This window comes from Buteo buteo, chromosome 25 (genome assembly GCF_964188355.1).
Source record: "Buteo buteo chromosome 25, bButBut1.hap1.1, whole genome shotgun sequence".
Lineage (NCBI taxonomy): Eukaryota > Metazoa > Chordata > Aves > Accipitriformes > Accipitridae > Buteo > Buteo buteo.
The window spans coordinates 8320417-8459039 of NC_134195.1; the positions used below are offsets into that span (position 1 = coordinate 8320417).

The following is a 138623-nucleotide window of genomic DNA, read 5'->3' on the forward strand; positions in this document are numbered from 1 at the left end:
GCGTTACAAAGGTATTGGTGTAGCATAAACAGCAGCAGCTGCTACCATGCCTGATACCTGGAAACTTAAACAGTGTAGACATTTTTCCAGCATTTTGCTAGCCAGCAAATTTTCAAGTGGGTAGCACTGTGTGACCCTGAAAACAATTTCTACTTCTCCACTGCTATACAAACCCATGCTGCTCAGAAGCCAGGTTTCACCTGCAGTGAAGTTTCTGTTAACATAGGCTCTATGCACAGTAGATTTTCACCCGAAGGCTACCACTGCCAAGTGGATTCATGCATGCACAAGTTTAGAAAATACCAGAAGAACAGAATTACAGCAGACAGATCTTGAAAAAAAGCAGTATTTATTTTAAAGTACAACCCAAAGTTGTATCTGTAAGAAACGCACAAGGTATCTTGTATTTTCCACAAGTCTTGGCTGTGTGCATTTCAGTTCAACTTAAAAATGCATTCAGGTTTACAAATGTACAAACAGCACAGAAAGTGTATTACAGTCTCAACAGAATGCTCTTACATTCAGCCATTTTGCTCTTAAGGTTTTGTGTTGGTTTGGTTGTTTTTTGTTGTTGGTTTGTTTTTTTTTTTTTTTTACATTCTTAGAACCTGTGTTAACAAAGACAGCCTTATTTTTAAAAAAATACTCTGCATTTTAGCACAAAGTGCCTTTTGATTTTTAAATTAGAACTTGGAGGATAATACTGGAAAAATTTAAAAACCCAAACTGGTACTTTTCATAAAAGTATTGCATGCCAGGACTGTTTTATAGTTCAAATTGTTTCCTAAATAATGATGGCAGATGGTAAAATATGAAACCAGTGCAGTGAAATTGTTCAGATTTACAGGCTTCAGCTGTAGTTGGGATTTGTGACCACACCCAGACTTTTTCAAGCTTATCTGCAATCTCACACTACCATATTGCAGGACAGACTTCAAAAAGGAGCAAGTGATGAAAGCATGACTTTCAGGGGGCGGGGGGGAGGGAAGCAATGACCAGCAACAGCCTGAAAATGATGTTTCAAAAATTTGCATTCAGAATTGTATCATGACCTGGATAAGAGTTCTTTCCTTTTGCTTAACTTCAGTTTTCATGAGGATAGTGTGAATTAGACCAAGGATCTGAACTTCTTCTTCCAATTGTTGGGCTCCAAATTCTCCAAGGATTGTAGGTCTGTCCCATGTCTTCAGCAGGATTGGCAACAGTGGCAGCAGTGGGTGGAGGAGGAGCAGTGGAGGAGTTTTCACTACCCATGAGATCAATGCCTGACAATGCGTTTGTTGGAGTGGTGAAGGGAAGGCCACTGTTGAGATTACTTGACCAAATGGAACTGCTGAACGGAGTGGTGGACCACAGGCCACTTGGGTTGCCAAGGATCGACTGCAGTAAAGACAGAGCCAGGTAAGTAGCAGTTTGGTAACCTCTATTTTCACCTTGTTTACAGCCGCCCTGAAAGAAAAGTATCTAAGAAGCAGCAAGCCTGCTGTGGAAGCCCTTCCATCTTCACTGCAACAGGGAGTTTAGAACTCCCTTTAACAGAGCTTGCCCCAGAGGAACCACACTACTAACGATCACCAAACACATCTGGTAACTGAATGGGCTGCAGAGTGCAATTACATTACAGGCTTTTAAGCTGTTTTCATTTGAGCTTATACATCCCCATACCATTACTAATTTAAGCACTACTAGCATTCAAGCTTTAACACACAAGGGCCAAAAAGCTCAAGTTTAATTAAACTAGTTAGAATGACCTAGATAAACATGGTTCAACTCTCAAAAAACCAACAAGTTTCAAGTTGTAATGGAAGGTAGCAGCAAAGTCTATTCCTTAATCCTTTTTTGGCTGTTTGCAAACTTATCACCTTGTATTCAGACATATCTGTTATAAATTGTACATTTTGGATGAACCTACCTGTGTTCAGCCCCACTGTACCTCCCCATATTCCCAGTATATACTTTTTCCCCCATCCAAAATTTCTCCAGATGAAGGGAGAGGGTATTGGAGAACTGGCCATTTGTCATGGAGTTCCAGTAAGTCTGTCCTGGCTCAAGACATCTGGAAGTCTGACAAATGGTCATGGTGCAGACGTAGGTGTGCTGCAAGCCACGTCACAAATGCATTTGGGATGCATAGGATAGGTACAGCAAGCCTAGAGAACACATGCAGAAATGAACAAGGCCCAGGTTTTGTCACCTGTTTTACTGAAGCCCAAACAGTAGCAAGCAACAAGTAGAGGAATCTAACACATGGTGTGGTGGAAAGTGATACCCGGAAGCAGCCAAAGATGGAGATGAGAAAGGTTAGCATAACTTTCATGCTAATATTAGCACAGAACCTGCTACATGTAGGCTTAATGCACTACATACCTCAGTGCCAATAGATTTAATGTACATATGCTGTAAATTCAATTTGCAAATATACAGTAAACTTGATACATCCAAAAGGCAGTGGACTTGAGTATGTGCTGTAAGGTACAAACTTCCTTATGTTTAGATTTACTGGGTGGAGGTAGGGCATCCCTTCCCAAGATCTCAGCCCTCAGAGAATGCGCACTAAAGGTTAACCAGTATCAGTGTACTGTGCATCTGAAGATTAAAATAAAAATCCCTTTAGAAAAGTAAACAAGGTAAACTCTGAAAATGCCTTCATTTCAGGTTTTTATTTTGTCCCCTGGAATGAAGAAGATATATTTAGTCTAATCATACCTGAAATTGGTTGGACACCAACACATTACCAAAGGGTCCTCAAAATAATTTAATATCAAGGGTTGGAGAGGAATTTTGAGCATACTCAGGGGTTAACTGGGTCAACATCATTAGGACTCTCCAATGCCACTGAGAAGTTGAGCCAACTAGGGTCACAGTTTATTACTGTTATATAACTAAATGGTTATATTTAAGCTATACAAGCATTAGACTACTAAGCTTACAGCAGGAAACTCATTCTACTGCTCAGACACCAACCCTAACACACTAAAAGTCCACTCTATTTCCTCCTATGGGCAAAAGCCATGAACTATTCCTATGTGTCCCAGAAGCATTTGAATGTGATAAAAAGACACTTGCTGATAAAGTAGAAGCAACCAGGAAAGGAGTGGCAGAGAAGAGTACCGTAGATTAGGCTGCTACTCCCTTTTAAGGCTGGTGGAGGGAGGTACAAAGTGGCTGGCAGACAGAACTACATGCAGGAAAATTGAGGAAAGAGGAATAAGGGACTGTGGTTAGAAAGAAACTTGCAAAGAAGTACCAGCAATGCAGCAAGGCCTGAGGTGAGATGGGACCCAGAAGTCAAATGCTATTTAGTACAGAAGCAGAGTTATACATAAAATGGGAAAGCAAGAGGAATAAGGAAGGAGGATGATCAAAACTCCCCAGAAACCTTCCTAGAAAAGAGGGTAACACAGAAGCCACTATACAAGCACTGTTTGTAAGAACAGCTTTGGGTCTTGTGCCAGAAGGAAGGAAAGGAGAGGGCCTTGGCTTGGTACCTGCTCTCTTATCTAGCACTTGGAGCAAGGAGGTTCAGTGGCAGGAATAGCCAAGTTTTCCTGTTATGGCTCACCATAAGCACTTGAAAAAAATCACTATCATTAAAAAGGCTTTGAACATTTCAGTCTGTCTGCTGCTTCTTGTTTATTAAGTGATCTTCTCCTTGAATAAGCTCCTAAAATGCTTTTTTTTTTTTTTTTCTTCCCCAAAATATTTAAAGGGAGAGATTGACAATTCTTCTATACAATTTCTCTGGCTTCCATCTCGATGCTTCCTGAAGCACACTTCCAAATATTTTTCAGAAGCAGCCAGGAAATAGGTTAGCAGTTAGGAGCTAGAGAGATTGTTCTGGTTGTCCCCAATCCCTCCTTCTATCAAATGCTGAGAAATCTGTTCTCCATGTGACCAAAAAGCAAAAATCTCTCCTTACATAGTTTTAGTGAGGTTACAGCTATAGTTGTAACCGCATGACAAGGGTGGGATCAGTGAATGTGTGTCTATAAGAAGCTGTGTGACCTTCTTTGGCTTCCCCTGTCCCCTGCCTTCCCCTACTTCATCTGAACTGCTACCAGGTGAAGTAAACACTGCCTCTTACTCACTACAAAAACATTTTCGGAAGACAAGATGAAGCATGATTTCAGCTGGCACTGAAGACAGCTGTTGCAGTATAAGTTTTATTCTGACAGATAGAGAGGCACAAGGATGAGAGCAGTGCTGCAATCTGTGTAAAAGTTGTTTTTTCTTCTTCTTTGGCTATACTCAAGATCTCCATCAAAATTAGTAGTCCGTTTAAAGGCTTCACCTTATGCTCGGTCCTTTAGTGTTTTTCCTAAGCTGAAAATAATACATTTGAGGTCTTTTAGATAAGTTTTTTTGACCTTTTGTTAATTTACAAGTAGGTGCAACACTGGATTCAAGAAGCAGAATCAAAGTCTGAACATTACCATATTGGCTATTTTACAGCTGTCCATCAAACTGGAAGTGACAGAGGCAGTGTCCAGCCATGGCACAGGAGCAGAACAGCTCTTTCTACAATCCTGACGTACATGGAAATGGAACACACTTTTGTTAAGTGCTGCAAGATGCTCTCGTGAGAAATATTTTTATGTGAAGCAATTTACATGGATTCATCATCCACAAGTGAGTGGACTAATCACTCTTTGTCCAACAGCCATGTCAACTTAACTACACAGAATGATGAATACGTATAGCTTCCCTTTTCCTTTATTCTTCAGTTGATTTTTTTCATCCAAATTTAAAAATTGTCTAAATGAAATTAGATAACAGATACAGAACAGGTCGATAACAATAATAAAATGCTGTATTTGGACTTAATACTTACTGCAGTTGTATGGGTTGGGGAACTCGAACTTGTTGGCCAGGAGGGTACAGAATCTGTAGCTGAAGGATCCCAGATGGATGATGGAACATTATTGAATTCACTCCAGTTTCTCTGAACATCCTGCCCATAAGCAGATCGAGCTAAACCAAGTTTGCTAAACACCTCTAAAAATAAAATGAAATAAAACTGAGTACATTACTCATCCTCTTTTTCCAAGAACCACAGCAAACTAATACTCTGCACAGTTATTTCCCATATTTTTCTAGCAGGTCCTGCTGCAGAATTGAGATTAGAAAAGATCACACAGTAATACAGACCTCATCTCACATGCCCTACATCAGACAGCAGCTACAAAGTTAGAATTATGGTTACAGTGGGGAAAAAAGGAGTTACATGCTTACTGTGTATAATTCAGTATCAGCCTATGGGATTTGTGGTTGCTGGTATTATTTACCCAAAAGCAGTTGGGGAACCAGGCAGAAGCACAGCCATACTGAGAGTCCTGACAGTTCCTCATAACAAGTTATCTGCAGGTGGAATAAATGACCAGGCTGAAGGAGCCTCTCAATCACAGCACTTACTTGCCTTGCAGCGCTCCCTTCTAACTCGTGGTAAGGGAGGCAGCACTGGCTATGCCCCAGCCCAGACCCCATCTCTGCTATGAGAAGGGAAGGGTGGCACCAGTGCTTGTGGTTCACTTGGTCCCCGTACACAAAACTGATCCCAGGCATCAGTCACTGGTGCCAAGTATTGCTGATGAAGATGATAGAATCCCACAGCAGCAGCTGCTCTTAACTGCAGACCCCCAGCATTTTTCAGTAGACATACAATTTTTTCAGTAGACATACAATCCATTTTGCAAATGCCACACAAAAAGCTTGCTTTGCTTATCATCTTTTGCAGACACCTTAAAAACTATTATGCATCCCCAAACACGGTATGCAAATCTGTGTAAGTACACAGAGCATCCATGCCCTACAATATAGCCTGCCTGCATCAAGGCCCATCTCAATAGTCAAAGTTTGCCTAAATATTTAAATACAGGAATTAATTGCTCGGTTTAGTATGCATTGGTACATCATGCAGCTATACAAACACTAAAGGAGAACACAAGAAGAAAGCAACACAAGGGATGGGCCATTGCCTCATTTATAGAGCAATGGTTTTATGCAGGCGGGAATGCTCAGGAAACCACAGGCCTAGTGGCACACTTTTGAGACCTACAATAAAGTTCAGGGGGAGGGATGGAGGGGAGGAAGACTAAGGAAAAAACAAATCTCAAGAAATTTTACTGAAACTGAGAAACTTTAAAAAACAATTATTTCCAGCCCAAACAACAGTCTAAGACTTTCCACTAACTGTCTCTGGGCTGAAACACAGAATACACCACCAAATTTTTATCATGCTTTCCTATGTAGTCATTCTTTTTGGGTGCAGGGATGGGAATGCTGTCTGTACTTAGACCAGTGGAATGGAGACACACCATTTCTTTAACCTGTACTTGAATACAGAAAAATATTTGAAAACAAAAGACTCACCTCCAGTTAAGTTAAAAGAATGTCCAAATGCAGAGAATGAGTTGAGAGGCGTGAAGTCAGGACTGCTGGGATTGCTGATAGGAGTCCACAAACCTGAACTAAATATTAAGAGTAATGGGAAAGCAATAGGCAACTCATTAACACAGTACTACTGACAATATTAACTTACTGACCTATATACAAATGTATATGTGTGTATATATATTTAACTCTCTCTCTATATATATTTAATGGGGATCAAGAGTTAGGAAATCAGCTTATTTTTGTTTTAACAAAAGATTTCAGTGAAATACCATTTTCCTGTGTATATACCCACCTTGGAGCAACACACTGCTATAGACATAATGCTCTTTAATCTGTAGACTGACCTCCAACACAAACCTGAGAGTAACTTTAGTATCAGTTTTTCAGAAAACTTACAGGGTCCAAGCCATGGTGAATTTTTTTTTGACAAGCAAATAAAATTTAGAACCACTCAGAAGCGATACAAACACTTACACTCTAGCTTGTGGGCAAGCTTCTTGAAAATACAGATGAGTTAACTGGAACTAGTGATAAACATTTACAAAACCAACCCAAAACTCCACCCACAAACTTTGCTCAGAAAAGCAATTCCTCTGTGTATTAAAACTTGAATTCAAGTCTTTTTCCTATTCCAGAAAGGTTACCAAAAGCTCACTGCTTTTTACAACCAAGATAGACGTGCACTGCCACAACATGTCAGAAAAGACAGCATGCCTTGGAGAACATGGCTGAGCACAGCTGTATTCTGCTCCTACTCATAACACAAAGCCCAGTGATAGTTCTGGTCTCAGTGTTAAAACCAGGAGTGAAAGATAGTGCTGTACAAGATATTCTGCCTGTAAACTATTTCAAGTGACCTTGGTACGTCCTCAATACTTAAAGAGCCAAGCTGATTTCTCATTGTTTGGATGCCGAGGAACACAAAACTGTTGAGTTACTTGGAGCAAGGAGGGGAGGGTGTCCCCATCACATGCAGAAAAAAAAAAGCGGGGGGAAGCGAGGAACCAGAATGTATTCTGTCATTACCTTCAAAATGCCATTAACAGATTAACAGATCAACAGCTTAAAATCTTCTTTTCTAGGGGCCTAGGTATTTGCCTAAAGAATATAAAAATTACCTGTCAGAGCCATCACTGTCAACAACTGTGTGGGAAATGCTGACGTTACTGGAAACATCCATCTTGCTTGGAGAAACCTTTGGTAAACCACTGCCACCTGCAAGAATGTATATATATAAAACAAGTGAAATAAGAAAACAAAATAACAGAATATTCAGGAAATATGCAGAAATATTTAGAACTCCAAACTGGTTCTAGTACCTGGGCTCTTGTCATAACCTGCAGCTACAGCAGCAAATGTGGGGTTACCATTCCTGCCTGGAAGAGAAGCTGCCTTTGCCAGTTTATGTTTGGTACCATTAGGCTGCTTGCTTTTTGTTTCGCTTAAGGGGGGGAAAAAAAAAAAAAAAAAAAAAAAAGAGTAAGGTTTTGGACTTAAACAGTTTGATAAAAAGCAGCAATTTAAACTAGCATTCATGAAAATGTTAACAACAGCTCAACAGTTCATGTAATTGCACATTTTTCCAATCTACCAAGTCCTAAGGAACCCCAGGAAAGAGTTAAATAGCATGGTAAGATATGCACAGTAGTATCTGCAAAAAAGGAGTTTCCATGGGAAGAGGAAATGGGTCTGAGAAAAGGGAGATGCACCATATGAAGCACATGGGTTCCACAATGTTCTGTGCTTAGGAAATCAGTAGGAGGTGCAGATTTGGACTCACTTGCTGCAGCTGCTGTTCACAATGCTGCTGTAAGTGCCTCCTCGTGGCCCAAAAGCAAACGGTGCGGGAGGAGGAGATGGAGAGGCAGGTGTCGGCGAGGGCTGTCGCTGTTTCAGGAAAGCATCTGCATTCAGGGTTTGCAGAGAGAGTTTATAAAGGTTGTCCGTAGCTATAAAGAGAAACACAGACCATCTTCCTATAGTATTTACATTACAACAAAGGCTTCTCAAAATACATTTTGTTTTCAAGCAGTAATTCTCATTTCCTCAATTTCCCCAGCAGCTTCTGAATCCTGTTCATCCCTGAAGAACTGCAGAATGGCCTGTGTTCTGCCCAAGCGGTTTTCAAACCTCCCAAATTGTACCTGATGCTATCAATAAGGCCTACAGCAGAAAATGGGAGCACAACCACGCAGTGAGAAAAAGATAGGAAGATCTATAAACAGACCAAGCCTACCTAAGGATATTAGTTGCAGAAGACTAATTCTGTCATCCTCTAGCAATTACTTACAGCTGCCAGCTTTGTGAAGAGGCACAGAGTCCCACTCTGGTGGGGGAGAATCCTTTTCCCCTTCTGAGCTGCTGGTGTTTCCTAGCTCCTGACCAGAACCACTGGGGAGAAATTTTGCTAATACTGATGGCCTGCTCTCCATTAACTTACTGTTTGGACCTAATAAGACAAAAGAAGAAAAGCAAGTCCATGGATAGTAAACTGAACAGCTTTCTTCGCACACCAGACTTAGAATTAAGCGTTCAAGAGGGGTTACAAACAACTGAATAAAACTCCCGAGGTATTTATAAAAAATAGCCTCACAGTACCTCTTGTTTTGGGGAGGTTTCTTGATTTAGACCCATTTGCCAAAAGGTGTTGTGTAGATATCTTGGATGGAAAGGTTTTGCGCTGCTTGTTTTCCAGTGGGGGAGTATAAGACAAATCCAAAGAACTAAATGAAAACAGAGATCCATTTATTTTTAAGCTCTCTGAAGTGCTGAAGGAGATTTTATTTTTTTTTTAAAATGTATATATATATGCACCATACGGTCTTACAAAATCTGGTCTCCTGTGGCATTCTATGTCAAACTTGTGCTCATCTTCAAAGCTATTCATAAGCAGAGTTTTCTATTTCTCCTATATGCAACTCCATCCTTCCTAGCCCTGGCTCATTTTCTACCCACAGTGCTCCACACATTTATTAGGGCTCACTCACCTTCCAGGAGAAGCTTTCATCCTGGAGTGCCAGGATTACAAAACCTGCTTGATTATACAGAGGCAACAAGAGATGACAACTGCCGTGTTTCTACTCTGCCCTCACGCACTCTTGTTAGATCGCATGCTCCTGATAATGCCATTGCCCTGAATGTACAGCATCAACTTTTAGTTGATGACATAAAACCACTCAAACCCAACACCAAATCCATTTGGCTATATATTGTTCTTTTTCTCCAACTATTTGATTATGTCTCTCACTTTCTATGGAAGAACTATTTTACCCATTTCTTGCAGAAGAATTCCAAACCAGCTCTCATTGTGGCCTTTGAATATTGTCACATGTAATGAACTTGTGATTTATATGATAATGGAAAGTAGAAAATGGTAAGAATAAATAGGATAAGGAGGAGACTTTGCCAGGCAATGTTTTCAGGAATATTTTGAAGAAAATAAATTTATACTAACTACTAATCCCAGTTAGTCTAGTATTAATTACAGCAACAGGGAAAACACAAGCCTCAGTTTGGTAGAGTTTACTTTTGTGGCACTTGGATATCGATCTGATTTCAGAATGAACTAGATACAGTAAGACTGAAGTTCTTCATTCTGTTTTCTATCATCTGCAATCAACCACCTGTCAGTAAGGAAAAGGGACTGGCAGCAGCAGCAGCCTCCTTTAATAACATATCCAAGACTCTGATCTTACTCTATGATACAAAAAAGGAAATTGCATGGCTGTAATTTCACCAAGGGCAACTAAAGGCACTCACTCATGTTAGCACTGGCTTACTGTGCTGCCACTAGAAGCTCCTGTAGAAATATTAACCCTACTTTGTGTATGTGATACCTGTTACAGAAAGCTTAACACTGCTTAACCTGGTTTTCTTCTCCAGATTTAGTTCTCACTTACACACTGTACTCCCATTAAATAATTTATTATTTACAAGCTTCAGATATTCCCTGATATCAGGAAGTAAGAGGAAGCTGCTTAAAGGTATCTGCTGTTGGCATTAGACAGACTGGCAGCCACAACAGTTGAAAACACAGATTTTTATCGATCCATCTTCCCTTCAAGCACAATGCCTTCCCTACTAAAAAGCCTTTGTTATGCTTACCTGGTTTTCACATCTACAGGGATTTCTTTCTTGATACTTGTTAGCAGTTTTTTAGTTTTCTGTTTTACTTGGACTGTTTCATTTTCAGGTTTTTCTGGCATAACTTTTCCCTTTTGTTTTTCAGGTTCCTATAAAAGACATTATAATAACAAGTTAATATTAATGAAAAGTGAAGTTCTTTTTGCATCACAACATACGTAGTACAAACAGAGCTGAGGAAAGAATGCTGTTTGAAAATATGAGCATTTTTGCAGCATAGAAGGTATCTTTTTACCTCTTAGTGGGTATACCTATAAAACATGGTATCTATTTTTGCTATTAGAGAAGTAGAAATCAAAATATCTAGCAAATTAATGTGCTTCAAGCAGATCTGATGTTTGTAAATACACAGCTTCTCAGGCCACAGCCTCCAAATCTACTTAAAAGGACCTATACTGCAGCTGTTGCACAGAGTCCCAGCCGTCTAAAACAGACTCTTCAACAAAGCAAAGAATATGAGCAACTTTACCATTCTTGGTTTTTTTCTTTAACCACACTTCTAAGACTTTCTGAATACAAGTATACTGTCAAATAGCCATCCTGAAAAATCAACGGTGATTTTCAAGTGAAAACTTACTAAATCATAAGTTTTAAAATGTATTAAATGGAATTCTTTTCTTTTTTTCCCCCAGCTAGAATCTCTATATTTTCCAAAGTTCAAATTTGAGACATGTCAAAATTTAGGCTTGGTTTTCTTCTCTTTGTGATTACCTTTGCTTTGTTTGGTTCCCTAGCACATGCTTTAGGACAAAATATTTATGACAACCTGACCACTACACAAGTTGCTAGAGCTTTAGTTTATTACCTAGAAGCATGTAAGCCAAATGAGTAAAAGGTAGAGGTATTGTCAAAGGTAATTAATTAAGTTAACTGCCTGCTGACAAGTTACCAACCAGTGAATGGACCCTTTGTAACTGATGAAATGCATGACTTTAGCATACACCTTAATTACTGAGTAAAATTAATGTCCATACTTTGGCGTTTTATTCTGCAAATAGAATAGGCGAGGGGCGTGCAGAGAGATAATTACCACAAGGCTGCTGACAACCGGTGGCTTATTCAAGCCACAGTCACTCAGACACTTTCAGTCCTGAGACTACATGATTCAAGCATGTTCACACAGAGGACCAAATTTTGTAGAGAAGAAGTGAAGGTATGGATTGGGAAAGTTGTTTTTTAATTAACATTCTTCCTTTGTTAGGTATTACATGTATATGAAAGCTGCAGGTAGGGTGGGGCAAAAAGACTGTATTCCTACTCTAACAGGTGACCCACCAGCTACACAGTAACATCATTTTACGAGCAGTGCCGTACCTCTTTGAGAAGTGGTTCTGTATCTGGGTTGGAGGTTTCAGTTGTGGTTGAAGAACTGTCATCATCTGCCAAGGAATCCTTCAGTTCATCCTCCTGTTGCTTTCCTTTCCCTCTTCTGTCCTTTTCTTCCCGCTTCTTCTGTGGCTTAGCCTTCCGCTGAAGTGTCTTCCCTTTCCCTAGGGAGATAAGGATGCTTCAGATTCTCAGTAGCAGTACTCTGAGATGGGCTAGTTCATTTTAGAGGCTAACCCACATGATTAAGTCTCTGAGGTTTGTCATCTGTTATGATACACCAACTATTTGCAGCCACTTCACACCAAACGTGAGCAATAGCATCAAACCTGAAGAACCCTGATCAGCACTGTTGCATTTATGCTCCTGAGCCCTACCTCCATTGCCTCTCTGTAGATGGTGGGCACCTGGCTACCTATAATTCTTCTCTGCTCTGTTCCTGGCATTCCTTTTAAATACTTTAGAATCCAGTTTCACCATGTAAGACTAGATTTAAATATGAACTTCAGAAATTGGTACAAGCTTTATCATCTGAACAAATGAAGAATAATTAGTAGCATGCTTGTCTGTTAAAAAAAACACAACAAGTTGCAGTAAGACTACAGCAGATGAGAAAAATCACTAATAGTACCTGTCCAGCAAAGATGTAAAAAACCCAGACCCTCAAAACCTGAAATCTCACACCCAAGTATACTTTCTTCCCTTGACATATTCTATTCTTTGGAAGTGTACTATTCTAAAAGGTATGACTAAGCTGAATGTAAAATAACTTGGCATGACACATTAAAGTGTTACTGCATCTCAAAGTAGGGAAAACGATGCATTAAATGCTGTAGGGGATCTTTAATCAATTTTCTTGAAGCAATCCACATACAAAGAAATAATGCTACTTGAACAATTCCTTGTTTTTCCTGCAATTCCTACAGGCTAGCTGAAATGTAGCATAGTGTAAGTTCAAAATATAGAGGTTTAAGAACCTTCGATATCAAGCCAGAGGTCCCAGCTTGGAAAATAGGCAGGATTAGGCTCCTGGGGAGTAAAAAAAAGTTATCAAAAAAGCATCAATACAGAGAAGCTGTATGTGCATATATGTCATCAGTACCTTATCATCGCCTCTTGTTATTCTCTTACAGGATGAGAGCATTCATAATATTCTTATGTCTTTCTTTCAATGTAATATACACCTTTACCAATAAGATCTTTCTGAGATACTGCCCTTCAGACTAAGCGTTCTCATTTATAAGCTGCACAGTGCCTGCATACAGCTTCCAGGGTGGACGCAATAGTTCACTCAAGTAAAGACTCAATTAACCTGTGCTGAATAAGTGGATTCAGCCCCTGCTGGGATTTGTACCAGCTCACATCAGAACCGAGTCTGGAAGCACAATGACAGCTGTCATATTTCATTTGGCAAGTTGTTCCTCAGGGAAAGTTTGTACTGAAACATGAATTTACCTTCACTATTTTGGCAAATACCAGATACATATCAAAGGGCAGTGCCTTCAAACTTGCCTCAGAAGGTCTTGTTCTAAGATTTGCTTAAAATTTAGTCTACATTCAGGACTGCTAAACAGTTTAATGTTCGTTATTAGAAAATCTATTTAAAATGTTACCGTGACATAAAATTACAATGTAAAGCAGCTGTTTAACAAAAACCTGGTGTAGGCTCTGCAGCAGTCTGCTAGGACCCAAGTATTGGGAAGCTGAAACAGAAGACTATAAAGATGGGAATCCTGCACAGGATATTATGCCAGCCAGTTTTAGTCCAGAAGCTGCTGCTTCTGCAAATGTTTGTGACTAGCTCTAGCTATTTATCTAAAGACAAATATTGGTGTGTGTATGTAAATCTAGATAGATAATGGAACTTCCCCTACAGCTTTACATTTTTAAAGAGGGCAAATGGAAATGGGCAAGTTTTATTTGATGCGCTGAGCTTTTGACAGTCAAGTTATGGTTTACAGGTAATGTTGTGGGTTTTTTTATAAAGCTTGTCAAAAAAGAAGTCTACATGCATGAATCTGATTTATTGATCTGAGACAACGAAGAGGTCAAGAAAACTACCTGGATTGCAAAATATAACATAATACATTTTGCAATACAGAATATGTTTAAATATTCAGTATACCACCATGCCAAAGCACAAATGATGCAAAGCCCCTGTAACAGGAGGAAAAATGTGAATTTTTCCGAAGGAATTTGTAATCAGGAGAAAGTTACGAAACAGGAAAGTAACGCCAAAAAATGGAACCCATGTAAGTGATTATGAACTAAGTATTTTACCATTTGAAATTGATAGACAAATCAACACAAGCACCCATCTCAAGAAAATGCATTTAAATATAGTTGAAAAAATGTAATCAAAGGTCTATCGACACTTAGGAGCAACTGTTTGCTAAGTCAAGCTCCCAATACATAGACTACTAGAAATTACTATAGGTACAAAAATATTAACATAGGTACACCACATTATTTGGATCAGGAATGTGCTTTTGAAACCAAGCTCAATGGTCCCCACATGCTGTGTAGCAGCTGGATCGTACAGCAGGACTGGAGCACAAGAGCTGCTTTCTTTTTAGGTTGAACTACAAATGGAAGGAAGATGCACTCCAGAAGTGCTTCCAGCTCTTTCAGGCATTCAGTACAGGGACTGGATCCAGTACAGGGACTGTATCAGTCCACCGTAAATCTACTCAGACATGCCCCATGAAGATGTTTCATCCTTGCTAACAGCCATTTTGCTTTCCAGAGTTCCAATACTGTAATATTTGCTAACATAGATGCTGCCTATGAAACCTACCTACAGTCACGCTGGAGTGTACTTTGCTGGAGTACTATTTAGCCTTTATGAAATTAATAACTGACAAACTGGTTATAATTCTCATAGGATTAATTCCCCCAACCACATCCCCTTGTCAAAACTAAAAACAAACAAGCCCAGAAATAAAATAGTATATTTCAGCAGGATGCCAAAACCTCTTATCACTTTAGAAACTCCACTTTGAAAGTCCAGATGCATCACTGCATCCATTCTGAGCTAATTAAGACCTTCCTGCTCATTGCTACTTAACAGACTGAAGCACGTCTTTGGTGGTGTGTGATCATACAGAAGCCTCAGGTTTTATATTCATTTTCTTAACTTTATCTCTAATAAGCAACACAGGATCAGTACTGTTTATGTACAATGGTGGTGGTAGAAAAAAGTGAAAAATCACTTAGAAATAGACACATTAAGATTATAGACACATTAAGATTAAATTTACAACCACGTAACTGTGGGACACAACTGAAATGGCTAATACAAAAACCATGATTGGAAGTTCTAATCTAACAAAAATTTTATAAGGAAAATAACTGACATACAATATTAAAAGTCTGAATGTATCTAAATGTATGAAATCCAGTAAGTTATTTTAAGCATTAGACAATCAAAAAGATGCATAAACAATTCAAATTCAACTCCAACCTCATGCAAAGATGAATGCAACTTATAAAGACAGGTGCTATATATTAATTTACTGACCACCTGACATCAAGGATTTTCTACAACTGCAAGTCTGGGCACGAAGAATTCCATTCCCAAACAATCCCACAGGGGTTTACCCATCTCTCTTCCCCTCCTCCCTTCTTCCCCATCTCAGTTTTTGTAACACACCAGGACAACTTCTTTTTCCTTTCCTCAACTCCCAGCCCCAAGTACAAACGACAGAGGTGGGAGGGATGGATGTTAACCCAAAGGCAAAGGGAGTAGCAACCAAAAGCATCTTTCTTCTTCAGAGGGTCAGATGGCTAAATATTCACATGTGCTTTCATCAAAACATTCCAAAAATATTTCAGGAAGAATCACAACCTAGCATTGCATGGAGAACCTCACTGCCATAAAACAAATAAAGGAAGTGCTCAAGACACAGGCACATACAGCAGGGTAGGGAACAGCTGAGAAGCTATCACTTTCCATGCTATGAAAACATGACCTTTACAGTTGATTAAATCTTGTTCTGTAGCTTACATAATGAATCATCCTGTTAAAAAAAGCAGAATTGTATTACCTTTGTTTTTTGCTAGTGGAGATGGGGGCTGCTCTGTAAACACATCTGGGGAAGGGGATTCTGGGTGGTCAAAGTCTTTTTCCATAGTTTCTATGAGCCCAGTGAGATCTGAATCCTCCGAGCTGTGCCTTCTGCTGCTGGCACATTCGCTGTGAGGCGGGCTGAGAAGTGGTAGCTGTGGCAAAGCACTTTCAGTCTGTTGCTCTTGCTGCTGGGGCCCTGATGCTGGGGCTTGCTGGAGGGGCTGCTCTGCCAGAGCTGGTGCCTGCTGCTGCGTCGACTGCTGGTTCTGCCTTGTCCCCTTGGCTCTTTTGCCCGCGGCATGAGTCTGAGCTGTAGCACCTGAATCCAAGGTAAAGGGGCCTGCTCTGTTCACTGACTGCATGGAAGCTGCTTGTGCTGAAGTCCTATTAGGTATGCTTGAACTGGTTTTGGATTTGATGTTTTCAACATCAGGTGCATTTCTATTGCTGTGAAGGTGTGCTGTTGCATTGCATTGTTTATGATTCCCTGCACTGGATCGTGAAGATGAACTGCCTGCTCCATAGACCCCTCTGGATGAACTGTGATTAGAATCTGATCCAAGCGCATTCAAGCTGGAAGAACAACAAGTGTTTATACATACTCTACAATGTTTCCATTCTTCCACACAAGAAAAGAATTGCTATGTTCAAAAGAATCGCTATGTCCAAAAGAATCCTTGAACTACACTGTTACTGGCATATAACCAACAAAAATACCCCAAACTTATTTGACAAGTCAGTAGCCTTTACCATTTCCTGTTCACTTGCTCACTGTACATATGAACAAAAACACAGTAAAATGACAGTCAATATATATGTTGGAGGGAACACTGAAAGAAGATGATTTATTTTTCTTTAACTTAAACACCAAAGGTAGGAACTTCTGGCCTGCAATTTTTCTGCAGTTTATACCTTTCATTCTTGAGAACTTTAACAGGAAACTTGACAGGGTTTGGTTTTGGTTAGGTTTTTTTCTTTCTTTCTTTTTTCCAAAAGATGAATATTCTTCACAATCTTAAAATCCATCTTTTTATCCAAGCCATCTTTTTATAAATAACTAGGAGGATCTTTATTAATTCACCTGTTCTAAAGAACAGTATTACTTTCTTACTCGCCTTACAACTAAAGAGGAAAAAAAAGGGGAGAGCATCCCACAAAACCTCCAAACATATACTTACTTTCCATCAGATGAAATTCCAACTATTCTCCTGAGATCAAGTGGCCTTCCCATATCAAAGGGAGGGTTTGAGGCCTCAAAAGACAAGCGTCTCCTAAATGGCTCCCAAATTCCTTGAGCTTCTAGATAGGCTGTTCCAATTACCAAGAGAAAGAGTACACTGCAGAGAAGAGAGGCAGTCATCTCAGTATTCTTATTTTTGAGCATTTTAAGGTTAATGAATCTAATTGCACAAGACAAAAAGTTTGTATCTTCTACCAAAAAGCTGAAAACGGCATCTAAACCACAACTTTGTCTGATAGAAACATGAAATACACAAGTCTAGCCTGATATACACATCACTTAACACTGAGAATGGAAGCTAGATGCAAGTCTGACATGCAGTTGCCAAGAATATTAATCCAAAATTAAAAAGAAAGAGGTATAATTAAAATATTAAAATGGCATCCAAGTGGTCACAGCTCTCGCAGCTCGTTGGTGCAATTCCATTTTAAAAGCAGAGACCCTCTGCAGAGAATTGTACTGCTGCTCAGAGAAGTAAAATTGAAGAGCATTATTTCAAGGAGTTTTACAACTAACTGCATCTGCTGCAATACCGTGCTTAGGAGTTTCTCCACTTACATAACGCACTGCAGTGAACTATATTTTTGAATGAAGCAATAAAACTACTGCAGAGACCTTCATCACACTGCTACCGATTTCATCTTCTAACAGGTGGGAGTTTCAGGGGAAGGAGACACAGTGACGATGACTAAAGCTTGCCTTGCCTATTACCCTAGAAAGTTTACGAGAAAAGAACTTTACATTAGCAACTTCAGTTTCTGTTCTCCCCCCGTTCTGATTGCCAGTTTTTCTAAGTCAAGTGTATGAAAACGAGCATCAATTTACACGAAGGATGAGATACCTCTTGCTTAATTTTACCTAAAAAAATCTAGTCTAGATATCATCTTTTTAACTATCATCAAAAATACAAGCAACTCCGGAGACCAAGTCAGCTGTTGATAGCTGGTTGTCAGTGCTTTTCTCCCAGTCGCAGGGATTAAAAAGGATTCTAGATGCATAACCAGATGGCAGAAGGTAGGAAAGATAATTTTCACCCAAGATGTTACAAGAAACAGAAAAGTTAAAGAAATAGGGGAGTTCTTCTGACAAGCTTACACAAACTGTTACTCGAAAGAGTAACACTTGCCTTGGGTGCCATGCCATCAAAAATGGAATTACCTTTGGGATGTAAGGAATAAGGTATAATTTCTTTTAATTGTTAATTGTGATCCATGATGCCATTTTAAAGTTTCACAAGACTGATACCAACAAGAGCATTGCATCTCTGCACAAACTTGGGATGGAGTGGCAGGGTTTTGGTGGGCTGGGTGGCACCCTTCCCCCTCAGCCCCCCAGCACTCCACTCACAGTATTGATGCAGGGGTCCGCAGAGGTTGTACAGGGGAAGCTGCAGCAAAAGGTCACCTTGGCGGCTTCTCCTCCTCTGCCACTCCCTGGGTAAGGACTCTACTACCTCTACGTAAGCCAACTTTGGTGTTCTGATAAATGAATACCAGCTTTGAAATGAAAAACAGAACAAATCTTGTTCTGGGGTCTATTAAACTGCACTTTCTGGTTTTGGTGTGGTGGGAGCAGTGGTGGTTTGGGTTTGGGGTTTTTTTTTGTTTGTTTTTTTTGTTTTGTTTTTTTTTTTTTTTTAAATCATTATTAAAAAAAGAGAAATAGAACTAGCCTAAAGTGTTCATGTCATTTAAATTACAGAACAAATTAGTGTGAGGAACACCACGTAGTGGGGAGTAACACCGTCTAGACACCCAAGAATGATCTTGGCACATCCCTCTTTCCTCTCACAGTTTTATCCTGAAGCACACACATGCCTAGATAGTAAGTTCTTCATAAAAAGGACTGGCTCCTTTGTCATGTTTGTACAGATCCTATCAAGTTGGACTTCAAAACTTGGAGCCACAAGTATGGTAACAATCCAAACCAATAGTGATTTAGGGAAGGCAACAATAAACACCAGCTTATCAAATTAAAAACATGAACTAGACAAACTCCTAGAGTTGTTCATTCCTAGAAATTAAGGACAGCTTTGCAACAATATAGAAGTATTGTTTTAGTGGCAATTAGCAAACCCCTACGTGATGGCATCCTAAAATTTAGAGGCTGTCTGTGCACGGGATCCTTAGAATATTATGAAATAGTTACATTCGGACTCCTCTAGTTTGCTGCTAAGAAGGATGTTTTGGACTTGTAGGAAAAAGACATAGTGAGGGAAAGGATTAGTATTCTGTATTCTTTTATATAATTAACAAATAAAGTATATATAAAATTATCCACACAAACTACCCTTAATGAGCTGACAAGCATTATTCACTGTCAATATACTGAAGAGAAACTAAGCTTATAAATTTCTAGCAAACATACAGAAGAAAACCACTTCAGTACTTACTCAGCACTTTTCTATGTAATGGAATATTAGTTCAGAAACAAAATTTCCTAAGTAACAGAAATTTTCCTGTTACTTAAGAAAATGCAGTTTCCTAAGTAACACTGCACTACTTAGGAAAGTGCTGAAGAGTCAAAAAAGAAAATGAAGCAGGCTGTAACTTTATCTTCTCTACTTTTTTTATCAATGCCTAGAAGGAAAGACTGCCTAACTGAACTTTTATGTGATATAGTACAGCAAAACGGAAGAGCCAATATCTTAATAAGAAAAAAAAAAGCAGGAATATTTCACATCTGTGAGAATGCTTTGGATTTGCAGCACACAGAAAGACCACTTTTTCATCACAGGTATCTACAGCAGCAATCCATCTCACACTAAGATATAAGCTTAACATTAATGAAAAACAGCATTTGTTGTTACTGATAAGTAACAACTTACACTGATAAGTTTCTATGCTAGGGTTTTCTCTGGATAAAGGCAGTGGGGGAAGTGTCTCACATCCAAGAGGTGAGCACAGGGACACATTGTTTATAACCTCAGATTTCAAATAAAGACAAGTAGAGGTTAGACTAGGAAAACACAGTGGAATTTTCAAATCACATTTCAACCAGTCATAGCTAACACAGGTCTGCTGAGAAAAAAGTGCATTAATAAGCTACTACGTAACCTCTCAGTGTGCAGTGTTGCAAACAATGCCCTTCAGGTTCTCAGAAATCCCATTATTAGTATCACCAGTTGTCGGTCACATACAAGTGGCAGCAAAGTTAAATTCATCCAAGGCATCTGCTAAGGTCATTACAGTCACTGCCTCCTATCTCTCCAAAGCACAACACTCCAGAAGGATGCTTAAATTTCTATGGGAATTCACAGTTAGCAGTGCTTTAATACCTAATTTGACTCAAGTTTGGCTTAATTATTTATCAGAAAACTACACATGACCAGGGTTAATAGGAATATGTATCTCACTTAAGGAAATAGGCCCACGCAAGAAGCATATTATTTTGTCCTGAGTTTGAGCAGAAAGTCAGTACCCCTCAATCTTAAACTGTTTGTACTCAATCCATAGCAGCGTTTATTAATTTGTTCTCCTTTTTCACCTCACTCTATTTTATTTTACAGCAATTACAGCGTGTACTGAATACATACATATTTCTCTATAACCTGTATTCAAGCAGTGGTAGTTCGTGCACATATACCGGTAAGAACAAACATACACACACTACCTCATTATTCCTGAGATGATTATGTACAGTGCCAATTCCCAGTTGGGCCTGGGTAGTGCTTCTGCACATGTTGCTAACATGTGATATGGAAGGGATGCATTCAAGATAAATATGAATTCAGAGCCTCCTGCGGTGATCAGTTTTAATTCACGTATGACTCTGGAAGCAGTAAAATCAGGTGTAAACCTGAAAACAAAGTAAAGCACGTTAGAACTTTCCATATGAACAGCACAAAAGTTTGAGATAATTTATATTATTCATAAATTAAAAAAACTAAAACCTTGACCAGTTACTGCCATGACTGGCACCCCAATCAAACATTTAGAACAAATAGCCCTAGTAAGTATGACTAATAACGATCCATGCAATTAACCTAAAAATACTTACGAGTACCTTTCAAATACGTCAGGATGTGTTTGACTAAGTTCATAAACACCTATGCTTAACACATCTGATACTAGATTACCCCTCATACACCGTATGAAGATATAACTGAAATTAAGTTTTGACCAAATCTGCTAAAAGAAAGCTATGAATGCAGTAAAAAATTAACAGCAGCAGTAAGCAAGCAATGGAACCGACCATTATGTCAGCTAATAAAGTTTTTAAACACTTCACCTTTAAGTCACAACTGCCTGCCTTTTCAAAAATATCACCACTATGTTCCCATCTCATCACGAACTAAGATTGTTGCAGAAATACTAGTGAAGTTTCACTGCCTGCAGTACCTTGTACATCCTCTCACAGAACAGAAGCATCTTCTGAACTTCTTAGACACCATTCTGAATAGTTAACTTTACATCCAAGCAGTGTTTAAAGATCAGGTTTTAGTGCAAAGATCTTTTACAATAAAAATTGACAGAATTAAACAATCATTATCATTAAGGCTACAGACATAATATTCAAAACTAATATGCTGTGCATTATGATAATAATCCTTAGTCTAAAGGCTCTTTTCTACGTACTGCAATGCACCAAAACCATATGTAAATCTAGATCTCATGTGCATTCACAACCCAAATGAAGGAAATTTATAAAAACCCATATAGTAACACTATTCCAACTCAGTAAGTTATACTTGCTGGATAGTAATAAAAGTAATACTATAGTCAGTCATGAAAACTTCAAGTTATTTAAAAATCAAATAGTGTTTGCAAGAAGAGAGAAAAATTTCATGCTTTAAGTTGTATTTAAAAAAACCCTGAAACACTCAAAGCTTAAGTAAATAACCTCAGAATTTAATCAGAGTTTTCCTCCGAAACAGAATTAGGTATACAGAATTCCTAATGTAAGACTCCATTTAGATGTAAGAAAAAACACTTACAATATGACAATGTCTTTAGAGGCATTGGCACTTAGTGCAAACTCATTACAGTTAACTACTTTAAATCCATATCCTTCACATGTATAGCCACTGATTTCCATAGTTTTCACATTAATCTGCAGCTGCCCTGTATTTTCCACTTTAAATGTTCTTCTCAGTGTGAAATTCGGTTCTTTGTATTTCATTTCTAGAAACAAACAGCAGAAAGTGGTTAGTGTTATGCTAAACACATATCCTTCACTGTATTCATATTCTTCAGTAGAAGAGCGTTCTTGTCAATATTCTAGCAGGAAAGGGGACTAGCGAGGCCCATGGAAATCTTTACGTAACCTGCAGAAAGATCTCTGAAACCAGATTCTCATCACTGTCAAGGAAGGGCAGTTGTACAATTCCAGAGTACTCCAACTCATCAGGGAAAAACCACAAAACCCCAGACCTCCAATAGCACTGCTGCCTCACAAAAAATCATCTAAGCTGTAACATTCTTTGATGTACTGCTTAGTGTTGTGGTATTCTGTGAAAAGTCTCAGCATGAGGAGAATTAAAGCTTACTGTTTTGTGTCTTAAAAATAAAATCTGTGGCTGAGCTACACATATCTTATTAGCCAAAAAAAACCCCCAACAAACAAACAAACAAAAAAACCCCTAAGCCACAACATGTAAGAGGTAATGACTAAGCTTTACTTGAAGTTTTCTTACTCATCCCTTAAAAAAAGCAGAATAATCTCAGATAATAATTAACATGGCACCTTACAAATGTGTCTGGAAATCTGCAAAGGTAACAAAGCAGATTTTAATACCAGAAACAACTAAACCTCTCTTACCAGTTCCTTTGGTAATACAGGTGCTCTTAGCTCTCCTCTCAGAAGCAAGCCTGGGGCCACAAAGCAGAAAACCTCTGGCCCCAGAATAGAATCCAGCTGGGATTTAATTTTCATCAAGGAATATACACTACCTTTTTCCCTGTTGGCTATGTGCATACAGATTATGAAGGTGTGAGGGGGAAAGAAAAAAAAAAAAATACACAAAGTTTCATCTGTGACCCAATTTGACTTAAATTTAGGAATTAGAGATTATCCTAGTAAATGTACTAGGATCTTCACCTCCTCCATCTTGAATTTTAGTGGATGAAGGGCTTTTGTTTCATCTTTCCTAATTTTCAGATTAAAATGAAAAAGGTAAAATATTTAATTCTCTGCCTAAATGAAGAAGCAATTTTAATGTATTTAAAGGAATTAAAATTTTGAGGCACTAGAACACGGGAAAAAATACTTCCACACGTTTCAAGTTGTACAAGTAAAATGTAATTTCTTTTCTGTTCAGCATAGTTGCTCATGAAGTACTCACTTTCTGAACAGTCTTTTAATAATGCTTCTGTGATTTTAAATCGTAAAGAACTTCCTGGACCAGGAGGTTTGCCTGCAACCTTCAAGTTCTCAGTCGTTCCTTGTCCTTGTACCATTATGGCATCTATTACAGTCAAATTATTTCTGTGTACAAAGAAAAAGGGGAAACATTCATAAAAGGATTATGCAGTCTATTGCTCCTGCAAGCTTCTCTATAGACTATGAAGTAATATCTCAAATCTGGAGGACAGAAATATAAGCAATTCCATGGATAATTCCCCACAATATGGAAGTAAATAGTGGGGGTCTCAAACACAGTGTTTACAAGACAAAAAGCTAAGAAATCACAACATAGTACACAAATAAAAACTCCAATGAGGTACTAGTTAAAGTTTCTATTTCATCATCATATGAATGTATCATATGTGACACAAAAGTTGAATAGCTATTCAAACAGAGCTCTTTACTAGAAAGACTGAATTTGCATTGCAGTGTGATCTTGCAAATGGCATCTATAACTACAGTCCCTACTTTCAAGATAGTGTAGTACATATTTAAGAATTCAAATCTCCAAGTATAACAGTGGCTTATATATTTAAATTAGAAAATATGTACTGAATGCAGTTTAACTACTGTAAAACATATCACAATTACATTTAAATTAAATCTTTCTCCAGACACATATGATTCTACAATTATTCTTGTAAAAGCGATAGTTTCTTATTGGCAGCCGATCACAAGTATGATCTTGTATATAAATAAAAAACATCAGAAAAACTCGCACTCATTTCAGAAATATCTATCATACCTGATAACAATTAATGATGAAACAGTTTTATTAAGAACTGGAGTGAACTTTACTTTGACAGACTTTCTCTCACCAGGTTTTAATATTAGGCTTAAAACTGAATGACGAGCCAGGCCCTTTGTAAGTCCTACAGTGCTCTGTAATGGCTGGACCTTAAGAGAGTGGGGAAAACAAAGTAACACTATAAAAAATAGGAAATTTTTACATATAATTGACAGAAATTATATTATTTTAGTAGAAGATTGGTCTTGTCATAAAGCAGTGTACTACCCAATGTTATATACTGGTTTTGTTAACCAGAAAGTCTGACAGCACAGGAATTTTGCCACTTATTAGTAAACCATCTGTGTTTATTAAGAAGCAGAAGAACATAGCAAGACAGAACTGAGCTCAATTATACACATGTGGATTCATAAAGCTCTGGTAGAAGAAAGAGTTCAGAAGTTTTTTAAATGTGTATTTTAAACACCAAATTAGCATTCAGCCATTACATAACATTTTCTACCCTCAAAATGTTCCATTGTTAAAACATTCTTAGAATATTGTTTTTCCTAAGTAAAGGAAAAAAGGGGAAAAAGCAAACTTAAAATAGTAGAAGTATTGAAAAAAGTGTATTTTGCCAAGTTTGCCTTTAGATACTGTGCAAGCATCAAATCGCTAATCTAAAACTAATTGCAAATGGAGGGAAAAAAGCATACATATTAAATGAGAAAAGAAAGTGTTCAGGATGTGGCATGCTCTACATGAAAAAGCACACACTTAAAGATGTCCACAAAACTCAAATCATTTAAAATAAAGAACAAAGCAATGGAAAACTCAATATTTTGCTAATTTTTTGAACTATCAACCACTACACTGAAAAAAAAAAATCCTGTATCAGTAACAGAATGAATAAAAGCATTTTCCTGTAACTTCCACAATCCTATTATAAAGTCAGCATACAGAAAAAGCAACATTTTAACTGTTACATTTGAAGAAATAGTACTTTTCCTAATTCCCTGAAAATAGCCAACAGAAGCATCACATTCTTCACATAGTGATACCTAAACTTGAAGACATGTACAACTGAACTCCTAATAAAACATTATAATATCTAAATTTAAAAATCTAAAGAATGTATCGACATACTTACACAATTTCTGAAGACCTGGAACTCTAGAGTCCTCAGATTGAAATTAGTTGGCTTACTCAAATTAAACCTGAAACAGACATGTAATTTTATTTTTTCCCCACATCAGAGAAGATAACAACATACTTGCACTTAAGGATTTTAGCACAAATCAAGAGCTTAGGACTCAAATAATATGCAGCTGAAAGGATCATTCAATTTTTCTTATTTCTCCCCCTTATACTTCAAGTTAAGGAAAGAACGTAAAATCATTTTAGCTTAGCAAAAAATACACATATGCGTTCAACGGCAGTCAGCCTAGATTTAGTTCTCAACTGGCCTAATGATTCAAATTCTAAAAGGGGCCAAAACTGTAACTACCAACACAGCTGCCAGATATTGCGTAGCTTTTTGTAAAATGTATTTTGCTGTAGAGTGAGAATGGCGTAACTACTCTAAAACGATACTTACCGTTCTAACACTTTATCAACGAAGGTGGATGGGTTAGAATATAGAGCTACAGGAAGGAACTGAACATACACAGGAACATCAGCTGGATTTTCTAGAAAAATTTCTTCTTCCTATTCAGAAACACCATTTTTGTAAAGTTTACATTGGGGTTAATGTAATTAGAAACAGTTGTTAAAAATGCAGTCCCCACAAAGTAATACTATCAACAAAATAACTTACTGATGAACTGTTTGTATTGGTCAGAGGGAAGCTTAGATGGCGTGGCGAGCTAAGTATGGAAGGCCAGGCCATTTCTGCTGTAATTTTCAACTGGACATCCTTCTGAAGATCTGTGTCTATTTCAAATACAGCATTCAGCCTGGAGAAACAGTTATAAAACTTACTTTACAGGAGTAAAATAGGAAAAGCCTGGAAAAAACAGAGTGCTTAAAAGCACCCTGAAAACAACACTAGTTTGAGAAACACAAGGGTACATTATATTTATATGCAATTAAGAAAGCCATTGAGCTCTGCCCGTATGTACTGCTATTAAAAAGTGCGACAGAAACCACCCAAAATGCGCTACATGAGACCAACCCAAAGATTCTAAATATGTTCTCTACTTAAGTATTGTTGCCAACATCCATCCATTCCAAGTTCTGTTATGGCCTATTTATGGATAAAGGTGAGCAGAAAATGTGGTAGGACTTATGCAATCCATCACGAATCTTTCAGTATTTGCATTTCCCTTAAATCACTGCTCTCTGGACAGAGACACAAATTTTATCTTTCATTAGGAAGTGCCTAGCCCTTACTATTGCAAAAGCAAATTTTGAGAATGTAACTGAAATTCAGAGCACTAAGAAATATAACCCCAAACACATTTGATGATTTGCAAAGGTATGAACAGTATATGCCTATACTCCTATCTAACAAATCTAAAGCAAATCTGGACTAGGCACACTTGGGGCCAGCTACTCTTTCCATCAGTGAAAGAAGCTCTTTGCTATTAACCAACTTCTGCAACAGACTTGATTCCTGTTCTCCTACAAGCTCTCCACCATAAGCTGAAACAAGACTAACAGTATTGAGTTCTCCAGTCAGCTGAACAGATGAAACGCTGGACTTCCAACCTAGAGAAGCATTTTGGAGAGACTCCAAATGCCCAAGTCAGAACCCCTCTCTATTCAGACGGAGCAGTTTCTCCTTTGCTTAATACTACCTTAGATAGCTGGTTCATTTTAACTCTCTTTAAAAGCATTAGAGATTCTAGATTATATATTATATTAAATAATATTAGAGCACTGTATATTCTAGCTAGAACTGCTACTTATTCAGAAGTAGTTTTTAATAGAATTTTCCTTTACTGTCCTCTTACTGTAGGTGATAGGACATTCTTGAAAGTTACCGGTGTGACTAAATAGAGGATTCTGTTCACATCAAATTTGTTCAGGAGTTACTAATTTATCAACATTATAACAAAAAAGTAATAAAGGAGGTATGCTTTTGTTAGTCTGTTTAGCTACATACAGTCATTTTGTTTCTCCACAAATACATATACCTTTTTTGAAATGATAGTCTGGATGCTATCATCACAAAAGACACATGCACTTGCTGTTAATGCTAATTTACATCTCTTGGAGATTAAATCACTTCATGTATGAGAAGGCAGATGTTTAAAAGGTATATTAGGAGCCTACAGAGTTTGACTTTTTCTAAATATTGAATAGCAATCATTAATCACCTTCTACTTAGCAAATCTCAAGGAAAGATACCAGACAATTTGATATTTCACTGAAATGTAATAATCTCAGAATAGTAGCAATAGAAAACCTTATGAAATCATAAGAGGGATACTGAGGTTAATACTTTAAAACAGATTAGGCAGGGATACTGCAGAAAGAGTATAATCTGTTTTTCGGAAATTTCTGCGGAGTAGAGACTGCCTTGCTGTTGCCATCTTTTTAAGAACTGCAGTATATTCTAGTGAATAGTAACTTTGAGTGTTGTGCTTGACTTGAGGAAATTATTACTGGTTTTTAACTTTTAAAATGTTCTCTTTAAAGGTTTTGTAGAGAAGGCCAAGTAACTCCTTCTTGGCCCCCTCACAAAGAGCACTGCAATATTAAAAAATCTTGTATTTTGTAACAGCACACAGAACTATCTAGTAATTTAAGGCCTGAGAAAGTAACGGGGATAAAATACTTACCTATGGCTTGAGTTCTCTTTTATTTCTGTCCATTCTTTGAATAAGTTCTCATGCAAATCCCAGTCAGAATCCCATGCATCTTCTTGCATTGCTACGCTGTGCTGAACTTTAGATTCCGCTTTAAGAAAGAATGTGTTTTTTAAACTCTTCATGTAAAAATCATTGCTTAAAGAGAGGTTTTTTTTAAGATTTTTATTATAAAGTTGAATGTTACTTACATTTAGATAGAAAAGGCAATCCTACATAACAATGATCTCCACATTGTAAACCGGGATCAAAATAAATATTTGCGATCTGCAAAACAGATAAGAGCAGATCAATTAAGAAACAGCACAGTAACTCTAATGACCAAAGAAAAAAGAAAGAAGATTTCTGATGACCACAGAAACTTAACTTATGCTATACATGAGAGAACTTGTAAACACGTAGAAACAAGGCATAAACAAACCTTTGATTTTTTTCCTGGCTCTAAATCTTCTTTATTACTTCTTAGCCTCTTATAATAAAACCTTACATCCTCTGACAGGGAGCGTATGTGTTGTATTTTCACTTTCTGAGAAAAGGAGTTCATAACGTTCAAGCTCTGGTGAACTACTTTCCCCTAAAGAAAAGAAAGGATGAAAAAACTCTGCAGGATATCCATTTCCCCTAGCATATATATTTATTTATGCAGGCTGGCAAAGACCACAGGAGAACTGAAATGTTAAATTGAGATTTTTAACTATGCTATCTTAAAAAAAATGATGCTTGTAACACTTCAGGGTAAGTTTCTGTGAAGTTGTATTCTTTCCTCCATCTGCTTCCAAACACAGCTCATCCCCTTTCAAAATTAAGTACACCTTAAATGTCTTGAAGAGCTAGGACAACAGTTCTGCTTAATCAAATCATTTTAGCAAAGTACCAGAGGAGGAAAGGCAAGAGAAAACTTCAGTTTTCTGAGCCTCCTATTACAAAAGGGAAACAAGCTTCTTGTAAGAGATCTAGTACATAGTAGCGAGCAATTAGAAACAACCTGAAAGGAACAGTAGAGCAAAGCTGCAGATTACAAACACTACACATGACAGAGGGCATTTAAAAACATAGGTACAACCCTCTTTCCCACCCCCAATGAAATCAAGACACCAGGCATTAAAATTACAACATTTCAAAAGAAAACAGTGCAAGTTTTTTCCCTACACCTCTGCACCCTGCCTCCTCTTCTGAGCCAAACATTATTTTACCTTTTAAGCATAGAACATGTAGTTTAATTGTTTGTCACAATCAGAATCATTACAATGGTCAAGTTCTCCCCCTGCCCTCACTTGTAAATCAATGACTCTGTGGCCATGTTTTTCACCTTATCTCAAAACCTAACCCTGACAAGTATAGAGTGAACAATAAATAAAAAACAAAACAAACAAAGAAGTGCAACTCAGGACTGGTGACAACTTATCAGATTCATATAAAATAAATGAATACAAACAAATTTAAATACCCAAGACTATCTTCTAATAAACATGACTAGAGTTTTTCATGTTCCCCTTAAATCAATACTTTCAGCTTTTGAAAAAATTCTCTAAGGTAAGGACTGGAGAGATGGGAGAGATGCACTTTTGCAGGCTCAAAATTTGACTGTGGCCTCAGGAAAGAGTCACATACTGTAACAGTCTCAACAGTAGCAACTGCAGAGGGAAAGAAACTACAAAAATAAATCTCTAAACAGTATAGTCTTGTTAACCTGAATAGGAGTATGTCTGAGCTTCATCTATGGAATCCCATGAGTAACAAACTGCCATCAATTGGGCAAGATAAAGGTTTCTTAAACTCTGTATAACAAATGAACGGTATCTTACTAAAACCCTTACACAGCATTTAGACATGAAACAGGTAAGGGAAGAAGACTTTGCCCATCAGTAGTAAGAAAAGCAGAACAATGCTATTTAGCATACAGGTCCTCAAAGATTAGCTTTGATCAGGGAATTGTTGAGATGTGGCACTGTGAGCTAAAAAATGCCGTTATGAAGCAGAAGTCAACACAGCTAAGATCTGTTTACATCCAGACACCTATCTTTACAAGGCCTGTATACACTGTTAGTGTATTACTGACAAACTTTGACAGAATACCAGAAATCAGACTTAGGTGCAAAGACACTAAAATTATAAACAAACAGCACTGGGAAGCAGGCAGCTGCAGGAGAATTCTGTCCTAGGTATGAACTGGAAAACAAGTGTTACTAAAATTGTAGCACCTAGTTATAGCTGTCAAATTTCTCTACCAAACACTGAAACAAGAAGAACTGATGCTATTTTAGGCTTATTTTCATAAGTAATGGAGGCATTACAGAACAACTAGATGTAACAGTATCATGAATTCAGTGATCACAAGTATAGTTTGAAATGAATCCAAGAACAAGGAAAAGTAAGTCTGCTGTCAATGTTCTCAAATATCAGAAGAGCTAAGTGATCAACTAACCGAAGTACTAAGTGAAGCTGACTGCTCTGAAAAACTTGGGGCTTGAATACAGAAAACAGTATAGAATCTTGCCAAAGGTGATAATTATATCTAAATCTACAGTTCCAAACAAAATGCAAGAGCCCAAAGGTCCCCTGAATGAGTAATTATGTGAAAACATTACTAGATAAGAGGATGAAGCCAATTTAAAAAAAAAAAAAAAAAAAAAAATCACAGCCATCCGGGTGTGAGAAAGAATGATGACAGCAAGGAAGTCAGCCTTAGGGGCTGAGAAACACAGGTGCTACACGTAGTACCTGTCAAAAGAAAACAAATGCAAAAAACCCAAACCAAACAACAACAAAAACAAACAAAAAAACCCCCCAAAATATCAAAGAAACCAACAACCCAAGCTTACCAAGACCTAAGTATACTAAGATACACTGAGAAGCTCTTTAGCCATTCCAGTTAGAACAAAATAAAAGGACACTAAAAAAAATGCCTTCTTTATGGCCCAAAATGGAACAAAGTATTTTAATGTGGCATTCAAGAGGGACAATGATCTTGCCAGCAATTAGGTTATACAAATTAGGATAAAGAATATAGAAATTGCTTTATCTTTGGTGAAAGAAAGGGAAGTGGACCTTTAAGTTATTTCAGTTTAACAAAGGCTTATGGAACAGTTCATAGATGGAAGTTACAGATACAGTAGTCAGTGTAATAAATATCTATATAACAGTGAGGCCATATAGTCAAATAGGAAACATAGATCCTAAAGATAAAAAAATAAAAAGTGAACTTTGCAACTGTAGGCATGACTGTTTGACCTCAAGAGTAGCAAAAGACTTCAGAACAATTTGTGAAGTAGATCAGAAGGAAGACCGAATGGGTAATGGGGCAAATGTAGCAGTGATTTACTGAAGTCCTGCTGACTTCCTATCTTCCTCTGATGAGACCTATTGCATCACTTGTTCAAAATTTATCATTTACCTACAAGGCATGAGATAAAGCATTTGATAAAGTGCTAGTGAAAAATTACTATTTAAGAGTACACTAATTGTAAGATAAGCAGGAGATACTAAGCAGCTATCAGAAGAGAAGGTGAGAACAGGCAGTGCTCTATGACAGATTGAGATTATGCAGGACAAGGAAACAAAAACCATTTCCACCAACATGCATGGAGTTAGTTTTATCCTTTCAGAAAACTGCCATCTCCATCTCCTTTTGCTACTTTTTTTCCCCAAGTTTTCAATCTCTCTCCCTATGATTTTCCGTCATATTACATTCCCCATTCATCAGAAAGTCACATGAAGTTCAGACTTCAATGCAATACCAATTGCAAAGTCAATATTCCTTTACTGCCCATGTTTCTATGGTTATGCTGGATGCCAACTGAGAACAAAGTATTATCTGGTTAACAGCCTGCTGTTTGAGTCTGTAGCCCTGAGCAAAGAAGCTGCTTTCAGCACTCACTGAATGAACACTACTGCAGGAGGAGGGATGAAAACAGCTATTACATACTTCTGCAGAGAGCTGTAGACCCACACAGCTTTCTTGCTTTCTTGTTTATGTACTCCACTTTGTACCCTCAAGAAGATCTACTTTCAGTGTGGAAACAATACAATAATGCTTTCACAGAGATCAAGGACTTCTTATACTAAAACATCAGTTTATTAGCTGACTTTGTTGTCTTTGGCATTACACTTTAGGAATTTGAAAAATGCATTTCTGCAATTTCAACTCTCTCTTACTCTTGGTGCTAACTCACGTGAATTGGTAACAACTAGGTGACCACAGCTACGTTAGAACGAAGCTTCAAAGAATCAAGTTTGAGATCATATCAGTATTCCAAAATCCCATTCAAAGGGCCAGTAAAGGAGATGTAGGGATAACTCATGGCTGGGACATGCAGGGAGGGAGGGAGGAACCAAACAATAGCAGCAAACTGAATCATGACAGTTCAGCAGCACAATCTCTCCAGCAATTTAACATGCAACAATTCAAGACAGTGGTTTCTCTTGAAAAGGACAGATAAATAAAAAACACAGCAAGAAAACACTTAGTGCTATGACCCAACTCTTACTGGAAAAGAAGGTGGAAGAAAAACATGTTTTGGGGAGCAGGTCAGCGAGCCTACAGCAATCACTGCCTTCACTGGTATAGTTAAAATCTGGAAAAAAAAGAACAAGAAAAGATTAGAAAAAAAAATACTTAAACTTCAGCCTTTAAATGTCTCTTCCACTTTTAAATTTCATAGAATAACCCCCCCCCCGAAATTCTACAATTAACGTAGTCTAGGTTTATATACACATTTAAGACATGGAGACATGAATTAAGATTTCAACACATTATCATATTCAGAATGGTCACTCCACATTGTCAGGAAGCACACCTTTGCCCAGTCATACTTAGCACGATCTATATGGAACACAAAAGCACAGTTAAAATATAAGCTCTCCAATAGGGTATTATATAGGTCTTACTTGAATGGGGCTTACTTTGTTGGAAAACAGGAGGGTAACATCTTTAAAGTAAATGAGTATGAGGGAAGAAGATATACCAAACTTCTCAAAAACCACTAGAAGTCATGGTAAGACCTCAAGATGGACGTAGACATAGAAAAAGGAGTATGGAAGGGATGGCAATGATTTCCTTTCTGTGTATTATTAAAGCTACCAATACAAATCGAGTAACTTGTAAGAAGAAGCAAGAAAATAAACGTGCTTCAGAGTCTATAACTGAAGGGTCACATACATGTATGGATGTATAAAAAAAGCCTAAAATCTCAGATAACTTGCAGAAATTAGAAATTTACCATTTTCTGTAGCTTCATCAGAATCACACAATAAGCTATATAATTTCCTGACTTCATAAGCACAGTGTGTCACTTTTTTTCCCCCCTACATATATCACCCAAAGATATTAAATACACATTCCATTATGTACTAGAATCTCCCTCTCCTGCAAAATAACAAGAAAGGCATATGAAGTTGAGAATTAACTGGTTGTTCCTTCTCTCCCTTACTAATTTTAGTGTAAGAACTCTGTTTTTTCAACTGTCAGCAAACTGCAATTTCTCCAAAACAACTTTCACATTGGGTTTTGACAGAAAAACCTCTGAAATTATAGCTCGATTTCAGTAACCAACAATGTACCAAAAAGCACATTGTCAGCATGTGTTATTCCAAAAGATCCATGCACTGATGCTTTGAGAATGTGTCGAGTCATTGAAGAACCCATACCTCAAAGCATTAGCTCAGATTTAAATGGATATTTCTGAAAGCCAGAAGAAAATCGTAGTGAAAGATGTTCTTCATTCCTTCAGAGAAGACACAGCACAATTAGCATTACTGTCGTTTGATGCAGAGTTAACTTGCAGAGATAACTTGACCTACAGAGGTCCCTTCCAACCTCAACTTCTCCCCAATATTGCAATCCGTCCACTAATACAACTCTTAAAACTTTACGCTTAAAAATTTAACATATTATTTGGGCAACACCCATGAACATACAATAAATATACCTCATAATCTGTTGTGATTTGTACAGCTCCATCATGAATTCCTTCAAGTTCTTTCGCTATTAGTTTTACTCTAAACACAGCATAATAACCTGATGCTAGTATCACCTGTAAATGGTAGAAAAAGTCATCCATTTGCATTCCATTAAAAGGAAAGAAATTTCACTAAACAAACATACCCAACATCCTCTTATTTCTTTAAACTGAATCAAAATCCATTCAAAACAATTGTCAGCGGTAAAAAGAAGAATTCAAACACATGTTACTAACACAAAAATTATCTATTCCTTGAGGTGATAAATTCCACTCTTCCCAGATAAATGATGAGCATCGTCTGAGGGCATAGAGGTTACTGTTTCTAAAGCTTCCACTTCCAAAATCTAACAAATCTGAACATAATACTGCTTCTTAAAATAAATTTTAAAAATTATACATGCTTCATCATACTCAAATTCAGACAAAAATCAAGAACTCTTATCCTCCCTGCCCCCTGCTAAATTGAAACTGCAAGAAGTTGCACATATTTGCCTCTTTTTTCCCCTCCTAAATCTAGCTTTAAGCAATGGATTCAAAGGATTACTTACTGAAGACTGATCGGATGCACTAGCATTTTGTAGTTCATGGTGGTTTGCAATTATCGTTGTTCTGTTTCCCTTTTCGGTTGTTAGAAGTTCTATGGCCAAACCATCCCCTATAATATGCCAACTTTTTATAGCCAGCTTAAAAAGAACAAAAGATACTGTTTTCAGTAACAACACTGACGTAATTTTTTTAAAAGGCAAATTAAAAATAAATCCATCCTTACCTCTATTGGATTGCTGTTGATGACTGCAAATAAAATGCTGGTAGCTTCTGTTGCACTCAATATGCCAAAATCTATAAATTGTTCCTCAGTTTTTGGAGGCAGTACAAAGTACTAGAAAGATTGATAAAAGAATTTAGCATAAGATAAATATTAAATGTGCTGAAACTCTAAGCTCATTAACAAATGCATTAATAAGTCTAATATAGCAGCACCATGACAATCTCAAAATCTATACATTTTCTATGTAAAACTAAAGGGAATAAAAAAGAATTTTTCAGCAGTAACCAAAGCTGTTTAAGCGAAGAACTGGTAAAATCATTTTGAAATTAAAAAAGCCATCCTCCCATAGATATAGAATAAAGAATTAAAAACAGTCCTATCAAGTCAGCCTCTAATTAGACTGAAGTAGGGGAAAAAAAAAAAAAAAAAGGAAAATACTTACATCTAAAAATCCTGTGTATGCTCGGACAGGTAGATGAAATTTAGAAGCATTGGTGATAAGCAAAATATTATTATCTATATGAACAGATGATGTGGAAGGCATAAAATGAAGCGTAAAAATATATCTGGATTCATTTGGTGGAATTAAGACAGGTTTACTGAAGTTCTGGACCTAGATCAGTGAACAGTGAAGATCAATGTTACAATTTAACAAAGTGCAGCACATTTAAACATTTACTATTAGGTAAAAACATTCACTGAAATGGAGCTTACTTTAAACATTGGTTTTGCTTCTTCTGGTAACACAACATCATGTATAAGGACTGCAAAACTGAATGTATTTGTTAGATAGATCAGTCTTTCCACAGAATCAGCAGCACTGTCACGAATGTGAAAGAGTGTGGCAGCATGATCAAATCCTAAATATCTATTAAAAGAAAACAATATGAGAAAAATAAAGACTCTCCTCAAACATGAAGTGTTTTTCCTGCATAAAAAACTAGAATTCATTCTATCGAACAGCAAAAAAGGTACATAGCCCACTGCATGCTGAAACTGTATTATTAGCACTACAGGGACACTCATAATCAAGTAATTCAAACAAGATAAGAAAATAGTATTAAGATAGTTTGCAAATCATGCATATTCCTTATTAACCAAATCGGGCGTCTGCAGCAGAAAAGTTCTGAAAGGTAAGGTTTATGTTGTTTCCCTTTAAAATACCCTGTCAGTTCTGTTGATAAAGTAGCACCTCATTTCAACAATAATTTTAAAGTCAACTTAGCCAGACATTGTAAATAAATAACAAAAAATATGGAAGCACTGACACTTCTTCCAAAATTTTGCTTAAAACAAAAAATATTTTCTCTACCCTTACTTCATATAGTGATAGAACAGCAAATGCAAAACTGGAAAAATTTCCAATACTGCATTTTTAAAATGTCTCATCTGCAGCATTCAACTGCTCTGAAAAACAACTCACTAATGTCACTTTGAACCCAAGCCTTGAAACCAGCTTATGCATTACTACGACTACCTCATCTACTAGTGTAAAAACAGAAAAATTACAAGTAATTATAGTTCTAAATGAGCTCCAGATTTAGAAAACCTGGATATCACCTCTTTATATCCCCTCTCCCCCTAAGAAGGCTAAATTTCCTGCTACATCAGCTAATTTACAGCATTCAGTTTTTGAACTATCTTCATTTAGCGTAAGCTTACCCATCCAACACTTCCGCTTGATACGGTATTTCGAGTTTGGAGTAGCTCTTCTCTTTTGCTTTAACAGTTATTTTCCCAGAAGACTGTGATGCTTTTTTTGCTTTTGATGCTATACACACAAGAATACAAGAAGTTTGTTAAAGCAGACAAAAAAAATGATCCATTAGGTTAGACCAGCATGAGTGGAAGAATAAAAGCACAGAGCTAGCACAGAAATGAAGTATCACAGAAGAGAAAAATTGTTCTTAAAGAAATTTCAATAAGCAACTGACATGGAATAAGTCTAGGAAGCAAGAGATCCAAGTTCTGAATTCCTCCCCCTTAGCATCAGTTAGTTGACCTGCCTGAGTCAGTAAGACTATCTGCAATAAGGAAGCCTGGTTGTTCCCATCAAATAAATAACTTGGACATGTCTAGAGAATAATTTAGATCCCAGGTGAGCTGAATTCCCCACTTAAGAGTATGGAATACACCTGTCCCTCCACTAACAGAACAGAAACTTGAGGTGGCTGGGCTCCTCACTTAGAACTACCAGTCAAGCAGGACTTTGGGCTAGGACCACAGCAACATTTTAATAACGAAGTAAACAAAGACATGGTAAACTTTACAGAAATAGAATCAGAATCAATGCAAGAACCCAAACTATACAAGCACCAAGAATGACACTCACAGGTCTGCTCCAAGATCACAGAACAAGCAATGTTAGCCTGGTAGCACTATCACCAGAAAAGTCAAGGGACTCAAATACTAGTTAGGAGAAACCACCAGCCCCTAAAGCCGCTGCATGTATTAGGACAGCTGAAATAGCAAATATTTAGGGCTGGCTGCATCACTGAAAAGAATTCACCAAGTCAAGCCCTTAAACACATTAAGCACCTTAACTGGGTATTTTTCCCCAACTACCATTCCTTCCAAGATGTTAGTCAGTACGTCCTCATATAACAATTCCGTCCCGCTTCAAAATCTGAACATATTACCACCTCAGGTTGACAGAGTTCAGCTATATCAGCATTTATTTAGAGGCTAAAAACATACTTCACTCACGTTACAAGCTATAAGCTATTAAATACCTAAAGTGTTAATCAATAAATAACAATAATAAAAATCAATCCTCTCCTCTTTATCCATACAACTTCTAAAATTATGTCTACCTGAAATAAAAAACATTGCATCTATAAACTTCCATTTTTAAGCAGTCCAGGCAGAAAGACTTACAGCACCAACTAGTATCTTAAAGCAGTAACATCTAAGTAGGTCAACAGCATTCTGACAGTTGATTAAAATCTCTATAAAAATGGAGGTGCCTTTCTACAAGTTGTCAGCATAGTATTTACAGTCACACTATGTAGGAGGAAAATGACCCAACACTTCTTTCATAAAGATATAAATGAAAGTCAGTATTAGCATACATATCTTTGTAGGAAAGGTACCAGTAAAAGTTTTTTTCCACCTTCACCTCCCTTTTTCTTTAATACGAATTCAAGATAGCAAAATAAAATAAGCCCGTTTTCCCAGTAAGGTTCTCAAGAGCATGACAAAGCATGGGCATCCCAACATAAAATGTATTTTTTTTTTCAGAAATAAGATTTTGGATTCTTTTTTAAACTTTGGAAGGATTAAAGGGCAATCCAAGGGATATACTCTCCTCTAATATACACTACTGTGAGGAACACATCCTGGTTTGTTAGGATTTCTCAAAAACAAATGCCTATTTAGACTACCAATACATTTTAAATAATCAGTGTCTTAACATAAGAATATTGCTTATATTTAATAGAAGAATTAAGAATTCCTTCTCTTCTCACCAGTATTTACCAGTCTAAGGTACTTGCTGATTATGATCAGAGACAATCCCTTCAGAAATAACTGAAGTTAGAAGAACTGTAAGCCTTTTCCAGGTAGGAAAATTCCATTTCCTTCTCAAAATTACAAATAACGTTTTGTTAAGAGAGTGAAAATAATTCATGAAGTTTCAGCAAGTTTTAAGAAGCACTTGACAAGTTCTAAAAAGAGAGGAGCAGTACTTACCATCAAAGCTAATACTTGCAACTTTGGTATATTTACTTTCAGAGGCTTTTAACGTAACTGGCTTGAAATGTACTGTTATAGCTTCGTTCTGTGGTGTAGGTCTAACACTCTGCAAACAATCAAAATATGAAGCACTTGTAAATTTACCACTGTTAACACACTGTGCAGCCTTTGCATATCCTTCAAAGTGATACAACTGCAACTAGTTTTGGCTGAGTTCTTACAGGTCTGTCTTTCTTATAACAAAGCAGCATTATAAGAGGCTTTAGAATTTTTTTCAGGTCCTGCAAATTACTCAGTCAGTATGCAGGAAAATGGGCAATAGAGAGTTCTCCTTGGGAATGTTGGATGAAGTGACAGTATGGCCAGAAACATGTTAATAAAAGAGAAAACAAGCTTTATTTAAATTAAGATTTTTTTATTCTTAATGCTGTGGGGTTACAATAGCTAGAGTATTTGTTTCTGGTGCACTCATTAACAAAGCTGTTAAATGACTTGTGTAATTACTGGTGATGATATAGACATCCACCTTGTCTCTGATCTCATGCTAAGACTGCAGAGCTGCCATGGGAAAAAAAAAATAAACCGTATAGAGAACCATTTTGTAAATCTGAGATGACACTCATTCTATACCAACATTTTACAAGATCACCTTTGTATCTGAGAATTACTGTTCTAAACTAAATGGACAAGGTAAATTGGGCATTACTGGAATAGCAATTGTGTCAGTTATTAGCCAGAGCTGATTTGTAGAAATACTCATTGCTATGCAACAGTATTATGGATTCCATGTCAACATCTGAAGACTCTATAAAGATTGCTAGTAAACTCTTTATCTAGATTCCATGGAGAGAAACTGCACATGGAGCATTTAAACACTTATTCTTGTTTTGCTTAAAATTAGGATAGCTGCCATGATTCCTCCTCTCCAGCTGTCTTCTGCTGTAAGAACAGCTCAGCTGCTCACGTAGCAGCTGTTAAGCTACTGCAAATTACAGGATGCTGCATTAAGGAAACTGAAATGAGTGCTGGTTTATCTTATGCTGGGCTGCAGAGGTTTACCACCTGCTTCATAAGCAGCTGAGCCTTTCTTGGTCAGAGAGGAGCAAGGCAGACAGCTAGTGGTACAAACCAATTACAGTTCTTCCAAGCTAAGCTGTCCTTGATTGTAAATTAAAGCCATAAAATCGTGCATACATAACTAAGTTCTGCAGACCATGTGATCCTTAGAGGAAACAAGCAGCACTGTTCCTGGAGCTAATGAATAATCTCTGTTAACTCAACTAGAAGTTTTGTATATTGGATTTATAGTACTGACCTTTGTCAACCATCTGAATACATGTGCTGCAGATATTTGCTATTTCTCTTCATGAGTCAATTCATAATTATAACAATTTTATTCTAATGAAATCCATACTAAAACCCTGAGATCTTGAGGTGTCTTTAAAAGAAAAAAACACCCCTCTTAAAGCAGACAAAACCAAAGCTGTAATCAAGTTCACAACTTTTGCATGGCAGAAAGGATAACCATTTCTAGTACCTCTTTTCATGCAAAAGGCTGGTTTTTAACTATTGAAGTTCAAAATTATGCTGATTTCATTTAATAAATCAAATTGGAAATATTCAAAAGGACAGCTTGTTGCCAGAAAAATGGCAGGTTTCAGAGGTGCATCTCTTAAACTACAAGTGTAACAAACCTAGATGTATTTACTCAAAATGTCTACAGCTAATGAATTTAGTTAAGGAAGGCATTTACATTGTTTTGTTGAAGATTTAACTACATCATGCACATTTCTCATTTGTTGCTTAATTACATGCTATAAAAGGAAATAAAGAATTAAGACAACTAAAGGAAAAACAAACATCCTTAAGAATCCTTTCAACTTCACTTTCCTCAAACTTTACCCTATTTCAAATAAAGCCCAAGTAAAACTTGTCCTGAGATGTGCCTTAAGAATCATCAGATATGGACAAGTCATGAGAATACATGCAAAACAAGTTCCATCAAGAACCTAATACCAGCAATTTTCTCAAAATCTCCCAACAGCAACTTCTGTAGGGAAGAAGAATTTAAAATAGACATGCTTCAGTAATACATGGCTCTCCCATGGAGTGCCCCAGTCAAGATTCCCGACCCTGCTGTACGAAGATACATCCAATATTTAGCATAAGAGCAGAAAATGAGGACCTTAAGTGTTCTCTAGAACACAGAAGGGAGAGTAAGCTTTGTGCTATTGCAGCAGTTACTGGGAAAGACTTCAAAGGTTTACAGACTATCAGACTACACCAATTCTAATAAACTAAAGAGAAGAGTATGAGTTGAAACACTAGCACATGTTCGTCCACACTGTTTACCTATCAACAGGCTCCCGAACATAGTTTTGTCTTGTCCACCTAACATATTGCTCTAAAGACTAAGCAGGCTGTAGACTTTTGCTTACAGACAGTAAAGACACAGCTACCCTGCCACAAGAGGGAAAGGCCCCATGGCTACAGGCAGCAGAGTAAGGCTGGTTCCATTAGTTTCAGAACCACCTCTATACTGTTTTATTTGCTTTTAGAGACAATTATTTTGTCAGTAATAACTTGGCCTTCACTTTAAACAGGGACACACCTAACTAAGTAAAGTTCACTTTCACCATAAAGCACCATCCAGAACAGCCAGGGAATAAACTACTACTAGATTTTAATACTTTAAGGTAACTTTCCCTTGATAACTTTGAGATGCGTGCACTCAAATGTGCAGACTGAAAACATAACACAGAAGTAAACTACTTCTCCCAGGTTGGTAAGAGAAAAAAAATCTACTCTGAAGTATGTGATTTGTGACAGAAGTAAGTAAATACTTTCTCATACAAACACTTCTTTTTTCAAACTAATAGAACTCAACTTCAATATACATCTGTCCTGAAGTTCCTGGTTCTTTGTGCAGCAAACATGATCAGGAGCTCAAATTTTAAAGCGTATCTTTGCTTTTAGAAATCAAATGGGCTTAAACTGCCTTAAGGAAACACAAAATTTTCATTCTAGAGATGGGATTAAAAAAAAGTGTTCAGCACTCTACATTTACTAGATTTTTGACAGCATGGCTTAATTGTTGCAGCATGACAACAGTTCATCCAGTCATGAAATAAACATGATTCTCCTTAATAATGAAGAAAACCCTACAAAATGTAATGAAAAAGATTTTATAAAGAGTTTTAGAACTCAACAAAGAAAGTGAAGTGACTCACTCTTATTGCCTTAACCAATTTGTTGGACCACAGCATGAGTAAGTACTTAAAGGCAGAACAACTATAACTCTGGCAACAGTAATAGCAATCTCTCGTACACAGATGACCTGAAGATATTTAGTTCCTCCAGCACCCGGCTTAAATATATGCTAAATATAGCCTTGGCCTTTTCTTCTGACATTAAGATGAAATCTGTCACATAGCCCTGTCTCACTGCTTTTAAACCCTAGCTCTAAAGGGTCAGAAATCCATTTTTCAAGCTTCCCTATAAGTAAGCTACTACCAAGTTCCTTCCAAAAATTCTTTCCTCTTGCTTACCACTTTGAAATTCCTTGATTGGCACAGCAGCAGAAATTCACACAGTGCTTCAAATGCTAGAAAGGTTACAAACTTCACAACAAAGCTGGGCCTTAATGAGAAGAACAATTGACTTGATGTGCCATATGTGACACATTGAAAAATACATATCTGGACCTATGTGGTAACTTTATCATTACAAAAGTGAGTCCTAAAAGCTTTAAGACCACTAAATTTACTGCTTTGATATACTGTAAAAGAATAATTCATCTGGAAAAGTTCTGTCATAACATGTATAATGGTTATTGAATGATAGCCTTCCATTAGACTGGAGTCTATGGTCTATAGTCTATGGTCCAATTACCATAGCTTAAAAAAAAATGGGTAGGGTTTTTTTAATGGAGGACTATGAATTAGGTACTCCATTATCAGATATTAGAAGTGATACTGATGGTATCAATATATGGTTATTTGCATTGTACTCACAAAGTATATTACACACTTGAAAAACAAAACAAAACACCAAACTGTCCCTATGCCAAAAACCTGGCAAATCTACAAAGATGGACATAAGACAGCAGACATAACTGGAAAAATAATTCAATAAGTTTAGCAACCCTTTGATTGTAAAAATCATATACAGGTCTTTTTTTAAATAAAAACCCTCCACGGAAGCTGGTTTATAGTTTACAAGGCCACAAGAGACCTTATAGGATCATCTGACCTCATTAATGCAATAAGCATTAGAACTTCGATGAATTAAATTGTTTGCACTATACTGCGAGTTTCTCTCGACTTGAAAATTATTACCGAAGAACAACTTAGCAAGCATTGCAATGGACTATTATCACAGTGGAAAGTTATCCTCGTTACTAAACTTGTGTACTGTTTCTAGTTTAAATTCATCTAGCTTGTTTCCAGTATCATATTTTAAGTTTTTGTTAGACTTCTACTATTAAAATACTATTCCCTACAGTGACAGCTATAAGCTTTAAAAACACAGAAATGCTCTCCAAGAGCTCAGTAAGAAACCTTTGCCAATCCTTCAGTCATTCTTCTGGCTCCTCTGGTTTCTTTTCAACACTTCAACACTTTCTGAAGTGCAATGGGGCAAGGTATAGCTAGCTATACAACTAAATCTGGAAAAAAGGAAGACAGGAATGGAAGAAGAAAGAAGTGAGAAAAATAGTGGGCAATGAGAAAAGTTACACAGGAAAAAGGTATGAATGAACAAAGGCGGACTACCAGACTAGAGCCAAAATTCTGTAATAAAAATAGAAAGTAGAAAATCCAAACCCTAGAATTCTGAAGCTGGCTGCACTTTACATGCAGCTGCAGTCATCTCACTGGAAAGGGCTCTAGAGCATTTTCAGGCTTTTTTCTTATTTCAAGCTACAAAGTAGATAACCTCAAGAAAACAAGAGTCATTTTACAGTCTGCTCTTGAAAGCTACTCTGCTCATCTTAAAAGTTTGTGTTGGGCAACCACTTTATACACTCATGGTGTGTGTGATGAGGACAATGAATCCCACAGACTCTGCATTAATCTCTTGTTCACTGAACAGGAGTTACGGTTCTCAAGTATAAAAGCATCCAGAGGCTCAGATATTGCAGGCACAGCCTATAAATGCTGAAACAGCCTTTCAAAGAAGGCTATGAAGCAAATGAATTTTACCATGTGTATAGATTATTTGTCTTACTATTAAGTTACGTTTTCAGTCACACATCACCTAGCTTCTAATTCTGAACACTACAATGGTGAACCTGTGAATGATCAATTTTTATGAGAGAAAGTAAATCCAAGTAGAAAGTTTCAAATTGAAAGGAAATAAAACTTACTGTAATTGGCACATCTTTTGTTCCTGAATTTAATAAATGCAGATTTAAAATTTTTGGCAGATCTGTTAAAGAACAAAAAACACACCTGGCTATTAGGCTATTTTAACATAAGAACCTTATACAAAGTCATCTGCACTAGCTGGCTTCTCATATAAATCCACTGTTGTTCAGTGTTAAAAAGTTAGACTAACATGATAGTACAGCCAGTCAAAATAGCTTGTCCCAAGAATCTGACACACTTAACTACATTTTTGTGTATTAGTAGGTATTACATGTTTCAGCTAACCACTCATATTTCTAACACGTTAAGAAATGAACAGGCTAAAAATACTACAATGAATGATTTTGCCAGACGCACCAATATTCAGCAGAAACTAATCTTATTTAAAAATCTTCATATGTTAAGTTGCAAGGGAAAGTATTTCAGAAGCTACCTTTTTTTAGTTGAAAGAAGATATATACTGTTTTTCTTTAGTAACGAGTCCCTTTTACAGTTTCAAAAGATACCTTCAGTTTTACTGCTTTCTGCCATATATTTTTTTTTTTCATTTCGCTAAACAGTATTAATTTAAAATGTAAAGTGTTAGGCACAAATGTGTAAGTGGCACTTAAAAAAAAATCTTATCATAAGTAACAGATTTGATTAAGTTTGCACACTTTTACTATTCCCTGTGTCTGAAAATTATTAAAACTTATGCAGATGTAAAGCAATCTTTCAAAATAAGTTCACAAATTAAGTAAACTGATAGTAGTTTTCAGACTAAGCCACGCGCAACTGTGTAAGGCTAATTTTATTACTAGACTTATAACTGGATGTGCAAACTACTGTTTGCTTGTACACATCTCAAGTATACTTGCAGGTGAATACATTTGTGCATTGTTATAACACACTGTTATTCTGCTTTTGAAACTCTGGCTTTTAAAAAGCATCATTCCACCAGCAACCCTGAATAGTACAGATAACTGGGCTTTCCTCTCCCCAACCTAATCCTCATAAATACTTTTGAGACCTGAAGTATAGTTTACCTTGCGTTCGTAGTGTACCAAAATCTAGCATTTCTGTTGATGAATAGATTCCTGGTGCTTTAAGGAAAAAAAAAAAAAAAAAAAGAAAAGAAAAAAAGTTATCATTTTCTTATTATACTAAGAGTTAATTAAGCTGAATAACCTAAAAACAGACAAACAAAAAAACCCTAAACCAACAAAAAACCAACCACTTTTCTACAAACCTGTTGTAACTTCTACTTCAACAGGGAGAATGATAAATTCTGTGTTGTCTGAGGCATTTGTTTTTATTCTAATGAAGGCCGTATGATTATCTGCTTCTCTTGAAGAAAAGCTGGCTCTCATCACTCCTTTTGTTTCATAGGGAGGTATTTCCTGATAAATAATCAAAGCACATCTATGAGAGTGCAATAATTACAAAAAAAGCTGCCACACCAAAAAATTACAATAGAAGCATTGAGTATGACTGTAGTAAGAGAAAAAGCTGCAATAGCAGTAAGAGATAGGCTGCATGTTACTAAAATTACCATTAAATTTAGTAAGGGTAGCTGTAATCATCTAATATGACACTGATTAAAAATAGGTATACGCAAGAGGACTTATGTCACATTTCATTAACTTTCATCTATTAAAACTGTGGTAAAAAGACAGTAGACTAAATTGACAGCATCTACCAATAAACAAAATCTATTCATAAAAATGTTATTGAGTACAGTTACATCAAACGTTGGTTTTGCATATTTTAATTGTTTTTTCTCCAAAGCAGACACAAGCCATACAGTTTCAGTGCTAAACACAAACTGAAACAGTGGAGAACTGCAAGTAGCCAGAAGCTTGTGGAGCTTCAGGTTTATTAGTCACCAAGCAATTTACAGCAAAAAGTCAAAATGTGTTTTAGTTTCTGTACCAAGCCTATTCCATCAGTTCCAATCTGCATTCGGGGTTTGAAAGAGAACTCTTTCTGTATTTGCTGGACACAGCTGCAGCACAAGACTAGCTTCAGAACTATAGTTGAATTACTAACACTGCATATTCTTCCCCACCACATTACAGAAGGGCTGGGGAACTGGGTTTTTCTTCTTTTTTTCAAATAGAAGATTAAAACCTTGATTTGAAATTTGGAGCTTCCTCCACTTTAAAAGCAAATAAATATGGCACAAAGCAGGAATTTTTGATGAGTAGTCCTTGCATCAGCTGATGTCTTTTCAGTTGATAGCTTCTTTCTTTTGTGTTTTTGATGAAGGAAACTGAACAGGATGTAATCCATATAGGTGCTGATTGTCTCATACATCTCTTCTGTGTGTTCTGTAGTACAAACTCATGCCAATCTATTCTGGACGTCAAGCCGGCACGTCCACGGCACAGTGACTGTAGATGTATTTTTTGAAAACTGCTGAATATCGAAGTAACTAGTTTCAACTAGTACTACTTGGTGAGTCCCTAAATGAAGAACATTTCAAGTTCTGTTTTTGCACTTATTCACAGACCTAACATAATGTAGCCGTTCATTAATGTTTCAAAGGATGTGATTTGACTCTTCCATATTTGTAACCAGGGATCCAGTGTTTGTCAGATCCCTGAAGTAACTTTGAACAGTGATTACAAAAATACTCCAGCATATGCTGACTGCTTCATCCATAACCCAAACATTTGGCATCAAAACAATTTTAGACGATTATGTACATCCATATGTCAAAGTATCATCCCATATTGCAAATAATTTCTTCTACTTTGCAGCTTTTTTTAACTGCAGTGCAGCTCTTGACATAGTCAATACAACGATATAACTGGGTGTTTCCTCCTACTGGTTTAACTTTTTCTAATTGCCTTATTGTTTTGAAATAGCAATGGTTGATATGAAAAACAAGAGGATTAGTACTGACTAGCATTAACCTGACTGCCTTTCCATGCAATACACTGGAAGCTTTCACATGCCTGTCATCATTGCTTTAACTGGCAACCTGGCCCAGAGAAGCTGAAGAGTTACATGCTCTGAAAAGCTACATGCTCAAAAAACAGAACTAGAAATAAATCAGACATTTAAAAATCTTCTATTCTTTTGTTTGTGGCTCTAACATGTTTGTACTAATACAATACATACCTACCTACAATACATATGTATGTATGTACATACAATACATACCTACTAATGGGTACAGAATTCAACATTCCCCTTGAGTTCTTTTGACAACAAGGAAGGAGCTATCTTTAGAAGCACTGCCATTTGACTAAAAAAGTGTCAAAACATTAGGACATTCATTTTTAAAAAAATCTATTTCAATGTTTACATCTAACCCTCAGCATTTTTTAAAATGCTTGTGAACTGTATTCATACTCACTTGTTTGCAACTTTTGTATCTAAAACTAAAATACTGCCATTCTCATGGACTTTCTCCAGAAAAGCCAGGAATTAAGTTTCGTGATCATCCTTCTTAGCTCACTTGAAAATATCCTGGCTTTACTCATTACAACAGATGTAACCATCAGTGACTGTAAAGATACACTTGAGCAAGAGACAAGTTCTGGAGCCAAATGACTTTAAAGTCTCTCCTAGACAAAAAGCAGTCATCAGAAAAAGGAATAATTGTAATTAAAGGGGAAAATAGGTTTTGTATCTAGTTGGACATTACCAAGTGTGATATACAGCACAGAGCCAATACTGTAGCTTCAGGATGCTTCTAAAATTTATTTCACTTAAAGATATCAGTATGTGTTACTTCAAAACTACATTAAGTGAAGAACACAACAGAACAGATTTAACGGGCCAGACTGTGAGTCCATCCAACCCGCTACCCTGTCTCCAGCAGCAGACATGAAGAGTAACTGCAGGCCATGCATGTAGGAATATTTTCCAGAACAGTTTCCAGCCACTCTTGACTCATGATCTGGGGATTTATTGCAGCTAGACATACTGCTGTATTATTTAGTAGTTCTTAATAGATTCTTCTTCCTTAAGTCCATTCAGCTGCTTTTTCAACCCACATAGGCATTCATAGTGATTTGCAGGAATGACTTTCTCAGTTTAAAAAAAAAAAAAAAAAAAAAATTCCCTTTATTTTTCCTGTGGGTTAGATCCAGCTCACAGGCCATCAACAGGACTACATTGTCCTGAATGCTTAGGCAGGTATAATTCATTCTACAGGGAATCATCTTATTCCTCTCATTTCAAAAAAGCGCAGCTCAATACAGGTGGCTTCTTTTAAATAAACCTTTCCTCCTATTCCAATTACCATACAATTAACAGATCCTGTTATCATTTCAATTTTTATGAGGTATTTATAATGATTAGATAACAAGAAGTTGGTAAAAAAAAAACCCAAACCTAAAATCATATCAAAATAAAACCTCCCCAAACAAGTACAATAAATGCTTCAAGACATGACTACTCACCCAGAGTTTCCTTGTACCTCCTTGCTGACCTGTTGGAAGCTCTAAATGGAGATCACCTCCACTGGAATACATTTCTACCACCTGAGGTGGGTAACAGGAAAATGTTAGCACTCAACTTTAAAGGGATCCTGTTTTAGTTATCAGGTATTATAATTACATACTAGTCTATACCATAAAGACATCTTATGCTGGGCAATACAAGCAGAAGGAAGCTAGAAGGCATGCCTGAATTAAAAACACAAGATCTATTTTACTTTGTTTGCTTCAGTATTTTTCTTAATTACCAGTGAAGTTTAATTCTTTATTTTACAGTAATTATGACCATTTTAAAAATGGAAATTTCACAGTAAACCTCAATTTAGCAAATTAAGATATCTGTGAGCATAAGCTACAATTTTTAGAACAACTGATTTGCATTTAAACAGAAAAACATTTATATAATATGAAAGACTTGGTCTCAAATAGCTTTACAGTTCAAACAGAATTTTAAGAAGTACCAAAATTAAAAAAAAAATCAGTTTAATATCATAAATATAAATGAGCATTTAATGGTTTTCTCTTAGGCTCACCTGCAAAGGTTCACTGTGAGGGTTATGTATATTTATTATAGGAGAAAAACTGCTATTTACAGGAACTCGTGCCCCAATAAATGGGCGCAGTCGGTAGGGGTTCGGTACTCCAATGCCAAACACCTAGTTCAGAAAAAGAAAAACAAGCTTAAGTAGCTGTATGTAATTGTTGCAGAGCCTAACATGTGTGCCAATTTTAGTAATCTACCAAGTACTCTCTTCAATTAATTTTATGTATACTTCTAACTGACCATGTAAAACCAGTATCATGCTAAAGCACTGAAATAAACTGGTTTAGCGTGCCACTAAAGGGTATTTCTCATAGCTACTACTTACACTGACATATTTAGAACACAAGTAGTCAAAATAACATCTTTTCTTCTGATACTCTGAAACACTGGATACCAGCTAAAGGTTACAAAAGATGTGAAATATCCTTTAATCATACCATTATGGAACAGCCTATCCATATGGGAAGTGTTTTTGTTGTTCTCAAACTATTACCATGGTAAGAGTCATATTCTTTCAACAAAAGGATTTCTCTCACTTTTCAGACTCTCTCTTCTGTCTGGTTTATCTTTCTGAATCTCAGATGAGTACAGAGCTAAAGAATGAGCTAGATCACTGCAATAAGCCACTAAAATAACAAAAAAATTGTTGGGAGAATTTTAAACCCTACATAGTTTCATCAATCTGGCTTACAGTACTGCCCTACAGATATATACAATGGTATACCTCTGTGTTACAACAAGCAGCAGGAACGGAAACTTCTTCAGCTGGGGTGATAAAAAAACCCCACCACTATTGTGCAAATATCCTTGGATTGTTAAGCATGCCATAATAGATACTGCTCTGGTTGATTCACACTTCACAACTTTTTCTGAAAGACTGTAATTCTCTTACCTGATAAGTAAATACCCCATGATTAGAAGTGTTAATAAATAAAGTGTTCTCTACATTTCCCACTACTCTTGCGAGGAAAACTACATCAAAGGACGTATTCCCTCCTGGAAGAATTTTCTGGAAAAAAAAAGCAAGCAAGCAAAGGAATAAGCAAAACTGTTTATTGAAGACATTCCACCCTGCAGATGAACAATAGCTTTTGTGCTACAGAAGATCTCCATGTGTTCTTTATGGAAAACTGAAGTCAGAAAGTCTACTGTGGATTTGGAAAAAAATAATAGAAGTTTTAGACAAATTAAAATGTGTAACAAAATAATAAAAAATACCAATACTTTACAACCTAAATACAATACTTTACATTACCTAGTGCAGAATCATATTTAATTTAATTTTTATGTTGAATTCTCAAGAGTTCAGCTTATCACAGAAATATTTTGGACTGGCAGTTTACAGAACATTGGAGAAAGGCAATTCCTACAAGACTTCCATAAGTGAGAAAGGTTGCTTATAGACAGGTTTTCTGAAGTTTTTAGTGTTTGCATGGTCCCTGTTAAACCACAGGCCCTGCAGACAAAACTGAAACTAGAGGACTGTATCTGACAGCAATGTGGTTAAGAGTTAACCCTGCTGACACCATGCTTTTTAACTTGCAAGTTCCTGTAACATAATTGCAGTAGTCATAAATGCATTAGAGTCACTGCTTCACACTAACACAATTTTCCGAAAAACTGTAAGAACAGCTTGTTCCTGTATGTGCTTTAAGGCAATGTACATTTGGTCACTTCAGCAACAACAGAGATCTGCTGTTACACTGTCAGTTACAGTACACACTACCAACATAGTCAGAACTCCTATGCAGTATTTCACTCCTCTTCTAGTAGAGTTTCTGTGTGTTTCTGTGCTCAGTTCAAATTTGCTTGGTAACTGATGTGAGAATCAAGAACTGCAGTATCTTAATACTTTTAGGTACGTAATTATTGCAGTAAGTAGCTCATTTAAAGAAGGGAGGGAAATCAAGCTCCCATTTGGGGTGGGAAGGGGGAAGGAAAAACTAGTTTTGAGAAAGCAGAATAACTTACCCTATTTTGAAAAAATGATGCATGAAAATGTGATGTTGTAGCAGATATTGATACTAACGTAATTGTTTCTTCTGAGCTGGGGTTATGTAGGTAAACTTTTTCCATTTTTGGCATTCCAACTGGCCTGTCGAAACAGAGAGAGAATATTTTTAAAGTGTTAGAATTATAGAAAATAGAGCATTGGGCTTTGTCCCATTAAACCAGATAGGAACATAACAGTGATAAACACTGACAACAGAACTTTGCATTAAATGTTTTTTCAAGTAACATACGTAAATTCTACCTTGAAGAATTACTTAGTTAACATCTTTTCCATTTTTTTATTGATTACTTTTCCTGAAGGCTTACCTAACATTGTTATCATCCTCTAAGATGACACCTATCCAAAATGAAATTCTATTTTTCAGGTTTTTACTTCAGAGTCAGAAGAGGCAAAGTTTTCTCTTCCTGTCCTAGAACTCTAAATAATTATCTTAAGAAAGTTGCACACAGCAACTTAAAATAAACAGAACACACTCTAGACAAAAGTCTAAGCACAATTTTTTTCCTGATAGACTGTAAGTAGTCTTACCCAGAACCCAGAATTTTTCTGGTATTATATTTTATAATATGCTCTACAGAATTAAGCACACAGACATGTGCAGCAACAACTATTTTATTTGTATATTGCATTTGAATTCATACCTTAAGGAAAAAAAAATAAGAAATGCTTGAGATAAATTCTAGAATTTACAAGTCTAAAACACAGAAGTCAAACAGTTAAACAACAGCACACTTTTTCAGTAACAAGACATGCTAACAATTTATTCCACACAAGCTTTAGGCTTGCTCCTTTTTGCTTACAACAGCTGATGTGACAATAAATGTTTCAGTTTCACCAATTATTTTTCAGACTTTGGTATCTCTTCAGAATTTTTTTCATGCCTTTTATCACATATATGTTCAGCATCGGCACCAAAGCACTAATAAAGCATGTAGATTACAGTTTGCTCCAAATTAAGTTTTGAAATTCAAAATAGTTAACTCTTAACTTTCAGGCTACACGTATCCATGTAGCACTCCCTCCAATGTCACCTGCTCCAAACATTGCAAGGATCACAAAACTATTGCTAAGAATTACTATCTGTAGTACCTGAAGTGATGATGACCAGTAACAGGCAGTTGTTCTGCCATCCTCTGTTAACTTTATCAGGCCAAATTAATAAGCACTATTGTAGTTGCACAGTTTTTCAGCTTGGAGGGGGGCGTGTCTCAATAGATAGAGCAACATAAGTTTGCTGTAAATTAAAGGTTGCATTGAATGGAAGATTTATTGACAGTAATCAAATTATACCACAATTTACAAAGTGATTGCGGTAACAGACAGAATCTCCTAGTTATGAAACATGGGCTAAACAGATAGATGCTAGAGACCATGATATTAATTCAAAGACACAGTTATTAACCTTCAGTAAACTGCATCATCACTAACAGTAGAATATATCTGTACTCTACTGCTGTAAATCTCTTTGCTTTGCTTGCTGAGTCCTCCTAATTCCATGTCTCCCTCAAACATTTGATCCTTCTTTCACTGTCAAAAAAAAAAAAAAAAATCTCATTTTGACTTCTCTAACTTAACTAGTAATGAAGATGAAAATTTATCTCCCCACCTTTTAAAACCCATACAAAACCTAATATCCGGGTTAAACCATAACATAAAAGTATTCGTATCTGTTGCCAGTATAGATGGGGATATTAGAAAGGGAAATGGTTTATCACCTGTGATGTTTTGCATTAACTGCTGTAACTGCTACACTGTTGATCAATGGAATCAAACAGCCCTCCAAAGTTCCCCATCTCTACCCCACACCCAGCAAAAAAAAAAAAAACAAACAAAACCCAAACCCAAACCCAAACAAAAACACCACCCACAAAAACACAGCTGAGAAAGGCATATCTACTGATATGGAGTTACCCAGCACTCTCTGAATTCTGAACCCACTGCTTCAAACACACCTTCACTGACATCAGTACAGATGGGCTTGAGTATTTTATCAGCTTGGTAACTGTGAAAGGCATAAGCAAGCTTTTATAACAGTCAGCAATTTCACAGTGAATTTGTTGTTTAGAGAAAGTGGTCATGCCTTAAACAAATACTCTCTGATTCTACCAACACCAAAAAATAAAAAAAAAAATAAAAAAAAGAAAAAAAGAAATAAAAGTCCAACTCCTCTAACATTGAAGAAAGCTCTTTCAGTCTCTCCTGAGGATCAGCTGTCTGTTCCCTAGTTCTCACTGCAATTTCTCATTCTCCTCAGTGGAAGATGTGCTCCCAGCACCTTGTTGCAACTCTTTTGCTTGCCACAGTGCAGTATCTGGATGCTTCTCTTCCCCAGATCAGGTTCAGTAGCTCCCCAAGAAGGGGAAAACATACTGCTGCTCTATTACAATGCACTCCAACCAGTCTTCGTAAGAGCAGCTTAGGAGCTGAAAACAAGAATCAAGCGGAACAGTTCCCACCAACCACAACAGCAGAAAGCAAGAGAAGATGAGGTAGATTTTAAGCACTGTATTACATGTGAGCAAACGACATGAGTAGCTTATCACCTGCGGTCTCTACAGCCAGCCAGAAAACCTAAGATCAGAGTTGACTTACGTGATACTTTTTTATGATGCATAATGTGTAAAACACCACAAAGCCAAGAAAACTACGTTGAATGAACCGGCAATACTGAAGTGCCAGCCTGTTCCTGTCAGAAAAGTAGTTTGGAAGTAAAACTCATTATCCCAGGAAAAGTTTCAAATATTAATGATATTTTAAGAGTTTCACGCTTTTCCAGCTCTGAAAAGAGGGGAATATAAGACACTATATTTGAGAGGCTAAAGCTTATAAAAAACAACTAGTAGGGAAGCAGCCATGACAGACATCACAGTTCACTAACTTCAGATTCCAGACTAAACCACCACAGTATAATTATAGGTGATAAATGCAGAAGTCACTAAAAAGGAATTCTGTTGCTAGGACTATGGTTTATTTTACTATTTTGTTGACCATTCTGATTTTGAAACAATGAGTCCAGTATTATGTTTTGCTCAGACACCGCTTTCCCTATATTTTTTAAGCTTGCTGTTAGCCAAATTTACAGAAATAGGACAAACCTCACTTGTTTTTTCTGCTATCAGACATGGTAAAATCCAGGTAAAACAGTGTGCACCAGACACCTTTAATGAACCTACATCCCAAGCAATAATCACATAAGGGATGCTCTCCAGGCTGCAGATTATCAAGCCAAAATGATCTGAACAAGTATAGTGTTACCTGGTATCAAATTTTACAGCAGAATTTCCTGGAGCAGTCACAGCTAGCATTTTTCATTGCAAGAAGCTGGTGCAGACATACACCTTCAGGCAAACATGAACTGTCAAAGCACTTAAGATTTTGCGCCTGATCTGTTGTTCCTGCATAATGCTAGCTCTACCTACACTGATAAAAAACAGATACCACAACCTAGATGCAAAGATGGTAATTAACAAGGGTGAGGTGCCTGTTCAAATGGGTAAAGACAACTGTGTTCACGTTCTTTACTGCTGCAACTCAACTCTTTCCAAAGTCTGAGTTAATATCTGCAGTGTATTGTAAGCATGTTCTTGTAATGGAATTCATTCCTGCTCTAGGGATCAAGAGGTGGATTATTTTAAAAAAGGAAATTGCCTCCTGCAAAAAGTTGGGGAGATGAGCCCTTGATTCATTGGCTCAAAACTTAACTTGCAAAAATATCTAGCTACTCACTGGGAAGCAAATATGGATTGAGAAAATGCCTTTTAAAAGAGCAATTACATTTACTCTTACCACATATATTTTAGACACCTCTGTAAAGTGCTCACTTGATTTATGAAAACTGATACTAATCTATTATTGAAAAGCAAAGGATATAAATTCAGCAGATACATTCTTCCTCTTCTGTTTCCTATTGTTTCTAATGAGACTGGAGAGAGAACTGAAGTCAACCAACAGCTTCCCACTTACATTTTGGAATGCTGGGAATATAGATAAATATACTCAAGATTCAATTCAGGTAAATTCCTCATAAATTTGAGAGTTTAACACATGTTTTTCCCCAAGTATTTTTTCCTTTTAGCATCTTTGGCAACTGCTGAAACAATCTTAAGACCAGTTGTCACACAGCATATCAAAAGCTTCATGTGGGTTAAATCAGTATCGTGTGTCAGATAGGAGTGAGTAGCAGATGCCTGGAAGGTAGAAGTGTAACAATGTGGAAAGCATACAAAGTCAGGTGCACAGAAAACTCTCCCAGCCTTTAAATATATGCAGCTTGCGAATTTCCTCAACCATCCAGAGGATCAGAGAGAGAGAGCTCCATCAATAAGAACTTGGGTGTTGACTTGTAATGTATCCAGCTACTTTTAATGAAATGAAATGAGTTGGTCTTACAAGGTTACCTCTATAGATACTGAAAGGAAACACTTTTTGTACCCCATCCTGTACAAGATGCTAGTCCCTTACGTGAAGGAAGCCTGCATGATGTACAGACTAGAGAATTAGTGACTACAGCATTCTTCCTGTTTCATGTGAAACTGTATGCATCACTGGTTGAGTGACACAGACAAGTTGCTGCTTTAACTGAAGTTAGAGTAACAGAAGCACATAAGTCTGAGAATGCAAATGTGTCTCTAACTCGGAAAAGTGAACGAAAAGAGAAGGGGTTTGGTTTTATATATGTACTAGCCTATAGACCAATTGTTTCTCAGCTTCCAGATTTCACTGGCTTTCAACAAATCAAGAAAGTTCTTTTATATTACACTTGACAAAAAGTTAGTGTCCATGTAACATGCTAAATGGAGCAAACACCCCATTTTATGTTAGAAATCTAACTTAGATCCCATACAACAAATCACATCTTTTCCAAACAGTTAGCAAAACCCCATATACAAAACACCAGTAGTAGAATCTTATCCAATCATGTCATCAACTGTGATATGAATGAATCTAAGAAAGTAATAAACTATTATTTGCTTTGGCAGCATTTGCAGTCTAACATGAGATGTGACCAAAACCAGAGGTAGATCTGGACTAAATATCAATTTACTGTCAACAGTTGTTATATTTAAAAAACTCCAAGGGAAATAAAAATTTCCTTTTGCAACATTTTTTAAAAACACCAACAATCTCAAACTCCCATACATTAGAAGTGTATCAATTGTACTGTGTAAATATTTGGCTGCACATTATAGGTACCTCATAGGTCCTTTCACCATTTGTTAATATACTTGTTTAAAATGTAAGAAAACTAGAGATTTGGATAAACTCTCCAGTTGCTAACATTCTCCACTATTTACTGTTAAGAGATTGGAGTTCTTGAAGAAAATAGACCAATTTGCTAAACTTATGCTAACCTTATGTTACTTGAAGTAACATAAGGTCTCAAGACCTGCAAGAAGGTCTCAAATATTTGAACATTACCAAGCAATTGCTTTCAAGGTCAGCTTAAGCTTTCATAGAATATCCTGCCAAATACTAGAGCTCACAAATAAGAAACATGAAAGTGTTACAAAAAAACCCCAAGGAAAACATTTCAAAGGAAATGCAAAGCAAGATTGTTTATCAACAGAAAACCAAAAGACAGATTTTTCAGAATGCTGTCCTACCAACGAGCAAACTTTGACTAGAGAATGGGACCTTGCTCAAATTGAGTGAAGCAAGAACCTCCATTCACCAGAGAAGTATATGTTGATCAAGGATTAAAATATTACTTTTGCTAAAAGTATTTCATACACTACCAATCATTTCTATGAAGCAGGAGTAAGATGTCAGCTTCATCTTTAAAATAATTCCACATTTTAAAATCTTGATGGTAAGCAGCTCTAGCTGATATTGTGTTAGTATCCTAAAATACTCAATACCTGTGCTCCACTACCAAAAGTTACTTCTACCAAAAAGATTGTGAAGTACTTACAAACTTTACTTTTGATATAGTCAGAGTTGAATTAACACAGATGAAGGCAATGTATCAAGATCTATGAAGATTCAAGCTGTCCCACAAGGCAGGTGCAAGAACTGAATATAAACTGCCCTGCAAGAGTATTCTTCAGTCTTCACCCAGATGGGCCACCTGCAAGAGCTCTAATATGAAGACTTGTCTCAAACACAGAAAGCCATATAGTTAATGACTGTTCTGCCAAAATAGCCTCTGAGCAACCAACTCCCAAAGCTATGGATGATGACTTAATGGTTACTGTTTGTATGTTAGAACACCTCAATTATTCCATTCCCATTTAACAACAGGGGAGAGTAACAGATTAAAAGAGATTACAAGGAAGAGAACACAGCTAGGAATAAAGGCAGCTAGTTGTGGAGTTGGTTTTGGGTGGAGGTTTTTCTGCTGCTTTGTTTACTTTAAAGCCCCAAATCTCCAATATCCAACATGTTGCAGAATTTGTGCCAGTGGAAGACTTTTAGTGCTTCAGAAACACAAGCAGGAGGCTTTCACATTAAATAACCAAATGAGTATTCCACTTAGTCCAAGCAGTCCCCTGGAGCAGTGATATGGGAGAAACTGCCTCAGTTCCACCCCATTCCCAGAGGTTTAATGTATACAGAGAACATTTGGGATCTCTTCAAGTGAGCTAAGGATTTGCATATCCTAACATACAGCATACATTTACATTTCCTTTGATAAATGTGAGATTACCTGGATTGCCTTCAAAGTGGTAGATTATGGTAGTGCTTATTTTATATTAAAACAGCATTAACACCCCCCCCCTCAACTGTTATAAAAAAGATGCATAAGGCCACTGTAATCTTGTACCCAGGTGGAACACAGGAATTGTCTACAGCACCTATTTATCAGCTTAATACTGACTTTACTTTTCTGAGATCCCTAGATAAAATAACTTTTAATAAATATTATTTCTGCTCAAGTTGGCATGTTTTTGAAACATCTGATTAAACCCACACACTCTTAGCAGACCGAAAAGGTCACAGGAAGAATGGGCTAGCTTACAACTGAAATTAGATGTTGCAACTTTCTTAAGCCTAGGAACGATACATGTTGATAACTCAGCATAGACATGAACTTTGAATAAGATTGCTCTACTAAATGCTACATGCTACCTGTTAACAAAACACCGTTTAGGTACAATACTTATTCAGAAACTAAATATGCATTTTATGCCTTTCCTAAAAATCATTATTACCAAAGAAAGAAAAGCCAGAATTTGAATGTGAAAACCCTATTTTAAAAGGCAAAAAAGCCCAAAGCTTCAATCTGCTTTATTTGACTTTCAAGGAGCTTGGCACCTGCAGATTGCTCCCACCATAAGGTTGAGTTACTCACCGTTTCTCAGAGTTGGTTCACTTTTATTTAAATTCCTAAGTACAGGTTTTAAAATGAACTTTGGGGCTCTATATCTAAATCAAAAGACAATTTCTGCCTGAGATTGTGACCTAAACTACAACAGAAAAATTAATTATCATATGCTGTTAGAAAAAAAATTAAATAGAACACATAATGAACCAAGATCTAATACACAGGTTCTCTATTTTAACTGATAGAAGGCAGTGACCCCCACTGCAGTTCTGCACTTATTGTACAGAGCCCTTCTTAAGAGATTTGCACTACTTTAACAGTATACTAGATCTACACTATTTTTTCAATGCTTTCAGCTCTGACAAGAACAGCTTACCTAAAAGCCAAAATATTATGAAGAACAGCTTAAAGTATTTATGATACTGTCTGGGATCTATTTTTAGCAAAATAAAAATTAAAAAAAAGGCATCTTTGGAAATCCACAAAGCAAAGAAGTACATGTAGCTTTCTTCAGATAAGCATGCAAATGATAGATGACCTTTAAAAGCAAGACATTTCAGAGCACTTCAACAAAACACCTTATTCATATTAGAAAAAGGTGTACAAAATACAATGTCAAATTCTGTTATTAGTATGAACTGAAAATTTCTACAATTTTAAGAGAAAAATCACTTAAAACCAAATCAACAGGTAAGTTTACAGTAACTCTAACAAGGAGCAAACTGCTCTACAAGTTTGAGTTTTTACTGCACTCGCTAATTTGTTAACTATAACCTAATTTAATTATAGCAAAGATGCAGTAGAGCAGGGTTTATGACTAGGTATTTTACTATTCAATTTCGAAGCTCAATATCCTCTTATCTAGGACCAGTTACTGATTACAAAAAAACAAAACAATGAAAATGCACAACATCAAAAGCTAGATTCTGAAATTTTGAAGGAATAAGGAAGAGGGGACAGAGTGATTTATTATGTCTTTACATAGCAGTAAAAGTTACAATTTTATTAGACTGTGCACAAATAAATTCTGTAAAATGAGGCATTTTCATAGAGCTTTGCTATTTAGTGGCATTACATTTGTTTTTTTGTATAAAGGTTATTTCTGGAAAACTACTCTATGCAAACAATATACAGCTACAGCCTCTCTTCTTTCAGAAACACAGAAGTATACACCATATTGTATCAAACATGCACAGAGGCTGCATCCATGTACACTAACTCCAGAACTGATTTTTGATTTTGACTGTTAACAAGAAGAATGTTTGTAGCTACCTATACAGAGTAACCAGTTACTGGTAAGAAAAGTTAAGACTGAAGTAGTTCTCAGAGGAACTGATTACAAACAGGTATATTGTTGAAATCGTTAAACTCCCTTCCTCCTATCTTTCTTTTATCTTTTAGAGAAGTCACAGGTAAGTTTGCTGTAAACCATTACATTCAGCCACTGAGAATCAAAACAGCAACCAGCTGCAAGGTGGAGCATGGAGCTAGGTTCCGGAAGGCTGTTTGTTCTCCTTGAGGCTGTTATTTTCACAACTCTACATTACTGTTCTAATAACTGCAGATCCACTGACAAAGTTTTTTTTCCCCACCAAAGCAATAGTAAAATGAACATACTAGAATAGATGCTGTCTCACATGGGTTATACACAAGCAGAAAGGTAATCTCACCTCAGTACGTTAAGTTCCAGACTCAAAACTGTTTCCACTCTGCAGAGCAGCTGTACAAGTACCTAAAAAGTAAGTACAAGTACCTACACTACTAAAACCATGGCAGCTGATAGGTCACTACATGATGTTTAAGACCAAGTACACCGGCTCTCTGGAAAAAGTAGGTCAACTACACTTACGGACAACCTATCAATGCAATTTATGTGTACAACCTTCTCCATCAGTTTTAAATGCTCTTGAGATTTTTTTTTTCCATTTGTCTAACTAAACAGATCAAAAGACTTTTCAACTTACTGTTCATGGAAATCCAGCATTGGTGGCTCAAACCGGAGAGGTCGGCAATTTCCCCGATACAGGGATACACTGCAAGAAAAATTAAAATCCTGTAAAAGATACTGTTAAATGATACATTTTTGCTCCCTCCCCATATCAAATTGCCCTTTCTTAGCAAAGTGTTCATTAATACTAATAACAGAACAACTAATTCAAAAGAAGAAACTGCCTGACAAACTTGTCCAGTCAGAATACCTTAATTTTACCAGCCGCTTACATGATTATGTGGTCTCTCCAAGAAAGGTTATGCAAGAGTATGTATCTTGGAAATGGACATAATTGAAGTGTTAGTTTTCCTCTATATAGTCATGGCTAAATGAAACAGTAAGCTAAATAGGTTTATCTCATCTTTCATAGCAATACCCAAACATCTTCCTCAATGTATAACAGTAATTTACATACACATTATGAGTTTCTATCTACATCTATACTAGTACATAAACAATCTTGGACCCATTTGATGGTACTGAGGCCACAGAAGAGAAAACAGCCCATGTCTGTGCTATTAAAAACTCATAATCTCCAGTAGACAGCGACTCAGCTCTAGAAACTTTTCTTAGCTTTGCCTATACTAACCTCCCACTGAGAAGTCTTTAGGAGAATGCTAGTAGATGAAAACTAAAACTTAGATACCACTCAAACAATCCAGCAGCGAAGACAACAAAGTATCTGGAAACATTCTCTACTACTGTTTATTTTACCAGTACAGTTATATAAAGCACAATCAATAACCCACAACATAAGTTACAAGAAAAAAATACAAAGCAGCTTTGTTGACTGAAACATTTTCTTATTCAGAATGATGTGACTGTGACTACACTTAAGTATCTCTGTAATTCAATAACACTGTATTTTGGGCTGAGTAAAAATCATATTCATACAATAAAACATAAAACAGGGAGACAATAATGTAAAAAGAAATAAACAGGAAAGGCTAAAGAATGGCTCAAGATCAATGGCTCACGAATGGCTCAAGACCAATGGCTTGCTTTCTTCTTTAAATGCTTCTGTTCTTGATACTAAAATAGCACTCTTGGTTTAGATCCTTGTTTTCTGACTTTGTATCAATCCCAGACGCCCAAAACCAGAGCACTCCACAAACCCAGCCAGGGCAGCAGAACCATCCAGCTCTGCCTCAACAGAGGGAGAAGCCAGGAGAGGGAAGATGCCCGCAGACAGGCACAGGTGGCTCACCTTATGAAAGCTGAGGCCTTGGCCTCAATCTAATTCCATCCAGCATACTTCCAGGAAAACTAATTCTTGATCAAATTCAGATATCTTTCATATTCCAGAACTACTTCAACAAGGAGGCTATTTACAGGAGTAAAAATTTAAGACTAGGGTATGAAATCTTAACTGTATTCTCTAATAGCACAGATCTGGGCAATGACAACAGTGTAACAAATCAACAGCTTTTTTAATAAAAATAAAATGTCTTAATGACTCACTCTAGTACTCCACAACTGAATCATCACACTTCAAGTATAATACACATGTAATAGGGAGATCTATGCATGCTGATCAATTTACAGCTCTCTAGGTTTGGATGTTGAAGCCTCTTCAATACCACTTAGCGCTCAGTTGTTAAAAATAGCTTTATCCACACAACGAAAGTAAAACACTATTGAGGCAAGAGTAGGCATAGTACAGTCAGCTTTAGTGTATACTTATATGTGTGTATATATAGATCACAAAACAGTAGAAGCGAAGGTGTAAGACACTAATAGGAAGAACTGTATTCAGATCTACAGAAAATTACAATTTTTGCTACTATTAAGTGCTGCTGCAACTCATTATGGTTGTCAAATAAGAGAGAACTTGGGTATACTTTCTCATGCTAAAATCAAATCTCGTGGAAAAAGTGCTCAACAAAATGAAATTTATAGAGACACTAGACATGAGAGAGTAAAGTTGGAAAATTATATTAGCAGTGATATTTTGAAAGGATAAAACAAGTTGATAATAACTGTTCAAAGTGATCACTTCACTTTTCAAAGTTTATGATCCAATTTAAAAACATTTAGAGTGCATTTTTAAACTGAAAAGGACAAAAAACTCACATACCTCCATTGTCAAGATAACACTAAACAGAAACTACCCTTCTTCAATAATGATTTTTAAAATAGTTCTGTCAGTTTCTTCCAATTTCAAAACTCTGAACAGTCAGCCAGCACCTCTTTTTTTTATTGGTAATTATTGGTAAAAGGACATATCAATTCCTTTTATGGAAAAGTTACCAGAAATATTTACAGTATTTACAAAAGCGATAATGAACATCTTTATTTCAAATGCATTGAGAATACAGTTAAGAGTAATTGACCTAAATTGAACAATCAGGACATACACAATTCTCCACATACATGAAAAGTTTAAGCAACATTTTCTCAGACTGCATAGCTGTATTATCCTGGATAGCCATTTAGACAACACAGTATTTTTAAAAGGCTAAAGGTTGGTAAAGGCAGCTACATCATAATGAATGCCAATTATTACAATAAAAGCAACAACTGTAATAAGATTCAAATGGGAACAAGCAATATTGGAATTCCCAAACTTCGCCTACTGAAAGGTCCAACATGAGTCAACTTGCAGCAGACTTACAAAAAGATGTTAATGTCTGCTCTGCTGGGCACTTGCTCACTGAAGGCTGGATACTCCCATGGGTAGGGCAACTTTACAGCATAATGATATTTAAGTTAATTAGTACTGTATGCATGTAGAGCTATGGCTCCTGGTCTTATATCAGAATTTAAACATTTTCCTTTCCCTACCCCTCCAAGTTTTCCAACTTTCAAAGTCAAAAAGAACAACATGAAAAGATGCATGTGAATGAGAGAGGACTACTGACATCTGCCAACAAGCTACAGCAGACCAAGAACTGGCCAGGAGTCATGTGAACCTATGAACCAGGAATGACCGGTTCCTGCTGATGATTTAAGACAGTCCCAACACTTTTTCCCTTCTGCAAGGATTTTGATTTTAAAAATAAGACTTGAGAGTGAACTATACACAGTCCCTGACACAATCATTACCCTCACCATACCATCCACTCTGTCATCCAAGCGAGAGGGCATTTACCGCAACTACTAACTACTGTACTGCTACTACCCAGAAGCAACCTACTACCAGATGCAATTCACTGAACTGCAACTTCATGTCTTAATACGGTTATTCACAGATGCAGTTATAAAGATGGTCAAAATATCAATGCCTGGAAAGACTGTAGGTGATATGGATGTCCATCTGTGCTAAGACACAATTTTCTTCTGTCTAGGGACATTCTGCAGCACTTCTATAATGTTTTGCTGTTTATCACAGAGTACTAGGCACTCAATTTTAAATAATCCATACACATCTCTGCATTTGGAGATTAAGAAAATGCTTGTCAAATATAATATTTAAAGATTTCTGCAAAGTTGGGCAATAACTGTTTCTCTATAGCCTCACTTTACCTTTCTAGCTGTCTGGGATTTCTGGGGGAGGTCTGTGCTCTGTGGGATCTTATCTCTAATTGCTATTGTGGAAGATTCAAGTCTAAGCAGTACTCTACATTTATTTTTCCCACGTTACTTTACCAGTTGTTTAAAGGGTTTTATTTCCTCTCCTGTGCCATAAATTGTCAAAAAATAAATACAATGGCATTAAATCGTCAAACAGCAAGAGATCTCATGATTTTATTTAGCAACACAAACTCTTAGAAAGCCACTACTTTGTTATTTCTATTACCACAAAATTAAATGAAAGTGTGTCCAAAAATAACCACGTGAATTTTTAAAATGACAGGCAAATACCTCACAGTAGGTACTTTTTGTGCCACAACATCCTTGAAAGAGCCACCTCAAAGACAGAACATTTTTGGCTAAAAGAATAACCAATCACATTTCCCTGGGTGCATCCATGACTTGTTAATATTTAAAAATAAGGCTGAGCTGCATATATCAGAAAAACTATTTAAATTTTTATAGTTAAAATTATTTTAGAAATATGGGTATTAAACACAGCCTCAGTGAGGAAAGTGAACTCCCACAAAACATTTGACTACTTTCATATCTGGCAGTAGCCACTGCTGTAAGTGTAGATGAATAAAAAGACTAGCAACAAAAGTTTTTCATAAACTACACCCAGCCAGTGGTTGGCTCAGGTATGCCAACATTAACCCTATATGAGGAAAACATACTCATGATGTCAGACATTAAACTTCAAAGCTAACACTTCCTGAGGGGGTTGTCTGGGGAAAGGGTGGGGAAAGAACAGAGAGAAGCTTGAATAGATGCACTGTAACCTGACCATGGGCAAGAACAAAACAAATTAAATGGCTAGTTCATTTCCCTCCTTCCAATTAGTGTTAAAAAGCAGATCAAATAAGTGAATAAACTGTCTAGATAGGGAAGAAATATCTGCAAGCTATACCAAGAAGGAGATATTATAGTCTCTAAGAAGGACAATGAAAGACAAGCCATCTAGAGAAGTTAAGCATGTGGACCATGGACCTAGACTTTTTAGCAACATCATTGGGAAAAAAAAAAAACATCACCTAGAAAAATACTTAAAAGTTCCATGTAAAACCAGTAACGATGGAGAGAGAAGGAAACAGACAGACAGCAAATTGGGTATTTACTTTGTAATATGGCATTGAAGAGTGTGCAGTGCTGATCTTTATTACATTGTGATTGAACCCCAAATAAGCCAGTGCTCTGAAGTGGAATGGACTATTTTTCAAATCTGTAAACTGGTGTTTTATTAGAACACACTCTAGAACATTGAAATTTCAAACACAGAAAGTGATCCTCTTAGATGATAAATTAAAATAAAAAATCCTGGAAGCATATCTAATCCATGTCTTCAGTCTCATTCTCAGGGACCACCAAATTCAGTTGTTTCCTGGGAGACAAAAAAAAATTGCTCATAATCCCTAGGTCCCAATAAAGGCACCTTCTTTCTGCCATTGAAATTCAATGATTTAAACAAGATAATATTCCACTTAAACTATCTCCATAAAGTCTGACACTACCCAAGACGCAAAATACACTAATCATGGTTCTCATAAATTCAATTGTCATTCCTAAATTCAGGTTTTCATACTTGCAATCTGACTGACATACTGCAGCGCTTACCTACAGCTGTTTAAGTTCCTGTCCACAGCTGTGTCCCCTACCATTTTGCAATCCCCTAAGAGCTCGTGGAAGAATGCAACAAAAACCCACAGCACACCACCACCAGTTCACAATCCATGTACAAACCCATCATTGCTGGCAGGGTAAAATAAGTCACTGGACCATGAACTGCAGCAGCTGAGCCACAGGCACACATACTCACTTTCTCTGTAACAGGAGAGAGAATCCTTGGCAAGAAGGACAGGTAAACAACAACGGGGATACTACCATCTTAAACCACTCATGCTGTTTGTGAGTTATGAATGACCAGAAGTTCAGCTGATTTAATATTACAAACCATGACAGGGAAGAACACAATGATCACTTAGCTCTAGCTACTTAGCTTACCGAAATGCAAGTTTTGGAAGTTAATATTAGTCATACTGCTCTGTAACCTATTTGCTTTGATTGTGTTCTTCCAGAAGTATTAAGGATCATATTATTTACCTTTCAACATAGAAGAGAAGTCCAATAATGAAATTTAAGAGATTCTTTTACTGCCGTGCAAAGTCTGAGTCCACTACAGGGTAGTGAGTGCAGGGCTTCACACAAGCAGTTTAAGATAGCAAAATGGGTAAAATCCCTAGTAAATCAATTACTGAAACTGCATCATTTTAATTTGATCTTTAAAAAACTATTTTATTTTATCTTAACCAAAATGTTATGATTTGTATGATTACATACAGAAGAATTATATTCAAGTAACTCTAAATGCATTGTAACTTTACATGTGGTAATTCATTCTCCTACCACAGTACAGTTACACACATGAAGGTGTATATATAGTATGTGTAAGCAGTTAACAGAGAAGCCAGTACTGAATAAATCTTTGGAAGTGATTACTTATGGGAGCAGTTTAGTGACATGCATATTCTGCTTGCTTAATCCAATGTTAACAGGCAAGTAGAAAACAAATAGTTTAGTAAAAGAACCAGGTGGAAAGTTTAATTAGAGGAACTTCATAGATGAGAAATAAACAGGCAGAAGTCCTGAAGGGCAGAGAGGGGCTTCTACTGCTGGGGAAGGGGAAAGAAGACAGATTCAGGGAAGCTACAGGAATACAAAGTTTCAAGTTGTATGCAGAATGACAAAGCTAAACTTTTTTAATTAAAAAGCAAATGAGAAGTTTGTATAACACAAGATAGACAAAATTCACATTACCATAGTACACAAATTATCTCAAGCTTCAGATCAAAATATGAAGTAACTACCTCATTTCAATACATAATATTAACTCTTCTCTTTTACATTATCACAATAAAGATAATTTGAATTTATGTTTTAATTTCACCTGGAATGAAAGACCTGTCACATCCTCATAAGATTCTTCAGCACCTTCATGTTCACTCTTTCCCCTAGAACCCTGAATTCCAAGTATACTCAGAAAACTAGTACTAGAAAAGCCAACGTCTGCAATATTTTCATACAATTCAGGAGATTTACATTGCAAGATTTAGGTCCATATCTAATCAGAGGGCAGGAAACTAGTGGCAAGTGATACAAATAGGATCAAGGCTTTTAAGTATAAAACGAAAAATGTTGCTTTTCTTGCAGAGATTTTTCAAAACTTGTTGCAAAGAGAATGCAACGGACAGACAAGGGGGCAGGGAAGAATCTATTGAAAGTAACTTCATAAAGTTTTTCTTCAAAAGGACCCAAAGAAATTTTGAAGCAAGTAATCAAACCCACTCATTTCTCAATAAAACTTCCGTAAAATGATAAAAAAAAAAAAAAATCTACAAGCAGAGACTCAGTTTACCCCCTCTTCATTTACACAGAATTACTCTGTGGTATATGTTACTAAGAGAATTAAAGAATTATTCCATTTCTTTTTCCATATGTGAAGTGATTTAGCTGACCAATATTAAAACTTGTTTTACATTTTAGTTTAAATTTCCTCTCTATGAGACAAATAATTGAAAAATTATACATTTGTATTTGATCTCATTTACATTAAAACTATTATTCTTATGAAAAATATCACAAATCTCACAATAGGATGGCTGTTTTAAACTTTTAGAAAATCATGCTTACCTTTTCTGTTGATATGAACTGAGGCCTATAGTTGTCTCAGTCTGTAAAAGAAAAAACTAATTTTAATTTTAAGACACTGACAGCATTTTATTCCCTGTGGGGAAAAAAACCCCAGCAACTTTAACAAGTTAGCAGATCAGAACTTGAAAGACAAAAGAAGAAGTTCTGATCTGGAGCAGAAAATGCAAATTGTTTTTTTCCAATTACTTAAAGAAATTAAGCTTCTACCGAAAGACTGTTTGGCCCTGGACAAGACTGCAGTCAGTTCCAGTGGTAGGAACTCCTACAAACTGTAAGACAAGTAGCAATTTAACAACTTAAAAATTGAGATGAGGAAAAAAGTCCAGGAAATTATAACATTGTAGGGAACAAGAAGAAAACCTAGCATAGATGTAAGAAACAAATTACAAAGAAAAGCATATAAACCAAATAACAGTCAAGCAATTATCTCACCGGTGTAATTTAACAAACTAGAAAAGAAAGAATGCTATAATCTCCATTGGATTAGGAAACTTCATCTCCTTCCCTGCTAATGATCTTCTAGCCTTTATTATTCATACCTTTACTACCACTCAGCTGGACATTACAGCTAATTACCTGAAAACAAAGAGGTTAGGTTGTCTAGGAAATTCCAACTAGTTTACCCTTGTCTAAGAAATCCCAACTGGTTTAAAAGGCTGCGTATGAAACGTCCTCCTGGTTCAGCTAATGTTAAAACCTACCTGACTGAAAACTTCTGTCTTCCCACAGAATTTGGGGATCAAATCGAGGATTTCAGTCCTTCTCTTAAAGACATTTCATGGCCAAGACAAATATTCATCTTTGGGAGCAGGAAGAAAGCTTACAGGTTGGATAAAGTCTGTGGTGCACCTTGGCTCATCTGACACAGTTCACCTCTAGTATAAGGATGCTGTTTGTTTGCAAGGGGAATGTGAATTTTTCATATCTCATTTCAGAACTAAAATCAAGTCCCTTGGCTGGGCACTTCACTGATGTTTATTTCAACTACAAATTACACTGTCTTTCCTTGTTTTTCCCAAGATAAAAGTATTTTTTTCTAAAAATAAATTTTTAAAAATTATCTTTACTTAAAAATTGGTTTATTGACCCTCCAATTTGCATCAAACTAAAGAAAGCTGGAAGTGTATTATTTACCATTGTAAAACAAAGCTAATTTGTTTGTAACTTGAGGATTTATTTGCAATTTTAAATGTCTAGGCAGAGCATCAATTAGCTTTTTTGTTTTAAAACCTCTGAAACAGAGAGGCAGACTGCTGTGCTAAAGGGACACTGCAGGAGGAAGGGGTTCACATGAAATTACGCTTTGCTGTACTGCATGATCAGTGCAGTTTTTCCTCACTGAACAGAATGCTAAGAGACAACGTAAGTTGTTTTATATTGCCAATTCTATTATAATTTAAAAATCAGCAAGTTTTCATTTAAAGTCTGCAAGCTTTCATTTAAACTTAGGTATTACATTTGTACTGTAATTAGGAAAACAGAGTATTTCCTATTTTTTTTTATTAAAATACACTGGCTTGCAAATGTTTCCATTAAGCTTTCCTAACTAAGGTATACTATGCAGATATTGATAAGTTTTTAGTTCAGCTTCTTAATTTCTGATGTCACCCTCCGTTTTCTATTTCCAGTAAGATATAAGTAAATACTTACAACCTGCAGTGAATTATTTCAGAATAGGAAGAGAAATTCAATTAAAATTAAGAAAAAAGAAATTTAAAATCACTTTTAGTTAATTGATGAATGCTTAAGATATGGAATGTTTTGTATCTAAAACTTCCTAGGAAGTACTGCATAACGAGTTAATTGATTAACTCCAAAATCTAAAGAATTTAATCAGAAAAAAACAGATCTCTGCCTTCCATACCTTATTTTTTCCTCAGACTGAAAAGCTGAGAGCAAATGTTCCAGCGTTAAACTGCCACCCATTAATTTCTCAACTTAAGAAAACAGATAGGAAACTGAATCAAAGTGAATCAGCTGAAGATATCTTCCCTCCATCCAAAAAGGACTTGTGCTGTCAAAAGCTCATTCAACATTCCATACAAGCACTTGTTCAAAACATTAAGCCAGTTCACAATAGCATGATTTTATAAGCCCTGAATAAAATACATATTGCTTGAGTATTTTAAAAATGGTTTTAATAAGCTTCAAACAGCTACTTATAATTACATGTGCCTATTCTTATTATCTACTTTTCTATCATAAATCTGACAACCATGAATCACTGTCTGCCTGCCTTTCTGTCCTGGTTTCAGCTGGGATAGAGTTAACTGTCTTCCTAGTTAAACCACGACACTTTCCCATTTTCTTTTTCTTTTTTAATTTTTTATTTTAAACTATGTAACTATTGCCTACAGCTTGCAGATGTACCCATTCTCTCTAAAAGCACACCAGACTACACCTGGCTCTGCAAGAGATGCTGCACAGCCTACTCAATAGAAACTTACTAGTGCTTGCATATAAGGACTAAACAGCCTGAGTTACTTGACTGCAGCGGAGAGGGATGCTGATCTTCACCACAGCCAGCTACCACTGATACAGGCTAACGGACAAATTGCTCAGTAAGTCTCAGCATTTATGAGCTTTCTCCACATCTCTGATGCATGTAGCAAGTGGTACACTCCAAGTGTTGATAATGAAGTTTTGAATCTGAAGATCTATGCAACACAATCAGTAAGGCAGATGTACCCAAAAATGACCCAAATCCATTTTGAGTGTTTTCTCTACTAACCGAAATAATCTGCTATTCCTTCCTACCAAAAAACTGCACATATCCCTCTCTTTTTTACACAGTCATTTAAAGTCATTCTTCTCCTGATTTCACCAGTTCCATTCTTCCATGCTGTGCATTCACACCACTGACTTTCCTGACTACGGGAGGGACACAACAAAAATTGCTAAGACAGTGTTCCCGTGAAATACTGTTATATAACTGTACTGGTTTGGGCTGGGATAGAGTTCATTTCCTCCATAGTAGCTAGTATGGGGCTATGTTTTGGATTTGTGCTGGAAACTGTGTTGATAACACAGGGATGTTTTTATTACTGCTGAGCAGTGCTCACCCAGAGCCAAGGGCTTTTCTGTTTCTCCCCCCACCCCACCAGCGAGCAGGCTGGGGGCACAAGGAGTTGGGAGGGGACACAGCCGGGACAGCTGACCCCAACTGACCCAAGGGATATTCCAGACCATATCACATCACGCTCAGCATGTAAAGCTGGGGGAAGAAGAAGGAAGGGGGGGGATGTTCAGAGTGATGGTATTTGTCTTCCCAAGTCACCATTAGGTGTGATGCAGCCCTGCTTTCCTGGAGATGGCTGGGGAAGCAGTGAATAAATTCCTTATTTTGCTTTGCTTGTGTGCATGGCTTTTGATTTCCCTATTAAACTGTCTTTATCTCAACCCATGAGTTTTCTCACTTTTACCCTTCCGATTCTCTCCCCCATCCCATCAGAGAGGAGCGGGTGAGCAGCTGCGTGGGGCTGAGCTGCCGGCTGGGTTTAAACCACACCAACCACCAAACTTACTCTATGAAGCTAACAGGTGCGTAAACTAAACACCCTGCGTTCCTTACCAATGTCCTTTAAAGGGCATTATTCGCTACAATTAAATACAACCTTCCTCTCAGTAACTGATTTTTCTTTAGAAACAACTAAAGCACATAATTAAATTACCAGCAGTTACCTGACAGTCAGATGATGGAGCTAACAGGTTCAGATCCTATGACAGGGCAACCAAAATAGTCATTACCAACACTGTCCCATCCTTGACAACTAGCTTCGGCTCTAACAAGACAGCATGTTCTATTAAGTTTGAAATTATTCAGTAAAGTTGTTTGTCATCTATGCTCTTAAGCATCGTAACTGGCAGTCAATGCCCCTAATATCAGCCTTAGTCTAAGACCCCACTCAGGCCAACTTTTAGACAGAGGGCAGTGGAGATCAAATTTAACTCCAGAAACAAATGGAAATACACATCATTGACAATAGCTGAACTACTACATAGCCATAGCTGTAGTTTACTGTTGGGAGTTAAATTCTATGGCTGATCATACACTCAAGTTTTCCCTCCTATGTTCTGAAATCGCAGATTTTCTATGAAAATATTAGTCTAATATCTGTACCTAAAGTTTAAAATCACAAATCACTTTGGTAAGACATCATAGGTCTGAAATATAATTAAGAGCAAAAATCAAAGATCACACTTCTAGGGAAAAGCCTGTTTTTTTGCATTCAGATGTCTGTTAAGTGCAAGCAAAATGACAAATTAATTTCAATGACTTTTTGTGTTTTGAGCAGGCGGTTGTTTGCTTTTTGGTTTGTTTGGGGGTTTTTTGTGTGGGTTTTGTTTTGGGTTTTGGGGGTGTTGTTTGGTTTGTTTTTGTTGGTGGTTTTGTTTGTTTGTTTGTTTTTAAATCAGGGTCAATCAAGAGCAAAGAAATAGCATACCAACTTCAGCAGCTCATCAACCATAGCATCATGGAACTAAACCAAAAATAAATCTCATGTGGCAGTTTCTATAATTACCACTCATTTTTATCACACGTCAATCTTTAGAGTCGTGCAGTAAACAAAAACATACAAATGTGTTCAGTTACATGTTCTAAATACTTTTTTTAAAATTTGATCTTCAAGTAAAACTGTAGACCTACTGTGCTACATTCTGGCATGCTATTTTTCCTGTATGACTGCACAAAACTGTCAAACAAATGCCAAGAACTAAAACCATGTACCAGATAAATCCACTATTTAAAGTGCAGGTTTTGTTGAATACTGCTGGTTTATCAGGTAAAGAGAAATAAAATTATGCTTTTTAATAAATACAGTTGTTTTTTTTCTCCTGTAAAGAATACACCTCTTATAAAGCAGCATTAGCAAAATATGATTTATAGGAAAATTTTATTAAATCTTATCTGTATGGGAGAAGTATTACGAATAACAAAATACTACCTTGCAATGTACAGATCAGGAAGAAGGCTGCATGTGCACACTATTAATATTTCAAGAGACATAATAAGCTAAGTTACAGGGGAAAAAAATCAAATTGGATTAATTTCCTGATCCAACCGACTGCCTAACAACAAAAGCTAAGGTCAGCACAGAAGAAACAGTAGAAATATACAACTGAGTGGGCAAAAGAAGCGGGAGAGGAAAAAATCCTCCCAAAAGGCTGTGTTCAGGTCTTGGAGATAGATGATTTTTAAATTAATTATTCTTTTCAATTTAAAGACAGCATGCATTTAGGCTGTTGCTACTAACAGTTCCATGTCTTAACTTCTATCTTGCATAACCCTATAACCAAAGGGATTTCAGAGTAAAGATCTTGAGACAACTTGTATGCAGTGAGTTAGAAAATTAAGGCAGTCAGCACCAGTTTCAAGACTTGCAACAACTTCTCTCCAGAGGCTTGAGTAAGATTTCACAGAGAATCTGTACCTGAAAGCACACCTTACAGACTCAGTACAGTTGTGGCACGACACAAGACAACAATCTTGTGCACATGGAGAATCAAAACCCACACCTTACAGTCTGAAGGCGGTCTCTAAAGGCATACCCATGGTTGTTAACTTTAGCCAGAAAACAAAAAATCCCACCAAAAAAACCCTGACCAACCAACAACAACAAAAGAGGTTAATTTTAATGCCTCACCAGTTTGTTTTAATAGCTATTCTTCACTTCTTGGTAAAAGGTCATATTACCTAGCATTACATTCAGTCATCTAAACATAGGCATCCACCGCCACTTGAGATTAATGTCCCAGGGCAACCTGCCTGGTCTCAGACTGACATCCAGAAGGGCACACGGTTTCTCCTATGCCCTGTGCCATAACTGCCAGGTCCACGTAGATGTCCAAGACAGTCCAGGACATCTCAAATAACACTGGTTACCTATGTCTAAGCAACTGAATTAAGGCATCTCAAACAGCACTGGTTACCTATGTTTAAGCAACTGAGTTAAAGCCCTAAGTCTTAAACAAGGATGGCAGGGCTGGTGTGGGGGAAGCAAAGCAGGGAGGCCCTCTTAATCAAGACCTGAGGTTTCTGGACACCAAATACATTTCTTTAATGTTACCAAAATTCTCAACAACCAAAGCTTTCTATATTCCTACACAAGAGTATCCACAGTAATTTAAAAGACTCTTTCAGAACATTTTACATACTGTTATTTTATAGTAAGGCTGGTTACTTCTTGTAGAAAAGCTATGTGCTGCTTGCTACTAAACATTGAGAGACAGCTACAAAACTGATACGTAGATGGCAGCTTAAATCTTCATTGCTGCATTCATGAACTCTATGCTATAAGTAGGTTAATTAAAAGAAACATAATTAATGATGAATATCTTGCTTAAGGTAATGAAGAAAATGAATGCTATAATCTGAAAGGTAGCTGAAAGTGGATTTAACTGAGTCATTCTTGCCATGCTCTTTCATGACCCAAACTCACAAAAGGAAAGAAAAACATCAGTTGACTTTAGCTGATGCAACACATGCTGTTGACATCGACTTTTCAACAGTCACTTACTCCTGGGCATCAATTAATTATTTTTAAACTAAAGCCTGGGGATGGCAATTCTTCCTGTACAAGAAGAAACTGCCATTTTTTTCTGAGGAGCAGAAGTACTTCAGCTGCTCACAAGCAATGGCAATGAACTGAGACAGCTTTTATTCTTTTATAAAAATCACACACATTGGAAAGAAGCTCCAGAGGCCATCTAGTCCACCCTTGCTCAGGGGACGTCTGGTTAGTGCAGGTTGTTCACAGCTTTAGGCCATTGAGTTCTGGATATCTCCAAAGATAGAAATTCTACAACTTCTTTGAGTAACCTGGTCCAGTGTTTGATCACCCTCAAGTTTAAAAGCTTTTTTTCTTACATGGGTTTGGAGTCTCCCATGCTGAAATCTGTGTCCAAAGCCTCTCATAGTTCCATTGTGCACAATGAAAAGTCTGGCTCTTTTCAACTCTACACTGCCCACAGCAATTAAGTTTTCCCCTTGGTCTTCTCTTCTAAAGGCTGAAGAAACACATCCTAACATGAGAAGCATTCCAGCCCCCTGATCATCCTGGTACCCCTCCGCTGTGCTTGCTCCAGTATGTCAGTGCATTCCTTGTACTGGGTAGCCCAGACTGAACACAGTACTCCAGCTGCAGCCCCACAAATGGGGGCGGGGGGGGGGGGGGGGGGGGGGGAGGGCGAGAAATCTTCTCGCTCCACATTTGTTCATACAGTTCAGTAGGCTGGGGACCTGCTTTGCTACAAGGGTACACAGCTAACTCATGTTCAACTTGTTGTCCACCAGGACCCCCCAGGTCTTTTCTGCAGTGCTGCTCTATAGCCCATCACTGCCCAGCCTGTCCTGTTACACAGGATTATTCTCTCTTAGGTGCAGGACTTGCATTTGCCTTAGATGAATGTCATAAGGTTCCTGTCAGCCTGCCAAAGTCCCTCTGAATAGCAGTCTTCCCCTCCAGTGTATCAACTACTTTGCCCAATTTGGTAGCATTTGCAAACTTACTGAGAGGACTCTCTATACCATCATCCAGGCTGCTAATGAAGACATTAAGCAGTACTGTCCTCAGTACCAAGCTCCATCATGGGTAACAGACTGCCAGCTGAACTTTGTCCTGTAAAGTACACCCATCAAGGTCAATGGTCCAGCCATTTTATTACTCACTTATGTGGTCTATATCTTAGCAGTTTGGCTAGATGGATATCAATGGAGATCATACCAAACCCCTTTTAAAAGTCAATATAGAATATGAAAATTTGAGGTAATAAACAAAAAATTTAAACTTTACACCCTGAAAACAGTATTGCTGATACACCAGAACCAAATGGTTGCCACTTCTGTTAAGATACTTCTCTACTATGCCATACAGAATGAAGTACAGATCATGCAGAAAATACTAAAATTCCTCCAGTAAGAAATCAGCATTGCTGATGTGCACATAACTCAGTCGCGTAGCTTCCTTGTGGCAAAGCTACCACAAGTCATGTTAAGGTTCTGTCTATTTGACATTTAGGACCATTGTAATTCTCATTACCAGCTTTTGTGACTAGCAGTTTATGAACAAAGACAGCAAATATGTATTAAGTATATATAATCACACAAGTTTTCTTTTCCCCCTATTTTAGCTATTCTGCAAACCAGTAAGTATCAGCAAAATAATTTCTAGGAGCTCACCTGTAAAAAAAGCATTTCATATACTTAAGATTATTGCAACAAGTGTAAGTGTAGTGAGTGATTCATGTTATAAGAGAATTTGAGTGAAGAATCTTACCATTTTCCTTTCTCATTGTAGGAATAAGCTACTTTAAAAATACTACTACATAAGCAGAAGTACTTTCCAAATAATACTTAGTCTGAATAGAAGATTGCTCACTCTGGAAAATAGTGGCCCCAGCTACATTGTGCAGAACATTAGATACCCAAGGCAAGAGCTCTCACAATAAATAGAATGACCTGGGAAACAGTCCTTTATGAACTAAAAGCAAATGAAAACTTTGCTCTGAAAAATAAATTTTACTTTACTGTTCACTTTTCAAAATAAAGTCCTCAAAAAGCGAGACAGTATGTTGGCTTAACATGAAAGGATACATTATTAAAAGTAACAGTTGTAGCTTATTTCAGCACTCCTAATATTTGCAGATGACATCATCATTGGGGGCTTGAAGCATCTGTCAGGTCTGGACAAGGGTTCAAATAATCAGGACACATGGAGGAGATGGCCTGACACCGACAAGGCAAAGTTCAGCTGAAGGAGAGCTCAAATCTAAAATTGGGAATAACTGACTAAGTGGTACTACACAAAAGAATGTGTCTGGAGAACATAGTGAAATACAAACTATATGAGCAAACCAAATGCTGCCAAAAATTTACAATTCATTTTGGATTTACTAAAACAAGTGTTATTATGCAGGGAAGCAACTAGTCCGTCCTTTTGCAAAGCCTCAGAGTACTAATGTCACAATTAAATGCTACACTTTAAGTAGTGTGTAGACAAAAATCCATTAAAGAAAGTTACAGGGTGTTTTTAAAAATTTGCATTAAAAAACTATAGGTGTCTTTTAGTACAAAATTACCATTATGAAGATGGGAAAAAAAAAACCTAACAAAAAAACAACTGGAGAATAAAAGCAGCAAAACGAGCTTAGGCCTGAAACAAGTATGTACATAAGGAAACCTGTGAAAGTTAATTCTCTAGAGGTTTTAAGAACAGAAGAGTCAAGCATCTGCCAAGGGTAGTCCATCTACACACAACACTACCTGAAGTGAGGTCCATTCCAACCAAACCTATGACTCTAAAGTGCCAACCAATTTATATAGACATCTGCAAATTGCCTGCTATTGAACAAAAACACCAAACCCTATATTGCATTGAGCAATGGACAATTTACATTAATACAATTCTTAACCTGTGTTCAGGATCTAAATAAATTATTTGAAGAGTTCAAAAAGTTGTTGAGTCCTTAAGGGGACTGACTCATGTAAAGAACAGACAGAATTAGGAAATTCTCTCATTATTGTTATTTAATCCATGGGCAGAAATAGCAGACATTTATTTAGATATAAACCTTTAATGTAAACATCTATGCTAAAGAATAAAATTCTCACTTTTGTTCTGTTAAGACAGAGGGCAAAGCTTCATGGTGTAGCACTTTCTAACCCACGTACCGGAAGTCCACACCCAAAAAGTACAGTCTCTACCTCACTACTGTTACCCACCAGCATGAACTAATGAAATTTCCATTGCCAGTTTATTTTTACTAAATGCAAGGGGTTTTGACTTAAATATTTAAAGACTTATGCTTTTTCAATATATAATTGTTTTAAGTCACTCTGCTCAAACCCAGTTTTCCAACATTTCATTTATCTTTTACAACAAAAGTCCTAAAACGTGATTGAAACGTGTAAGGAGTGTTTCACCAATAGTATGTAGTCCAAGTAAGTACAACAAACAGTATCAAGAGGATATACTCTAACTGGAGGGAGGTGGTGGGAATCCCTAATGATTAAATTACGTAAGACTCAGCATTTGATTTGCCTTACTTGGAAAGCAACTCCTTCAAACAAGAAAAGGGCTTGCTTCCACTGTAAAGATATCACACTCTTGGCGGGGGGGGGGAGATAAACCAAGACTCGAGATGGCTTTGATACTTCAGTGATTATTAATTACTTTATGCACTGAATTGTTTGGTTTTTTTAATATTAAAAAAGAAAAAAAAATCACCTGAAGGTGACGTAACATTAGACAATACTGAGTTACTACCACATCATCATGTTTGTGCTGTAATGATGGATTACCTAAAATCAAACAAACATTTGTGAAAATTTACAGAAAGCCTGAAAGAGAAACATTCAATGACATTACTGTAGGTTTAAAACTTGTAACTGCTGTTCACAACATAAATCTAGTCTTACAACAATGTATTTGCTTTGGTTTTATTTTTTAATTGCAGTAAGTAGTCACAAGAGGTCACCATATTAAAATCTACAGGAAAAAAACTAATAAATTGTAAGCTAGAGAAAACATGCTGTATCATTCTGATTAAAAGGAACTGGTTTCACTTACATAGGTATTTTTGGCTTGAGAGCCACAACCGTAATATAAAACATATAAACCATTTATTAGAAATTTTGTCCCTTTTGCTTTGTTTTAAATCAAATATTCAGCAGTGTATTAGGATAACTGGCAGCCAAATGCAATCCAAAGCACTGCAAAGTTTCTAGTGCAACTTCCAGAATTGCTTGACTTTGTCCCACCACAATATTTAAACTAATTTTCCTGTATCTGTTGCATCTTGCAATAAAGTTGGAATGATTAAAAATCTGTTTTACTTTTCCATCTTTATATGAATTATTGAGGTGGTTCACAGCAGCACCATTACTTTCTAGTCCTGAGAACTATAGTGATTAATAGAGTGCTAAAATAAAAAAATAAGTTAACTTCAGATTTGTAGGATTCATTTTAATTAGGAAAAAAAAAAAAGAGAGAGAATCCTGGGGATAAAACCAACTAAAATGTAGAATTCAACTACATCATTTTTATCTTAAAAATTGGGCCAAGACCTGTCTGTCATTTTTATTAAACCACTGTTGCCAAACAAAATATATTCTAATAGCATATGTAAAAGAAAAGAAACTAAGCCTAGTGATTTTTTTTCTCTTATATTTATACTGATATGTGGTATCTCCATGCACGTTAAAGACATATTCCCAGTCAAAAACTGCAATAATTCAGACTGTAACCACTATATGTAAAACTTCCACCATTCTACTCTCTATGTCCAAAAATAAGCCTACATAGATATCTATTATGACAATGTGTTTAGCACATGACATCTGAACAACTGTTTAATGAGGAACCTGGGGCTTTTTTGTCAGCTTGTTTGATGGGTTTGGTTGTTTGGGGGTTTTTGGCAAGGGGGGGGAGGGGTTTTTTTTTGTTTTTAACTGCAACCTTTTCTGTCACCAGTTTAGATCATTTTGAAGGATCTTATCCTTTTACATTATAATCTTAAAATCCATAGTAAGTTATTCTTGATTTACATTAAGGACCAAGCTGTGGAAGAAGGAAAAAAACCCCAACCAAACAAAAAACCCAAACACCTTAGGTAGGTGGTAGAAAAAGAAAAAAACAGCTTCATAAATCTGAAACAAATAATATTATCATGAGCCCAGAACTATACAGCTTTTATATTTGTTGACTCTTCCAGACTAGATAGGAGGTAGGAATTGTGAATCAAGCACTGCACTGGTATCTAACGAAGTTAAACACAATCACATGCCATGTGTTCTAATCATTTAAACAATTCATTTCTTGCTTTCTCCTCTCCTCTCTCTCAACTACCAGGACTAACATCATCAAGGAATTTTAACAAAAGATATTGCCAACATAAATACAATCCACAAAATGCATGCATATGAAATTCTAGTCAATAGAACTTCAGAACTACATAGCTCTAAAGTATCGAGCCATGTTGCTATATATTTCATCCCTACTACTACCACCACCTCAAAATACCAGCACATATTCTTTAGTTAACTTTTTGTCACTTTTGACTCACGACAAAAGAAAGCTGACAGGAAAGGCAACATTATACCTGAAAAAAATCCATATTTGCAACAGCAATTACCTCACTGCAGTAATTTGAACTTTCTTTAAATCCAGTGGCGACTTGGTCCCAAGGGCTGCCTTTACATTTCAGAATCTTGCAACACTTCCCAGTTCCTCTAGTTGTGCTATCCAATTGCATCCCAACTCTACATCAAGATAAGTCTTAAACACAAAGCATCTCCCATTTTTTGTAAGGGAAAAAAAAACCCTGGACAAACAGGCCAGAGAGAACCTGTGGTAAACTCCACCAGTTCCCCAACACAAAAGATTAGGCAACCAGAACCTCAGGACACACCAAAGCATACTGTTGAAAATAACTCTAGAAGGTCCAAAAGTTCTTTGGACTTACTTATTTTTGATCCTTGCTTATTTTTAAAAATCCATTCACCCAGGAGTTTCAAAAAGCTGCTATCAAAAAGAAGATGAAACATTGCTAGTTCAGACGATTTTCTCAGACTACGTACCTGCAATAGGTCTCCTTCATCAAAACGTAGCATTTCTATTATGCCATCTGACTGGATGAAAGCTGCAAAGAAAAACAATAAGTAACTTAACAGAAAAACATTTTGTTATTAAATTAAAAAGAGCAATTTAAACATCTAAAATCTGCTGTACCCGATTTTGTAGATAGAGCTATGACAAACCAAAATAACGCAGAGTCTAACAGAATACCAAACACAAATCTGTGACATTAATTTTCCTCCGAGAGTTCTAATTCCAATATGTTCATATTAATAAGTACCACACTTTGCAAATCAGCCTTTTGGCATAAGAATGTTTAAGTCTAAAGTGAACAACTTCTTTTAGGTTCCCTAAAAAGACTGTCTGTACCAAGCTAACTCAGTACTTCAACCAATATGACTGACTGGGTACCTAAACAATTGAGTTTAATACATCTAAGCCCACAAAGAATTCTGACATTTACAAGCAGAATTTTAGTTGCATTTATACACCTAAAATCTTAACTGTACATCTGGAAAGCCTTGTTCACACTGTTCCCTAGTCCTCAGCATGGCAACAGCTTGCTCCATCTTGACAATAACATAATAAAATTTGAAACAGTTTAGAAGCGTTTGCACCATATGACTAAACTCCATGAAAAGTTCACACCTCAATCACATACAGGATCCTCAAATTAAGCATTCCTCCTCCACTCACTTCCTTTAAATGTTTGGTCAGGCAATTGTTCTTCAATTCCTCTCAAAATGTAGGGAATGCTACTTTCTTTTAAAGACAAAGAAATAAGGGAATTGCCCTTCCTGCAAAATATAATATTCTGTACAAGAATGAACATGAGTTAAAGGGGAAAAAAAAGTTCAAAGAGGTCTAAATTTTACTCCACAAAAAACTATTCACACACACACAAAAAAGCAGGTCTTTAGGATAAAACACAATAACAACCTTGAACCAGAAAATTGCATTAAAAAAAAAAAAAAACCACTATAAATAACTCCTCCCCTACCCTATGACCTTTTTCCATAACTACCTTTACCATTCAGCCAGATGAAGTTGAGTGAGTGGTAACACACCCCTCTTTCCACAAAAAGGAACAACTTCAACAGGAAGAAGTTAAAGATTTCCTAGCACACAGAAGCATAATGAGTGCTTCTGGAAGATGGAATTTGAATCCCACTCAGAAAAAGGAGATTTAAACCTTCATCTCCCACTTTGAAGGTCAGTGTTCTAACATGAACAATTATTGTAAGGTCAGCAACATTGCCACTTGGCTTTACAATGTTTTAAAAGAAAAAGTGACATTGCTTTCAGAAAGCAAAAATAAGAAAAAAGCACTCTCATCAGACAGGAGTAAAGGCACCTACCACACAGAGAAACACTATTTTTGATGCATATTTGTCTCAAGCATTTCTTCACTGGCTGCTTTAGTGACACCTCACTCAGCACCCAAATTTCAGTCTGCTACTTAACATACCACTGTTTGCAGATCCCATTCTGCATCCCTGACTCCCCTCATATTTTGATACCTTCTCCTAAAAGGTACAAACTCCATAACCTTGTTTTCATATGACCAAAAGTAAAACTTAATATAAAACAAAGATTGCTGCTGTCAGCTCCAAAAGTCTCTTTTGGTATGCGGAAAAAAACCAAACAAATAAACAAAAACCCTAAACAACTAAATTTTATACAATCACTTTCCAAGCTACCATACCTCAGAATTCTAACATTTAGTGACACAGGCTGAAAAAGCAGCCCATCTCATGTGGAAATGTGAAAATCACCACAGAGCAGAAGAGGTGGAGCTCAGACTATAAACAATACGCATGTCCTGCAATATTAACAGTGGCATGAGTGGTACTAGGCAGTCATGTCAGCAGTATCTTAGAAATACTTTTTTGTGTGTGTATTTATTGTTATTACCTTAATGATTTCCAAAACAAACAAAAGTCATTGTTAATCCAAGAACTGGGGGTTTGGTCAATTGTTTATATTGAAGAACTATACAGCACATAGGGCAAAAGATTAAAAAAAAAAACAAAAAAAAAAAAACAAAAACCACCAAAACCAAAACAGCATTTAAACAGCTGTTATGAGATCAAGTCCTACAGCTTATGAAGAATTGGACTTTTAAAATTTAAATTACTGGAGCACGTCTATCAGTTTAAAGTTTAATCCTAGAAACAACGAACAAGTGGATTCTTATCAATTTAACTGGCACTACATATGGAAGACATTCAAGTCACTGTTTAATTTTGTCTTTAAAATCACTCAAAAAATCTATAAGTGAATTGCAGTGCAAGATGTAAGAAAATGAAGCTTTGACATATCAGTTTAAAAAGCAAAGTATGACAGTTAATCACAATTTCATAGAAATATCATGCCTATCCTCTGTGCAAAAAAACCAAATTACAGATCAGCTGATAGGGAGGGGAAATTCTCAATTTTTAAGCTAGGGAGAAATCCAGAATGAAATTACAATTTCTCGTGTTATTTGATTTATTGCAAGTTTAACAATCACAACTTAATAAAAGAATTTGTCAATACAAGCACACCTTCCTAACAGTCAAAAGGAATTGCACCTCTGAGGTTGGGCTTTCAGGCATTCCTTCATTTTCTAGCTTTCTGCTTGGGAAACAAAGAATACACAGCACTTGACTGTGACATCAGGCACAAACAAAAAAATCATTAGAAAACAGCTTTTTATATTCGTAATTTATCAACAACCAGTAAAACATTAAAAGGGTATTTAATCAATTCACAAATTCTTAGTATTTTCCCGAGGCTTTTTTCCCTGTTTTAAATATGATACACTGTAGGTACAAAGAGCAGAAAGTAGCAACAATATCCACAAGAATAACACACACAGAAGCTCACAGAAACTAGTCAAAGCTTTCTACTCAGACAGCTTGAATGCAGGCGGCCCTTCTGTAAACCCCAAACACTCTCAGCCACTCTTCAGTTACTTCATCTCTGCTGCAACTTATGAACAAAGCAACAGATGTTACAGAACATTTTGAGCGGGTGACACTGTTAAATAGAAGTGCCATTCATCATTATATCATTTAAGAAATGTTTTCAGAAAGCAGAATGACAGTTAGTGTCAGGTGAAGTCAGATGCACTGCAAAGCTTGGCTGCTGGCCATTTTGCAGCAGTCGCATCTCAACTGAGGCTGCGATGAAGTTTCTGTGGTTATACCTTTTCCTTTGTTTTAGACTAACTTTCAAGCCTTTGTTTCTACTTTATCAGTTATTCCATCAAAGCAAGGAAATGACAAGCAAATACCTACACCTTCGCGAGACGAAAGCTTGTTTTTGCAACCGACTTCTCAGGCTCTCAAGTCAGGATGAAGCAACTAGTCACCTCATTCAAATGAGGCAAAGCCAATTACATTTTAAAAAAGCTCCACTGACGAGTCATAAAGAATCACCCAAATCCCTGTAAGAGCAGCTCTCAAACTGTCCAATATGAACCACAGCGAGGACAAAGGCTTCTTCAAAGTGAAACACAGACAGTACCCAAAGAGCAGACAGAATGCTTTCTTCTGGGTGTTTGCCCATTCCAGAATTAGAAGCAGTTGCTCACCATTTGCACTTCTACTACCTGAGCTAAGTAAGTTCACAAACTTCTGCAGTGCAAGTCCAAAAACAGTCTTTTCTGTCCTTTTACACAAAATATGTATGTCACCAATACAGAATAGGTTATTACCAATGCCAAAAGACTGCAAGCAATTAAGTATGAGATCACTTGGGCATGCTTTATTAGGTGAACCATTCCCCATGCTACAGAGGAAGATGACTGTTTCTGCAAAGCCCCTAACAATTTATCCTGGAAAAACTTCTTCCCAAAGTCCAGGCTGATACCACCATGCTCCATTATCAGTCTAATACTGTAGCCAACACCTTAATACTCTGGAATAGTAAACTGCAGCAAATGAAGAACTGCTGACTGTGCCATTTCAGTCACCCCTGCCACATGACTAGCAACTGCTATGAGAGGGGCACTACATAACATTCAGGGTAGGAAGCATTTCAGCTGTTACAGCATGATCTGCCACTGCACAAATCAGCAGTCAAGAAGCCAAATTACACATTAGGAAAATAATTTCTTCCTGACCCTACAGGCAATTTAAGCCCTGCAGGCTGATTATAATAGTTATTAGTCAAACTTTAAATGTTATTAGCATGCTCATGGCCCAAAGAAGGAAAAGGATGAAGATTCATATCCACAGATCACAAGGCCAGAAAAATCAGTCTCCTTTCCTCCTCACCTACACTGAGCAGAATATTTTATTCTAAGTGGTATGCACAGATCCCTCTCAGCAGAAAATGTTTATCCTTTCAAGCACCCGCAAGAAGCAAATTTATCAGATTCATGAGAATCCGTGACAATTTCAGTCATTCTTACTACTAGGACATTAAGTGATTTCAGGGTCAAATTTTTCCAGCTTCTAGCTTGCGTATCCTGGTTTCCTCTTTTCAGATAGAAGGTCACTGTCAACCGAAGTGACATAAGCAACAGCAAACACTAAAAATACTGTAAGTTTCATTTTCTATTTGTTTTCAATTTACAGCCTCTAAAATGCACCTTCTTTGCTTAAGTCAGCTTTACTATGAAAAGCCCATAAATGATATCAGAAAAAGACTATGAATGTAGGTCCTTCCACTTGCTCCAAAACACCTTTTTCTACAGAGAGCATTTTCTAAGCTTTTACAAACTCTTTGAAAAATGGCAAAACAAAAACCACCACCACAGCCATAAACCCTGCCCCCCAAACCACAGTGTAATAACACTATCTAGTCATTATTACCAGTAGATTTCTAAATGCTTTCCCCAGCCTTTTCCAATAACATCACAGTGCTTGATGGTAAACACCTAAAGTAACAAAAATGGAAAAAATAGTGGCCTAAAGAGATACTGAATTCACTTAAATTCCTCAAAGCTTAAGCAGCATCTTCTCCCAAGTTTATATAGCTAGCAGCTAAATTTTGCTCAAACACATTCCTATTTTAGTTGTCTCTGGTCCAAGCCTTTTGTATTTTAGCTTAAAATCAGGAAAGTACAGACCTATAAAGCATCAAGTAACAAGAAGAAAGTCTAAGTCCTACACTTCTCCAAAGTAAACTGGAACTTAATATCAAAAAATCACTTTAGCTAACACCAGTCTTTAGATATGCCTGAATTACACATGACAGAATAAATTTGCATGTAATGTGAGACCACTGAATATGCCAAGACTCTTGGTGCACAATGATAAAAAAAATTCTCCATGGTTTACAGGTTATGAGGCCTACTCTGACTGAGATCTGTTTTTTAAGGTGCCTTTGCAAGTTTTCTCTTTCATTTAGCCACTGACATTTTCTTCATTTCAATAGGAGTGTATATTTGGCATATATGCTTAGAAAAAACACTATTCTGAAATATTACTTAGTTTTGGAACAGCTACTCCACAACACAGTGCTTTCATTTATTTTTATGTTAATGATCATTATATATCCTCTTAAATGCTTGTAAGAACTGTTTTCTCCCTTAACTTATCTAAACCAATTTTCTTATAAGCTGTATTTATACAGTCCAGTATCATCTAATCTATGAATTTTCTCCACATTCTGGAAATAGTGTCCCAACTCACTAAAATAGGGACAGATCAATTATTTAAATCTCTCCTAATTTACACTAAGTTTTTCAAAAGTCCAGTTTCTAACCCTTTGTCTTAATGACTAAGCTCACTTCAAGGTAACTATAACCGCATGAGCCAATTACAATGTGCTAAATGTCAGTCGCTTCTGTCTATGTAATTGTAATTATAGCATTTGTATCACTACCGGTTAAACAGCACAACTAAAACTGGACAAGTTGGTTTTAAAGCTTTGACTGTGAATTAACTGCTTATGTGCAATCACACAACTTCAATCATTCTGAACAGTGGAAAACTGAGCAGCATGTGAAATACAGGCAGGTGGATGTAGAATGATAAAATAACATTATTACAAAAGGAAAATAACACTGTAAAAAATTAAATACCACACAGACAAAGGAAAACTATTATGCTGTAATGCAAGCAACCATTTTCATCAGCTTCAAGAATAGAAAAGTCTGGTGAGTCTCAAGAAACACATCCTAGTTCAGTGTTCAACACAATAAAAGCTGTTTAAAGAAAGGCCTGTTCTCCAAGATGGGACAGTCAGTGTAGCTATCAGCCTGAGTTTCAGCCTACATCACAACAGGTGACTGTTCACTAGAAATGTAAAAGATCATTCTCTTATGAGCCAGCGAATCTCAGGCAAGAGGCTCCGAGAGCAAATCACTAGCCAGCATGCTTCCTTTCCAGCTAAATCCTCTTATACTTACATAGCAAATTCACTCATTTCTTTTCCAGTAGTCCATAACAAAGGGAAATTAATCATTTTTTCAACAGACCTTTGGAAGAGCCATCACAGCCAAGACAGTAAATACACACAAAGTAGTAAAGATCACATGCAAAAATAACTCACTTGGAAGTCTTGTTACATAGAAACATATTAATTCTTTTTTCTTTATTAAAACCCCTAATTACCACCCCTTAAAAAGCCAGCTTGCCAAATTCTTATTTTCTGTTTACATATTAGAGGCTTGAAATAGAAACATTCATAGATAATACACTTTAATCATCATGTGAAACGAAAAAGCAATATATTAAGCTAAATAACAAAGACAGAATTTTCATTAAAAACCTCATTTTCTACTTCTGATTATAAAAAACCTATTTTTATGACTTTACACCACACATACTCAAATAAGTTCATATGCACCAACCTATGCCCAAGTTAATACAAGCTAAACAGAGACAGTAGATCACTTGCACTGCAATCCCTGAGCGCACAACTCACTATTCCACAGTGAGGGGGGGGGGGGGAAAAAGTGAAATAATTTGTATTTTACTGCACACAAGAGCACAAAGTTGAGTGTATACACTGTTACCCAACTAAGTCTGCATATAATCTTTCGCTAACTTACTTGTGTGTCATTTCTGACTTGAGATACAAGGCAAGCTTCTTTACACAGCAAGGCCCTTTCCTAATAAGGAGAGCTGTCACATTGTGTTCATCCACTCATCTCTTTTCCCTTTAGTTAAGGCTGATGCAGATTTTTAGGAATTCAGTGATCAATTCAGTTCTTAAAGCCAGCCACAAAACAGAAAGTGACAGCACAATTCTGATTCAGAACACAGACCCCGGACAGACAATGAAGCTACCGCTTAGTCTGAGAAAGGAAGAAAGCGGGTCTCTGTCCTGAAGACATAGTTCACACGTCTGGCTCATGACATTTGTTTCACACTTCAAAAGATGGTGCAACTGCTTGAAGGTTTCTTTCACAGAGTTTGCACTGACTGGATGTGTTGTGTAATAGATATATCCTTGCAATAAAACTATAGAAACATACCTAGAAACAAAAAAGCTCACTGAAAGGAACACATACTACACCTAGCAGTTCGCTTTTATTTAGTTATTCTTTTAAAATAATCACTTGAGATTATTTTAGATGGACAGAAAAAAGAATCACACATTAATCAAATACCTTTACTCTCAGATGCTTGTTCGGTACCCAGCCTGTATCTCCACCTTACAGCAATTTGCATTTTCATCCACTTCAGCTAGAGCAATTTTTATTTTAATCTGACTTGTTTTGTAGTAAGAGTTTAAAAAGTTATCTGCCATTGAACAAAACAGTCTATTTCAGATGGCAGCAATAAATATCATAAAACTTAACTTAAAAAAAAAACAAAACAAAACCCAAATACTACTTTAACATTTGCTAGATGCTTTAAAATAGGTATTAAAAACATTTGTTTTAAGTTGGTGCTTTACTTTTAAACTTTTCAAGAATTTCATTTGTTCCTCCAAAGATATTTAATTGCTGGCTCCAAAATGCTTCTCAGGAAATAACATCCTATTCTTTTTTTTCATGAAGGTTTCATAGGGTTGTATGAACGAGAACACTTACTTTTAAATAAATTTAAAAAAAAAAAAAAAAAAGGACAAATAATTCTCTCATCTGGAGAAAGACTTTACCACCCATCATTTTTAAGCCAAAGAGAACAATACTTCTGATATTCATGGAATCTTCTCATAAATCATTTAAAGAGAGGGAAAAAAATTAAAAGGAAGTTAAAGAGAATCCCAACATCTGCAAATAGCATCCTTTTTTCTGGCTTTGGGCCATACAAATTATGGCTTTTTATTCTTTCTAATGATGGCAATTTTAAATATTTTAAAACTTCAATATGCTAAATTAGGTTATACATCTATAAATTTGTCATTATTGAGCTTGTACAGACATAAAATTAATTGGAACTAACCTCAAAAACAAGATAACCTGTCCTGCAATTAGAGAGGGGGAAAGCAGCAGCCCCTCCAAACTATTCTTAAATCTTCATCACACTTCAGTTCTCATATTTTAGATCATAAGCTTCTAATTGTGGCAGTAAGTTTTACTACTTGCTGCAAATTGATGTGTGCAGATGACATGGACTTACTGGAATTCTAACCTTTTCAGCACATAGAAACATTTAATACATAGTCTACAAGAAATGATAGTCCGCTCATAGATTCTGCAGCCTCAGGAGAACAATGCATTAACTGACAATAATTGTAACTATTACCATTAACATCAGCCTTCCAGACTTGCACTCTTAGGAAATTAGCCACTGAACAGACCCACAAAACCCACTTACTCAAAAAAATGGCTTGTGCCAACACAGTGCAAAGACCTACTGAAAAGGTACATCCAGGCTGATTAATGACAGTAATAAACCTACACAGAGAGCAAGAATTGTTCTCTACACCGTAGAAAAGAGGAAGGAGGATGGGATTTTCAGAGTTTCCAACTGCCCCCCCCCCCCCCCCCCCCCGCCCCGAACAGGAAGATGACAGCAGCAGACGGATACGTCCCAACATCTAAATGTCCTGCTGCAGTGTGAATGCAATCTGGTAAAACCTACGGCTTATGCTCTGTGGACACTGCTCAGTTTTCAATCCCTACTCCTACCTTGCTACCTGCTAGAGGATGCTTTGTAACACTGGTCTTAACCAATGTTATGACACAGAAACAGTGGCCTACTGGGTGATAAGAGTTCTGCTCTCCTCCCTGCCCTGATCCTCCCCCCCCCCCCCCGTTTTTTGTTTAGTCACTTATCAGGGTGGAACTGCATGAATTCATAAAACAAGGGAACTTGGACAGCACATTAATTTAGATTTTGCTGCATAACACTTGCAACTTGTTTAAGACTAAATTACAACTGGAGATGAGAATTATTGGGAAGAAGGAGCACAGTATCACCACCCTCACTGTGCTCGTGTGGCAACTGTTCCACCAGTGTCCACTGGAAACAGCTATTAAGCCTGGTGGACAAGTAAAAGAGCAGCAAGATAATGCTTAATCAGCTACCATAGGAAGTCTATAAATACAGTGATCGAAGGTCAAGAAAAGGGAGGAAAAGCCTAACGTTAAAGCCCTAGTGTTAATGATGTAGCAGTAATGCTACTTATTGATTGTTCAGCAAAGCAGTCTGCTGACTTGCCATGGGGGAACACAGACCAGCAGGAAAAAGCTGGCCACAACATCTGATAAAGCCTGAAATGAAATGGGTGGAAAAGAATAACTGAAGCAAGTTTTCAAAGAAAATAAAATATAGGGCAAGAGCAGCGAAACAAAATAGGAGAATTCCAGTTTGGGGGGAAAAAATCTGAAAACATTAATAAGAAATTAAAGGTGCCAAGTAGGCATATGGAAATGAAATGCTTAAGTATGTTTAACTGCAGAAATTCACCTACCCAAAATATCTTGGAAGCAGTTACCCCTCAGAAGTAAATATTCTCTTCTGGTCAGACTCTTTCAGAAACTGCTACAATGGCTTAGGTTGACACCCTGCGCAACACAGATCACAATTTCACCCAATGATTCCAAACCCCTAGGTTTAGTTGCAGAATAGGTTTTGAAGAAACACCCAGTTCTACTTTAAAGACTGCAAATACCCAACATCACTAAGTGGTCCCTTAACAGTCAATTATCTTCACTCAAAAATATTTCTCCTTTCTACTTTGAAATGCTTAGCACCAAGTTTCAACCTAAATATGCACATCTTTGCTAGATTAAATGGCCCTTCACTATTAGAATTTCTTTTTCCCAATACAAGTACTTTTAAAGCACAATTAAATCATGCTAAATAAAGATTTTTTTTATTCCATTTCTGAGTTCCTTACTCTTAACGCCTTTTTCCCTAGAGAAATTCAATTTAATCAGAGGAAGAATTCATGGGACTCATCAAGTACTGGAACTCTGAACAAATTTTCCCTGATGAACTGGAAGTTTGTTTCAGTCTTTTCTCCATCAGATAACGATATTCAGTAGTACTAATTGGCAGAAGATTCAGTCTCTGTCAATGAAAATGATCTTTCCTTCAGCATCAGACATAACCAGGTTTCCGCCCAAAACAAGGCATTTATTCATCTTTTCATTATTTTGGAAGATACAGTTTAGCCAAAGCTGTTTAGGAAGATCATGACCTAGTTAAGCTATATGAAAGGCAACTGACAAGCTGTATATAAAAGCAGCTATACCATAATATAAAAGTTCCCCACACACCTCCCTTATGTTGTATTTAGGAGCAAAAATTTAGAGGGCAAGAAGTGTCTGTGCTTTCTATCACCAAATTAAGCAGCATTATGCCTGGGGACAATGGTCTCGCTAGATAATGGTCATTCATGCCCATTGATGGCTCCACAGACTGAAGTTACACACATGTCCAGAATACCAAAGCAAACATCCTAGAAGAAAATAGTTTCCAGTAAGGACTAAGTAGGAACAGCCAAACTTGGCAACATTCAATATCGAGATCTTTCAGTATTTTCTCAGATATACCAGATTGTTAAGTATTAGTTTAATACATCTTGTATATTAACATGTCAACCACAATCCAATTTATTGTTATTTTACCAGCAACTAGCAAAGGTGGAAACTAATGGCTATGTTAACCTTTGCATGAAAGACGGCATACAAATATTCCTCTTGAAAGAAATTTCTCTAGAGAAAGCATGAAAACTAGGGGACAAATAAAGCGTATGTGATTCATGAATACAGAAACAAGGAACAGCCAACAGGGTCTTTTTTTTATTCAGTTATGACATTTCTTTAGTGATGTAGCAACACACGAAACTTTCCGGATACAATTACAACTCCGCTTCTATCTAAATAATATCTAAATTACTACTACCATAGCACTGATTTCACCATGGAGTTACATAGAAACACAGAATTCTCCCCTCTTGCGGATGTTCCCATCAGTTGCAACAAAGTTATTGCAACTTCCAACCCAGTTTTTAGGATCAGGAGGGAGATCCAAAACACAGAGACAGAGCAATTCAGAGTGGAACGGACCTTAAGGTGTCATATAGCTCAACCTTCTGCTGGAACACGGTGAACGCTGAATTTGGACGGTGTTGCTTAGGCTTTTGTTTAGCTGGGCCTTGATAACCTCCAAGGTCAGAGATTCCACAACCTCTCTAGGGAATCTGTTTTAATGCCTGACTGCCCTCATGGTGAAATACAGTCTCATTATGTCAAGCCAGAACACTGTAGTGATCCTGACCAGCAGACCACGATACATGGAGGAGTTAGTGATCCATGCAAGAGCTAACCTGAGCAGGCCCATGCCCGTGCTGTGCAGCATGTACAGGCTGGCCTTCAGGCCGGTGCTGTGTGGCACATACCCGCTGGCTGCAGGATGAGCTCAGCTGGCTCCCTGTTAACAGAGGAGCCTGCAGGCAGCTCCCACTTGGTACTGGCAATTATGCCACCTGGGTGGCCTTGCCTTTATCTAAAAGTGTAACTAGAAGTTCTCATGTAAGCATCCCTTCTGCTTAACAGTAGAAATTATTAATAGGGTTGTTTTCTTGTAAGGAAATCCAACAATAGCTTGCAGGACCAACAGGGGCTAACCCTTTCTATGGACAGGGTCTGCACAGTATGTTGCACATGGACTGGAGGCCTGTTTGATGCTGCACAACTCAGGGTTCCCAGCATCAAAACAGATGCAAGATTATCTATACTATTCTCTCTTTATAGAGTTAGCTCTAATAAATAGCATTTTCAGTAATATTTTACAGTGTCCGAGTGCCTTTCTTACTCGGATTGTCACAGACCAGCACGTCCTGGTGCAAAACAAACCTTCCCTGTTTCACTTTATGACCATTGTCTCTCAGGCTCCTGCCACGCATCTCTGTGAGGAGTCTGACTCCATATTCTTCATAAAGTCTACTTTGATATTGGCAGGCTGCCATGAGGTCCCTCCAAAGCCTTATCTCCATGCAGCTCTGGGTTCCTCAGCCTCTTCATAGGTCATGTGTCCACCGACCGTCTCTGCGACCTTCCAGTGGGACAGTACAGAGCAAAACTGGATGCAGTGGTTTAGGTGTGGTCTATTAAGTGCTGAGTAAACAGGAATAATCACTTTGTTCAGACTAGTGGCTGTGCTCCTGTATGCTGCCAGGGTATGTTGCTGACTCATGTATAGCATTTCCAGCTTGTATCCCATGCAAGTGGTTATTCTGTCCCATATGAAGGGCTTCCCATTTGTCCTTTTTGGATTTCATGAAGGTCCTGTCAGCTCATTGCTCTGTCCTGTTTAGATCTCTCTGAAATGCAGCCTTGCCCCTGAGCATACTGACAGCTCCTTAGATTTGGTACACTCCAACTCCAGATCAGTGACAAAGATATTAAGCAGGACAGGTCCCAGAATAGAGCCAGGAGGAAGTTGCTGTAACCAGCCTCCAAGGTAGAGCACAAATCACTGCTGGGAATAAACCAAACCCAAACCCCCTGCAGTTTATCTAGTTGCCTGGATAGTTTTTATCATTATCTACAAATTCTACCTGCAAATATTTGTACAGCATTTTTGTGTAAATCACTGAATCATTAAGACTTTTTCTGCATTGCTAGATGATTTCATATTTATTTACAAGCTTCAGATAACCAGTTTTTAAACTCACTTAACATACTGTATCAACATCTCAAATGGGGGACCCAAAAATCCCCTACTGGAAGCAGATTTCATGAAACATAGCCGATTTCTTTATCTCAATATCAGTATCTTCTATCATCTTCAATCTGAGCCAGACATTTTCAGGCTGCAGCTTATCTATTACAAAATTAAAGAAATTTCATAAGCCAGTCACATCAAACTATGCTGAAGCCATCAAATTTCACACTGAGGAAACTACCTTGAGATGTTTCCAACAGAGTATATGCCTGTAGGGAAACAAGAAAGATTTCTGTTTTCAAAAGCTAAAATTCCCTCTTTAAAAACCTTCTCTTTGAGAACTCAGCCATTTTCTTCTTCAGTACCACCCTCCTCTACAAGGACCCCATTCTGCTTCAGATCTATGGATCTAGAAAGTCAAGTTGATGAACAATGGGTATATAAGAGGTTTAGTGGAAACAAGTGTTTCGAATTATTTAAATCAGTACCATGCTTGTCTACAACTTTGTCTTCTATTCTATCATCACTCCCTCAAATGGTGATTTAACCTGTTTAACACCACTATCAGCTGTACTTCCTGACTTAAATAACTTTAAAAAAACAAAAAAAACCAAAAAACCCCACAAAAACCAACAACAACCTATAACCAAGGGTTGTTTGGGATTTTTTTAAGTTTAAGTAACTTTAAATAGTCTGTGCTCATTCTGTTACACCAAATCTGTACAGTCCAACACAGATCTAGATGTTCAACTGAAGAAAACCCTTAGATAACCCTCAAGATGCCATTGTTAGGACAGATTGCTTTATGAAGAATAGTTAATGGATACACTGATCAAATAACTTTAAAGACCTAAGCATGTTGTATTACAGTCAGCTAAATAGTTCTATGAAATAACATTATGTAACTTCATACAGTACATAGACAGAAGTAGCTGTTAACTACATAGTTTCATTTCCTGTGCACCTCCTTCCATTAAATTTCATTCAGGTATCCTTAAAACCAGTTCAATATCTACAGTAAAACTCCCGCTGTTCTCAGATGGTTCTCTATCATGATGCATTCCAGGCAGTAGGAGAACTATTAAAAATGCTTCTGTGACAGTCTTAGTGAGAGGATAGATCTGGTAAGTGTAGCAGGAAAATCTTAAACTAGTGTAAAACTCCGCAATTCTTTTCTCCTTTTCAGAGAGTGGAATTACATTGCAATCCTTCAGCTCTTTGCTATTTCCCCATTACATCCAAGGTTTTTAAAAAGAGAGAGAGCATGAGTGCGCACAATGCTGATTTAGTCCCTTTAATATTCCAGAGCACAAGTTATCCAAGCCTGCTAATCTGAAAACGTTAAAAACAGATTTTAGAAGTGTTAAATGCAGATGCTGCATCACATCCTTGCTACAGTCAGTAAATCACTAATAATTCCATGTAGACAGTTCAGAAAACAGAAATAACCAACACTCTTGCAGCACACGTTCAAATTTTATCAGCTGCCTCTAACAAACCCCTATCTGACACAGGATTATTCTTTGCCTGTATTTATGACTAGAAAGATAAATACCTCCCCTTTAACTCTCATGGTCATTGGTTCCCTTGGTTTCCTAAATCAGGCATCTACATTTTCAGTTTACAAGCTTTACGAAATGGAAAAAGTGAAGATGGTGGCAAGAATTACTGCCTCTGTATCTGGACTGTTTGTTAACAATTCCTCCATATTAGAAAGGTGGGTGACAGTGAGCAAACTAAGTTGAACTGTGTTCCTATTTCCAAATTAACAAGGTAGATTACTAATGCCAAACAAGTCAATCACAAAATAAAGGCCATTCCAGCAACGCACTGAGACGCTCCCTATGCAAGAAAAAATTCTGCATCCTCTGTCTTGGTATTAATTAAATATGCTGAAATGCTAACACAAATTTTTAGAAAAAAACAGAAAGGATTTTTTAAAATAACTGTCATTTAAAGTCAAATTTGGTGACTACCACAGGTGTATGGATCGAATCAGTTGCTTCTGTAATAAGCACCCAGTGTGCTCACCTTTTGGAACCACAGGATAACGCAGGCTGGACATGACCCCAGAGGTCTCCAGCCCAACTGCCTGCTCAGAGCGGGTCCAGTTCTGAGTACCCCCACTTATTACCATGAAGAGTGCAGATTTACTTCAAATGCTGTCTTTCAGAGAAAAAAGGCACCTTCTCGCAGCTCCTGTTACACCCAGGTAAGTTCATGCTGTAGACTGACAAAGTCAGAGGCACCACACTGGATAGCAGTTACTAGCAAGAGAAATAAAACGGATCTTTACTGAATTTTATTCTTGCAAACCCACAAACACAGGAACAAACCAAACTGGTTCTAGCCTGCGCTTCAGTCACACAACTTTTACTGTTGGTTACGCATGAACCACAACATCCACCATTCACTGTCAAACTCCCAGGTGATTTACCACGCTTACAGTTTGAAAGATTCTTTATATTTATAAACTTAGTAAATCACACCACAGAATCATAACATTTATCACTTTATTTCAAAACCTACCCAGTTTTGCTTGCTTGAAGTGATCACACTGCAAATGTCCAAGCTTTACTGCAAACAGCTGAAATTTTAACATGCACAAATGTAGCCAAATGACTCAAGTAACCCATACTGCAACACTGGCAATCACCTGAGGGAGGTGAGGGTACCTCAGTCTGCCTCACACATGCAATATAACTGGACACTGGTGAGGGAGAAAGAGATGCAGAGGAGGGAATAGCAACCATTTCGAGATTACACAGAAGGTCATGCAGAACACAGGGTCTCAACTTCCTGTCCATCGCATTACAGTTTTGCCTTATATTTAACTTAGCCCAAAGGTTCTGCAGACAAGTATGAAACCTTGCAATCCAAGCACATGGTTAATATTTATCATTCACAAGAGCAAAGACATAGTGCAAATCTAATCAGCTCTCCCATACTTAAGTTTCAAAAACATAGTGAGATAGCACAGCCAATTTCTATTCACTGTGTTTTCCCCACACTGTTCATGACTTTGATGTGCTACTAGAGTGTTTTCAGTTTGATTGAGGTCATTCTTTCTGGATAACATTTTGATTTAAGTCAGGGTCAAAACATTAGCATTATATAAATGGTAGCATGCTACATGTTAGTTCTGACAGAAGTGTATGACAAACAAGCAGTATATGTGAAGAGGTTTTTTTATAATGTTATTTTAAACATATAAGCTTTCTCCCACATCACCTTCCAGCATTAGTCTACTTTCGATACTCATATGAAGTATCCTGGATTGCCATTTTAGATACTGGTAAAAAGCAAAAAGGAAAAGCTACTTGCCTGAGATTAGACAGAATAACAAAAAATGGAACTCCAGCATCCCAGTGCACTGTTCTACTGACATCTCCCTTCAACTCTTCCATGATCATTTCACCTATCATTTACACTTAGTAACTATCTTAAGTTTCTAGGATGTTAGCAGAGAATGTGTCAAGCTTTAGAAAAAACAAGAACATTTTGCATTTTCACTGACCTTAGATGTTTAAATAGAATTTTTTTCCCAGATCCAGCACCAAGATGTAACTTCAAAAGCTACAGTTAGGGACTGAACCTAGTCTAAATAGCAACCTTGCTCTAATTGCACTGATCTTTTAAGCAGGTGGGTAGGTAAGAGAACTATCTACATAGTCTCAGCAGGCTTTCAGTCAGCTGGTCAAATAAGAAGTGATTAAAAAAAATTGCTTCTGTATAAAATAAAGATTTTTTTAAATATATAAATAAATATAAATTAATATAAATAAAGGAACAAACACAAAACAGTTCTCAGGTAAAAAAGCATGCTGATGATAGACATTTGCCTTCAAAATATTTTACTGACCATAGGGTTTATGGCATTACTATGGCTTCTTTCAACCTGAAGCCCAGAAGGCTGTTTTATGTCATTCCCCCCACCCCACAAAAAAACCCAACATCTCAAAAATAAAAAAAAACCCACAAACCAAATAAAACCCAAAACAAAAACCACACATGCTCATATATAAACCAAAAGTTGTCCTCAATCCATGTGGCAATACAGAACATAATAATTACACTAGGAAAGGATGAGCCTACAAAAAGCCCAAAAACAGTATGTATTTGTAAAAGAAACTCTTGTTATTATTGCCTTTCCTAAATGGCAAGAGGCTCTTTGAGACTGAATGCACTTTTTTTTCCTGCCATGTCATTCTTTGGGTTCACAGGTTTCCTCAGTGAAAAAAACAAACAAAAAATTGTACAACCTTCTCAGTCTGACTCATTTCTCAGCAATACAGGGGCATTGAGGACCCAGCTAGACAAAAAAAAAAAAAAGAAGTCACATATCAGTGTTTAGTCTGAAATTGATGTTTTCAGGTTTTTTTGGCTAGTCCACATGCAGTTTTCTCTGCTCTCATATTTGTTCAGATACCAGATACTGTCCACAAGTTCTATTTCTCCAGCACAGAACGGTATCACTGTTTCCCATGAGTTTGATTTACAGCTTGTATACACAAAGGATTTCAGTTTTGCTTTTAGACAAATGGCAAAGCTGTTTATGTTACATCTTTACCCTCAAACTCTTTAACTAAGATTGGGGACTAGAAGCAGTCATGTCAATCTGGAATAATCCAGCATCAATCTTCTTCCTACTCGTGACAGCTCCATAAAGAACTGCTTGCTGCTCCTTCTCCACAGAAGCATGAAGACAGCATATTCTTCTGTGCATCACCTCCATCCTTCCCCAGTCTCTCCTCATGCACATGCAAGGTAAGAAGAAAATAGTGTCCTCCACCTTTATTTTTTGCTTTGAGATATTCTATCTATTCTTCCCTCATTCCTATCACTCATGTGAGCCCCTGCTTCTATCATTTTTTTCTGTAGCAGCTTCTCTGGAATATATACTGCACTGTGTCTTACTACAGTCACCTTTGACTCAGCAGCATAGAAACAGTACAGAATGCACAACCTCAGTTCTACTCCTTCTCCACAGCTTCCTTCCTGCAGCTGTAGTGAAACATGTATGTCCACATTTGGGAGATGGAAAGGATATTCCTAGCTATTTCCTCACTTTCAGATGACTTTTTTTTTAAACTGTGTCTTACTATATTTAACCTGACATCCCCGGGAAGAAGCTAAGGCACTGAGGGACAGAGCCTGAAAGACCCTCCCCCCTCCTTTCTTCTGAACTCATGTTTCATTTGAGCCCCTACCTTGGTCTACAGGCCCACTGTCCAAGCTGGTCCTTCTCCTATGCTCAGTTACTGCCCCTTGCAGACTGACACTTAGATTGTAGTTTAAGATCAGTGGGACTGGAGCTCACAAGTCACTTTTGATTTTGTCTTGCTTTAAAACTCCACTGATCTTTTATCCAGGTTATAAACAGGCATTGCACTCAGCAAAAGGAAGACTCCAAGACAACAGTATTCAACATGTGATCCACAAATGCAGATAGTCAAGGAATTTTTCTAAGGAGTCCATAGAAGATTAATTTAAAAAACAAAAAAACCCAAAACCCCAAAACAAACAACAACAACAAAAACCCAAAACACCAAATCAAGACTTATCAGTGAGCTTAAATGAACCACTCATACTACACTCAAGCAGCAGAAAACTTGGGAAGAAAAAATGAGTGTCAGAAATCAGAAAATACTGAAGAAAAAAAAAAAATCTGTGTTCTATATGAGAATCAAAAATTTGAAAGTGACAAGAGTGTTGCTGGGATAAGTTTTAATAGACTATATCTATAGAAGAAAATGGTATGAGTACAAACTATTCCATTTTCTTGAAGGACTTCAATCATACCTGTTCAAACTCTATGAATCTAAACCTGCCTTTGTTTATCTAGGAATGACAAGGAGACCCACAGAGAAAAAACAGTATCTCCTTCACAGATGAACATGGCCTCAGCTGTCACAGCTTTTAGGGCATGAACCAATTCCATCATACCAGTATACAACAACACTGATAAATCTCATAAACTCATATAAGCTATTACCTGTAAAGGAATGCAATCAAAATCAGAGTTAAAAATAGGTATTTCTGAAGCATTTCAGCTTTTCTAGTACCTCAACGCATGACAGACTGAACTGATTCTTAGAAATTCTCATCACTCTAGGGATACTATATCTTCTTTACACTGTTTTCTGAATGTTAAATTCTCCAAAGACAAAATGAAGTGAACAAGAGTGGCTGTGACACAAAACTGATTGTTTTTTTTTAATCACCTTAATATCAACATCATCGTATTTGTACAAACAGGTTACTAGGAATTACTTAAATGGAGCCCTTCATTAGAAAATGAAGGGTGTATCTACATTTATTCTGATGCATCCTAATAATGCACGTATTTCTTCCCTCAAGTCTGGTCTAGAGACATGACTACAGCCTCCTTGCTAAACTCCTATTCCATACCCTTCTTATTCTTTTTTATTCTTATTCTGTTTCATCCTCTCGGACCTCATCTGGCCTGATACATTTCAATCTTCATGTGATACATACTCCTCCAGTGCAGCAACTTCCTTGAAAACTAAATTCTCATGTCAGCTTAAGTAAATCTGTTTCACATACTTCTGTAATATGTTACAATTATCTGCTTCTTTTCAACACTGCCACACTTTAAAGTAGACCTGAGTCTGCACCTTGGAAATGCTTGAAAGCCGTTCTCAGCAATGCTACAGAATATGCTTAGGTGTTTCGCTCGGGGCTTTTTTTTCCCTTGTTAAACCACAATGAAAAGAAAGTGTGCCAAAAATCAAAGACACTACAATCTTAAAAGTCCCCGTCTGACTTTCCCTAAAGTTTAGAGAAAACGCCATCGACCTCGCAAAGGCGTCAGACACTGTCAGAAGTTCGGGGAGGCAAAGGGGGTCTCGCTGTCACTTCCAGCGTGCATTTTCGCCCTTTCTCAGGCAGGTTTGCCCGTCTGTTTGGCTTGGCTCGGTCTCCAGCTGGAAGCCTGCCGCAGGGAAACCAGCTCGACACGAGAAAGCCTTTTCTTTCTTTTTTTTTTTCCCTTTTTCCTTCCCCTCTCTCCTTTTCAAAGGGCAGCTCCAGCTCCATCCCCGCCGCTGTCAGGGAGGACAAACCCCACCAAGTTCGCCCCAACGTCACCGACCACCCCCCCCCCCCCGCCGCCACCTCACACACACACAGCCCCCCCGGCAGCCGGGGCGCGGAGTGGGGGGGCGAGGACACACGCGGACACACACACGCATGGCGGGCAGCGGGACCCCACGGCCCCCCCGAGGGGGAAGGGGCGGCCAGGCCAGGATCCTCACCAGCCGCCCCCCCCCGGCACGCGCCCGCACCGCCCCCCCCCCGGGCCGCAACCACCGCCGGGGACCGCGCGGGCCGCGGCCGCCAACGGCCCCGCAACCGCCGCCGGAGGAGGAGGAGGAGGATGGGGGGCCGGGGAGGGACAAGAAAGGAAGGGAAATCTGGGTCTCACCTTCCTTCTCGGCCCGGGCCGTGTGGAGGAGCACCGCCAGGGCGAAGCGCAGCGCCGCGCCCCGCCAGGCAGCCGCCCAGCTGCCGGCGTGAGGGAAGGGGGAGCCGGGGGAGCCGGGGCAGCCGGGCGCCGCCGCCGCTGCCCCCGCCGCCGCCTCCCGCCGCGCCGTCATCGCGCTGCCGCAGCCGGTGCGGGTCCGCCGTGTCTCCGGCCGGGCCGCGGCGCGCGCGCGGAGGAGCTCGGGGAGGGGAGGGGAGGGGCGGGGCGGGGGGGGAGGGGAGGGGAGGGGCGGGGCGGGGGGGAGGGGAGGGGCGGGGCGGGCACCCCGGAGCGCGCTGCGTCTCCTGACGCGTGTGTCACGGGCGGGCGAGGGAGGGAGGGAGGGAGGGAGGAGAGGGAGGAGGAGGTGGCGGCGGCGGCGGCGGGGTTGGCCAGCGCCGCGCGCGCCCGCGGGGTCATTCCACGGGAGCGCGCGCACACGTAAACGGAGGCGCGTACCTGCGGCCGCCCCGCCCCAGGGGGCGGGGTTACCAGGCGAGGGCGGAAGCAGGTGCCATTTTAAGTGCGGGCAAGCCGCCCCCTTTCTCCTGTCTGGGGCAGAGAGTTTGGGAAGGGGGTTGTGTTCGGTTTATTTTAATTTTTTTTTAAATATGGCTTTAGGTCTTCTGCAGGTGCTGACTGTTCGCGGTGGGGTCGTCCCGCCTCTTTAGTACTCTCCCTGCCTCTGGAAGGGCTGAGGTGTCGCCGTTATTGTTTCCCTACGGAGGGCATCGGCGCTTCTCCTGCCCACATTCAAGATGGTGGCGGGAAGGTGACGGCGCGCGGGGGCTGGCCGGACGCGCCGGTGGGCGGTCCTTCCCTCTGGTGGGCGGGGCGGCCTGCGCGCGACGCCCTGCGGTCTCGCTGGCGGGGCGGCGGCGGCCCCGTCCCCCCCCGTCCCCCTTCACGGGGGCAGTCGCCCCTCGGCGGGGACGTTTCTCTCCGCTGTTTGTGTCCTTTTCCCGGGCTTTAGCTTCCCGGCCCACGGCCGCGCTGCTGGAGGCCCGGGAAGTCGTGGGGCAGGGATGTCGGTAGGCCTCCCAGTGAAGGAATCCGGCCCACCCCACCCCACCCCAAGCCCTCGCCGCTGCCGGGCCGGGCCTGTCCGCACACACCCTCGCCAGCAATAAAATGAGATATTGCACGCCTGAGGGGTGGTGTGAGGCCCTGTGCTACAGCAAGGGTGTGATACCACGCGTCTGCAGTTGGCGAGGAAAGACATAGACCTGTCACCATCCGTTTTGGCGTCACGGTTGGCCACGGGGCCTTGGTGAAACACGTGAAGCAAATTTGTAATGAGGGAGCAGGCATCTTGTTGCAAGTAGGAGGTTGGTATCTGTCAAGTGGATGTGATGTTGCCCCAGCAAATGGGTGCGTTTCGGCAATGCTGAAAAGAGCTGTGGAACCAGGCGTGCAGTGTGGTGGGGCTGCCGGTAAGAGATGTGAACCGTGACCGTCGCTTGCTCAGGGTATTGGCTGTCCAAGATCAGGACTGATAACTGCCAAAGTCATCTTGGATAAAGCAGCAGAGGGAAAAGTCTGTAGTACAAACGCTTTCTGCTCAGCGATGGAACTGGCTTAGCTTTTGAGAGTAAAAAGCTGTATGCACCCATGCTCTCTGTTCCTTAATCATCCATTTCACTATGTGATCAACATGTTACGTTGGGTTTGAAGTGCTTGAATGCATGGTTGAACTCCAACTGTCACAACAGTATAAGAGATTTGGATAGCATAATAGATCCAGAGTCTCTAAAGGGCTGACTAATACACAGCCTAAAAATAGTAACATTTATTATGGCTCTTACACAATCATAACATACACTGTGCTTTATTGTCAGAACACCCCAAAGATGCCTTGAAATTCTGGATACTGTTGTTTTCTTGAACTATGGCCACAGCATCAACTAGGTTTATTTTCAAGGGAGAAATGGAAAGTTGGAAACATTGGGTCAAAGCCTTCCCCAGCAACAGTAATCATTTCCAGAAGATGTGCGAAGAGTCAAGTTAGAGGCTTTTGTATAATTACTAATCTTTCGCACTTGCATAATCTTTTGACCACTGCATTGAAAAAGGACATACATGAATCAGTGACTTAGGAGCATGAGTCTCTGTTCACAGTTCTCAGAACCACACAAACCACAGTAAATATAAAGGCCTGTCATGGCTGTGAGCAGAAGCCCACATGTTTACTTCTGTGGGGGATAGGTATGTACATCAAAAAGCATAATCAAATCTAAGTAAAGAACTCAGAAAGACAAACAGCAGTCAGCACTGCTTCTTTATTACCGTGGACCCTGTATGATCTTGATTTTACCTTCTTAACTAGGCTTCTGCTGCACACGCATTACTTTTCTGGAAAAAGAAGTTGGCTATTTTCTACTTGTTGTATTTCAAATCCAGTGTTGCACAACTGAGCAGCCAGACTTTCTCGCTCTAATTCATGCTGTAGAGCATCCTACCCACTAAAATGAATGGGAACTCTAATGAAACTAAGATGTAAGGATGGCAAAATCTGCCTGGGAGTAAAAATGGAAATGCCAACTGTGCTATTAAAAAAAAAGGCAATGATATAAATGAGAGAACAACTGTGAGTCCTACCATCATGGTATGCATGAATCGTAAACCTTACAGCATTAAAATATGGGCGATTTTTAATTGTTCTATACACAGAATGTCTTTTTAAAAAATATATTATTAGAAGCATAGAAAACAAATAGCTCGCAGTACATATTCTCTCTTTCATCTTTGTCCAGAACTCCCACTGTTTTCTGTGCAGGAAAACCAATACAATATGGTTCAATGTCTGTAAATGATAAAGCAAGAAGCGTTCTGTTAATTTATTTCTGAATTAGTCTGGTTTGTATTATTTCATACATGTTTGAGGCTCTTCAAGATGCTTGGTTTATGCATGCGGTGCATATAAATATTAACATTTGGATATGGCAGTATTGCTTGAGCCTATTGAACATTTTTTAAAAAACCAATTCCTATATTAAAAACCCCACTTCTTATAATAAACTATGACAAGACATAGAATATAGTTCTTATGGAAATGTACTTGTGTTGATAAATGGAAGTTGCATGAATACTTACGCACTTAAGTTCAACAGCTGACTGACTCATCAGATGAAGAAATGCTTTGTTCTACTGGAGAAGACATCAGAAAGACTTTGAAATGGGGAACCATACTCTGAATTCTGCAGCCATTGTCTGCTTTGTTAGCATGATTCCTAAAACAGAGTAAATTTAACACCAAAGAGGTATGGTCGGTCTACCTTCAGTCTTACCTACCATCAGTGGAAAGGTGTGTACTTAAAGACTGCAACGTTTACTGAGCTACGGTACTTTGAAGTATTCCTCCTAAGCACATCCAAGTGTCAGCATCCAACTGTCATGGAAGTTACATTTGTGGGTAGTTTATACTCCTTTTCTGGACAAGGAACCAGAACTGCTGAGATACATATGTGCAGTTTCTGTCCTGCCACCTTTGCTATGGAGGCAGAAACTTCTGGGAGAGTGGGAGAGCAGTTACAAGCTGTAACCTCTTCAACTGCTGGTACTCATTAGATGTTATCTGCCTGACAGACTCCAAAAGCAATAATCAAATGTTTGAATCACCTTGTCTCACCTGCAGGGGGTTACCTCTTCCGCAGGACATGGATCAAATCCAGGTGATGTTTCACTTGGATAAATGAGAAATGTTTGTGGGGTCTCTTTCTCAGGTTCTGTTGGGAGGACAGGAACTCACAGTGGGAAATACAGTCTTTTAAATTGGCATTGAGATTTCTGTTGTGAATATGCCCCAGGTTACTTTCTCTTCACCTTTGCTTTTACCAAATGTTGTACATTGTGAATTGGTTGAAAATAAACCAAGCAAAGAAAGAAATGGGGAGAGAGGAGGCTGTTGGATCATTCAATCAACTTTTCTGCTAGTACAGACTTACTTCTGCTAGCTTGTTTATTAGTATTTTTCAAATTCTTTTTAAAATAACTAAAAGAATTCCCACCACTTCCTCTGAAAAATTTGCACAAGCACTGCTCTTCACTGCCAACAAAATTTTCTGATATTCAGCCTTTCCCCACCCTCTTTTCATTTACTCCTACTTTTTCCCATATGTATAAGCCCAAGTATTTCCTCCCCATCCTTAAGGTTTGCATTACTTAAGCATTTGCTGGCTGGAGACATGCCTCCATCTACCTCTGCTTTAACAAAACTAGATGTATTAAGCTCTTTTAACCTTTCTCTATAAAACCACTCTCCCAGATAATTCTTGCTGCTGTTCCTTAAATTGCCTCATTTGCCTCGACATTATGATGGATTGCACAGAAAAGATGCACATACCAGCACTGAGTCTGCTAGGAAAAAGTTGTCCTTTCAGAAATGTTTCAATAAGCTTGAGCTGCCAAAATGAGTTTGCGTCACTTCAGCGCTTTGCATCACTCGGCTACATTTCTGAGCACCCTAAAACTGGGTTTACCACCCTGTGAATCTGTGGTGTGTCTTTTAATTGCTGATACTTTGCAGCTCTGGTACTCGGCTGGACCTGTGTGCTGAAGGCAACTCTGCAGCAAAGACAAGTGGCTCAGGGCTCTCCCCCACACTTCATTGTCCGTGCCAGCTTCAAGTCATTGGAGGGCTTGGTTTCCAATATTTTATTTATGGCATTGTGAAACTTGTGCATGAAGAAAACAGAGTAGATATGATATATTGGGGGTTTAATATTCAAGATTGTCTACAAGACTTATTTTCAGTGAACCCTTGTTATGTTTGGCTTAATTACTTTATTTTCTAGATAAACAGTGGTAAATTTGCTTTTTTATTACTTGTTTTACTTCTGTTTTCTGTTCACTTAATCACACGTATGATCATACACCTAAATTAAAATCCAAGACATGTCATATAATTTTTGTTAACCCATTGAGAAAAAATATCCTTCATTTCTTTAAGAATTTTACATTTTATGAACTAAATGTAATGATCCAGAAGTTGCTTTCTCAGAGAAAGGAATGATCGCCTTCTGATCAGGCTTGTCATTTATGATACACACTTGCCTAATGAGAGCCTGCTTTCAGCTTTACCATGATAAAAACCATGACACTCTGTGTGATTTTGGTTTACTGGTTTCCTCTAATAAAAGAAATGATGGAGTATTTTGCTGGCAATAGTGCTAGCTGTAGTATCACTATTGTAAACTACGATGTGAATTGTTGCTGTGGGTACATACCTGAAAAGTTGCATGCAGTAAGCATTAGCCTCATTCATTTGACCATCACTTCATTTGACCATCATTTCATGTTTACCTACTGCTACATCAGTGCCATGCAATTGCCATTTCATAGCCCCTCTCTCCTACTGTGATCCTGGCACCAGAGTGGTCTGGTCTGATCTGGGATATAGGGTTGACATATAAAAGGTGAAGGCACCCAGAGGAAGCTAGCTAGAAGTAAGTGTTGTGTGGCTGTAGTATAGTGACATGAGCTCTCCATGCTGAGCAACAAACCACTGTTACTTGACCTAATGCATTATCAGTGTCCTCATGCCCTATCCCATGTGGTGCTATGCACTGGGACATAAAGAACTTGGGAGATACAGCACAAAGGGCTCAATCCCACTGCAAAGTCCAACATAGCAGAAGACATCAACACCAGGTTAGCTCTGTGCATAAGAATACTGTCAGTGAAAGGAGCTGCTCCTGATCGACCATATGTTTGTTAGATGCCTTGCTAGTATGCTGCAGACTTCCCAGATTCATTCCCCACGGGTGCAGCAATACAGCCCCCTTTTGCTGCCAGCACAGTAGTACTGCCTCCTCAGTATTTGGCATTGGCAACTTGGCACAATTTCTGGTGTAGTTGACAGGTACTTTTGTGTGACAGCAAGGTGTGTGATATTTATTCCTGCTGTACTCCACACTGATTCAGCAACACTGGAACTTTGTAACCCAGGACTCCTCTCAATGATAGTCTGGTAGAAAACCAAGACTGCCAATGTGGTATCATAGTGTGGTACACACAGAATCATGCTAGGCAGCTGCTAATTGTGTTGTAAATTCTGTATGTTCATTTTTCTGCTGGAAGAGGAGGCATCTAGTGCAAACCACCCTTGACTGCAGAAACAATCCACTGATGCATTAGAAAGACAGAGAAGAGAGGAAGAAATACAAAATGAATGGGCCTGAACAGAGTGCTGACAAGCCAAATACCCTGTTCAGCCCAAAGATACACAGACTACATTCTTAAGTTACTAAAGCTTTTCTGAGTGTTGAAACTTTGTTATAAATCTGTTCTTTCAGTTAAATGGGGTTCTACCAAAATGCTGATATACTCAGCTATGTATATCTTTTCTGATGAGTACATCCAAGAACATTGCAATGATTTGCCAGTGCCAAAGGGTATCCATGCCTGGGTGAAAAGATGTTAGCTAATACTCAGACTAGTGAAGTATGAGTGATTTTCATGGCAATTTGAAAATGATCATCACACTTGATCATTTATCCAGTTGTCTTCATGCAGATCCAGAAGCCCAGCCACAGACACCTCCATCTGAAATTCTTGGCCAGAGTTTATTCAGTTCCAGATTACCTGCCAATGCACATGGAACCCAGATATCACTATGGCATAAGAGGGCATTTATATGAGGTGCTGTTGGTTTCAATTCACAAGCTGAACAGAGCAATAGATGAAGCATGCAAAAAGGGCACACATCAGGCGCTGTGGATTCCAGTTGCTGCCTGGGCCCCTGATCCTCAAAGAAGGAGACCGAAGTCAGAGACATCTGTGCATGGAGATCAACTTGCAGGATGAGGCAGCATGAAATTCTGATGGTAGAATTTGATTAAATGCCTTAAAGTTTGAAAGCAGCTCCATCTGCTTCTTCCTGCTATATGTGCTTGTGGTGTGTCTTCTCCATCTTTTTAGAATCTCTCTTCTGCAGGAGCGTGAATAGTTTGATAATTAGCTTCTCTTTGCCCTTCGGACAGTGCTAGATATTTTCTCCATCTTAACCGAGTCATGTGCTACATGATATGAATAATGAGTAGGTGGATGTCTGGATTTTCCTGTCCTTTCAGGTAGCCTATATTATCATTAGTACTGGCATTCTGGGTACAGGCTCTTGGGTGTGCACTTCTTCTTTTTTGGCCTTCTACTGTCTCTTTCATTTCTCTTTCTGGGTTGGATTGTATAAATGGTGGCTCTTCACTGTTGTCCAACTTCCCTTTTGCTGCTGTGGGTAAGCATCTCTTTCAGTTCTGCATGTTAAAATAGAAAAAAAAAAAAAAGAAAGATGAGACCAAAAGCTAGGGTAGACTCTCATGGTGCAGCTTTGTAGGTTTGGAAAGACATTCCTTGGTATTTTATTGCTGTGGACTGATTGACATCACTTTAAAATGTCTCCAAGTGCTTATTATCTCATCTTTCACACTGGGAAGTAAAGGCTCCCAACAAGCAATACAGAGATATTTATGGGTAAGGGTTAGCCCCAAGGTCTGTAGACTGCTAGTATGATCATTCAAGGCTCTATTCCCTCAGCTTCCATGTTTATTTGTGACCTCCCCACCTTCTTTTAAAATGTGCTGTGCTGTCCTTTTTGTGCTGTAGGCTCTGGGGGAAAGAGTGGGGTCTGCAGACCTGAGGTACAGACCTCGTGAGTGTTGTCTCCTCCCTTTCACCCTTCAGAGGAGATACCAGATCTGTCAGGGCAGAAAAAAAGAGAAGTGGCACCAGCTGAGTGGGAGAGGAGCAACACAGCTCCTGCAAGAGGCTTCAGTAACAGCATGGGGCTGAGCAGTCCCGCAAAAGGAATGTAGCTGGTGCTTCAGGAATTGGCTTCCCAATGCTGGCTTATCCTAATTGGGCTAGCATGTCTTACTGTCTTGCGAAATTGTATCTAGTCTCTATCAAATCCCAGTCTGCATAAGCTGAGATATGACTGAGTGTGAGACATCCCTGTCTTTTGTTATACACCAGAGTACAAAAAGATTCAAAAGATGAAGCGCTGTCTTGGATGAGGAGCTGCAGTAGGTTGGAGGGCCAAGGAAGCCAGAGCTGAGACTCTTGAATAAGTAGTTGATTTTCTTGAAGAAGTTTGTGTTTAATAAGAACCAGCTGCTCTTCTTCTAGGTGATGCTCTCCCATCAGCAAGGCAAGATTTGTCAGCCTTGCACATCTGAACTGAGGTATAGACATCTGGGCATGCATCAGGACGGACGTGGAATTTCATCTAACAGAAGGAATAGGGTGGAGAATTGAGAACCCAGAGAAGACAGAGCATTTGGGAACTGATGTCCTCTCTGGAATATCAAAAGACCTTATACATACCTCAGGGGTTATGTCTACATGGATGGGTTTGGAGAATTGCTTGCCTACTCTTACACTTTGAGCTACCAGGATGCAGGCCAGCTCTGATACGAAAACTGAAACCGCAGCAGTGTGACACTCCGCCTGCATTTACCATAACTGCTCTCTCTGCAGGACTTATCAACACAGCTCTGAGCTTTTGGTTAATGCAGTTACCTGATATCCAGACCAGTCTGGCTTACATCCAGCTAGCTCAGACATCAAGTAACTGTGTGCACCACTCTGCACAGACACTTTTGGTTAGTTGCAGTAGTCAGCTCTCACAATGGCTTCTGCAGCAGTCATACACAGATACAGAGTGAATTGTCAGTCATTGCACAGTGGAAGCAAACTGTTCTTGTGACAACACCACTCTTAGTATATAATTTCGTATTTCATAATATATTATCCCTTTGGATTGTTGAAGTAAAATATAGAAATGACAATACATTGAAACCAAAGAAAAAAAAAAATAAAACCAGAGCAGCTCTAAACTGACATATTTAAAACTACTTTGAAATGAAGATAAGCTTTTCAAAAACAAATCGATTTCTTGTGGCTCCAAAACAAACAGTAAGCAACGAAATCCAGCCTTACTTGTACAGAAATGATTCAGGTGGTGAATGGGGAAAAGAAGGCTGAGCTGAATAAAGTACATTTGCAAGTTCTTGAAAAACCCACATAGGAGGGACTCCTGCAGAAAATCTGTAAACTGACTATGACTCAACTTGATCCAGATAAGGTTTTCATAGGAGGATAAAAGACAAAACCTCTGATCTTGGTTGCTGTGATAGAAAATTGAGTAATAAACAATGGTTCTGTTAATGTCTCAATCACAGCTTATACCCAATTTTCTCTTGCCAACATTCCTCTGCTTCTCATTGTACTTTGACACAGCGTGATTGCATGAGTGTCTTGAGTGAACTCAATAGCTCTTCCAGGAGGAGGCCTGACTCCTTGTAGGCCACCAAAGCTGGACATGTCAGAAGAAAAGGACTAGATGAAAAGCAGCCAAGGGGACTTCCTGGCTGGGGATTGTGCAGCCAGCCATCAGCCTGCTTTCATGGAAACACTAGTAACAGAAACATCCCCAGAGAACCATTTGGACAAACAACAACAACAGATGGATCTGGGGAGTCCAGCTTCTCCCTTAAGCAACATCTGCTGCTGTTGGAAGTATCCAGAAAGCCACACCACACTTAAAAATGAAACAAACAAATAAATCTGCAAGAAGAAGAACAAACCAAGATAAATTAGCTGCCAAAGCACATACTTGCTGCAACAACCTGCGTTTTAACAATAAAGCAGCATGAAAATGTTGCATAGCAATAGTCATGCCAGATGATAGAAAGCAAAGATCATCCAGTATCATAAGCAAGAGTCTGAGCCCATCGAGGGCTGGTCATGTCCAGAACTTGCAGGTATTAAGCTCTCGATCCTGCTCAAAACATGGTTATTTACTATCCCTTCTGGTTCACCTGCACATCCCTCCTAAAATACAGGGAAGGCAAAACACTTAAAAGTATTGGTAAGTGAAGCTTTGTTAGATTCTTGTGTGGTTTGTAAGTCTTGTGATCTGTTTAAAGTCAGAAAACTGAGATACAAAATGGGTACACTGAAAGGCAGGAAGAGGGAACACCAAGGCTTTGAATAGAAAACCTATAAATTTATAAGAAAAGCGATGAGAAACCATATTTTTGAAACTACAGTCCCTAATTAAAAACAAACAAACAAACCAACCAAAAAACACCAAACCCTAGTGCTACAGTGACATTCTGTGAAATTCTCAAACTTGTTACTGCATTTGGTCATTGCTATGTAAATTGGTACCCTAGAGGCTACCTATATAGAAAGCTGTGCAAATTGCTAGAGCACAAGTGAAAACTGAGTTATTTGTAGTTTAACATTTCTTTTCATGCTTTATATCTTTGAAACCAGTGTCATTTTTAGCTCTTCAAAATACAGGGGCACCAGTTTCATTTTTGCAAGCCTATGTATTTAAAGGAGGGTGTTTAAACAGTGCTGGCAACTTTGTATTTCTAAATGTTAGTGTTCTGGTTTTCATCTAAATAAAGCAAGCAGGATTTGCAGTTGAAAACTAAGTTTGTAAGCTCAAAAAATATGGTTAGAAAAAATATGTGGAAAAACAAAAATGAAATTTAAATTAAATTAAATTTTTAATTAAATTAAAAATACCTCTGTTAAAATTGGACTGTAACACCTGCTGCAATGTTACTGTTACCGATGCAGTTGCTGTAGAAAGCAGAGAGCAGGAGCAGGTACAGAAGCACAGGAATTAACTTTTAGCTACTCCAGCAGGGCAGAGCCCTGTGAATCATGCTAGGAAGCAATCCACTTATGTAAACATCATACAGGGCTGGCACTAATCCTCTGTGCACCCTAGGAGGACTGCTGATGTGGCATTCCCCAAGCACACATTTGCTTTGCGTAATTGTGGGCAGTTGTTCTCGGGCGCGGGAGGCCTGAGTGTAAGCCTTTGTATCTTCTGCTCGGGGTGAGCAAAAATAGATGGAGGAAAGCAAACTCTGAACGTGGCCATGAGCTCCCAGGGCCACCTCATACACCTTTTACGGTCACTGCCCTCCCCAGGGACAGGATATCCTCCCCCCCAGCACACCAATGTCCCACACCTAGGTCGAAGGCCATGGAGACCCAGGTGGCCTGTCCTGGTCCCAGGTCCTGAAGGATCTCCAGAGCCATGTCGCTGGCATCCCCTCAGCTTTCCTAGCAGTTTTCTGCTTCAGTGCAGAGTGCTGAGGACCCATCTCCTGTTTCACACCAATGCTTAACTTGCTGAATCAGGACTCCATGAACTGATTCAGACCTGGTTTCTGGTGACTAATGCCAGGCACTCCCTTCCTCCTAGGCAGCGGTAGCTCCTCAGTGCTCTCAAGCCCTGTTCCCAAGCCAGTCAGCTACAGGACTGGAGCCCAGATGTGCTGCTTTCCTCCACTGAACAAGCAGTGATGGATAAGGTCTTATTTCAGGTGGCTGGTTTTTATTTATACAACAGTGTCAATTTCCAGTCTGAACTTTTTGCTTTTTTTTCAAACAATCTGTGTAGTTATACAGTCATAAAGTATAATCCCTGCACACACAGATCCTGTAGTTTACAGGACCAATCTTGAAAGGAGTCTGGGTGGGGTACTGTGAAACTCCTGTTGTTGCTCTACTCAGTCAGCTGAGATCAGATGTGGAATAAAGCAAATATCTTAGGAATACTCTTGGCATTGAAGACTTTATGATAGGCATAAAGGCAGTTTTATCTACGTAAAGCTGCCTTCCACCAGGTTGCTTTGTCTTTCACACGTAGAATTCTAAGACCTAGAGCAGCACTCTGAGTAAAAGTTCTGGCCCAATTTCCATTTGCCTTTCCTCACCCATCAAACACAAAAAGTGTAATATAATACAAACACAGCAATCTCCCACTAAGACAACCAGGCAGCATCACCACCAGGTGCTCTCTGCAACTTTTTCCTATGCTGTTTAGCAAGAATTTGAAAGCATTAGTGGTTTGATCACTGCTGTGATCTCTGTAGTTGCGGGAAGCCCACCAGTCCTCGCAGGCTCCAGCGTGAGACTGCCTGCTCAAGTCTGGGACATAGAGTGCATTCTTCATTCCAGATTATCAGTGAGACAAAAATGTTTGTTCTGCCACCCAGGCCCAGCCATAGCATGCAATTTGTCTCCTGAAGGCTTCAGTGCCGATGCCAATGACATCCCCAGTGAGTTAAATCTTCTTAACTAATCTTCTAAAAAAGCTTCAGAGATCCTTTGGCCTGGGCTGGATCTTCCTCCCGTGGGTTTTCTTGGGTGTCTTCAGTTTTCAAATCTTGAGCTAGATAATTTCTCATCCTCTGAAATATCTCTGGCGTGTGCATGAATATGAAAGGTACTCTGCAGAACTTGCGGTGCTTTGTGCTCTGTCTTAATTTGTCAGTGTCAATGTAATTGGATGACCCAGACTCCCAGTCAAAACCAATAAGACATTCTGCTCTTGACTGCAGGAAATTGTGCTGCTATTTTGAATTTCATTTCTTATAGTTATTGCAAAGCTTTAACTCTGTTGTTGGGGAAGTCGTTGAGGGGTTTTTTCTTTAATAGTTGCAGTGTGGGAAGTTCAAGATGATGTAGATGCAGTCAGGCCATTTTCCACCACCCAATGGAATCCCTCACAGTTACCCACTGTGACAAGAAAAAAAAAAAAGATGTAAGGGCACATTGTCATATGTCACCTGATACTACACCCAGTTGCATTGCTGAAATCCTTGCAAATTTAAGGAAAATGGGTTGTATCAGAGCATTAGCTTCTATTCTTTGTCTTCTGTGAATGTTTCCCTAATTTCTAGACAAAGTGGGATGTTTCACACTTCTTTGCTGTGACATGCTGTGAAACGTTTGACTGTTGTCCTTAGGGTCTGGTAACATCAATCACATTTTTTGTTCTTACTTCAAGCTCAATTTTGGATGCCACGTGAGGCAGCATCCTGACAAGGAGAAAACCTGACGGCACAGCTGTAGTTTCAAATACTCCAATAGGTTCACTTAGGCGTATTATTGCACAATGACCTAGTTTAGAGCTATCACGAGGAGCAATTAATCTTTGTCACTCCATACTCATTCTAGAAGCACCTGAAGCCCAGAGAAATCCCTGGAGCCATGTCTCTTCCTGCCAGCTTTCTGTGGAGGGGTTCAGTTCTGCTCCAGAGCATGTTTACTCGCTTCAGTAGCCCAGAACCCCCCCAGGGTCCCTAGGTGAAGGCGACTCTCAGTACAATAGCAATAGAAATACTGATCACACAACATAATCCACTGAGTTTTCACACACACATTAGTAGCTCCCAATGTTATTCTGGCAGTATGTTTTCTTCCCCTTCAGCTCCCAAGTATTTTTCATGGATCATGTTTTCACCAAATCACAACCCTTTTTGGCTGTTGATTTCCGCAGAGAGCAGCAGGTGCTTGGACAGCCCTTGACACGTGTTGCTCCGGTCATTGTGTGCTGACATCTCTGCAGCTCCTGCTTTCCTGGATGAGGCTTCCCTCCATTTGGACAACTCCACCTCCTTTGGCCTTTGTCTCTGCATCATCTGCAAATACCATCTGGCCTGGGGCCCCCTTAAGAAACAGCTTCTTTCATCTGACCCATGGGATGCCTATGAATGCGTTGCACTTGGGCCTCCTCCAACTCTTTAGTCACTTCACTAGAAACGATTCCTTGAAATGCCGCATCTGGTCTAAATGAGTCACCCTGAGGTTGGGAATTCACAGCTGATACCTTTAAAAAAACACCCTGAATTTCTGTCTCAGTGTTTATAGCTCAGTTGGTAGCCTGTCCATGGCATTATCAGCGACTTTATCGTCCTCAGCTAACAAACTATGAGTTGCCTTTGTGCAAACTCTTTTCAAAGTAAATGTTAATACATGAGTTTCTGATGGCCTCCCCCGGGGCACGCAGTCTCCCTGTATTACTCATTCCAAATTCAATACATGAAGTTTTGCCTCACTTAAACTATATTCTGACCAGAAGTAGAGGGAAACCCCCAGAAAAAGCTTCCTCAATGCAAATAGCCACCTCTGTTGAGGTTGCCCTGTTGCTGCTTTTTGGTTTTCTGTTTATTCGGCATTTCCAAGGAGCCACGTTTCTGCTTTTTTCCTTCCTGCACTTCAAGAAAAGTTTTGTAAGACGCTGCTTTGCAAGATGCACCACCTGCATATTAAAAATTGTGTCAAAAGGCTTTGACCTTGCCATCCAGAAGCACTGTCAAGATGCTGTCCTGCTTTCCCTTCACCCTCAGAGAGTATTAGCTCAGTGACTGGAAAGCCCTCCTACTCAAGGCCAACAAATTTCTTCTTAGAAGAAATGCTTTTTCTGTTTGGAGCCCACTGCCGCAGGTAAAAAGTACACAAGGGCTACCAGGGAAAGGCAGGAACATGCCCAGCACAGAGAGCAGCATTGCCTTCCTTTACTGCTGCTGGCTCAGAGGCAGCAATTACAGTATAAAGCTGTAGAGCCTGTTATTAATAAAATACAGCACCATCTTTTGGAGGAGGTGCTGTCTGGCCTAATCATTTTAAATGACTTATTCCCCCACCTATCTGGGAGACAGCAGGGACTGGGGCCTGCAACCTAGAGGCAACTGAACTGCCAGAAAGGTAACGATTGAGTTAAAACCATGTACAGTTTTTGTGCAGAGGAAGGCTTAAGTCAAGTCAAGGCAACGATGAGAGACTCACAAGACTCTTCTGACCCTGAATCTGGCCCTTGAACTGGGAGCTAGACCTGCAGAGTCCTGCTTTTAGGTGACCAGGCTTGCTGTTAATATACTTTTCTTGGTAAACAAACAGCAACCGAGGCAGTTTGCCAAACTCTCTTGTCCTCCTTATCAGAGTGAGAGAATATTGACTCATACCTCTGCCAGTTTGGTTTATGGTTGCTGTGTGGTCAAAGATTAGTGGGGTGATCTAAGGCACTGATCCAGGTGCATTACCCATACCTTTGCAATAAAATATTTAAGACTTTGTCTGAAGTAATATAGATGTTCTCATGAAGATTAACATTAGAATCGTACATAACATTTTTTTGTTCTCTTTTTTTACTTCTTCACAGAAAAGAAAGGCCTAGAATAATTTCTGACTGTGGCAATACAATCTCAGTTAACTTTATAAGCTCTGTAATGTAGAATGACTTTCATCGAGCACAACAGCTGATGTGTAAAGATAAACAGCATTATTTTATTATTTCTGTGACTCACTTGACATCAGTCCACATTTATTCATACTGTGAGGAGCATATTGATGGGTAGGGAAATTTGTTTTAGTTTCCAATCAAACTAATATTTTAGGTAATTTTATTTATAGTGTATATCTACCACTGTAATAAAATGCAGACATTTAGGGCAAAAGTCCTTTCTGAGGCCTGTGGCTTGTGATCTCAGATTTGTAGGCAGCAGACAGCTTTTTTATTCATTTGTGTCTGTGAGGGAACTAGAGTTAGTAATGCTGGTAAAATAACAGCTGCTGAATATTATTTCCATACAATCTAGCAACTATAGCACGTGCCATCACAACTTAGTTGTTCTCTTGTACAGTCCTCATTCTGATGGTTTCAGATATTTGAATTCTTTCTCCTTCTCCCAGGGTATCAGATGGCTCTAAACAGTGAGTGTGGTCTAATGGGCTCTATGCAGAAGGCTCTGCCTTTTTTCTTTCCTTGCAGGGGAAATTGTTTAGTAAGCAGGGCCTTCTGGGCTCACAAATAGAAATACTGGACGTATGGCTGAGACCCTTCTATCTGTGCCTGTCTCCTACTTGCTGAAGAAAGGCCGGTTTACTTAATTATTTTTCCACCATTCTAAGCATGAGAGTTATTGATCCTCCGTTGCCAAAGGTATCTGAGATCTGCCCAGCCATCTGCTGTTCCTCTGGGACTGCAATGCTGTGCCGCCATCCCTGCGGCGTGACTCCAGTGCTTTCCTTCCGCAGAGGAGGGAGATGGTCCTTTGGCAGCCTCCAGCTCTGATCCCATCATACCTGGTAATCCAACTGTCTGCTTACCTAGCGTACTGTAAACTTTTTCTTATCAGTAAAAGTCTCTAACAAAAAAGGAGCCCAGGAGGTAATATGAGGAAAAAAAAGACCCAACTATAAAAGTACTTATTTTCTAAGGTGATCAAGAGATCAGTCATAGGCTGTTCCTCTTATTCATTCTTCCAGCTACTAGACACTTCTGCAAGTATTATATAAAACCAATAAACAGCTAAATGCTTCATGTTGCTGAAGAACTCATATATGCATGTTTCAGTTCTTCAATCTGTTCCATTCCTATGAAGCCAGGAATGAAGAACAAAACCACCTATATTTTCAAAATGCTAAAAGAAATCACTTAAATACAACTATTTGAAGTGGTGGAAAGGATACTAGCTACAACAGGGACATTGCCTGTTTCTGGGTGTTCACAAAGTTGTGCTTTCTCCTTGTCTTCCTCTGATGATTGTCCATATCTCCATTGTCCCACTACTTTTTATCCTTGACTACTGAACAGCTTTTAGTCACGGGCTTCTTTTGACTAAGCAGATACAGCCGAAGTTTTCACGCTGCTTGAATTCTTTAATTGGAAAAGACTCAAGACAAATATGAGAGGCCACCAGATCCCTTCCTGTCATCTGTAATTTGAAAGACTACAGAGAATGTTGTGGACATGTCAAGTTTTCAGTAATCTTAGATGGAGAAAGGAAAGATTCTAATGTAAACACCAAGTAGTATATGTTATCTGTCCTGAGAAGGCAACATGCCAATCAAACTGAAAATATGCTCTTTAGAAGACTGCCTGCAGCTTTAATCAGCTTTAGCTGATTTTTTTGCAGACTACCATATTTACCAAAGTGTAGGGCAACCTTGAATGTAAGGTGACCTCTCACTATCTGTTTTAGCAGGAAAAAAAAAATCAAATATCATCATGTGCTGAAAATTCTCTGAAGTATCATTGCAACCCAGAATGATCCTACCTCTGACAAGCCCCCCTAATGCCTGATGGTGATGAGAGAATTAATGTGGAGCAGGAAGTATGCTGGTTGTAAGGGCTGGGCTTGCTCTTAGACGAGGTGGTCGCTGGTTCCCTGTGAAGCCAAGAAAAAGCTAGCAAGTAAAAATTGTACCTCTTTAAGTCTTGAAGGGTATTTCCAGGAGAATTTCTGGAGAGAAGTGTACAGAAATGACAGTAAAGCCTTTTTCAGTAAAGCACATGTGGTTTTGTGCCTATGATACATGGATAATGACATAAATGCTACCTGTAGGCAATTATGTAGTTTATAGGATTCTACAACATAAACCATACATTGGTGGAAATAATTATATCAGTAATTAAAGGTATACCTTACGTCTAGATCCTAGGATCAACAACTGTGGGAAACCACAGCAGGTTCAATATTGGGTTTGGCAAGCAGATTGTAAAAGAAGGAACCATGAGTTACAGATATTCCTTGCTAGCAGCAGTGCCTTCAGCTGGTATTTCAGGATTCTATTATAAGCAGTACTACCCTTAGAGATACTTTTGAAACATTTGATAAAGTCACAGAAGTAATTACATTTTTGTCCAACTTTATCCAGGAAATAAGGCACCTGGACACAGTCATGCCTTTCCTATATGCAGCCAGCCAGATCCCATACAGAAGAGCTGCCTTCTGTTTCTAAGTGCTGCTTTGCTCTCTGTGCAACTTGTGATTGCAATGGTGAGACTGAATTTGTGGCATAACAGCTCAAATGGAAAAAGTGCACATTAATTCCAGAGGTTAGCTAAAAGTCCTAAACATGGTACATCCATCCCAAACTCTACACAGACCGAACATTTCAGCACTGGAACCTCTTATCAAAATTACTTCATTTACTTTAGCTGATTCATGATTTAGGCTACAATTTTGGGGGGAATCAGATTAATGCTGGTAAAAGTCTAAATGCCCAAGTTTCCTAGGAGAAGTCCTCTCTCTCCCTCATTCTCCCATGCCTTCTTCCAAAATCTGCAAGAAAAGCCCCCAAATAATTAAACATATATAGATTTATTTATCTAGAAAAAATTTTACTGTATGTAATAAAAGGTTTGAACAGAAAGAATACTCGTTTTTTAAAAATTTTGCAATTCTTGTGACAGATTCAAACTTCCTGAAAACTGCTGAGGGAATCCTTCAGATGTATGGTCCTGATAACGCTCGTAGTCATGTGATTGCCTGGATTTAGCTGTAGCATTCAGACTTCCAGCTTACAAGAAGTTTGTTGGGGGCAATTCCCAAATGTTTCCATTCACTCAGACAAGCAAGACATAAGCTATCCTCTAAAAATGGGGAAGCCGATATAAAATTATTTTGTTTGGACCTGTATCCCAATGTTGCACATAGTTAAAGCATTCAGAGCCACATGAAAACACGGCTCTGAACCACAGGAGAAAAGTCATGTCTCAAGGATGTATTACACATACAGGAGGACTACATGGATGACTTGACAGCTCACAGGTGCTGGAGAGGAATACATTTCAGGAAGGCCAGGGTGGTAGATAGTTGCCTGGCATCTCTTCAGCTCTGTAAGCTGTTCTCTCTGGGATCGACTTTCAGAAAGGAATGCCATCACGGGAGATTTTACACCACGACTAAAACTGCTGGCTTTACAGCAGAATGTTTAACTTCCCATTCCAGGCTTGGCACTTTATTTACTAATGCAGCCCCTAGCTGTTATGTGGTGGAAGGATAGGGGTAAATGCTCTGCCTTGGGAGCGTATCTGTGAGCGGAGAAAGTACCACTCATCTCTCTAGCACCGCAGCCTTTCCTCCGAAACAGTAGGAAGAGCCCTCATCTGCAGTCAGGGAGCTATTACAAGGAAAGAGCATGAAAAGGAATTGGAGTTCACTCTCAGCTTTGATCCCAGCAGAAAAATTATCTATAGAATAGAGCATCCCAGGCTGCAATATATCTTCTGTTACATACTCTGTGCTGAGAGGGAAGATCTGGACAGAGTCCACTGCCAAGGCAACAGCTGCAGGGATGTTTTATGGCCACATGGTTCTAGTAAAGATGTGTCTCTCTGGTGTCAGGAGATTGACTTGGGACAACTCCTAGAAAATATACCTTTTGCTGTACGGCAACAAACCACCAGCCAGGGGTCAAACATTTACCACAAATGCACCAAAATATCATTTTTGGTGAAATAGTGGGTAGTCAATTATTACTCTGAAAGATAATAATACTTAAATGATGACAGTTTCTTAATGTCACAGAAATACCAAGTGTCTTATTAGCTGCTTTTTTGTAGCAGCAAAAATATACCTCAAAATACGAAAGTTCAAAATGGGAAACCATGTAAGCATTGATAACTTGTGCTGTGGGCTTGGTTTAGTCACTCCCAATGTTCACAGGTTCTTTGTGAGTGACAAGGTTTTATCTTGAATCCCAGCTTCCTGAGTAATGGGATTTTATGAAATTCTTCCCTCTTGTCCTTCCCCTCCTGTCAAAGGATGCTGTTGGCAGCCATCATGGAAGTATTGGATACCATAGGCTTCCTGAAGCCTGAAAAAAAAAGAAAGCAAACAAACCCACCTTTAATGTGTATATACATACACATGCATACACCCATAGGTGTATGTATATATGGTATGGATGGGTGCGTCCACGTGTATCTATCTGTATGGAGGGAGGGAGGCAGAGAGAGACAAAACCATGTCATGATCTTTGTGAATGCAAGGATTTCAGTTTTTGGAAGGCAGTTGCTGGCAATGACAACCCTCTAAAAAAAACATTAATGAAAGTTTGGAGGCACATAGCTGGTTTGGAGAAGACTCAGCACGCTGCCAGACTAGGCCCTTTAGGAGACAGGACACTTATGGTTGGGTCTTGCAAGCACTTGATCCACTTGAGCAGCTTTTCATGTGGATGGAGGTGGTGATCAGTGGGGAGCAGGAGCTACCCATGAAGGAGCACAAGAGCTCTGTCTCTTCCAGCAAGAGATTCCAGCGCCCTGATACTGCACTTAGTTTTCTCACTCGTGGTAGTAAAGTATGCATCATACTTTGTCAGGGTCAGAAGCTAAGGATCCAAAAATTACATTCTTCCTCATGAGTAAGCTTTAGCATGATCTGGAATGACTCATCAGGTTAAAGGGTTGTAAGGCCAAGCTATTTATGAAAATATGCTTTTAAATATTGGGTGAGTTTTCTGAGAAGGAAATTTTATATAAAAAGCATTAAGAATTGCATTGGGTAGGTACTAGATATTTAAATATTTTTTGTCAAGATTTGTAATTCTATATGCTGTAGACTCCCTTATTCATTTCTCTTTTTTTTCTATATGCCAAAACAAATGCAAAAAACCAATACATAAATGCTGGCATATATTCTTACCATCTAGTATTTTCAGACTTATTTAATTAACTTGTCAGCCTTGGTTTTTACCAAGCTCTTTCTGTGGCTATGACAAATTACATCTTCCAGATCTGATTATTCATTAAATGTTTACTATGAATTTCAGGCTCCCTCATGCTTAAAATACAGTGCATGTTTAATGGGATTAAGAGTTAAAACATGTTTCTTAATTTTATTTAGTTTATGATTTAAAATTACAGAATTTAAATTCTAAGGACGCTACAGAACACATCAATTAACTGTACTGAGCTAATTGACTACTATAATAATTTTTTTGAGTGCAGCACATATATTTTCAGACCTGAAAGAACTGACTGGACTGTTTATTACTGAGATTAGCTTAAAAGCTTTGTTTTGATTTCAGTGGTGGGCACATTTTAATCCACTTTTGGAGTAAATAATGGATGACTGAATCCTCATTGCACTCATCGGAAAGATTCAATGATGAAATTAAATGTTGTTTTAGAGTATATGTTTCCCACTGTTTCTTGAGTGGCATAATAAGGTCTTGGGAAGCTTGTTGCAGGACTTTGAAGACATGAACACCTCACTGCTGTGCTATAGTAAACTACAAAAATTTTGCTCTCCTGCAGTAAGGGAGCAGAATTGGAGTTGAGGTTTTCAGTAGCTGCTGCTCAGAAACCTCCACGCCTGGCCCAGTGCACACCGATGGCTACAGGGAGGTTCCCACAGATTCCTATAGATTCCGGATTAGAGGCATGAGAGTTATGTTGCACAAATTGCAGTTTGTACATTATTTTCATATGCCTGTTTCTCTGGAGAAAGTTATTTTATCCTTTTTGTCATGAAGATGACCTATCACTTTTTTTTTTAATTAATTATTGTCCCTGTGTGGCTGACTTTATTTTCTCCATTCAGGGCTATAAGAGAACCTTAAGCACAGCCTTGGGTAAAATTTGCATGAGAAATTATTTGTAGCACGCAGCCAGCCACCACTTCATTATACTCACAGGAAACTGCCCCCCCTCTCAACAAAGAAAAAATTTAAAAATAGGACTCTGTATGCAGAGCCTGATGTTATTGCTGCTGTCTTCAGCTGCAGCCCTGTCATTTATGACAGTTGCGTAGTTCACGCAGCACAGGTCTTTACAGGCTGAGAATACACAGAGAGAAATGCAATGCTTATGAAAATGCCATTAGAGTAATAAGCAAGAAAGAAAACACAGTGTGGAAAACAAGTTTAAAGGACAACACAAGCTTCCCAGAGTCGTCCTGGTAGATCTTTTAAACTGTCTTAACTGGGAAGGAAAATAACCCCTGGACAAGTTGCCCAAGATTGCTTCCCCTTCACAAGTAACTTCAAAATCCAAATGAAAGACTTTTCCAAGAGATGTTTTCTGCTTCAGCTACAACTACTGGACTGGGGAAAGCATCAATTCAAGCAAGTCCTACAGCTTGTGTTAAGAAGACCTCATGAACTCTATACTGAATGGAAAATCAACAAAACTTCATGTCTTACTAGGCAAACATCTGTCAGGAAGAGTAAGATTTAATGTCAATAGGTTATATATCTTGCAGCCCTTTTATCTGTGATAACTATGATGATACCTTATTCTTTCTTTTCCCTGCATAACATGTTCCTCCGTGGCATCCTCTTCTTCATGGAAGAAGCCCCCTGAGGTCATCTCATCTTCCTGTGATCCATTTTCAAGTCCCTTTTCTGCTGCGGTGCCTGTATAAAAACAGCTGCTGTTTAACAGCTTGAGGGAGGCACTTGTAAAACAGGAGTCACATTAAAAGTGTAAGAAACTGTGATACAGGTTTTTTTACATTTGACAGTCTCCCCCTCTCCAAAATGGGTACAGGGCTTGTTCTCTTATTGTCTCACCTACGAAGGGCAACTCAAGTGAAACACGGAGGATTAAGAACCTATGGGAGGTTCTTATAAACATTAATTAAATATTTAAAAATAATAATGTGTACACCCAGCCCCAGTTAACTGAGGCTGGTTACATAAGCAGCCACTTTGCTGCTGGTGGACTTTCTTTGCTGCTTGGCAAAAATAGCTGGAAAGTAGGTTTTTCTGATTTGTAAAACTAGCTTGTGCCAGTGCCAGTTTCAGATAGTCAGATTAATCCAGTTTTACTATCTGAGATGGACAGGCTAGTTGAAGCCACAGTAGGTAAAAAGCCCTGACTGGCAATAAAATAATCCTTAAATGCTGGATGTTACTCCGTGTTGGATTGAAAGGGTTGCATTTAAGGCACTGTCTGGCATTCATGGCATTCAGGGTGAATTTTGCCGTTCAGTTTTTGAGGAAAGAAATGGGGGCTGCAGTTAGGGATGGTTTCAATAGAGAGCAGTTAGGATAAGGCAAAAAAATCAGCTATTTCCGTATTCTCTCTCTGGTCCTGCCCTGGTGACTCCATATGTGGCTACACAAGTCATTTGACTTTGGGCAGAAGGAGAAAATGCCTACCTCCCCACACTGCCGTGAGATTAGCTTCACGTTTGTAAAGCACTTTGGCAAGATTAGGAACTAAGTGTTATTTGGGAGCCCTATGTTCCTGCCTCCGACACTGCCTCAACACCCAAGGCTTCGGCAGGCGACAGAGGTGCCTGCTGCAAGCTGGTGGCAGAGGAACATGAGCATCCTGCCCCATAGCCCCTGTTCCATTCGTATTGATGTATGAAGCCACCTTTGTGAGGCTATGCTGTGCTTTAATCACAGCTTAATTTGCTCTGCCTGTCATTTTTAATATGCAGCTGTATATATTTTGTGGTCCTGGCTTGGTTCTGTGGTTATACTTACATTGCGCAGGATTATCTTTTGAGCAGCAGTGCAGAACAGTGGGAATAAGAACACATGTTAAAAGTAGAAGAGCAGGATTGTTTTACACTCATTTCTCAGACATTTTACTTGCCTGCCTCTTTGGGAAGTGGGAAGCATCCTTTCTCTCTTTTTCCAAGCATCTATGCATTTTCCTTCACCTGTGGGAAAGGCAACTGGGCAATGACCTAATTCGATGCAAATGAAAAGGACTTCCTAGTAAAGGATGGTAATTTGTACAGCGCTGCAGGTATGTGAAAGTGCTGAATGGTAACCTGGGAGTACTGAGAGAGGAAGACCTCTGCTGTAACACAGCTATAATCACCTTGCACTTTCACTAATTGCCAAGAGCCGGAGCTCTTAAGTGCTATGTTATTTTTTATATAAAACCTATTAAATTTCTACATCTTGGCCATTTTCTACAGCCGTTTCTATCAGCCCTCATTATCGCCTGCGCTCAGTAGTGAGTCTCAGAAATTAATGCAGTTCCTACAGCCCTCAGTTAGTGAAACTGATGGTGGTAGAGGAGAAACTCTCTGTAAAGAATAAAGAGGGGTGAACTGCTCATAGCAATATAATGAAATGGGCTGTGGACCCAGCTTCCCCTCTCAAAATTAATTCAGGAATCATCTTCCAAACACAATGCCTTGCCTCAGAGCAGTCTGTTACATCTCTTATTGCTGTTATTCCATGTCATGGGGATGCTGGCGGTCACTCCCGTTTACATTTTCATGTTTTTCAGCAGACTGATCAACCAGGTAGGTTTTCAGGAATAGATAATATGTGTCATGTGTTTGTAATAGTTAGGTTCTTCATTCTCATATGTTAACCTCTTCTTTCAAAAGCTTTCCTTTATCACTTTTATAGGTCTGATAGATTGAACATGCGTCATTTAAAAAAAATCAAAAGGGACAGCAGCAAAGAGCACACAAGTGAATTTTAGCTAGCTTAAAAATATAATAACATCTTAATAATAATATCTGGGAAGTTCCTCAGGTATTTGCTAAATGAACCTATTACTGTGCTCCTAAAAGTTTTTGCCTGAGAAGTGTTTTTATGGGCTTAGTTATCAGTATTAGTTCCCAGAGCTGTGCATTTTTATGTTAGTTTTACTGAGTATATGGAGATGAGAGAGAGCAATAGCATAAGAAAACCATTGACATTAACACCAATGGAAAAGGAAATAATAAAAATAAGACATGTTTTTTTCACATTTCTACAGAAATATAACAAAAGAGAACATACAGGTCTATACCATTGTAATTAGTAACCATTTAATTGTAAATGCACAATTTGATGAAGAGTTTTCAAAAAGGCTGCCACAGATGTGGCAATGAGTAAATAAGAACATTCTACAGTTCCCCAGTCTAGCATATTCCATCTTACTGGGCTTTGCAGATATTAAGTGGAGAGTAAATCTGACATCAGCCTGAGATGAATGTAAGTGTGTTTCATTCCATGTTAGTGAGAGGGACTGGAAACACAGAGGGACTGGGTGATCTGCATAAAACCGTCCTCATGCTCTTTCTTTTCCTTCCTATGTGATGTCAACAACGAGCTGAAAAATAATGTCTGAATTGCATCTGCATGTACATCATGTGTTTGTCTGTGCACTGTTTTTTTCTGAACATTAGCACCAGCCAAGCTATACACCAGGCCATGCACATAATGTTATTTTTATATATGCAGAAGTATGAAATAATAGCCTGCTTTTCTGTTATGTTTTAAACTGCAGCATGTTTATATATTTACCAAACATATCTGTGAGAAAGGAAAACATGCAATGAAAAAGATAACAATTACTCAAATTTTGATTTGAGTAATCAAATCAAATCAAATGAAAATTACAATCAAAATTAAATCTAATCAAAATTATTTAAAGGCGCTATATATATGTGGCTGTCACAACAAAGAATACTTTATTCTTGCAGAGCAAAATAATCTTTAGCTTCAGGAAAAGTAAAGCAGGTGTTCGTATAGACGAATAGCTGCTGAGCTTTATTTCGTATGTTTTCAAAAGTCTGAAAGCTATTTGTCTCAGGAAAGAAAGAGCTTATGACTGAGTTAATCTTCAACCAGAAAAATAACACACTCTTTCAGTAAAAGTTTGGATCCTTTTTGCATACCTAGAATGAATTCTTGCACTTAGCAGTTGACCTTCAAAAAGGTAAATTAGGAAAAGTGAAAGGCTCAACTTTCATCTTTTATTACCAACTAAATTACAAAGTTGATTGTTTGTCACTACCATATATTGACAAGTTAAACATTTACACTTCTGCAGTGTAGACAAGACACTGGGATTTGACTCTGAAAGGAACAGGGTGTGAAAAACACAGTGGAGAAAGTCTGAGTTCCTTTCGGAGACAGGGAAAACCTTATCATCACTTCAGGTTGTTTTTTTAGACTAACTAAATTTCATGTACGGAATTACAGTGACTTTTCCTTCCTCTCACAGACCTGTTTAAGAAAAGTCCATATCTATCTGGAAAGTTTTTACATATGTGCTGAAGGAATTAATGTATACACTTAGTGAAGCATATGCTGAGGAACTTTTTTGTTATTACAAGAATATTTTACTGAACAACAAGCAATAACAGGGAGAAATTAAGTGTGCCCTTTCCTCAATCAGAATAGTGAAGTACCTGAAGATGCTAATAAGCTGTGCTGACTTCTGCATTTTTCTGTCAAAAACATTAGCCCGCCTCTGCCAGCTGCCTCTTCCTTTCCCAGAAAATTCCGACAATATAGTTGTGTATTCCAAGTATGAATTTCTTCAGAGTGATGGAAATCACAGGACAAGCTAAAAAAAAAGCAGATGTAGTATAAAAATAAGCAAAAGAGAAGATTCTATTGGAGCAGTGCAAAATAATGCTATTTTACTTGCTACACATGCAGATCCATCCAAGTGTGTGGGCTGCAGAGGGGGTGAAACACGCTTCTAACTCACTCTGGGCTCATGGGCTTTTCCCATTCAGCCCATCAGTTGTGATCCCTCAGTTCAATGTGTTTAACCAAGGCTAAAGACTGGGTCATCCTGGCTTCTGGTTTCCAGGATGCTGATAATATTTTTCAAAATGAGATACTTTTTGGCAAGGTTCTGGTGCTGCTTGTTTATACTTCATGTCCAAAAGTGGAACAGGGGCTGTTACGGCAGTGAGATTTGTTCTGTGTCTTTGAGTCTGCTCTGGGAGGACCTGAAAGGGGAAGGCTGATGGAGTCTCCGGGAGGACTCTTTACCAAGAAGTCGAAAGAGGGAGAGCAGGGCTTTCTGTAGCAGCTTCCTCAAGCAGCTCCTTGTTTGCTGTTGGAGGCAACAGCATTTTCTATGTTTACCATTGTCACATGATGATAATATCAGAAACACAAAGCTACTCAAAAGTTGCTGTGTACCTGTCACCATGTGCTTGTTTAAATACTAGTAAAAGTAAATGATTTAGAAAAAAGGAATATGAACTGTAAGTGCCAACACACTTTTGCTAGTTGGCTACATCTTAAATGGCTTTTTGTGCTCACTTTTGTGGCTAAACTCGAAACCTTCTTTGGGGTTGAGACCCTTTATTTTGCTGGCACAGATCACAAACTCTGGACACAGTGTGCAATCACACCTTTATATAAATATTCATTGCAAGACCACTGCAAGACAAACAGAATGTAAGTGCATCTGAAGCCAGTGTAGGTAGCTGCAGGAAATGGAGTCTGATGTGATTATTGCTTGCAAATGTCCTGGGTACACCAGGGCGCACTTGATGGCAGAGGTTGCCCTGTTGAAGTGGATCTTCGGTACAGCATTCATAGCTTTTAGGTGCAAAATGGTGGAAGGGCTTGTTACAGTATTTCCTTAGGCAAAGTAGAATAAAAAGCAAAATATACTAGCTCTCTGTAGAAAAATAAACATCCTGGGCTTCAGCACAGTCTTTCAGATAGACTGTCTCCTTATTTCTCTCCTGAATAGTGCCTGGGTAGTATTTGAGGGAGGATGAGGAAGGGTAATGATAAATTGATGATAAACTTCTATGAATTAAGAAACAGGATGTAAAATTATTAGTTTTATGGATGAGTAACAGCCAAATCACAACTGAGACTTGAATTGGCAGACTCTTTGAATCTCTATTCCAAGTGAAATTCCAAAATAAGAAGTCACTCCAAAACAAAAAAAATATACTTTGAGATTTCCCATGGAGGGGGATTTTTGGATTTTTTTCCAGGACAGCTTTCTGAATGACATATTTGTTTGTCCTTTACAAATCCTTCCTCAAGGTCTTTGAACAGCCAATAGCTCTGGCTCTTTACCATGCAGTGACGTGGGAAGCTCAAGAGCAAGGAAACTGAAAAAGCCTGATTTCGTCGGATTTTTGGACTGCTTACAAGCCCAGCTCTTGGAAGTCCTGGAAAAACCTTTATGTGAGCATCTGTTTTGGAACCTGGAGCTGGGTTATTGTGGGATAATTCATACAACGACATAGACTAATCATGAGGGCCTTGTCATTTAAACGCTCCAATTACTTTTTTTCTGCAACAGCTTCTGCTCTTCTCCACATCCCACAATGCATTCCAGGGCTACTATGTTAATTGGAAGTATATGAAGTAGACTTTAATTAGCACCTAAGGGGCACATTCTGGTGTCCTGACTCATGTGGCATGGAGGCGTACCTCAGAGTCACTCCATGGCAGCCTGTGGGATAGCTCATGAAGAAAGGTGCTTCCTGGCCCAGACAAAGGCTGGCTGGGAAGGTCCGAGCCACCCAGATGGGACAAGAGGCTCCACTGATCCTCCAGCATGCAATGCCGTGGCCCGGGGCCCTATAAAACAATAGTTACACTAACGCTTCCAATTATTTTTCTTGACTAATGAGTAATATGAGTGGCTCCAGATTTTAAGTCTGTGAGCAATGTAGGAACACTGTAAAAATTGGGATTACAGGCAGTCTTGTAACAAATTAATAACTTTGACTATTACGTGAGTCATCTGTAAAATGGGCCTTGAGTTATGAAGACACACACCGACTGTGGGGGGTATTATGGAAAATTAAAATTAATGTGACATAATGCTACTTCAATTACAATAAAAGTACTGCAGCTGGAAGTGATGGGAAAAGTGGGAGGGGCATAACTCCACTGATTAGCATAATTACATCCATGCAAAAGCAGGGTGGGAATTGGTTTCAGCTTGGTATCAGCACCTCCTGCCAGCCATGCAGTGAGACAGCTGTGAGCAGACATCCTGGCTCCTGCTCAGTGGGATGAAGCTGGCAGCCAGGGTAGGAGGAAACAAAAGGCACTGATTAAAACAAAAAGCCTAATCGGCAGGTTCTGCGATCAGTCCATAATAAGTCTTCTTTTTTTGCCTTAATGATATTAATCGCCTTTCAAAGCCCTTACAAAATGCACTTCCCTGATGATATAAAACATCCCCTCTAGCATCAGTTCTCTGTCTCTTTCCTCATCCTAAACCCCTGTGCACTCAAAATCCTCACCTGGAGGACTGTGGGTGCAGATGTCACTAAATACAGCTTCTTTGGAGGTTACTACAGAATGATGTGTGTCACTGTCCTTTTCACGGACATCATATGACAATCCCAACAGGAGGAAGCAGGGCCAAGTTATAAATCACCTGGGACGTGTCCCAGGTGCGCTATCTCTAAGAGGCATGTCCTGCCCATAGTGACAACTTGGATTGAAATGTCAGCAAGTACTTCATGAAAGTTGTTATCTATGAATTTTTTCAGAACTCCGTAGAGTATTTATGAAAATATGCTGTAAAGAGTTATCCAGACTTGAGAATTATTATCTCAATTGTGCTTAGACTGGAAAAATAATTACAATGCACTGAGGTTACTGATCTCTTCTGAATGAGCTCAGGGGTAGTAAAATATTTTTAAATGCTTTAAAGTGAGGAGAGAGCTGAAATTATTTAAACAAAAAGTCCTGCCTAAAAGTATTCTAAGCAACATGTCCATCACAAATGTAATAGAGAAATATATGAAAACTAAACGGTGAAAAACATGTCTTAATTGCTTAACACATTTCTTTTCCTGTATTATCAAAATGTTGTGCAGGATTTTATCAACACCAAATCTATTTTATATTGTTAAAAGACAGTAAAATGTTTTAAAATATAGCATTAATAGGTTTAATGTCTCCTGTAGAACCTGATGTAACTCCTATAATATGAAAAGACTACATATCTGCCAATGAAGAGAAAGCCAATCCTTAAATATTCTTCTACATTTTGCAAATTATACACTAGATATTTTTTCTATATGAAATAACTGTCCAGTGTACATCCTGCTGGGTAAAGAATAGTCAGCTATGATATATTTCTTTTGGCCAAATAACCCTTAGCATGAATGAATGTAATGTAATTCATTTATTGTTCAAAAGACAGGTCTCGGTATAAACACAGTGAACTGGGTAGAAACATTGCTTTCAGGATCAATATTTACCATCTCTCAGTGATTGTTGTTGGACTGATGCTGCATTTACAAATGGAAACAAATCTTTATTACCCCTTTTAACCCCCTTTTGCCAGCCTTGCAATTGTAGCTTAAGATTTAGGAGTCAGCTTTGAGACCTTTCCTTTTGGCACATAACCCCCAGCAGCTGGGGTTCAGCAAAGCCACGAGACCCTCACCCACGCTCCCAGTCCCATTTCCCCTGCTGCCTTATAGGGAGTTGGTGCAGGCGTGAATGGTGGGAGCACGGCAAACGGCGAGCTCTCTGCTGCTGGAGCACAGACTGCTCCATCCAAAAGCAGGCTCCTCTGGCTGAGACACACAAAGGTGCATCTCTCTTGGCCACTCGCACAGGTTGGAGCCCGCTGGCGGGACCACACCTGCCCGTCATTCACATTATTTCTAAAGCTGGAGAGACTGTGAACGTTTCCTACTTGGCAGAGGTGCAAGCTGGCATGCTCAGCCTGGGCAGCCAGAGCATATGTGGGTAGGGGGAGATGGCTGCCTGTGTCTCTCCACTGGCTCGTCAAGGAGGGCAGGTGACTTTGATTAATCACCCATTTCATAGATGACTAAGTCACATGAGGCAAATCCCTTTCTGTGGGCCTGTGACCAGCAGCATGCCACCTGCAATTCTCATCTCCAGTTATCCCTTTTGATAACACCATGATAGTACACTCTACCTGAAAGAAAGTAATACTATTTAGCTTAATTAATTTTTCAAGCCAATGCAGTGCCCTTTACTGTATGTTTAATGGTTGAAGAGCAGATGACCCCAGATCAACTTTACCTAAAGTGGAAAAAGCTGCTTTCACAGTTGTCCGCAGTAAAATACACAACCTGGTCTATATTGGAGCAGCTTACTGATGTAGGCTTTTCATTTGTACATTAAAATGTTGAATTTATTGTTACATAACACTGCACAGTAGTGGGCAGCTCCCGTTCCTCTGGATTCCCCTCCTCTGTCTCCTGCTGTGCTTGCTTTCATCTGTAGCTGCCTCCTGCTCACTCTCACACCGCCTCCACCTGCAGCAGTCGTTGCTTCTGGGACTTGGACCTATTTTCCTCAGTTGGTGCCTCTCTTACCCCACGCTTGCTATAGTTTTGGCAGAAATGCAATAATATTACAATACCTCTTGTCTAGGCTTGATTAAAAATCTTAATGTACCCACTTTGATTTGCTGTTGCAGTGAAGTTCCTCTGTTATCTGCTATACAAGACAGACAACTTCTTAAAAAAAAATTGTTTTTAACAATTAGTGGTCTTTTTTTCTGGCATTCCCAACGTTCCCTGCTCTCACAGGCTTAGTTACTGTAACAAGGATTTCTAGTGAAGGCATATTTCTCTATAGAAGGCAGACAACATTACAGAAATATATGTAACACCCTGGCAAGCACTTAAGAAAATAAAATGCAATGACAGAATTCCTTGAGCATGCATTGGTGGTTTGATTTGAATATGAATGGTAGGGTCACGGCACACCTAGATTACTGTGGATGCAGTGTGGCTCTAGATATTTGTAAATAAAACAATCTGACTTTCATAAAGGCTGTTTTCATTATAAATTAATGTCCTTTGAGTTGGATTCAGCCTCTAGATACTATCAAAAAATTGCCTCCAAGCTGGCTGGAATTCCAGACACTCTGATATATCTTGATGACTTTGTCGTACATGACCTCTCTCTACCCCTTCACACCAGATGCTTCCAGAAAGATTTCAGTGTTTTTGATGACACTCACTTCACTTGCACAATTCTCATTTATTACTGAATCAACACTGAATCTGTTGGTTTTCACAAACTGCTGCATGACTTATCACTGTTGCTCTCTAGTGCTTATGATAAGCCAAACCTTCCCTTACTGGAAGAAACTGTTGATTCTCCATCTTGCTTTGGAAGAATGAACTTTTAGCTTTGGCTTATCCTAGTGTATTCAGCTTGCTAAGTTACTTACTACCTTTAAATGCTTCTGCAGAATATTTGTTAGATTTTTGAACTCTTCTGGCACCCAAACAATTGAAGTATCTTCAGTATAGACTTCTGTCACTATATGTATATGATCTGTGCCCTAAAGGGCTCTCCACATTCAGTGTTTTTATGATGGTGTAAAATGAGTTTTTGAACCCAAAGCAAATTTTAATAAATGTTTTACTTGCTCTTATTTCAAATTCTCCACTGAAAATTTGCCCTCCAGAACAAGTTAATCTGCTCATTCATTCCTTCTCTCACTCCTCCTCTCTCTCCATTTATGCCTTTTTATCCTCTTTCATTTTATATCTTGCATTTAGCATTTCTGTATTCATACTCCTAAGAATAGATGAATGGGTAGGACCTTCTTAGTCACTTTGTATATCAACCTCTATCATTTAAGCTGTTTGTGTCCCACCAATACTTCAGCTTTAAGTCTGTTCCAGGTCCTCCTGTTCTCACATTTAAGAACTTTGTTATGTTTTCTTAACTAGAATTATTAATGCCTAGCTTAGTCTCCTTCATTTGCTTGTTGTACCAGCATTGGAAAAAAAATCCACCCTTACTTTCTCACTTTTGCTCTGTGTGCTTCCTAGCCTCTTTACCTGTTCTAGCTTTCCTCATTTCTCGCTAAACTATTTCTAGATGACCAGTGCCTATGAGGTTCAAAGTACTTTCCAGATCTTCCAGGGTGGATATGCCCCATCCTGGGGGTTCACAGCCCAAAGGATATTAGCTGGCAGATGTTAGTGGAAGTTGGCAGGGACTTTCTACTCGTGTTAACTAGAATTATCCTGTGATGGAAAGACAAAGATGGGAAAATGATGGAGAGAGATACCACTGCAAATGAGATTATTCCTTACTGGAATAAGAAACCAGTTCCCTTCTTTCCACTCCGCTTAAAAAGAACCGCTTGGTTCAAGGACAAGCTGTAAACAAGAGTGACTTCTAGAAAGGGGAAGAAGCACATCACTGATGATGGACTTGGGGAAGAACAAGAGCTGTGAGAGCATCTCCTTTATTTGCTTCCATACAGCTTATGTCTCATACTCCTCCTTTCAGTATACGCTCTCCAGTGTGGGCACGGTGTCTGCTAGCATGCTTTTGTGCTTGTGCAAGCAGGCTATCTGGAAAGAAATTCATGTGATATAGGTAAGGCAGTATCACCCCAGGGCAGTGAGCAATCAGCAGTGTTTGTATCTTTCATTGTCTGTTCCAGAAGACACAAACACCGTGTGGGTACCATGGAGTGGCAAGCCTTGATGTGCAACACCTGTCTTAAACACAAAGGTCATGGAGCACTGCTATCTTTTTTAAAAAAATTTTATTTTAATTTGTGATCGATCTTTTAGGCACTGTTCCAAGTAGCATTGCTTCCTCAGTGACAAGCTCACCTCCATTAGTACCTGGTCATGCCACATGTGGTAACTGGAAGACAGAAATTTGCAGGGATGGAGAAGTTTCTATTTACTCCTGTCAGTTTGGAAACACTTCTAGTTAAGTTTAGATCTAAAGAAAAGTAAGAAGAAGAGAAAAAAATAAAAGCCATAGAATAGTACATGTACCTTCAGCAACCGTCCTTCTTGCAAGACTGCACATGGCAGATTCGGGAAGCAGCAGAAGATGACTATGTAGAGAAAGCATGCACAACTCAAAAACACAGGTGGGCTGTCCAAGACAAGCAGTTGGTGGCTTCTGTTGGAGCATGACTGTCTTTCTTCAAGGCCTGAAACTAGATTTTTAAACATGGGCACTAGACATTCACAGGAGATGCCCAGCTTTTTATTATTATACTATGGCTAACAGTTTAGTCCTACAGCTACTACAGTTTGGTTAGACCTATGTGTAGTGACATTAGCCTCCTACTCCCATGCCTTCCTCCGCCAGTCCAGTGCTCCTACAGCAGGGGACTCACAGTTTATCCAGCACATCCAATTTGTTACGCAGACTCTGGGGCAAGGGGTAAAAAGCCCCTATACACATCACTGCCACCATGCCAGTCCAGCCCTTCCCCATTTCTTATTGTGTGTATCCACGTCTTTAATGTGGATCCCACCTCCACAGCTTGAATTCTTCCTTTTCCCTGCCATCGCACATCAGTCATGTACCCCTTAGCTCCCCTCCTGTCTCTAGCTTTTCCCCCTAAAGTTTTAGTTTATCCCCATTTGTCCTTTCCCATGCCTCCCTTCATCCTCCACTGTCCCACTACACAGTGCCTATTTTTTCATTTCATGCCACCTCCCTACAATGTCCTCACCCCAAAGTGTGATTACTCTTTCTAGATTCATATTGGACACACTAGGGTGCCCATGTGCTATAAGTCAGTCCTAGGCTGGATGCTGCACAGTTCTGACACACAGAACTTAAGGTATATCTTAAAAAACTGAAGGAACAATTTAGAAAATGTCTAGATACTTAAAACACTTCTCTTTGGGTAAATGTACAGTGCAATGCCATACAGATGCGATTGACCCTGCTCTAAATACAGCTCTTCTGCTCAATGCTCTGTCCTGCCTCATTTGCCTGCCTTCTAGGCAGGAACAGGTGAAATCCCATACTCATATCTCTATACCACCACCGATACCAGGCTCAGCTATTCTACGGCTACCTCATTTACCTCTGACTTTTGCAGACGTACTATGTAGAAATTTTTTTAGGAGGCTCTTGAAGGGTGACAACAACGTACACACGAAAGGAGTATTTAAAATATTCTCTTCTTTGACTTCTTTTTATGCTTTTTATATTCTGCCTGTGCTGATAAACTGCTTTTTAGGTGTATGCATTGTTTTTGTAGACAGCCACTGTAAACAACGTGTCTAGTAAGGACAGCACTAACTCAGCTTCAATCCAGCTTGCTTTTTTTCCCCCCCTTACTGCTTGCAACTGATTCCTGTCTCTCTTTGAGAGCGAGTCAACAGGAAGCATGACACCGTGGGGCAGGATGTGTGACAGCGCTAAACTTCCTGGCGAAGCTCCCTTCTTTGTACTATTAGCCATAAGCATCAGCGCCATCAGTATCCTTACTTACTGATCCCGTGTATCACTATAACAGACTGTTTCTTTCTCAATTCAAGAGCAGTTAGATTTGATGCACCATACCCAATGCTTTGCATGGATAAAGAAATTTTGAAAATTTATGTTAAATGGGGTTTTTAATTATCTGGGAAAAAAAAAGAGAGACTACGGTAGAGACTTGGGTATTTTTAAATGGAAGACAGAAAAAGAGTGGATTATGTTTTTATTTTGGTTGAAAAAGAATCATCATAAAAACCAAGCCAACAGTTTCATGTTGTAAGCACCAATATAGAGGAAATGCTGACAATGCTGATTTCTAGCCATAAGAAAAAGTGATCAAATATATTTATTGGTAGGTGAAATATTCTAGAGTCAGGACAAAGTAATGCTTGCTAATGCAATCTCAAGCCCATGTTACAATACATTCTCTAATGAATGACATAATAACATGCTTTCCATCCGTCAATATCACTTCGTCATTCAGCCTAAAGGTCAGATGACAGAATGGCTCAAGATTTATTTTTATCATCCGTGTACAAGGAGTAAATTCCCACTTCCCAGTTACTTGGATCCCCGCCTCCTTTATTATTCAGCCTTGCCTCATTCAGCAGGCAGCATCTGGAGAATACATTCCCCGTTTTCCGCACGAGTTGCAGGGCAGGCAGTGGCCAAAGCAGGGCTTCCACGTGAACAAGGAACAATGTTTATCTGATGTGCAGAGCGCATTTTATTTTCCTGAGAACTTTACCTAAGAGATGACAGCCAGTTGATCATGAAGCCTGTGGGAGCTAGAAGTGGCTCTGCATTTGCCAGCCTTTGCCCCTGGGGCTTGTCAGGCGGTTGTACAAGCCCTGCAATTCAAAGCATTGTAAGGAATGTTTTTTTGCAACACTTTTTGTTTAGCATAGCCAAGCCTAGAGTGAAGGTTTCTGGCAGACTCTATGCATAGAAAGTTACAGCACATTTAGTCACTTTTTAAAAAACTCATAATTACTACAGTTACAGACATTTAGGCATGAGACTAGACGGACTCATTCTGTATAGTGCAGAAAAAAATACCTGAGGCATTTTGGGTGTTTGATAAAAAAGTTCTGTTGCTGGAAGAAGCAAAACAAATCAAGAGATTGAGTAATTTGATTTTGGGGCATTTACTTATAAATCCATTGCACTTGCACTTTCAAGAGAAATTTTTAAAGCCCCCCCCCCTCAAATATGGGTCTCTAAAATCTTGTGCTATGGCAGTCGCAGTGTTCAAAAGGACCCAGAGAACATTCAGTACCTACTACTTTTAATGATGGGAAACTGTTCCATGCCTGAGAAACAAATGCCTTTTCTACACCTCAGGGGAAGAGTTGTGCAATCCCAAATGACTTGCCATGCCTAGGCTACTCTTTAAACCCCTGGTTCCAAATGTACGAGAAGCTGGAGCTCCAGAAAGCCACGTTCCCATCCCAACTGCACCCCTCATAAGGAACTTTTCTTTCCTATTGTTGTTTACCAAGCCATCTTGGAGAACTGAAGCCAATGCTTTGGCATGCTGCAGGACGGCCCTGTCTGTGCCTGTGGGTGTGTATTACCATCTGAACATCAGTATGTAGATAAGACTGATCCGTTGATCCTATAAAGCAACTGATCTTTTATTACTTTGTGATTGTGTAGTAAATGAAAGCAGAGAAAGTGCAAAGCTCAGCACTGTCTTTTAGCTGGAACTATGCCTACAAACATTTACAGCCCAAATATGGCAAATATAAACCTGGGTTTCTGGCTATCTGACATCAATGGGAGCTTTTAATATCGAGTTCAGGTTTATAATGCACATCTTTTTCTATATTTTGCTACACTAGGATAATTTTTAGTTAGGCTTCTCCAGGAGCATGGCAATTCCCCGGCAGCGTGTATTGTTCCTCTGACTTAAACAAAGGACAGACACGTGGCTGCTCTTAGTACAAATGCTGTCAATGGCTTAGTCTAAATGGAGGCTGAACAAGACCAGAAGGCTCGAATCCACTACATAGACACGTCTCCGGGCTGGCTCGTGTATTCTGGGCTCCCAAAGAAGCGAACGCAGGTCGTGGCGGTGGCCTCTGCGGACAACGACTTGACCCGGCGCTCCCTTCCCCGCAGCGCAGCGCTCCCCTACAGCAGCGCTCCCCTACAGAAGCGCTCCCCTACAGCAGCGCTCCCCTACAGCAGCGCTCCCCTACAGATGCGCTCCCCTACAGCAGCGCTCCCCTACAGATGCGCTCCCCTACAGCAGCGCTCCCCTACAGCAGCGCTCCCCTACAGAAGCGCTCCCCCACCCCCGCCTCCTGCCTATTTGCCGCCCTCGGGCAGCCCTGCCCTCCCCGCGCTTGTCGGTTGGGGCGCCCGCCCGGCGGCGAGGCCGTGCCGTAGCAACCGGCCGGTCTCCAGGTCAACAGCGGGACGGCGGCGACGCCGTCTCAGGGCGGGCGGGGAGGGCGGCGGCGGCGCGGCCGGAGGCAGGTGAGGGCGGGCGGCGGACCCGGCAGGGGGCGCCGCGGGGCGGGGGGGTCGGGGGCGAGGCAGCGGCGGAGCCCCCGGCGGAGCCCCCGGGCCCCGCCGCAGGGCGGTGGGCTGGGCAGCCCCAGGCGCTGGCGGGCAGGCGGGGGAGGTGTGACGCCGACCGGTAGTCCTTCGCCCCAGAGGTCTCACCGTCCCTTCCCCGCCCGTTTCCGTGCAGCCGATGTGGGGACACGGTCGGTTACCTCAGGTGGCGCCCGTGAGGGTGGCCGCGAGGGCGTGGCGCGGCTACCGGTTGCCAAGGCCGGTGAGTGACGTGGCCGTGCCTCACCCTGGGTGGCCCCGGTGGCCAGTCAGGCCTTGCCCCCCACACTCGCCCTCTTCCTCAGGCCCAGCTGCGGTTTTGCTGTGACACCCGCTGCCCCATTTCCGCAGCCGGCAGCCTCAGCACTCCTCCGCACACCTTTTTGGGTGGCGTGGGGCAGCTTCTCGGGCTGTAACGCGTGTGGGCTTTCCCGAGGCGTTCCTGCGTGCGAGGGACAGCCTGGTTGTACGGCCTCGGCAAACACTGCCGCATCTGTTAAAAACCCAAGAGCACGTGGTGGGTGAAGGTTTTAGCAGATAGTGGAAGGGTAGAGGTGCCCAGATGAACTCTCATTCACCTTTCGAAAATAACGTGTTTTGATCAAGACTTTAGGCTGAAGGTTAGCCCAGCTGTCATCATTTTTCAACGCGCTTGCCTTTCCAAGACTTGAGGTAAACTCACTGTTTCCATCAGAAGTCTCTTCGTTTCCTTTCGAGTGCTCATTTTCGCAGGGCAGCAGCATTTGCTGCTATTCGAGCAGCTGGTGGTGGTGCTGGAGGCTAACACAAGGGAATGCCTGCAGCCATACCCCTGGGCATCTGAACATGAGATGGCACCTGGGATTTGTTCTCTGATGCAGGCTGCTGCTTGAAATGTGTCTCTGCTATTACTGTGAGAGTGCTGTGGCACTATTTCTGCAGCCTGAGAGAGAAATGGCACAAGTCTGATGGCTCGCTATTGCCATTCACTAGCATTGTTGTCTGCCCTGCCTCCCCTGTGGCAAGGGCTCCTTTTTACTGCACTGACACCAAGTCCAGGCTGGTTGGGGGTTGTGCTGCTGAGGGGCATCTTCTGCACAACGCCTGGGCTGTTAGGGTGCAGAAGAGAGTCCTGTTTTTTTAAAGTCCTCCCTGCCTTTCACACTGTTCATGTCTTTCTGCATGAGCAGGACAAGGACTGGAATGGCTTATATGTTTCC

The 138623-nt window shown here is 38.8% G+C and overlaps 1 protein-coding gene across 3 annotated transcripts; it reads right to left on the reverse strand.

The window, feature by feature from the left end:
• Positions 1-332: 332 nt before the first annotated feature.
• Positions 333-100565, reverse strand: TMEM131 (transmembrane protein 131). Of its 3 annotated transcripts, XM_075057547.1 has the most exons (42): positions 100336-100564; positions 79884-79945; positions 67286-67326; positions 60060-60128; positions 50789-50912; positions 49710-49826; positions 48807-48929; positions 48238-48318; positions 45072-45222; positions 44869-44925; positions 43843-43904; positions 38475-38583; positions 36447-36555; positions 35499-35652; positions 35227-35397; positions 34785-34895; positions 34564-34698; positions 33983-34087; positions 32543-32629; positions 28477-28629; positions 28247-28322; positions 28029-28146; positions 26060-26198; positions 25841-25950; positions 25394-25460; positions 24262-24413; positions 23455-23597; positions 22108-22294; positions 20784-20969; positions 17110-17268; positions 15909-16504; positions 11851-12026; positions 10498-10625; positions 8992-9116; positions 8684-8842; positions 8174-8342; positions 7713-7834; positions 7512-7608; positions 6370-6467; positions 4832-4995; positions 4434-4526; positions 333-1380 (listed from the first exon to the last, which is right to left on the reverse strand). In XM_075057547.1, the coding sequence occupies exons 1-42, from the start codon at positions 100505-100507 to the stop codon at positions 1084-1086; spliced, it is 5754 nt and encodes a 1917-aa protein (XP_074913648.1). In that variant the 5' UTR covers positions 100508-100564; the 3' UTR covers positions 333-1083. The 3 variants fall into 3 exon arrangements, with proteins under 3 accessions (XP_074913648.1, XP_074913650.1, XP_074913649.1); XM_075057549.1 differs by lacking the exon at positions 8684-8842 and having other exon boundaries at positions 100336-100565; XM_075057548.1 differs by lacking the exon at positions 4434-4526 and having other exon boundaries at positions 100336-100563.
• Between the last annotated feature and the right edge of the window lie 38058 nt (positions 100566-138623).

Coding starts and splice junctions, on each gene's coding strand:
- TMEM131 (XM_075057547.1), bottom strand. CDS start 100,507: ATGACGGCGCGGCGGGAGGCGGCGGCGGGGGCAGCGGCGGCGGCGCCC. Junction 34,896..35,226: donor CATACACAGGATTTTTAGAT/GTAAGTATTTTC, acceptor CAATCTTTCTAG/TACTTTGTACTGCCTCCAAA. Junction 28,630..32,542: donor TTCTTCCACCTTCTTTTCCA/GTAAGAGTTGGG, acceptor TCTTTTCTTTAG/GGGAAAGTAGTTCACCAGAG.